This window comes from Poeciliopsis prolifica, unplaced genomic scaffold (genome assembly GCF_027474105.1).
Source record: "Poeciliopsis prolifica strain line A6 unplaced genomic scaffold, Auburn_PproV2 SCAFFOLD029, whole genome shotgun sequence".
In the NCBI taxonomy this organism is placed as follows: domain Eukaryota; kingdom Metazoa; phylum Chordata; class Actinopteri; order Cyprinodontiformes; family Poeciliidae; genus Poeciliopsis; species Poeciliopsis prolifica.
Genome location: NW_026562404.1, coordinates 5,744,218 through 5,888,396, shown reverse-complemented (window position 1 = coordinate 5,888,396; position 144,179 = coordinate 5,744,218). Strand labels below are relative to the sequence as shown.

Genomic DNA, 144,179 nt, shown 5'->3' with positions numbered 1-144,179 from the left:
TATATATATATATATATATTATATATATATATATATATATATATATATATATATATATAATATATATATATATATATATATATATATATATATATATATATAGAGAGAGAGAGAGAGAGAGAGAGAGAGAGAGAGAAGCAGCTAAGCAGAAGCCAGGAGGCGTGTCTTAATGCTGTCAATGAATATTGTGTATGTGCTGCTAAATGTGCTAATGGCAGAGAAACAACTTAACCTTCCAGAAAAACCGCTTTTCAGCCATCATTGCTTGCCATGCTAACTTGCCTGAGCATTCATGCCAGGCTCCATTATGGGGATCCAGCTGTAATATAGCGGAAAGAAAGACGGAAGGTGGGACCAACACGTACACAAGGACCATTGACAGCGCTAAGACCCTGCACCTGGCACCGAGTGGTTGTTCCTAACAGAGAAGTGTATTTTGTGTAGATAACAGCAGGTCTAAAGAATGCAGAGGAGTTACATTCTTTCACATATTATCCGTATTATCCGTACATATTTGTATTTCACAAATATGTAAAACACATATATTTTGTAAAAGTTACATACTGCAGCTGCAAGTTCAAGGACACTTGAATTATTCAAGTACACCTGAACACCAACAAGTTCACAGGTAAATAATAAAAAAACTAAAGAAATGTTTTTTTTTAAAAAACTATGCAATCAATACAAACTTATTTAATTTATTTCCTGTGGCATTAGCAGATCATTTTAGAAAATCTTGTTGCATGAACTGCTGGAACTGCTGTAAACAATTCTGAAAAGATAACAGGGCCAGAACTCCTCGGCAGTAATATAAAATGCTTATTGCCTGTTATCGCTAATGTTTGATGGCAGCTGTTGCACTAGGTTTAGGAGGCAATTGCTATTGGCATAGCGTCAGGTTGCTTTAGTTAGCATTTTTCCCTTCATGAATGAACTTATCATTTGAAAACTGCTGCTTGTATTTACTCAGGTTACCTGTGTTTCACATTAACACTTGTTTGATCATCTTGAAAGTTTAGGTATGACAGAACTGCAGAATGCTTTAAATCTTTAAATAACCTGCCTAGGCCACTAGTGGAGCTATAATCCCTGCGCTGCATAGTGCTCATAGCTTCGAAGCGGATACCTAAAGCGTTACATCCTAAACTGTAAAGTAAATGAGAAGCTCAGGCATATGTGAGAATAGATATGCAGGGCATGCAGTCTCTCCAAGGTGACAGTGAGGTGTGTTGTGATTATTGACTGTGTGACCTGGCTCTGACCCCGGCTGTGAGCGAGTAAAGGGCAGGGAGTTAGTGTGTGCCGCACCGCCTGTCATGCCCGTCAATATACTGATGAATGGAGCTGGCGGTTATTAAAGCAGAATTAGAGCGGTGAGGGGAAGGGGGCTGGTTTGGAGTGGAGGGGGAATGCGATAAATGATGGCGCAAATGGTTGTGCGGTGGAGACCATGGAGCCGGATGGCACAGCATCAGTGTCATCAGTCTTTATTACCCTCCAGGGAACAGAGGGGCAGAGACAGGGAGCGGTCAACGCCACGCACCTCTCTATGCCGCCACCCCCCAGCTGCCAGCACCACTGAGGTTGCATCTCCACATCTCTCTGCCAGAGAGCCATTCAACTATGGCTTCACATTTACCCACCTGTCGGCTTATAGGTGGGTAAATGTGATGAGCACGTTTTGTATGCCCTGTATGGAGATTATGAGAAATGTGTGTGTGTGAGAGCAGACATGCTTCACTTTACCCATCACGGAATCTCCAGGCTTCTTTGCTTTGCCCATTATCCCCTCGCACTACCCTGTTTTTTGCCTCCTCCATTTTCTGTCTCACTAAGGGAGTGGAGGACCCCCACCACAATCAATCACGGTGAAGTCATGGTACACAGCGTCACACTCAGGGCACTGTGGAGATAAGCTGGTTAGGGAAGGGAAACTTGGAAAAAAAAAAAAAAAAAAGCCCTTAGAGCTGCACTCTTGGGGAGGCTCCGGCGATAGGGAGGGTGGGTTCTGCTGGGTTCACTGCACAGTCAAAGAGTGGGTACGCTCGCTGCTGGGGTGACTCAGGAATGGATGGGTGAGGCAGTGCCAGTGGTGAAGCCCCTGTGAGACTCAGTCACTTGCCAGAGAGCCGTGCATGCATACAGATGTGAGCGTGTCATTGATATTCTCCCCCTGTGCTGTTGCAGCTTCGCTCCACTTCTTTTTTCCTAATTAGAGGTTTATTTATTGATACCCCAGTTAATGTCTCCCCTAATTCTGCAATGATTCTGTCTCCATTACCAAGGAAATGCTGCAGTGTTCAGAGCCACACACTTTTTACAGATTTTGAACGCTTCAACTTTATTCAAAAATGTAACCTTGCTTCAGTTTGGGACTGACCATAGAGAGAAGTAACCACAGCAACTGGAATAACATCAATGTAGTGTTTCAGTGGTTTAAAAGTGCATTGCTTTACTGTAGTGACTTGCAAAACTATTTCCTTCTCTTAAACCTTGCAATGAAGCAATAACAAAACTTATTGTACTTTTTAAGTGAACTTAAATTGGGAGAGAAAAAAATCATTTCTCATATCTTCTTAGGTTTGAGCAATACATTTTTCATTCTGTATAATACACTGAAGAAGCACCTTTGCTGGAAAAAAAAATTCCACAGCACTGTGCTGTCAGCACAATTTTTCTCTACTCAGACAGCATATTCAGCATGACATGATCCACCACAAATAGCACGTTTGGAATATTCCTTACATGATTTGCAACAAACTACAAATAGGACAAACATGTTTGTTTTTTTTCAAACAATGACTTCTTGCCACTCTTTCATAAGGACCAGTTTTAAGGTGTACTACTAATAATTTCTCTTTCAACAGATATCCCCACCTGAGTTGTGTATCTCTGAAACTCCTCCAAAGTCTGCCTTTGTTGGTTCGCATTGCAACATGGTCTTTCCATTTTATAGATGATTATAACATAACACCCTATTTTGACCTTCTCCAAGACTTTAAATGCAACTTGTTGTTTTTCTTGGACTTCAAGATGCTGTTTGTTCACTAAAACCCCTGAAACATTCATGGAGTAGCTGGATATATAATAAAAATATGCAATGTTCAGGTTTGCACAGCAGATGTTTCGAGGAATTTGAGTGTGAAGAACGTCCATTTGACTTTTACACCCATGGTTGAAGAACATGGCATTCACTGCAAATCCTCCACTATTCAGTGCATGTTTCTCCAAACAAAGATCTAGTTTGCCCATTTACAGCAACTGTTAGTAAAAAAGAATTTACAACGTGCATTTTTAATATACCTTTTTACTAAAAATTTGGTTTGAATTGTTATATATTGCCCGTTTTTAATCAACAATGCATAGAGTGGCTTTCAGTATTCACTGCTTTTCTTGATTGGTAAATGACATTCACACTGCAAGTGAGGTGTTAAAAAAAACAGGGATGTCCATGACCAGCCAAAATGACAAAATATGACCGCTAGACAATGTGCCTCTATCGTGAGATCCTGTTTGTGCAGAAAGTGGCAACGGTATTCTATTTGCTATTTCAGTTACTTCTTAAAGCAACAAAATACACAGGTTTTCATTTTGGTGTGTACAATTTTCTTTTTATTACTTCAAAGTTTCCAAGTCACGCAGCATTATCTGTCCACTTCACAATTATGTGCTATATTTTATTGGTGTTGCATAAAATCCCAAGAAAACACATTTAATTTACTACATAGGAAATTAAAAGACATAAAAAAATCACAAACCTGAGATAAATAAGAAGTACTTAGATGTTGACTTTTAGCATAAAATCTTTCTTCTAGGTTAGAAAATCTGAGTATGTCTTTGGAGGGAACTTTAAATTAAGTAACTTTCCAATTTGTCAGGAATCCACAGACAATGCTTCCTGAGAGTACAAACGGCGCACATCCCATTTAATATTTTGTTTGCAAATACTGATAAATGACGTCCACTGTGAGCACTAGATGACAAGGATGCTTCCGCAGACACGCCGGGTTTAATACATTTAAGTACAGCCAACATTTTTATCAAATAACTATATTGTATTACTTACCCAGAGTCAGACAAACTCATCTGTAATAATTCCATCACTTTGCATTCTGTTGAAAAATAGCTGTTGCACCGCATGTCGAGAACTCCCCAGCATATTAGAGGAAAAGCTACATCAACAGCAAACAGCGTCTCTGTAGTTAGAAAACTGTCCTTCAAGGAGCTGCAAGGCTCGGTGGTTGGCCATGTAATGGGTGCATAAATTTTGAATTCATGCAATTTTTCTGGTGGTGTAATTTGTTCGATGGCAGTGTTGGTTTTGAGTGGCTTTGCTGTGCTTTTGCGTTTTTTGAAACAAGACTTTTGATTGCAAGTTTTATTTTTTATTCTTGAGATTCAGCTCTCCTTTATAAATGTTTATTTCAAGAAATAACAATCAAACGGCTAACTTCTCCCTTTGAGAATGCCAACACGAGCGGATAATACCATCCCTCTTAGTTTAAATCCATTCAGAGTTGCAGCTCATCTCTCTCAGCTGTTTTCAAAGCCCAGGTGCTGCTGCGTTGACGAACTCATGGATCACAATCAGCCACGTCGCTCAGCCCAGGAACATCCTGCCAGTCTCTTCTGTCTCCTCAGGCTCAGTCTGATTCCTCTCTAACCGTCACTCTGACGACAGCTGCCTTGGCTGCTGCACAGGAAATTGGTTGGGCTGATGACTAGAAAGGATGGTCGATAAGTTCCCCTGCAATGTGCAACCGACAATGAAACTCGTGAAGCGGGATGTGACTGTGTGCAAACTGGGCTTGGCTGGCTTTGGGTATGTGTCCAAAGAGAAAGAGCTGATTCCAAAGAGATAGAAAAGCAGATCACTCTCTCTCTATCACGTGACTCTTGTGCCCTTCAAATAGGGAGGATGAGCTTTTGTGCACCAGGCATTGAGACCAATGGGTTAACTAATGATGACATTAGTGTGTGTGTTGGTGTGTGAATGATTGTGCCCATACGGCGTGTCTATGACTTGTGTGTATGTGTGTGCATGTGTCTTTCACAGGTGATCAGTCAAGGCTAGCCACTCAGACTTTCTCCCACAGCCCCATCATTACAGCCCACTATCTTGCCTAAACACCTGCAGCCCCACAGCCCACCTTCAGCTCCTGGGCCCACATGCTGCCTCTTTTTGTCCCAGTGTGGAAAGAGCCTGCCCATCACATCAATCTACCGTTATGTTTATATTTATGTACAAGAGAGGCTGAAAAAAGGGCCCCTCTTGCTGTGGGCTTTATTGACTAAGCATTAAGAGGACATTATCAGGCGATAGCCTAGTTATTTATGAGGGGGTGATAAAGGCAGTAGGACTGAGTTATGTGAGAACCAGTAGCAGGATGAAAGCTGCTCATACAGAACCACTGATATCCGACACTTGCACCTCTCAGTCTTGGTGGTGAGGCATGGCAAATGCGTCAAACAGACCTGAAGCACTCGAGAATTTATGGACGGCAAATTTATGCTCTCTGTGGGTCAGCGAGGGGGGCTGTTTGTCTGAGTTTCATTGTCACTGTCCTCGTGGCCCGGTGCCACAGGTACTGAAATTTTCATATTTGCTTTGGGCGTGTGGCCAAAGAGGGGAGGGAGCAAGGGGATCACTAGGTGCAGCACGACGTCGGCCTTCTAAGCTTTGTTTTGAATTTTCATAGTGACTAAGAGCCCGTGCTTTCATGATGTTGACACAAAGAAATTATGCATGACGGATCATGCTTTGAATGTGCATGCTGAACACTTGTGTATTTTAGTATTATGCAGCAGCCTTGCTGCTGGGGTCTGTGGCTGTCTTTGTCCTACTGCAGAAGAGTTACATCAGGCGTTTGGCCTTTTGTGGCTGCACACCGCAAATTTGTGGTGTGAATTTGTTCTTGCAGTAAAGAAAAGCTCAAGGCTATTTACAGACTTTTGTGTTTGCTTACAAAAGTCTGTAAATTACAAATTTCTGTGAAAAAAAGCATTACGTAACAGTGAAATGCAAGGAGTGAAGTCTTACAACCATTATTAAGAAGAGTGGGTCCTTGAATTTAATATGACAAATATTTTTGCTTGACAAACTGCACAAAAACAGAAAAAACATCACTCAGTAGAAAGTGAGCTTTTTTGAACATTACTTTTACTTTTAAATGTATTTAATTAAGGCAGCACATAAGACAATGTCACATTTTAAAACAATACAACTGTTGCTTTGTGTAAAGGTTTTGAAAAACCATTTCTTGCCTGGACCCAACAAAAATTGCACTAATCAGTCCACACACCCACGCATACACACACACTCACACACGCAAAGTTAGTATTCCTAATGACAGGAGATCCACAGAAATGCATGTCAGAAATAATGTATTGCCCAAATATTGGTGAGTAGATTTGAACATTTGTTTTTGTTTTAACCATTGTTTTACCTGAAAAATGAAAACCTCTAAAATCTATTAACATTTTTTTTGTTGTTGTTGCTGTCTTCCTTTTTTAGAATTGGGGTTATGAGTCCTTTTTTGTCTGCAAATTTCCCTTTTGCAAATACTGCTAAGTGGGTTTTTGAGTTTATCCATCAAAAATAAGCTTTTAGCTTTGTTTTTTTTATTGTTATGTTTCTGTTTTTTATATGGATCAGTCTTGTTGAGAACTAAATGATTAGATGTCTCCATAACTGAAATCTCTGTTGGGTCTGTAGGAGTAAAATGTTTTACCAATGTATCTACATATTTAATAAAGTCATTATTAGAAGCATTTGTCATCATTGTAGAGTCAACTAGAGTTTCTCTGGTATGTCAGTACTGTCACACGAATGCTTATGCTATTGGCTATTTATTATGTTATTGGGTTCATTTCATTTAAATGGCCCAAGGTCTTCTGAAATTTCAAAAAGGTTTTATTCCAATCTTTGTGTTTAACTCACGCCATGTCCTCATAAACTTTGACCCATCCCTCTGTCCCTGCTTTGTATTGGTTTTGCCACAGCAGAATGCAGCTACCAACATGGTCCTCAGTGGAGTGACTGTGTAGGACACCTACATGGTGTTTAAATGCAGCCGAAAAAGTTTCCTTATGGTCTCATATTGCAAAAGCAACCTCTTCTACAGGTTTGCTGCTTCCCCTACAGGGCATATGGGAAACTATGACGGGGATTTCTCATGGATTTCTTTCAGCGACAGTTTTCTTCTTGTCACGTGCATAAAAGTTTGTGGAGTTTCAGTGAATTTGATTTACAGATTTTGGAGTACATGGGGCAATGTCTAAGACAATGAAATGGGTGTGAATACTTTTGCAAGGCGCTGTTTGTCCTGATGTAACTTGTTGTCTTGTGCCATTTGAATCACTGCTGTGTGCATGCAGCATATCTTGCATAGCCACCATAAATCTCAGTCGTGCTCTGTCACCAAAATTCTTGACATACATATATTCTCACCTCTATGTACTGTACATAGCTCCATCTTAGCCGACCAAAGCCATCTCCTTCCTCAATAAACCAGGTCAACAAACAAAAAGCAATTACGTTGGGCAGCTGCCGCCTGGGAGCGGGTAATTACAGCGTGGTGTGGACAGCTTCATTCTAAACAGGTACTAAAAGCATCATTAATCATCCTCCCGCTGACACCTCACCCTGGTCATGTGACACAAACTGCTGATGAGCCGGGGAGAGGGACCCGCCTTAGGGGGGGCAGAGCTGCAGCCTGATTGGCTACTTCCAGAAGTCCTTTTAGAGGTCAGCCAGTGAGCAGAGATGACCCGCCAATGACCTTGTATCACTTGACCCCTGAGGGCCCAGGGGTCACCCACTCATATCAGTTGGAGAGCAGGCAAAGAGGCCAAGAAGACGAATGATACTGCGAGGGAAGAGGAGGAGAAAATTGGTAGCGGGAAGATGCACAGAGGATTTGAGCAGAGAGACGCAGGGAGGGGCAGAGATAGAAAGCAAAATAGGAGATATGAGGAGTTGTGGAGCACCTGAACATTTTCTTTTATGTAAAAGCAGATGATTACAAAGCGTATTTTTACAACATCGGTGCAAGTTTTTTTTTTCTTTTTCTTTTCTACTTGACAAGGCCTTCCTGTCTCATTTTTTGTCAAATGTCAGTGTATCTGAAAAGCTTACAATGTCAAGTGAACCTGCTTAGCGTGGAACAGAAGCATCTGTATGTTTGTCCTCTTGACGCTGATCATTCATTGGTGTAAATGACAAAACGGAAACCAATGTGGATACGATTCACATGAAGAAAAATACATAAATTTCCCTTCCTTCGAAATGGAGCCAAGATGGAGGCGTGATTGGCAAAAGTTCATGAACTGTCACCTCTTGAGCATATACAGGCACGGATGGCTGAGTGAAAGATGAAACAAAAAGACACATCTTAACGACCGCAGCACTAACGTCTCATCCCGGTACCCTTCTCATCTACAGTCCCTCCGTCTCAACCCTCCTGCCCCGCCCCTTCAAACACGGCCCCCCCACTTCTCCTCTCTCTTCATATGTTCGTGAATCTGTCACTATGGCAACCTCACCCTAGGGGCAGAGGAGAAGGGGGTTGCCTTCTTTCAGACAAATAAGCATTGCAGGGTTCATCTATAGTGGTTTGTTTAGGGATCATAACACACTGACGAGAGGTCAAAACATGGCTTCTTGGACACATGTTGGAAATAAGACAGTATGTTGGACTGTAAGTGGCTTCTTGCTGGGATAATGTGCCAGAAACATCATGGAAAGAAGGGGAAAATGATCTTTTTGTATGGTTGATTGATATGTTTTTTTTTTTGTTTTGTTTTGCACAATGCAAATTAGAATGGGCACCACTAACAAGGTCCCACAAGAGTACCATCTAAAGGAATGGTTGAGCTTTTTTCAAATGGATTTCTGTGAAGTAATCAACAATAGTTCTTTGGGAGAAAAATTACACACCATAGTGAGTTTGTTGAAAAGTAAGTCCTCTGAGCGGTGGAAGTCAAACAGCTTGACTTCCACTGTTAAAATTCAGCAAATTTTAACAGTTTTGAACAACTCTAACTTGAAATGTTTTGTATCTGTGAAGTACATATTAAACATGAACACCTTGACAAAATACCTTTATGTTTTAGATAAGCAATGCCTTTGCTACTACTCTAAAGTTGCATTGACCTAGGCTGTTGGCTGCAGCAAATTGCCTTACTTTCACTCGGTGGACCCACTTCCAGCTAAGTGCCTGTTGGGTGTGTTCAATTTTGTCTAAGAAGTTGAAGATCGGTTATAAGAGTGATGTCACTGGAAAGCGAGTGTTCTAGTTGTAGAGTTTATTTGGATAATTTCCAAACTCCTAGGAGACCTAGAAAAGCATAATAAAATGCTATCATTACAGAATGATAGCATTTTGGAAAAATTCCCATTTGATTTGCCATCATCAGCCAAGGCAACATTACAATAGGAAAAGCTAAATGTTTCACTTTCAAAAAAATAACTAAAAACATAGCAATGGTATCTTGTAAAAATGTTGATATCTGCTGACAACAAGTTTGTACTTGACATACTTCTCAGCCAGAAGATTTTCATGTGTCATTGCTGAAGATATGTCATTGGCTGGTTTCAAGTTAGACAAGTCTGTTTCATCAAATGTGACTCAACAATCCTTCAAGGGTGGAGTAAACCTTTGAGTTTATGGTCAGGGGTCATCCAGTGGCATCAAAAATAGTATGTTCCTATGCTTTTCTGAGTTTAGTAGTTGTTTAGAAATTTTCCTGGCAGACTCACAAACAGTCAAATTGGTATGCACATGCAGACAACATCTTAGGTTAATGCGATTCTGTGAAGTAACATGGTTGATATTAAGCCCAGAAAATGTGAATGCTTGGTATCCAGTGTTATTTTACAGATTCTCGCTGCATAAAATCCATTGCCATCATTAGCGTCGCATGGCTTTGTCTTGTAGCTTATCTCTCAAGTGCAGAATCAGCAATCTTGAAAAGGGCTTATTGCGTTTCTTTTTTCTCACCCTTTTCTCTCTAAATTATGCTTGTCTGCAACATTTCAAAGGTCAGTCTAAACAAGTCAGTAAACAGAGGTCACAAAGGATACCTAAGAGAGGTTGAGCTTCCTGAAGTCGTGCTTCTGCGTGCCACTCAAGCCCACAGAAACTGATGTCTGTTAAAATGGAGGTCTTCTCCATCACAACCTTAACACGGTTTCACCTCTGTGTGCCCTCTCCTCTTCTCTCCTCCCTCCTCCCATCCTCATGGCACCTTTCACTGACTCCAAGGCCCCACCCTGCCTCACAATCCCACCTCCACACCCCCAAGAGCAAATTTCCCTCTGCAACCAGAAGTGCTGAGTGCTGCTGTTTGCTGAGTACACAGAAATTCGCTGAGGCTGTAAGCTGTCCCCAAACATCTGCTCCCTGGAGTGGAGGCAAGAGAGGAGGCAAGGACTGGACTGGTGCGCATGCCACTGAGAGAAGAGGAGAGGAGAGGGGGGTCTGTTACACTGTGTTATGTATGGCTTAGGCGAGCGCATGTGCACGCACATGTTTGTGTGTGCGTAAACAATCATTCAAATAGGTGCTTTGTATCCTTTTGAGCGCTTTATTAGTAGCACCTCAGAAACAAAACACACATTTGTGTAATTGTACACACAGGGCACCCAAGTGGGTATTTGCACACACTCACGCAGACAGGTGCACCGCATTTCAACTTTCTTGATGCACAAATTGTTTGGTAGTCAAATATGTGAACGAGACCGATCAGAAAGACTAATAGTGCGTGAAAGTTTTTGCAAATGAAGGAAAAACAGTAAAATCAGACAAGCAGAAAAAAACTGAGCCCCCCCCCAAAAAAAAAACAACACACACAAAAAAAAGCATGGAGAGCATTCAAATGATCTATGTCTGTAACAACAACAGATATATCTGTAAGTGTTTCACATTGAGTTAGAAATGGCTTCGACTGATCAATTGATTTCACTCCCCTGAGCTCTGCCGAGGATATTACATGCATATTATGCATTAAGTTAATTTTGGGTCAACTTCGCATTAATTACAATGAGCTGGGAAACTTCTGTTTATTCATTTAAAACGTAATGGGAGACATTCTGTAAAGGCAGATATGTTTGCTCATTGCTCATGCCAGTCTGCGCTCCTCTGGAGAATTATACCAGCTGCCCACATCAGCTAACTTGCAACAGGATACAGAAAGGGATAGAGGATTGTCAATAGCCCCATTCATCATGCACCAATGCATTGCTGGATTCACTTATCTCACTTGTGTGCTTCATGGTCTATCACAAAAAGATGCATGCAGAATTTTATTTTTTTTTATAATGATAAAGTAATGATAATCATGTAATTATTTATGGGATTGTTCCTGATTAGTAAAAAATCATTTGGATGAACAGATCTCTGAAGTGGATTTCATCACGAAGAGAGAAAGATGAAAACAAAGTTGGGAAAAATTGTAAGTTATTTAATGCCAGCAATGTTTCTACCTGTAGCAGCAACACTTTTAAATCTGAGTTATTCCTTTTTTCTTCTACTCTCATCTTTTTGTGCTAAGTGTGTGTGTGTGTGGGGGGGGGTGTCTGTGTGTGTGTGGGTGTGCATGCGTGTGTGTGTGTGTGTGTCTTACAGCACAGCACAGTTGTCAGTCTCTTGAACCAATCGTACATCTTTAGGGAGGAATTACAGAGGAAGCAGAAATTCATCAGGGTTGCACTCAAGAGCGTTCGAGCAAAATGTCAGGTCTGAGCAAACAACGCAGCTCTTCTTTTTCATCAGTTAAGACGCAAATGCTGAAGCTGCCTCAGAATGAAATTAGAGCGATGGTTCACCCAGAAGGAATCAACTCTTTTTCTCCAGCCGCCTTCAACCCTGCCTTATGATGCACATATATTTGGTTCCTATTTCTAAGTGAATCTGTTAAAACGGTGATGAAGTAAGGCTGAATTTGAGAAGAAGTCTCGCCGCACACCTGCTGCAAACAGCTTTCTATGCACATTGGAACCACAAGGCTCTGGGGCAAAGAAAACCTGTCTGCAGAAGAGGATGAAAGATTCAGTGAAAAGGTTGACCAACCACACTTCTCAGCAGCAAGAGTGGACATAAGAGGCCATGTTTTTATTTTTAGAATTACAAAATTATTATTATCATAGTATCACCAATGTTACCATCATTATCTTCATCTTCAACGTGTTCCAGGTGACTTTAAGGACAGTGGACATCATTGAAGGTTTTGTTAAACAATCCAATTTAGCCTATTTTGTTTAGAGAAAGGGAGTCATAATGGTTTTTGTTTTGCCTAGATGCAAATCTGCAATAAATTAGGTGCAACGCTGCTCGAGTCCTGTGTGAATGCAAAGTTAGAACATTTTGAAAACGGCGTACATTTTTAAATCACAGTCTTGTGACTAAATCTCCTTTAAGCTTAATATTTCTTTATTCCACATTTCTGAAATAAAATTATTTTGAAAGTTGAAAAAGAGCTCTGTCTTAACTTTAAAAATTCATGAAGTTTTATTTTAATTTTAAGTTGTTAAATCAGACAGTATATATATTTTATGTTAGTCTCTTTTCTAAACTAGATGTTGTAATAATTTATTTAATCAACAATGCTTTTTTTTTTTTACAAATTACTTGGTTTTTGTGAATTTTGCAATCATAAAAAACAACAACTTTGAGGTCATCTTATATGTAAAATGTGCCATTTGAATAAACATTTACTTCCTCTTTTACTTTTAAAAATCATTTAGGTGGCAATGGCAAGTAGTGAGTGTCTATTAAATAAATACTTACACATTTTATAAGTGTCAAATCCTATTTAGAGTTCCAACCTGAAATTTTATAACTCATTGAAACTAGTTTAATGAGTTATATTTAGAAAACCAAACATGTTAAGATAGTATTTTATCCAATTTATAAAGTGAGCCAGATGTAATTTTTTATTTTTTTTTGGCCTCTTAAAATGAGCAATGTAGGGCAAAAAAATTAGGTTAGTGCTAGGTGGAGAAAATGCATCATCTAGTTTGGTTCGAAATTATAATTTGAACAATTATCATATGGGCTGGTCCTTCTGCTATTCAGCTCCATGAAATATTGTTGTGTGGACATAGAGACCAATATATCAGAACAAAAGGGCTGGGAGTCACTTGCTGAAAGAAGTCGAATGAAAGAAAAAAAAAATCTCAGACTCTGAGGTCATCCAAAGTAATGGAGCATCTTTCGTTTCTGGAGCTACTGACCGGGTCAGTGCTGTCCCGAGGCAAGATAAGGGTCAGGAGGTGAGAGTTGAACTCTGGTGTGACTGCATACATTTGCTTGGCCTTGCAGCCCCCTGCATGTGCCCACCAAAACAATGTGTGACCAGAGTCATTCATTAGATAACCTGGACAAAGTTATGAATAAATATTTTATTAATTTTATGCCGGCTTATTCCAAACCAGTCTCCACTGCTCTCTTGTGATTCATTTAGGATTTAGCAGCAATAATATCCAGTGCAAAGACGCTAATTGAAAGCTAATCAAAATGTACCCTCGCAGAGAATTAATGTGGATGACGGCTCATAGCTTGATATTATGAAAGACATTAACATGAATGAAACGAATTGTGAAAGCAGGAGCACAACAGTGTTTAAGGAGCGTGTTTACAGTCATTTACTTTGCACGAGATGAGATGCGAATCTGGGAGGAGTATCGAGCTGCGGGAAGTGCTGGTAGCAGTGCAGTTTATTGGTCGATCCGCAAACCAGCAGTGGCATTCATTCCCCCCTTCTCCCCCTTTTTATAGTCTGTTTTTCCCGCATGAGCTTTCAAGTCCAAATTATCATTTTCTGATGCATATATAGAGGCGATAAAGAGCGGAACAGCTCCCGATCGGGGCGTTCTGCGCGTTCCATTAACATGCAGTTACAGATGCGTGCGAAAGCTCCCCAGATTAGACCCTCCAATGAATGGATCACGACGGATCGATACGCGAATACTGAGTGCGGTCGATAAATCTGTCCTCCAATCACTGCATTTTAATCTTGCGTGGACGCAGGACAATGAAAATATTAAACAAGTTTTGCGAGTCTAACACAGTACACACGTAAAGTATCTGCAAACAAACAGATTATATATATATATATATATATATATATATATATATATATATATATATATATATATATATATATATATATATATATATATATATATATATATATATATATATATATATGCTTGCTTGCATCTATACGAAAGATCTGGTTCCTGCAGATTAAAACAGGCCATGCTCGAGTAAAATCAACTCCTGGTAAATGGTCCAAAATAATCAAATAGCCTCCCAAGGATTTCCACGGTCAATTAAAGAACTTTGTATCTTCGTTTACATTGTGAACACTGGAGCGCAATGGAATGGCATTCATTTTAATATTCAAATCAGAGTTTCAAGTCGAAAGCCGGGGTGAATGACAAATCGTTTGCACCCGTTCTTGCGTGGAGGGAGCCTGCCATCGCGCTCGTCGGGAGTGCAGCATCCATCGCGGTAAACAAATAAAGGTGACGCCTGATTGCAAACGATGCAAACACGAATCAAAACATCTGCTGGCTGGCTGGAGCCGTCGCTCTCTAACGCTCGGGTACGGTTCAGAAGTTCAGGGACAGGTGCAGTCCTCCTGGCCGGGCCCGTCCTGCAGAGGAAGCCGGGCGTCCGAGAGCAGCCGGTCCCGCCGCAGTTTCTTCTGCTTCATGCGTCTGTTTTGGAACCAAACCTTCACCTGCGTCTCACTGAGCCGCAAGGTGCCAGCCACCTCCACCCGCCTGGCCCGGGTCAGATACTTGTTGAAGTGGAACTCCTTCTCCAGCTCGGTCAGCTGCCTGGTGCTGAAGCTAGTCCTTGGGGCCCCGTTCGCGGCTTTGCGCTCTGCCGGGCTTCCAACCTCCTCCACGCAGAGGCCCGCACTGAAGCCACCACAGGTCATGTGCATCCTGCCTGGGAACAGAGGGCATTAAAACGGTCGTCAGCACGATCAATGACGGGAAACACACACACACACAAAAACCCCAAACAAACAAAGAACTTAAATAAATTATGCACGCACAGACTTGAAAAGTGTGAATAAATACTTTTAAAACTTCACTAAAATGAATGGAAATCTAAAAATAGTAGTAGCTAATAATAATACTAATAAATGAAACTTCATTCTTTGGGAATAGTAAACATCGAAGAAATAATTAAAGGATTAACAGATAGCGGGTGGAGGTGGGGCAGCTTCCAACAGGCTTCAGATCATATAAAACTGATTTGCGGCGCTGGCTCAGAGCCAGCTTGTTTCCACACTTTGAGCTATAATTCTGTCTGTATGACAAAGATGTATTTCAGAGAACTATCAACTTTACACACAGCCCACAGGCAAATCACAAAATCTTTCTGTGGCCGTAAAAAACCCACAAAAGAAAACACGTGATAAGAAACTTGCTAAGCGGAAGATCAGAGTCGGAGGCTTCGCAAGTGAAGTTTGAAAATCCAAGAACTTTGAATGGACAGTGCTCGTTTACTGCAAGGCTATTAGCATTATGTATTAATAGATCATCCCACTGTGCAGGAAAACTGCACTGCATTGGAAGGTGGGTGATTCACATAACTGTGTTGCATTAACAGTCCATTAACTGTATTCATCTGAATCATTTGTTATTTGCCTTTGGGTGCTTTTTTTCTGTGTCAATGACAGTTTAACAGTATACAAATCCGTTCAAATGCTGCATAATGACAAATGCCCCCCACTTTTTTTGTGTGTGTCCTCTGAGGTTTCTGGGTTACACATTAAAGTATCATCTGTGCTACTTATCTGCAATGAATGACAAGCACCGCAGCTATATTTTGATTTTTTCACCGCTGACACTGTGGCTTGTCATCAGTGTGTCTTTTGCTTCTGAGAAAACGCTGCTGCTGCTGCTGCTGCTGCATAATGTAGCCAGGTGTGGAGTAATTCCTCCCACCACATTTCATTGAGGGGAAGGTTAACAGGCCTCCAGCCACTTGCAATAGCACAGCAGATGGAAAGGTCAGTTATGGGATAAATGTCAACATCTGTGTTTTAAAATAAATATTTTAAAACACAGATGTGGGATGATAACCAAGTTGCACCAGGAGGCAGTGAATGTGAGTGACCGATACACAGACGCCGTTAGTAATTCAGAGCCCAAACTCTCAAAAGTGCAAATTGCATGCACATTCTGATTAATGGCTGCAAAGATAATAGAATTGATGCCAGCCAGAAGGCATATAAGAATCAAACTAAATATTTGAGGAATGACTTGCATGCTTAAAATAGCCAACCAGCAAAGAGAATGGAAGGTCCCTTCTCAAGCTAAGGAGAGCAAAAGAGAAAAGGGGGAGAGATCAATACACATTGCCTCAGTCATCTGGGCATCCAGCCCACAGTAATTCAGGTGCTGTCAAGGCATAATTGAAGAATGACGCACAGGGAGTATATACACCAAGCCAGGAGATCAGGTTACAGCGGGTCTGTGGAGACCTTTCAGCATGGAAGAATATATTCAAGACTATCTTTTGTGCCAAAAACCAATGCAACCTCTAAAGGAAAGCACACTTTCACTGATGATGTTTTTTTTTACCAGTTACATGGCGGTGCTAATGAGCTACTCCTACAGATCATCTCCATCAGAGAGATGCAGAAAGAGGGCAGAAATACCAGCAAAACTACAAAAACAGTCATATTTTTTTTGTGTGTGTGTGTGGGTGTTTGACAGAAAAATGTTTTTTTTTTTCCAAGTGCACAGACTTGGTTCAGAAGAGCAGCTCTTATGATGGAAGGATAGAGTGACTTTCAGACCAAAACATGATCTGGTTGACAAATAAAATCTCTCTCAAGAGTTTATTGTCAAAAATCTAATATTTGACAATAAATATCATGTTATCAAATTAGTATGCTAATTTTAGGACTGTTTGAGAATTTAACAGTGTTTAAATCACATGTTCTCCAAATTGAACTTTTAAAGCACCACATAGATGATCTTCAGATGATTTCCATAAATCAAGTCTGATTTAAAGATGATCACTTTCTATAATTTCAGCTTTGTTGTCACAAGACAGAAGCCAGTTGTCCAAAAGTGGCAGATGTTTTGTTGAGGGTCTTTTAATGTTGCCATACTTTTGTTTAATAAGCTTATTAGCAACATTTATACTTCTGGTTGTGATAATTGGGATCAAAGGTAAGTGAAAACTTAATTTTGTGGATTTTAGCATAAAAATAATCGTAAGTTATTGGTCAAGTTAGATTTTTAAGTAACGTGCAAAGAAACATTTCTATGTGATTTGAAACACGTTTAATATTTATTTCAAACAGAAATAAATATTTATGTCTATTTGAAGCAAAATTATAAAATGTACACTGTAATCAATGCCGGGTCAACTGTATAAGGAATCTACTCCCCAACTGTTGTCCCCTGGTCAGCAGGGATTAACAAGAGAAAATAGATCTGGAAACAAAAACATGTTTTCCATTTTTGTTTAAAGACTTACAATTTTTCCAAGTTTAAAATGAAAATTTATGCAGGGTTATAACAAAAAAAGACAACCCTGATTGATGGGATTATGCAGAATAAAAAAAGAAAATATTTGCAGTTTTCCAGTAATTGTCATAATTCAGTGTTCAGTTACATATTTTCTGCTGGTTTTACCTCTTCCCTATGTAGATTTCAGCATAAGCAAACTAATCAAAAATAAAGAAATAAATAGCTGGTACCACCACCTTCCTGACTTTGTGTTCATTATGGTGTTTTGACTCAGAGGCTAGAAGTTCAGCAATAAAAGATGTGCATCATAAAGTTAACAAGGATATTTACAAATGCATGTTACGGAACTGCTAAAGTGATTTCTCATTTTAGTTTGCTGGAAGTCCAAATTGAAATGTTATGACATTATCAGAGCCAGCCCAAGGCATACGCAAGCAAAGATTCAGTTTTGGGTTACCTGGGCCAGAAGGGGGCATTGACTCAATGTCTGTTCAAATCAACTGGGGTCAATGGTTTTTGCTGGAGTTATTTGTGTCTCAGAGGCAAAATGTTCTGTGACACCAGGGTTGTCATAGTTTTAATACGGATGTTCCAAAAGTGGAAAAAAATATTTAGATTAAAAGCTCAAAATGTAAAAAGCACACTACAATCAGAGCCAGCCTAAAGCATAAGCACTCTTAGATAAAATCTCAAACCACTATGGATTACTAAAAATGCTGAACCTCTAACACAAATAATAGACCTTTAAAATTCAAATTTGCAGTATTTAATTGAGGGAAGCTTTTGTAATTTTTCACAATCTAAACTTTAAATTTATTTATTTATTTTAATCAGGCTCATATGCAAGTTGAGATCTTATTCAGGGAAACATTCAGAGTTTCAAAGTTATTCATATTTCATAATGCTATTTTAATCATGTCTGTTGTGTAGTAAGAGTTGGAGGTGATTTCAAGTAATTAAACTGCAAACTTATTAATATATAACCAAAAAATAAGTATTTTCTTCCGGACACATTTTTTTCTATATTACTGCCAGTTGTAATTACATAAAATGTTCTGTGGATAAGATGCTAAATGACTAAAATCCCTTTTGATTTGTGTCAATTGGATGTTGAAAATTTTGAATTGTACACCACAATCAGAACTGGTGCAAGGCGAGAGTGAAGTAATCGATTGGGCACAAAATTGTGAAACTTCCAATTTGTACTTGTGTTTAAAAGAACATTAAGCATTATATACAATTCTTTACAACATGGCATTTATGTGAATTTAAAGGTTTTACTATAACTGAAAAATGTTCAAGCAGGAGTCATGCTCAGAAAAATAGTCCTAGTTTTGACATTCATTCTAACAGTCCGAATTTAATCTGACTAGTTTAGCATTTTCTGCAGTTTGATTTATGTTTTGTGCACATTGTAACTGCAAAGAAATGAATAAACAATTAACAATTAACGCCTTGCAACACAACTGCAACATAGATCAAATGATAAGACTACCTTTTAATAGATATTGTAAATTGAGCTCCACAATTTAAAATCTGCTTCAGGGCCCATAAAATCTTGGTATGACTCAATCCATAGTAATTCATAAATTCCAACATCAACTGCTTTACTCCCTAAGTTATAAATTTAAAGCTCGCAACAAGATCATGAGGAGATATGTTTTGTGCTTTTTTTTTTTGTTAATCAAATGCAAATGTCTTGCATTTCTTTTCAGAAGAGTTCTAAAGTTGGTTGCTGAGCATCAGGGCTGCAGCAGAAAGAGACCACCACTGGTATAAATATCCCTTCAAGGAAAAATGTATAACACCCCAACCCAGGTCCAGTGTCCAGTCAGTCAAGTGACACTATTGATCAGGTGAATGATCTATATGAGATCCCATCACTCATACAAATTTCAGACATTTCTTCACATTAGTTCCTGATTGGGTATTTCTAAGGCCGGAGGGGATTTGGGGGGGTGGGGAGGGATATATGTATTCTTCTTTGGGCTCTCTGCCCAGAACTCATCAGTCAATGAAATGATGATCTGTGACAGCAATTATGTTAAAAAGGTGGACACATGTAAAGGTGCTTCAAACTGAAATCAATACACAAGGGCTTTCATTATAAACAGACAACTAATCAATACTTGGGGAGCAATCCAGCTTACAAGAGTAAGTTTTACTCAACTTCCTGTGAATCCGGACAGGCGATGGTGTGTTGCATTATTCAAAGTCTGCTGGTTAGTAAGAGCCGGGGTAAATAATTTATCACCTTCTCTGGGCTGAATGTACACTGTGGCTGAGCAGGCCCTTTCTCTGTCTCTCGCCCTCCCTCTTTCTGTACAGTCTGCGTGGAGCAGGAGGTGGAGCAAAGCAATGAGCAACCTCACATGAAACCGTTAAGGAAATCGTAACTGAGCCGTGCGCATATTCAAATGTATCCTGGAACAGTTACTGCTGGCACTTTGAACGTGTTAGTTTCATTTTTTTTTTTTTTTTTTTTTGGTGGAGTTGTTTTCGAGAAAAATTCGTTTTATTTCAAGATTAAAACTTTTGCAAAATGCTCTCGACTACCAGTAAAAGTTATCGTGTGTGTGGAAGAAAGAAACTCTAAACGCGCTCAATGATCTCTTAGGAAAAAAAAAAAAAAAAAAACTTACTTGTTCGATGTTGACTTCTTTTCACCCTCATCCACTCAAAAGTTTTGTTGCTCCTGTTGTCCAAAGCAGCTCCACAGTCCAAGCATCCCTCCGCGGCTCCAGAGTTAAAAGAGGAGCCAAGTTCTTCTGTAAGTGACCCAAAGTAGCAGTGATGCGTCTCGGCGATCGACCCCTTTGCCACGCACCTCCAGGTGACGCTGGAGGAGTGCGGGGAGGCCGGTGTGGGGAGCCACTCTGGCTCTCCACATTGTGGTGGGAGAGGGAGGGGGGGCGCACTGTTGTCCGAAGGGGCGCACAGAGGCAAATAAAATCCAGGAGATGCGTCCACCTCGAGTTCAGGATTAGACCTGCCGCCCGGGTCCAGCACCGTGACCTCTTTTGCAAAGAGCTGGGGGCTGCTTTCCCCTCCTGATAGGATGTCATTATCACCTTTCCCCTGCATAATCATTGGACGGGAGTGCAGTTCATGCCCGGCCTCTCTTGCGTCCAGAGCCACACGGTCAGGCGGCTGGACGGGGCGTGCAGGGAGCGAGGACATTCCTCAGAGGAGAACCATGCAGTCCCCCCTGATTGATGGAGATGACGTGCCCTCTCGTTCTCGGCCAATAGCCGGACATCTCTGTCATCAGGGGGGAAGACGACGCTGAAACCGGACGAGCGAGCAGAAAGCTGCGCACGACCTGAAAGGACAATGAGCGAACACGAAGGGGCCTCCACAAACACCTCACCTGTCCGGACAGGTAGGAGGTGACGCCATCAACAGTCAGCGTTCAGAAGAAGTTGTGCTTCAGACCAAATCTTTGTAGAAAAAAAAGAAAAGAAAAGAAAAAAGATTATCTATCACGGCAACAATAAAAAAAGAGCCGTTTCCCCCCTCAAAGCTAAATTAGCATGATATAAGACCACATTGAAGCAGCTAATGGATTATGTAGATGCGCTACCTCTTTTTCAGAAAAAGAACAAAAAAGAAAGAACAAAAAAGGAAAAAAAAACGAAAGAAAAAAAAACTATACGATGGTTCTGCTAGGAAAAAAAAAAACAAAAAAACTCCTGGGTGAGATGTGAAAGGAACATGTAATGGGTTCAGAGGTCAGGGAACTGGTATTTTAAAAGTTCAAGAGAAACAAAATATTTATTTATAGAATTATGTAATAATAATAATAATAATAATAATAATAATAATAATAATAATAATAATAATAATAATAAAAAACACTTTCAACAGGGAATAATAAATTAGAACATTGCTATATATTATGTAAAAATAGGATTACTGGACTGACATTAAATGTTAAAATATAATATAATATAATATAATATAATATAATATAATATAATATACATAAGGCATGATGAGCAGCTATTGGATGGAACAGAGATTCAAGTGTAAGTTTCAAAGTGCAACTCTGACCTACTTTCAAATCTGTATAAATAAATCCATTGAATGGAAGTGACAATATTCCTAAAACATCTAAATTATTTTTTTTATAAATATACTAAAAGTGTATTTATATTAGTATAAAAAAACACTTATTTCTAGCATTTTAGAAGTTTTTTTTCCTCAATCACTCAACCTTTTAAAGCATTTGTTCATTAGCAGCTTTTACTTAACTTTGTCTGTTTTCAGCCATGCCTCGCCTGACTAATGAAAAGTAAGTTGACACAAATCTTGCTTGTAATCTGCATGTATTGTTACGACTTATTCAGTTCAGCCGTTTAAATGAACATGTTAAATATTCTCTCTATTGATAAATAGTGTCAGTTGTAAAAGAAATAATAATAATAATAATAATAATAATAATAATAATAATAATAATAATAATAATAATAATAATAAATGAATAAATAATTTGGACCACTAACATATATATATATATATATATATATATATATATATATATATATATATATATATATATATATATATATATATATATATATATATAATCTTTGAATATTTTCTATGTATTTTAAGTTTGTAGTAATTACAAAATAATTCAGCGTAATGAACAACTCCTAACCGCACTCTTACAACGCAGAAATATGGTCTCAGCTGTGGGAGTTAATGGGATTCTACAGGCAGCGATGTGCTGAATGACTGAGTGCAATATATCCCCCTCTCTCCGTGCATTTGCATGGCGCGCGGATCCATCTTCGTGTCAGCTCGGAGGTTACCCAGGGTTCACGCGCTCGCTTGTTTCTCTCCTCCGCACTCAATAAATAAATCTCTGCAGCTTTCTGTTTACCGCCTGAATATAAATTTGTTTGCAGTCGATCGAAGACCTGTGCGGAGGTATTAGAAATTGTATTTCTGTAATGGCTTTCAGCAGAGGGAGGAGGGGGTGGGAAGAGGCTACAGAAAGAGGGTGGGGGGAGGAGAGAGAGAGAGAGTGGTGGGGGCATGGGGGTGGAGGGAGGGGAAAAATAAAAACAAGTGCAAGCAACCTCTTTTTTTTTCTTTTTTTTTTTCTATTTTAAAAAATGGCAGCAGCCTCATTCTGTTATACCCCCTTTATGCCCCAGATTACATTTAAAACAACATGCTTATTTCATAGTACAATAAAGGCAATCTATTTACATTCCAGTCACATATTTGTTTGGCAAATTTGAGGTTTTGTTTTACATAAGTAGCACATTTTGTTCAATAACACATCTTTAGCTGATATTTCGGAACTGCTTCCATCCAGCAACCCACCAGAAGCAACTTATAAGCATTAAATTAATGCATTCCTTTTATTCTGCACAAAACAAACACTTAGGCAAACAATATTTAAAAAATACACATTTTTTTTATCTTTACAGAAGGAATTTCCATCCTTATAACAGCAGTGCCTTTATAAGGAATGGCCAGGAGGGTGCTCAAATAGCAAACATGTGGCAGAACCTAAATTATAACAAAACAATGTTTTTGGAATTTTTAAATATGTTGATCTAGTACAATGTTTGTTTTTTTTTTCAATAAAAAAAAAAGGAACAAACGGCAACAAACAACATATTTCCAGTTTCATGTTTTGACCACACACCAGAACTGATGTGTTATTGGAATGTGTATAAAGAATATTTGACCTAAAAATAGCCTGATATAGTTTGTGGATTTGCAATCAAATACAGATCTTCGGAAACAAAAAAAGAGAGAAAGACAGAAAAAAATAAAGTGAGAAATGAATGAAAGAAATGTAAAAGGAAAAAGAAATAAAGAAAAGAAGATATGGAGAAATGCAATATAAATAAACAAATTCCTTGACAAATAAAAATGCACCCCAATGAAGCTCTCTGTCCTAAACTGGAAAAGTATTATATATAATACGGATCCATCCAATTTATACTGATGTCCGTTAATCCCACCCTAACTAAAATCACCACAGCCCACCCATGCCTCGGTGCCACTGTTGCCTGCCGGTGAGGTAAACATGGCAGCTCCTGGTGGCTTTGTCAGAATGCCGGAGGAGCGAGAAGATATTGACTGACGCTAATTTGTTTTGTGTCCATGGTCCGATGTGTGTCAATAGGGAGTCAAGGTCCTGGGATCAGCCCGGCCGTGCTTGGATTAGCTCCTCAGCTTGGCCTGAACCCTGCTGACATTATGATGCCGTGGCCAATGTTGACACAGACTTGTGCAATGACGTTGAGTCTCATCATGTGTCAGGCCTCGACCCTTATAAAAACCCAGAATTAACCCGGTAGCGGTCCAGACTTGTAAATGGAGGCAGTACAGCTTAAATGCGAAGAGGATGACCGGAATCAGTCCCTGGGTTTATGGAGTGAAAGGCTCATCTGGCGTTGTGATAGAGCTGTAAAACAGTGTAGGGGCAAAAAGACTCAGTGTAGGTGAAAACAGTGAAACGGGAGACAAAGGGTGAGAGCTGATGGAAGTGAACCACATTGACCCATTGAAAGATGGCAGTGTGATTGATAGGGGATGTCTGCTTTCTTCAAGTATTGACATTTTTGAAAAATTGTGATGTCAAATGAAAGGTTCAGCTTCGCCCACACACAGTCCTGGGAATATCAGTCCAAAACAAAGGAAATTAATCCACTCACAGCAGGAAATTCTAATAATTGTCTTTGCTCCATCGTCGAATCATATGAAATCTGTCACGGTACGCGTGGCCTCATCGTAAATCCAATTCAACTACTCTGCAAATGGCAAGGGGCATCGCAGACAAAGGCGCTGTGCACACGAGGCTCAGCAGTGTGACGATGAAGCAGTGCCTCGCTAATACCGGGACCCTTCCACAGCAGCCTGCCGAACGTACGCGCCGCAGCTCCAGTGAGCCAAGAGGCTCGGAGTCGGCACAATCCCAAACATCATGACAACAAGTCATCAGTCATCTTCCCCCTGAGCTGCTGTGCACACTTGTGTGTTTCCGCCGTTCTTACTGTGGGAAATGAGCAGGGTTAAACATGAAACAGGAGGAAATGCTCATCACTGCAGCTCACTGTGCAATATTCTCCTCGTACGGCACAGTGTTAGCTGCAGGGAAAGACAAGGAGTTGTTTTTAATATTATTCTTCTTGCTTAAACATCCCCTGCTTGTTCGCCATGCAGATCAGCTGTCTGCTGTGCTTACTAATCATGGTTAATAATAAACGACTGATGGAGAGACGGCACAAGATTAAGGCTTTTGGGTGCAAGAAGAATCTTCAAACAGAAGCTAAACACAAGAAAGAAGACTTAGTTTGATCATCTTTTAGAACTTTTATGGCTACATGCTGTTTATAGAAAACAACAAATCATCTGTGTCAGTTTGTTCCTGCTTGGCACCGAAGCTGCATGGTGTTTACAAGCTAAACCCCACACATATTGCTTAAAAGCTCTGCAGCTCCTACACAGGGATTTTTGTGCATCATTTAATCCAAAACTGAGCCTCGCATTTCCAGTCTCTTTGCAATCCAAAGTAAAATTAATGTTTTGCAGCACAGCATGAATTTAATAAACCACAACTCTGTAAAACAACTGTTTTAACACCAGTTCCATTTATTATAGGCAGCATAAAGAAAGAGGTGTTATGTGCAATGTCTTATGTTTAAGTTTGTACACAATTAGCTTTATTTCCTCTGTGTCCACTGTCCCAAAGAACCCCATTGCTGCACATTACTAATAACACCAATCGCCGCAAAACTCATCAAATTTTTATTTCCTAAAACACTTGTTTTTCTTTATCGCTGTCCAATTTGTAGACGAGTTTCACGTGCTAACTCTTCGTGGTGCAGCTTGCTGGGCTTGTGGTTTTGATGAAGGCAATAAAATATTTATTGGACTGTAAAGCAGAATTATTACACTTTAAAAGGTTATAATTTCACATTTTACATTATAAATAATCCACTTGTATGAACAAATGTGTGCTAAACTGTCGGTTTATTAGGTGCAATTGGGGAAACTAATGCAATCTTATCTAACAGCGCAATAAATCCTGCCCTATAAAGATGGTCTTGTGTTAAAAACTGTTTCAGAGAAATGTTGAATCAAGTGTGTGATTCTTATTTGAATGTTGTCTATTTTGCAGCTGTTAAACAAGCTTAGTTTATCATTTCGAGTGCAAAAAAGATTTTTAAAATGTTTACTAAGTAAATAAATAATAAGTGAAGTCTAGAACAATAGGAAGGAGATTTGCTTTATTAGATTTAATAATTTCAACCCACTGGTGTATTTAGTACTCTTGCATATTATTGCATATAGTGCAATACTTTTGCTCTCACAACAGCACTGGAGCCACAAAAGCTCAGCGACTCAACTTTTGGCAAGTAGAATGTTTAAACATTATGACGCTCCTTTTGACAACATGCTAAAGTATTGTGGTTTAATGACTTACTGACAAAATTAATTGACATAATTGATTGATAGACAGTATCAGGAGCTTCATGCAGTCTGTGCGAAACTATCATATATTCGTTAACTAAGAAATAAGATGTTATTTCTTATAAAAAAACACAATCCCAAAATCCAAAATGAGTATGTTTTTTTCCACTTGTACAATGTAATAACATGTACTTCAATAAATTAACAACAAAAAACAAAAAAAATAGAAAAACTAATTTATACCTGTAATTGAGTTCAGTTCACAGGGTAAAACTCATAGAGATGTATTACATGTCGATTGATATTTCCCAAACTCTTCAATTGATGCTAATGAAAAGTTAATGGTTTGAAAATAAAAATATCAGTTCTAATAGAAAGAGATCAGCAGAGTAAAAAAGTACAATAATGTTGTGGCTGAATCATAATGAAGACTGCTAACTTGGCATTTGATCACTGCACTTCATTACATATGAAACCTCTCTGACCCCCCCAGTGAACATATGGAGTTTTGTCAGTGTCTCCTTATTGTGAACAGTTAATATGGAGTTAGTATTATTTCTTAAGCAATTATTATTAGAGACACAAGACTCCAAAAAAATGCTGCCATATGTATATGCACTACTATGAAAGCATCCTGGTCTTCTCAAAAATGTAATCAAGATCACAAATTGATCACCTCAATGTCATACTGCAATGAAGGAATTCATGCAAAATGATCCTCAAAAAAGCATCGAGTGAGTATACTGTTCAGCACATGGACACAAAAGTCCGCATTAGAAGTCTTGCCCTTTATATTTCTTTGCCGTTTAAGTCAGACGCAAGACTGTATTGATCAGATCCTCTGTAATGAAGCCATTGGGATTTGAATATTTCCTGGTTGCTCGATACTAGTCAACATGTGACATTTAGCTGACAGTACGTGTTCTCACAAGTTCATTCGTTTTCCCAGAGTTCTTCAGAGGCAAAACTTCTCTCCAGCAGGTGACTTGCTCTGTCCTGCGTGGCTTGGCTCCACCAACAGCTGTGACACCTTCATCACCAACTTACCTTTTTATTGTCACCGATCATCCTTAACTGAGAAGCATTTAAAAGGCAATTGATCTTGATAATGCCGGGCCATAATATGACATTAACAGTTGTAGGAGATTCGGGAAGTCAAATTTCTGAGACGGATGAGTCGTAGCAGGTGAGTTATCATCCATCTACCTGAGCGATGCTGGGGCTCCTGTTCCACACGAAGGAGCAGACAAATAAATAAAAGCCATAAAAGTGACACAGGAAATTGGTACTTAACAATCATCTTGAGCAACAAGCGCCCTGTGAGAGTGGTGGGCAGCCGTAACGGCTGTGGAAGGAAAAAACTGAGAAGGTTAACAGGTCATAAAAAGAACAAAGCCTACTAAAGGGACCACATAAAAGTTTGGGGATTCCCTCCTTTGTAGACATGTCAGCCAGTCAGCTGTGGTCGTGTTTAGCAAAAGGCCACCTCAGCAAATTTAAACAATCTAATAGAAAAATTCACAACCTTGAGCTGCATGCGACATTGAGAGCTGTAAAGAAACATGCTTACTGTAAGCTGCAGCACATTAGTGCAGGCTTCACTAGTTTTTTTTTTTTTTTTTTTTTAACACAAAGTCATGTTTTAGTATTTTATTATACTTAAAATGGTGGTATAAAACAGGAGACATGGAACTGGAGTGGAAAATTGAACGTTTTGTGTAGGGCATTTTGCACATCCTTTACAAATGGAGGTAACGCTCCTGCTGTTTTACAAAATACTACAAAAGATAAAAAGAGAAAATACCATAAAGGCGAAGAACAATTACATGCTTTTTCATCAAAAAAGTATATTTTGAAAGTCAATAAGTTCTGTTTTCTTTACTTATTTTGTCTTTACTTTTTTTGTCATGAAAATTACCATGGTTTCATGGTAATTTTCAACAGGCATCATTTATCACCAAATATTACAAGTAAGTAAAGAATGAGAAACGCTGCACCTGGAAACATTTTTAAGGGCTGCGCACACAAACTAATAATTATTTAAATTTTTAAGGCATCTTGGTTAAAATTTAGGTTCAAAAATTCAAGAAATATGTCCAATGACCTCTGGACATAGCCACCAGGACAAATTAATGGTTGCAGGTGCGTGCTAAAATATTTGCATGTTTTTTTCTTCTCTGTTCCTAAAATGTTTGTTTAATTCGGTTAAAAGTTAGAATGTGATGATGACTAGTAATTTAAATGTGATGTTTAACTATAATGCAAAAATAAGTAAGGACAAGACACATATTTCAAATATAATATTTATATGCATAAATACAGAGTATTTTTATTTGTTTCTCTATAGTTAGATTGTCGCTAACTGACTCATAATTAGATCAAATTGCTCTGCCTGAAATGAAACCTTTACTTCTGTGACTAACAGAGCTGCTTTTGTTTTTATGATTTATTTCTTTTATCCTGTGGGATTTGATTAAAACTGTCCTCATAAATACTGAGTTCATAATTATTGTTGGCCCAGTTAGGGCCCACAAAACATTTGTCATGACTTTTCCACAAGTATTGTCCTATGTTTGTTTTTTAGTTGTTGTTGCTTTTTACAGTTTCAGAAAAGAAAATGTTCAGAAGACCAACTTGGAGCACATAGCTGGAGCAGTTTGTCCTGAAGTAGGATGTGCATCCAGTTTAAAACAATTGTGAAGTGGGTCTGTCATTTAGATTAATAGGTGATGTAAATGAGTGCATTTGAATAGTGGTTTCTAACAAAAACAAGAAAGTAAATGAAGCTTGTGGTGAAAAAAAACCTTAATGATGCTTAGAATTAATAGATTTTGGGGGAAAATCTGTTTATAATCTTTAAGTTTGCATTTTATTTGAACATTAATGGCAAAAATACAGCAAAGCAGAAGACGATGTCATTCTGTAGGAGCAGAACAGCGACCCAACATTGCTTCTAAAATACCTACTATATACAAAAATGCATATGCAGCAAAATTAGAATTGTTTCCTGATGCGTGCATTGACTCAGGCCACTCGTGTCACTGTTAATTTTATCTGTTATGATCTCCATTTAATGATTAAAATAAGCTCAGTTTCTTGCTCAGTTTTCATGCAAGCTTAGATGTTTTGATGCACAAAATGCTTCTGATGTCCAGAATCAAATCAATTTCACAACAGCTTTGTGTGAGGCAGTAAAAGACTAGTCAAAAATTCCTCTAAAATTAACAATCAACCATAACCAAGACTGGTTTCATGGTAATTTTCAACAGGCATCATTTATCACCAAATATTACAAGTATTTTGCCACCAAAGCCAAGAAATCTTGAAAATAGCATGAAGGGCTCATAAGCTTAGCAGGTCTTTGCCTTTGGGAACAGATGTCAAGTCAAGCAGTCAACAGAGTCCAGTGAGTAAGCGGAAAATAATGAGTTCAGATTCTAATGTGTGAACAACCAGCTAACCTAATGTTGAGATGGACATAGAGTGTCCCCCGTCACTCTGGGGCCCTTGAGTAAAGGCTTTCCTTGACCTCTCGGGATACCCCTTGACCTAATTCATGGAATTACTGCACACCAGTGTGTGGATCCTCCTGTTTTTAGTGTCTGGAAGGGGAATGTGTTTGGGAAAGGAGGTATAGGGCTTTTTGGGCCTCAGCACCCACCAGAATCATAAATCAGCCTGTATATCTAAGAATTTCAGGAATCTAGCACAGTCTGCTCTGTCTTTCTCGTTATGCCTTGCCTTTCTGTCTCTTAGTTAAGTGAGCACATTTCTACAGCGGAACCTTCTCTCTAGTATGGCTTTTATTACTTTCCTCCCATCACCACCTTTCTATACAGACTTTTTTCATTTGATGTTAAATATTCGCCCAGTTGTAGCTCACAGAATAGCTCCCTGGATGTCAACAAAGACCTGCCGCAAACTGGTGCCAAATATTTACCAAATGACAACTGATCCAGGGCCTGATAATGAATCAGGAGTAGGAAGTCATTAGATGAGACAGTGGGGATCAGCTTTACCGCTCCCAGTTTTGGAGCTGTCAGTGGGCCTCTGTGACAGCTCATTCACAGCAAGGCCACTGATATAAAACTGTCAGCATGGCCACAATTTGTGTGCAGTTTTGTTTACAGTATTTATGCTCAGACTCACATTACATGAGTGTAAGAGAAGGTTAGCTCCTTCATCAGGTACAGTTATTATCTTTGACTTATGAAATTATGGAGACCCTTGAGCATACGTGACCCACTTTTTGCCAAATAAAAACACTGTTATCTCATTGGAATTTGGGGGAAAATAAACATTTGATGACAGTTTGCATTTGAGACTCCACACTCTATAAAGGCCCAGCAGATGCCAGTAAACAACTGCACATCGCTCTTTGAGATAATATGTTGTCATTGGTGATTGGGCAGCATTGGTCTCTCGTGGCCCTGTGGCGAGTTGGAAGGGCTTCCACACTACACGGCGAAACATGCCCCCTGAGAGCGAGGCCAGCTCCAACTTGCAGAGCTACAATTTGGCTAGAGAAAGAGAGGAGGGCGGGGAGAGGTAGGGAGGAGGCAGGATGAGATCTTGTCATGGTGCCCAGTGGGTTCTGAGCTTGTGGTTGGAACGCTGGAAAAACTGCCTTGTCTCAGTGATTAATGGAGGGGGAAACTCTGAGGCAGCGGCGCAGGAGAGAGGAAGGATTGTGCAATGTGAATACACAATACTGTAAAGTTTTCAATGAATCTAAAGCCCAGTTTAATTTAAATGCATAATCCATCTCATTTTTTTCTATTTGGCATGGGAATCCATAATTAGGAAATACAGTTTTTTTTTTAAGTCTTTGGCTTTAAAAATGAACAGGGTAAACACTGCACATGATTACAATTTTCCTAAATGTGTTTATTAAGCATGTTCAGTATGGAAACATTCATCAAAAACAATGGGGAAACTCACTAAATGTATAACAACTTATATAAAGTAGATAAAAAAAATAATAATGAAACTTGAACAATGATCTCCTCATTTCACAATTTTAACACTTCACACAAACAATTAGCTATGAAAAAAATACTACCACCTGATAATATTCAAGGAACAAATTTGCTTGGAAAACAACACAAATAACACAAAAAGAAACAGTATTAGTTGTTCAAAATGTCTGTGCAAAAAAGTTAATATCTGCAATATTTCCTTGCTGTAACTTCAGGGCTTGCAAGCATATTCACACTTGTGTTCAACTTTTGCACATTTTGTCATACTACACCCCCGCACGTCAGTGTATTTTATTTATGTACAGTGGAACTAAAATGAAACAATACACAGCTTGTATTCAGGCTCCTCTGAGTCAATAGTTGCAATTACAGCAGCAGGTTTTTTTGGGTTCTGTTTCTACCAGCTTTGCATCTAAAGACTGAAACTTCTGACCATTCATCTTTGTAACAAAGCCCAAGTTCTGCCAGAGAGCATCTGTGAACAGCATTTCCAAGTCTTGCAATGGATTTTGTACTTCACTATATACTGGCCATCTGTTGTGACAATACAAAAGACGCAGCATGCAGAAACTTTATGTGGCATACAACTGAACAACTCATGTAGGTTATTCCTTAAAATGCCTACATGAAGTAGGGCTCCCCACATGTTTGTACATAAGGCTATACCCACATGCCCAGGAATGTTACACATAAATGCATGTGTAGGTTATCTGTCTCATGAAATAATATAGCCTACATAAATTGCAATTTTAATAAACCCTGCACTGAGGACAGTCAGATTTACCTCAAGATGTGGAACCACTGCAACAGTGGTTCCACATCTTTGTGACTCAGTGAACAATATAATGTTTTTATTGTGTGTCTTGAATAAAGAGATGATGATGATGATGATGATGATGATGATGATGATGATGATGATGATGAAGAACAGCATTTAGAGCCCCACTGTACTTCGACTGTCCACCATTTAAGTGGACTGTCGTGTCTTGGCGGGTTTGCAGGAAGATCTAGATTCATCTAGAGATTATGGATTAGACATCTCAAGAGGATGCTGCAAGCTTTTGCAAGACCTCAGAGGCTTGAAATATTGCTTCATAACCTAGATTTGCTTTGAGATTCTCCATAACATTCGTGGAGAAATGTCACAATTTGTGTGACTTTTGATTATGGTGTTTGTTCACTGATGTTCTCTAACACACTTCTGAGGCTTTCACAGAATGAAATTACTCACATGTAGACTTCACTTTGAAAATATGTCAATTTTGATAGCAATTTGGAGTATTTTATTTTGGATTATCATATTTAATTGAGCTTGAATTTTTATGTAAAAAAGAAAGATTGAAAACCAAGTGTTTGGTTTAATTTCAGCCACACAACTGTAAATTGCTTTGTATTGGTGTAAAATCCCAAGCAAGTCCATAAAGATTCATGGAAAAAAAAATCTAAGTGGTATGAATACTTTTGGAATGCGCTGTGAATAGCTGTGTATAACGAGTTCAAAAATCCTCCTTCATGCAAAATTTTTAAAGACATGCAGTCTTCTCTTGCTGTGCCTATAAACACGGAGAATATTGCACTGCTCTCTTTTAATTAAGATGTGCTCATATAGTTTAATTAAAATGTTTCATTTTATGTTTCAGTGAATGGATGTGGTAAGTAGATGGCATTCCTGGGATGCTGTTCACACATCCTTCAGTCTTTTATAAGTAGCTGAAGGTGAACAGGAGAAGAAATATGTTAAAGGACCAAAGGGAGGGCCTTTATAGGTCCTCAGAGCCAGTTTGAAATGCTGACTTTCTGATGACCTTCTGTATTTGTGTAAGAGGGGGGTGGACCATTCGCAACAGCTGGAAGCATGCAGTTTAGATAGGACATGTCTGCAGGGTCAAACAGAGAGAGCATTGCGTGATCCATGGAGTGTGGCTCCAAGGAAGAGGAGAAGGAAGTTCTGACAGCACACGCTCCTGGGAGCCCCATGTGCAGCTCGCAAAGGGAATCCTGGGACAAACCTGTCGCTCTGCCATACTTTTGCTCCTTCTTAAGCTTCATCCTGCGGTTCTGAAACCAGATCTTGACCTGACGGTCAGTGAGTTGCAGCCTGGCTGCCATCTCTTGTCTCCAGTGGCGCCGCAGGTAGGGGCTGAAGTGGAACTCCTTCTCCAGTTCCAGCAGTTGGTCGTTGGTGAAGGATGTCCTCTCTCGCCTCTCTCCTCCGCCTGCAGTGCTAGATGGCCTACCGTCCTTGGCTGAAGCTGGAGATGAACACAGAAAGAAACAAAGGTTTAAACAGGAAGCACAATGAGTGTAGCATCTCCATTTGGGAGTCCTCGGGTACCAGTAAATCCACCTCAATCCTCAGCTAATCGACCAGAGACCAAGCGGAGCCCTCAGTTCCTATTCAGTCTTGCTCGAGACTCCTAAACAAGACTGGCTGTCTAGTGTGTCATGTATTCGGGAAAAGTTCCCTGCCGAAGAGGCAGTCTGGGGAAAACATCTGACGCCACCACGGCTGCCTGACAGGCCACATTAATCAGCGCTCCACACAGAAGCAGACCTGTCAAATTCCCATCTCAGTCACTTAAAAGGTACCTCGGGAGCACCACTGAAAATAGCTGCCATTAGGGATTCAGTTTGACATGTATATGAGCAATACCAGGGCCTTCTCGATAACAATATGACACAGAGGGGTTAATGGATGTTTAATAAGACCTATAGTTAGTACATTAGACAGAGGAAGGTGCCGTCTTTAACATGGCTGACTGTTTCCTTGTTCTTCACCGAATTGTTTGGGAAGTCGGGAGAAGTTGATTCGGTCTAATTTATATAAAACCAATTCACATAAACTCACATCTCTAGGGATTTTACAATGCAAAACGTTCCCATCTGTCTCTTGTGTACAGTATCTATACTGATCTAGATTAAATTAAATTTACATCAACTCAACCAAATTAAATTACAAGAAAGGTAATTCTGTGGCAATTTACCAGCTCAAATCAGTCAATTCCAATCAAACTTCAATGCAGTCAGTTTAAATTAGCTTCCAGTCAGTGTAATTTATTGCAATACAATCCTGTCATAAAGTGAGAATAATTATGTACAATGAACTTGCATCTTTTATTTTGAAATAAAAAAAAAATCTTATATTATGACAGCAAAAAAAGCATAGCTGTTTGGTCACATCTATCTCTGCAGTATTCTTTATCTTTGCTGTCAAATGACTGTGCGCACTTGCAACATAATAATCTGTTGTGCACATGTGTTAGCAAACAAATGATCATAACAAGTGACTATAGCTCATGAGCAAGTGTTTTTTGACAAGTGAGAAGCAACAAAAGACAACATAACTATTCCTTCAGTTTTTACTTTAATAAGTAAAGATATTAGAGACGCACAATATCTCAAATCATAATCAGTGTGTGGATTCTAATGTGCACAGTTCTTGTGCAGTTCAGTTGCAAAAAAAAAAAAAATATTTCAATGTTTATGAATAAGTTAGTCAGAATAAACTAAGGAATGAATACCTCCTTTTTAGTGATCTATCTACACACCACAAAAGGAATAAGAAGATGGTTTTGTGGTGTGTAGATTTCTCAACATTCTTAATATATTTCAAACCAATAATTCAAGTTATTCAGAATTGTATTTAAGTTGTTTGGAGTTTTGGATTAAACAAAATAATATATGAAGTCACAGAGAAAATATCACAAAAACATTCTAACAGGGATGAAATATCGGGCCACCACAGGCATGGACAAAGTGTTTGCTTTGACTGAACCAATGTCAAAGCAATCCTGTGTCAGTCTTTAGAAACACAGTTATGCAGATTGAAGTTCTAAACATTGCTTTCTAATTATATGATTAGTTTCTTTGAAGTACTTTTCACTATCCTTTCTTTACAGCCCAGAAGTTTCTCTACAGCCATAGATCTACGTCTGTCACGTCACATCTTCATCAAGTGATCTATGGGTCCAAAGAAAACTCAGGAAAGTGGTGGGGACATGTCACATTTTCCTAATATGTGCAGCTTTAAAACACATGAAAGAAAAGTACTTACTTGACTGTTTGGAGCCAATTTTCCTTGACTTCATCCAGGGGAAAATGGCCCCAGAGCGGCAGATGCTGAGACTACATCCTCTGCTATTCGGCTCCAGCTTGTCTTTGGCATGGCTGGAAACCACAGGCTCCAGAGGGCACTTGGAAAGTTCATGTGGGTTCAACCTGGAACTGAAGGGCACAATAGAGGTCAGGTTTGGCTGATCGGGTCCCAAGTCGGGGCCTCCTCCTACTCTTCCTCCCCTTGCTACTTCAACACATCCCATGCTAGGTTTTGGCACATGTCCAGAGCTCATTTCAAAACTGTTGCCATGCAGTTGCAGAGGGAGGGCCGCAGACTGTTGGGGGTCCATGGACCCCGCAGCTCATCAAAGTGGCTAAAATCAAACTCAGAAGTCCCTCAGCAGTAACAAAGCAGAGGTCTTCTATCCGCCTAATATCAGATCACAATTAACTGAATGAATAAAGGAAGGCAGGACAGAGCATTTGGGGCTGGAAACTAAGAGGAACGCTTTGAATAATATTTACCAGAGGGGGGTACCTTGGTCACGTGTGCCAGTCCTCCAATGGCAGAGCTCTGGAGTTGGAAACTAATCCTGCTGGGAACTTGGGGTGCCCGAAGAAGCTTCTGAGATATTTCTTCAGACATTTTTTGCACAAATTCCGGCTTCTCCTTATCAAGGGATCTGGAAAAAAAAGGAGAATGAAAAGAAAAACAAACAATAAAATAACAATAAAAGAATCAGATAACGGGATATAAAAGACGCCAAGATGAAAGCACGAGCGGGATGCGTTCAAACGGAGACAGGGGGAGACAAACAAAGATGACACACGTGTGCTGAGGAGAGTTGTTTCAAACCGAGCTCTTTTCATGGTAAATTCTCCAGGATAAACTGGGAGAGGCGCGTCTCGCCGCTGAACACCCTGTGGTAGGTTTAAGCTGCAAGAACTCGCAACATCAGGATGATGCAATAATACGCGGTTACTGTTTAACAGTCGGAGCTTATTACGCGGCTAGAAATGAGAGACATTAAAGTGCAGTGTGCGCTGCTCCCCCTCCCTCGCCCCCTCTCAGACAAACACAATGACAAATGTTTTTCTGCCTCTTTTAATGCTGGCACCAAAAGGTAGAGGGCTTTAAGTCTCCACTATATTTCAGATTTTTTTTTTTTCAAATCCGCAGGAAAATGTGACTTCTCGTTCTAAATTGGCGGGCTTTCCCCTTTTCATAACATATGCTTCTAACTGTCCGAGTGCAAGTACAGCTTATTAGGATTCAATGGGAGTGGTCAAACAAAAGGCTTGTGACAGTCATTGCTGCACAAAGACAAAGGAGGCTATCATTAAAGGTTTTCTCTTTTTTTTTTTTCTCTGCAGGACGACTCATTTACATTTTTTTTCTGGCTTCATTGTGCAATTTCGGTTTTTGTCAAGTAACAGTTTTATTTATTTATTTTACACTTAATCCCCCTTCTTTGCTGCACCGCTGAATTGGAAAATGGAAGAGAGATTGAGAGTATATAGCCAAGGCGTGCCTGTTTGCAGAGAACACAGGCCAACTGAAGGTGAAATGTGCTACAATAAAATATATGGACGTTTGGGAGTTTATTTTAAGAGGATGTAAATCACGTTTTGGGTGTAAAATTATTCTGTACCAAAAGCCCCAGCAATTGTGGTCGAAATAAACAGGATCAGAAACTCACTCACTGTGTATTTTTATTTTTTTTTAAATCATTTTCATAATTTCAGCAAAACACAAACGCATGCGAAAACGTGTATATACGTAAAATATTGCATTTTGCACAAATTCTACAAAGAGCAAATGTCCAATAAAAGGGCCTGTGCACGTAGTGGGCCCGAATCAATCTTGGTTGAAGCAAGCTTCAAATGTACCCTAAGTTCCTGCTGGTGTTTCACTGCAACAAAGCTGTCTAGAAAGCCCTCGTTAGATGTCTCAGAGGTGATGGATTATGCACTCAGGGCTGCAAAGCTTGTAAGGAGAGGAGCCTTCCTCCTTTTTTTTCTTTCTTTTTTTTTTGTTTTTTTGTTTTACGCGTCACCCTTAGTGCCATCATTATGAGGGCTTTACCTGCAACTTCAAAGTGTTTTAAGAAACGACAGGTAGACATTTTTTTTCGGGGGGAATAACAGAGAAAATAGATACAGTATTTTATCACACATAAAGTTTGATATTGGTTTAGTATAGCTGTTATTATTCAGTAATAGGCTACTTCAATTTAAAAAAAAAACAATGTGAAAATGTAATATCTACTTTCAAAATTGTTTGTGTATTATTATTATTATTATTATTATTATTATTATTATTATTATTATTATTATTATTATTAATAAACTTAGGTGTGGTACTGGGTGAAATGAGAGGAAAAGTAATTAAATTCATTGTGTTTTCCTTTCCCCTTGAACGCACTCTCTCTGAATTTGGAGATAGAATCTATGATATACTAGCTCAGCAAGACCATAATTTAGCTCCTCCGCGCCTCCACCACAATTCTCCGTGAACTCTGTTTGAACCGCCTGGGCGCCTATAAATCATTTTTTTCTCTCTCACACAAAAGCGCGCCGGTCGCTCTTGTGTGTCAACCCTTTTACAATTCCTCCTTACCTTCTGCGCTCCCGCGCCCGCCGACACAAACAAGCGAGGAAATCGTCGATAAACTTTTATTTTTCATACAAATAACGTACACACGAGAAAGAGAGAGAGAGAGAGAGAGAGAGAGAGAGAGAGAGGCAGACAGAGAGAGAGGGAACACGAGCTGCGGCTGCGCACAAGCAGGAGGCAAATCTGGCGGCTGAAAGCCAAGATTGTGTTTGTTTCCTCTATAAAATATGCATCCATGAAATATTATTTGCAATAAAAACAGAAAAAAAGCGTCATTGTTTTCGAGAGCTTAAGGAAAATAAGGATCACTTAATGCATGTCCAGGGGACATAGCTCTGTAGATAAGAGGAGACTGAAAGAGAGCTGGGGAGAAAACGTTAATGGGCAGAGGATGCTGTCGGTTAAAACGGTGCATACAAATGGCGCTGTCTTTGCAGAGCAAGAAGATTTATGGGCCCGGTGCCCTATGTTGCTGTAAACAATGCAGAGTGAAATGAAAGGACCAGAGTTTGCAGACTGCACTTCATAAGTAGAAGACACGCACGTGGTCTGTTTGGTACATGCAGGATTGTGTGTTATTAGTTGGTTGTTACTATTATTATTTTTCATAAGTATACCAAGGCACCAGTTTAAACCCTTCACTTTTTCTAAGGGCAGCGCTTGAATTTTATGTCATTGTATCTTTTTTTTTTTTTTCCTACAAAAAATGCTTAGCAGAAGTATACACAGTACACTATGCACAGTATAAACAGTGTAATCATATTTATAGCATCTTTGAAGAAGCTGTTTTCCCAACAGGGATTGTTTTGGGTAACTCCCCCCCTTGGAAAACACCTTTTTATACCTGCCACACCACAAAATATGCTAATATGGATAGGACACACTGAAAGACATCTATGACATTTGTGGGTGGTCATATTTTAAAATACTTATTACATGTTCAAAAATCCAAAATAAATAATTTTTTTGCAAAAGCTATTCAAATGTAAGCTTAGTCCCCTATTTTAAATTTTCCAATAGTTTTAATAATGTGATAATAGATCAAATGTTGCACATGTATGTGTGCGGAGACTTGTACAGAAATATTCAGCAGGGCAGCAGCGGATGCAACTGGTGGCACAGTAGAGAAATCATTGTCATAGAACAAATTAAATCTCTTAACCTGTACATAATTGAGAATCTATAGTCTCCTGTATTGCATATTCAGAACACTTGTGCTGATGAAAAGTGAATATCATAACCATAATTCTGTCTGGTGATTGTCTGAGCCCCCGGTGACACCTTTACCGCGGTAAATGGTTTTAATTTCTGGGGTCCTCAACCATGCACCAAATAGGCTAATTAAATATTTCTCAGTGAGGTGTTACACTGACATAAAGTACACTCGTAAGTTCACCCACGCCATCACTCCCTATAGCTACAGTATGTTAAATCTTCAGTGGTAATGAAAGCTGCTTTGTAGTCGTCCTGATCTCTCTCTCTCTCTCCCTCTCTCTCTTTCTGTCTCTCTGTATCTATCTGTCTATCTATCTATCTATCTATCTATCTATCTATCTATCTATCTATCTATCTATCTATCTATCTATCTATCTATCTATCTATCTATCTATCTATCTATCTATCTATCTATCTATCTATCTATCTAGCAATTATTCATTGAAAAACTGTCAATTAGTCCTTTAGTTTACTCCCAAGCTTTTATGCTTAGTATTAATAATACTTAATACCTATTAATACTAATAATACTTAATACCATACCTAGTGAGGCATAGCTTATGGACACAATTAGTTTTTGGTGAAGCTCTACGATGGGGACACTCTGGGTTGGCAACCATATTGTCCATATCAAAACTTTGACTACACCAGTTTTTCTCAGTTGATTTGGTGCACTTCTGAAGTAGTCCTTGAGATTTGTGAAACAGTAACTGCGTTTCTCAAAACATTTCGCGCTACAGGTAAAGCAACCATGGATTACCTGCAAAAGCCAGGTAATTTCAAAATATTTAATTAACCTCTCAAAAGCAAAAATAACATCTGTCTCAAATAACATATCAGCAGCACTAGAATGATAGTTCTTGTGGTACCAATGTGAGTCAAATTGCTTAGTCATGTTGTCAATGTTACAGTCTACTCTGGAGGGATGTTCTGTTGTAAACTGTGGCTTAAGTTCCATTGTAAATTATAATTGTGGGATATCAATTAAAGAGACCAGACAAGTTGTTGACAGACCTTGTCATTGTGATGCAGAAAAAGAAAGACAGCACTGTGAAGCACATAGAAAAAAAAAACTAAAGTCGAAATGGGAACACACGACAATCTCATCCAGGAAAACTAAGTGCATTGCTGTTGGAATTGCAGTGCAGTCTTTCTACACCGCCCATGGTGTTCCTGGCTTCTGGGATGCAAATTCTCATCCACATTACAAAGAATATCTTCTCTTGCAATGGAAAAAAAAGTATTTTAGAGTGTTTTCTCCATGCTTTGCAGGCATCCACTGTGATGTTCTCACATGATGCATTCATGACAGCGAGAAGTGTAATCTGTGTATGTGGCTGGCAGTAGTACACTTTCCATCTCAATGCTGAGTAAAAATTCTCAATGGGTTTAAGGAATGAAGAGTAGAGTCAGAGGAACTCCATCTGCATCCTGATGTGGGTCGCATACCATTGCCTGATGATGTTGGAGTGAAGAAAAAACTGGCATAAATCCTTGGCTTCTTCTTCTGTTTTGCCTATTAGCATCTCAACCACTCAGCTTCACTCTTCCTCTTCTTCTTCTTCTCGCTCTCTTGTTGACCCCATTATGAAAAGAACTTTGAACTATTTAAGAAAACTGATCGATCATTGGTTGAGCTAATGCTGCACATTTGCCTTCATTGGAGAAAGTCAAGATTCACCAGGGAGCAATTTGCTAATCCGGATTTATTTAGAGAAAACATGTAATGGAAATGTATAGAAACATGTTGCCATATTATAAAAACTTGTTCAAATATTTTGTATGTAAAAAAAATAATATACAAGCTTAGATTTAAATTTTGTGGTGTTTGAGAGTCTCCAACAGACACCAATAAAATACATTTTGATCAACATGTCATAAGCAACTGAAAGTGTTGGGGGAAAAAACAGAGAATGTTTAATCACTTGCATGAACGTTCAGAGGCATTTCCCAATGGAATGAGTAATTTTTGATGTTCACAAGTCACAATGATTTGGAGGCTGAACAAGGAGGTTGAAGAATTTCAATTTTGTTCTGGGAAATACATCAAAGCGACTGAGAAAAACTGTGATTTCTCTGTTGTTTCCAGTTAGTATTCAAAATGTTTTTTCAACGTTATTAAATCCATCTGCACCGCTATCACTAAACGCATATGTGCACAGCGTTCTGGTTTGCTCCCCCATATGTAAGCGCAGAGTTTTACGGATTTATGACACACCCTCCGCTGGTCAACGTGAGGCAGTCTCTCTTCTGTCCCTGGAAAATAGCAGCGTGACCCCTGTTTCAACTTTCTGTCTTTATACAGCTGCTACAGGGCTGCAGCTTCAGCACGCACACAACAACGCGACCAGCTTTCATCACAACCCTGAGTGGTTGAAGGAGCCACTCACCTGAGACGAGTGGGCAAACACACGTATAACCGGCCAGCCTGACAATGACCGCGGGTCATATAAACCAGGTGCGCGTCGGATCAGAAGTGGCCGGTGCCGTTTGGCGCTTGTTTAAACATCTCGATGGTTCCTCGAGTTAAAGTTTTTACACCTTCCGAAAGAAAGGAAAAGAGGGGGGGAAGAGAGGCCTTGCCGGAGGTGCGCCATAAATCACAGAGCGCCTGCAGCGGTGCAATGCGAGCCGAAAATCATGTGTGATTCAACAGTCTCAAGTCAGAGAAGAAGCCCGCTGGAGCTGAGTAACCGCTCAGGAATTTGGGCAGCCTACTGCAAGCTCACAAAAACGCACCGTGATCCTGCACGCTCTCCGGACAGGGAGAAATCGTGAATTTGCTAGATTACGACACATTCAGGCAGAGGGGGTCCTAATTGCGAAATACCTTAAATTAACGTTGCAGAACAAGCTTTCGCTAATAAGCATAGTGACTGAGTACATTTCCTGGTTAGGTAGGTGGCTTTTTAAAATTCAACATTACCTTTCGACTGGAGTGACTAACTTTACAGTCGATAGGTTGCACTCATTATATATTTATGTGAGAACAGTCATAAAAAGTACATGATGTTCAGTTTTTAACTTTTTGACTTAATAAAGACGAACGTGCGCGTAAACATCCAGGCAGAGGTCTGGTGTGCGTAGATGAAGCTAGTCAACAACAACAACAACAACAATAATAATAATAATATAATAATAATAATAATAATAATAATAATAATAATAATAATAATAATAATAATAATAATAATAATAATAAATTCTTTGGTTATGACTTAGAAGGCGCCAGATAATTTGTTTTTAAAACTTTTAAATATTACAGTTATATATATATATATATATATATATATTATATATATATATATATATATATATATATATATATTATATATATATATATTATATATATATATATATATATATATATATATATATATATATATATATATAGCTATTACACAGATCCATCATCGTCATGCAGAGCTTTCTTGATTCTCGGGTAAAGGAATATCAAGTTGTGCCTCAAGAACGCATTTTCTGCTTGACATTAATCTTTCCTAACAAGAGCTCAAACAAAAGGTGCAAGATGTTTTCGATGTTCAGAGTGGTAATTTGAGCTCCACTTGTAACCTCCAAGACTTTGCAGCAGGAAGACAGGTCAAATGTGTACTAACACAGAGACATGTGCGTTTGACTTTCACTGACAGCTGTTTACCTCGAGATTATAATGCACGCAGTCGAGCATTTTCCCCGTCCTTTAATCACTCACGTCGCCTGAACTGGGCTGGCAAAAAACTGCTGTTCTCTACGTAAAAGTAACTTGAAGAAACACAGACCAGTTGACAGATGCATTGCTTGGAAGTTACGTTTACATAATTGCATGGCAAAGCTAATCTAATCATTTCTCCTTCTTGCATCGGAGATTCTAAACTATGTCATAGACACTGCATCGAGTACATTTATTAGCTGGTAATAGTGTTGTATTTCTCTACTTTGCCTCCTGGAAGGCCATTTAGACTTGTGTCTTTGCACGAAACATTATGTCAACTTACAATATTGTTATTCAAGTTCAGTAACTTTCTTCTGCTCGGCTTGACAGTCTGGAAAGAAATTAAGAGAATTATTTTACATTTATGCAAAAGACCCGATAAATATATATAAGATACAGTTGATACACACAAGCATTGACTGACTGTCTCACATGTCAGAGTAATCTAATGTTAGCGTTAAATATTCAAGTATTTGTGGAGGTCTCATTGAAAAAGTTTCCAAGGAGTTTTTGTGTAAAAAAAAAAGAAGGGGGGGGAAAGCAACACTTGAAGGTCCTCGTTCAAAAACTAATCACAGTGACCAACTGTCCCAGTACTGTCAGAGACGCCTATAATTGGCAGCTGGATTTTGGACACCGGAGCCAACTTGGGAGCAGAAGTCACATGTGCGCAGCAAATGACACTATTTATAGCCGCAGCACCTTTTTATGAGACCTCAGAGAACGCCACTAATCACCGTAGTAAAAATATTCATCGAGTTTATCAAATTTGAGGCGCAATTGCGAGACATAATCTCAAGTGGTTATTTTATAATGCTATAAATTACGGACAACGTTTCTGCGTGCATTTGTGTCACTAAGAAGATTCACACCAGATGAGGAAAACGCGGATTTCCAAGCGCTGCAGCTCCGCTGGACGCACAGAGGAGCGCTGTCCGAGAGTTTAACACTGTCCGGTGTCACGGTGCTTAACAAAGGGAGCAACACATGCAGTGATGCCCCGCCGCAGGCCCCTTCTATACAGCCGCAACCCAGAAAGAAAAAAAAAACCCACAAAGAAAGCCGAGGCCAAGGGAGGACCGGCGAGGGCGCACACAGAAGGTACACGCATAGAAAGTGAGTCAGGTCACAGGGTTGGAGAGGTCGGCCATCCAGACTGAAATGAGCCTAATGGAACAGAAAATGTGTCCTCGGGATGAACTCGGCCTTCTCTCATTTCGCCCCCCAAACTTCAATGAAGCACCTTTTCAAGCCCCGCGACATGGAGGCGACAGGGCCGAGAAAAGGGGCTGGAGGGATGCTGCGACTGCGGAGAGCACATTAATTTTTCTAATCTGTCCAACAACATAAAGGCTCCTCGATTCATTTTTCAGCGCCGCCTCACCACCATTCTACTGCCTTCTGCGAAAGCCATGTCTCAACAGCATATTTTAACATGCTTGTGTTTGTGCTATATATGTGGGGGAAAAAAAACATAACAAAAACTCAATATTAAAGGGTCCAAACTCACATTTGCCATGCTTCAGAGTTATTCTGGCTGATACCGCACAACATTTGATGTTATCAAAACTGGCTATCATCACAGCTGTTTTCCAGGACATTATACAGAACTCCGTGGTGCAAGATTGATGATGGAAAATACCTCTTCCCTTTGTGTTGTTGTGCCTCCCACTACGCAAGGCATTTTATACGACCTATTCATGCCACAGTTTCAATAATCTATCAAATGCTTGGGCTTCTTTTGGGTCTGAGTCATGCTCAAATTACATTTATCTAACAGAAATAAAAACAGCAAACAAACAAACAAACAAACAAACAAACCAATGCAATTCAAAAAGATAAAAGAGTATAGAGAATTAAATGATAACCCTAAGTAGCTGCAAACAGTTCTAAAGTCTATTTTTCCCGGGATTGCAGGGACAATTCCGCATGTATTTTGTTGCTACCCAGAGGCACATGTGCATGCAGAAGTTAAAAGACACAAGAAACCATTAACACTCCTCCTCATGCAGGCCAGACTCTGACAACAAAGGTCAGCATCTTCGCTGTGATACATTTCACACCACACCATGCATTAACACTGAATCTGCCTTCAGTTCACATTTTAGTAACATTTTCATTTATTTCATGATGTGAAAACTCAGTCACATGGCACAGTGGAGCAATATAGAAAAAAAAAGAAAAAAGAAAGCAGGGTGACTGTGTGTGCGTGTGTTACAAAATAGCTATGGTACAAGCGTCTATCAATTCTAACATAGTACAAATGCAAGTTCTAAATTAAAAGCATGCATTTTGGTTTTCGAAGTCGAAAGTGGGGTTGGTTTGGTAGCACTGACAGAAAGCGGTGCAGAAGTGTACTGGATCGGGCCCTCAGTGGCTTGTCTGCAGGGCTAATTGAATGCCCTTCAGACTGATGAGGTTGCACGAAATGCAAGGAGCAAACTACTTATTTCTTTTCCATATTTTTGGGAACAGCTTCATTCTATTACGAGGAAGGCTGGACACAAAACGCACAAGCACACGTGCACGCACTCATGCACGCACGGAAACACACTTACTCAGACGCGCACACGTCATGTCTTTACACGTTGCTAATTTAAGGGCGCAGAAAAAAACGTCAGAAAACAGTGGGCATGTCGGGTATTTACATATCTGTACAGTTTTTAAACATCATCCCATAGCAGACCTCGTTTTAGCAAAAAAATAATAATTACTTCGAGCATACGTATGTAAAACTAGTAGACACTCACCGTTTTTATTGACCAATATGATAAGCACAAGTACACTAAACTCCGTTTATTGCATTTCACAATAGTCTGCTTTGTAACGGTCTAAACACAACATCAACACCACAAATAATAATAATAATAATTTAAAAAATAACAAAAAACCCAACAACAACTAAAAATGCAGATCAAAATCCCGTTTCTGAAATACACGAGGTAAAGTCACACATTGTTGTCATCCTAAACATACATGTTCAGAACCAATGCTGTGTTCAAGCTTCTTTTTTCTTTTAATATACCAAAATAATTATTATTATTATTATAGTGATATCCTTCCAGTGTTGTTTGAAATAAATAGATTGTGCATTTTACCTTGGGCAGCTGGGCAAAAAAAAAAAAAAAAAAAAAAAAAATGGCCCACAATAACATTTCGATAAAATGTATATTTTTTTTCTAGTTTCACTCCTTCATTTTAATAAAAAAAAACAAAACAAAACACCAGGATAACCGAACTTCAAATAAATTAAACCCTGTTTCACGTAAAAAAAATCATCGGTATTCGCAGTAATCCATGCTATATAACATGCATTTTTATATAACTTTGGACTTAAAGGAAACCGCACAAGATAGCTACGAAAACAAAATATATCATTGTTCTATAAATAACAAGTTCTCCGTGTACCCCAGGTGGACGGATCGTGGTTTTATAACCTGGTAATATCCTCGCCATGCTGTGCTCCTGTGAGTTCGTCTGGGGCCCCAGTGTTGGTGGCCGAGACAGCGGCTACTCCGCCGGCCGCAGAGCCTGTGTTGGACCCGGAGGAGGAGGACGAGGAAGAGGAGGAGGATCTCACTTTGGTGTTCGGCAGCCGGTGATCCTTTTTCCATTTCATCCTGCGGTTCTGAAACCAGATTTTAATCTGCCGCTCGGAGAGCACCAGCGTGTGCGCGATCTCAATGCGCCTCCGTCGGGTTAAATACCGGTTATAGTGGAATTCCTTCTCCAATTCCAAGACCTGCTGCCGGGTGTAAGCTGTTCTAGACCGCTTTGGCTCCGTCCCATTGTAACCAGAGTTCACTGGGAGGAAGAAGAAGAAGAAAAAAAAGGGAGATGTGGAGAGAAAGGGTAGAATGAGAAGGGAGAAAAAAAAGGAGGGGGTAAACAAAGTGAGATATGGCTCAGAAAGATTTATTAGACATGAATGTTTAGCTGTTTGCGGGAATTTAAATGGGAAGTTAAGAACTTCGCGTAATGAGAGGACACTCACACCCAACCATGATCTAAATTATTAATGCAAGATCACAAAGCTCTGATTTTTTTTTTTTACCCTTCTCTTCTCTTATTCATTTCTCCCCTCCTCTCTCTCTATCGCGCAATACATAACAGCAGAAGCCACATGGTGATACGGCTGCCCTGAGTATACCTCGGCTATAAAATTTATGGTGGGTGTAATTACCAATGCCGAGTCGTAAATCCGCCTCAATTGTGCCATTTCAAAGGCTTCCCTGCTATCGGAGCAGGGGCTGGCAACGAGATGGGAGTCAGAGGGGCTTGATAAAGGGAGGGAAGAAGGGGAGAGAGGAGCGTGAGTAGAGCAGGGGGAACATAAACACCACAAGTTGCCTACCAGTGCTGACGTGAATTTTCTTCATCCACGGGTACACCACGGGCTGTTTGGAGGAGGCTGTGCTGTTGGGATGCTCCGGGGTGGCTTGGTTGCAGGCGGAGGCTGCGGCCGGCGGGGTGGCGGGGGACATGGACAACTGTGGGGTCTCACATGACGCAGGCTGGCCCTTTCCCGTCAATAGGTGCGCGGAGTGGGGTATTCCGTGTCCCCGCGGCGTGTCGGGCTCGGGGATGCTTGCACAGTTATACTGGCGCTCTTGGTAGCTCGCCCGCGGAGGAGGGTATAACTCCTGGTGGTGATGCTGGTAGCCAGTGTCCCTTGCGCGGCTGTAATATTCTGGACTGTGCTCGGGGATGTAGTTGTTTTGCGAATATTCCTCGCATGGAGGAAATTTCGGATCAATGTAGTTAGACTCCATCAAATACGAGCTCATGATCATTAATTTCTGGAGTGGAAAATAATTTTTCTAGCTTTGTCGTTTTTCTGCTCCATAAAGCCCTCCTACTTGCGAGCAGCCCTGTAAAGTTACTTTAACCACGTGACCCAGTGGCCCAATAGCAGAGGAAGAGGTAGTTCCCGGATAAGGAACCAGAGGTATTTAGCATACCTACAGTCGCCATTGTGGGCACAAAGCGCTCTCTCTCTCTCACTGTCCGCTTGTGTCTCTTCATCTCTCCTTCTTTCCTCTTCTTCCCCCTGCCTCCCCCTCTCTCTGGTTTTGTTACCAAGGTAATTGATCTTGGGGACAAAACTAGTACCTGCTGACCAAGGGAAAAAAATAAAATAAAACAGGCAAAATCCATGGCTACCAATTATTCAAAGGGACAATGGTTGGCCAAAGATAAAGCACAACAATAGAAAACCAATCATTTTATTAGCTTGCACACTTTGCATAAAGGTTATTTGCAAATTAATGAAGGGACTTTCTTTTTTTTTTATCAGTGTTAGGTCAGCTGGGAAACCGACATCACATCTGATAGCCGTACTTTCCTGAAAATAAAAACAATTAAATTTACTTTCTAATCAGTTGTTCCCTTGAACATGCCTTGGCCATTTTATTCTATTTGTTTTGGCATTTTGCAGTAATCCTTTACTTAAGATCAAGATCAAATCTAACCTCTAGGCTTCCATACATGCAAATGCCTCTAATAACATACAAACACACACCCTGAAAGCTTCAAGAGGTTTAATATAATACTTTTATAGATCATCTTAAGGACTGTGTGGCTGAAAACTATTTCATGACATAAGCGTTTCATATCAGTCATATTAATAGTTATTGATTTTTTATGTCTTGAATATTGCCAAACTGATGCTGTGATTCTTCCTGTTTTATCCCGTTTTCACTCCACGCTATTGTTATTGTTGTTGTTTTTATTATTACCATTATTATTAAGCATATGAGCCATGGTGGCAAAACCTTAAACTGCTGCTGTGCAAGTTAGTCAACAGGTTGTTTCTAGGTAACTAAATAGTGAATGAGATAGTTGATGCACCAGCATTGCTCAACTGGCCCTGATAAGTTGAGTCAACTAAGGTGTCTCAAATGGCAAACCTCTGCCTACATTATCCATAAGGCTTTGCGGTTCTGGATCAAACGTAGGCAAAACATTTTTTCAGACATATCTATTGATATTAATCACTTGTCTCTGGTGATACACATTGTTATTGATTTATTGTCCAACCATACTATTATGATTATATAAATTTCACAAGTATCTTCACAAATAATGCAGCGAGCTCACAGCTTAAAAGGAAACAAGCTAAAAATTTAAGCAAGCTCTTTTACATGCTACTCAGCCTCAGCTTTTATTTCCAAAGAAATGTTATTAATTCAGTTCTGGTATCCAGTATTTAGATTTACATGACTTCCAACAGGATCCATTATTGCATGGGATCAAGAACTTTGTGTTTTGGTCAGAGGTTAAGGGTAATGTCCAAATGTGTCAAACAAACAAATAATAAAACAAGTAAGGGAAACAAAATAACAATAAAAGAGACCTAATGAACTGTAATTCACAACCTTGTGCTGCTAACCGGGGTGTTTGGAAAACCTTTTAAAAAATGTAGATTTAAGACTTTTTAAGACCTCTCTGAATCCCTGCAAAATGGAGCAAGGCTGGAACATATACTGAGTAACTCTGTGGATCTCAAATGCAACTCAGCTGCTTCAGAATCTGGGTTGAAATCTGCCACGAGTTACTCTCCTCTCACAGTGCTGCACTAATGCCAACACACCAGTTTGAATCTTCTACCTGTTGTGATGTCATCAACTGCAAAACAGACTATGTAGACTTACCATTTTTTGTATCTGAAGTCTGCTTTTTAAAAATCTATATTTCTTGTGCAGTTCATAGTTTATTATCCAGCTGTATTTTTATCCTCAGTGTATATTTGTTATATACCTATGGATAGTGTCTTTAATGCTTTTAAGAATTAGAAGAACTTCTGAGAGTCACTTAAAGTGATTTAAATGCAGATATAGGTTTGTGGTTCAGTCTGTAACAGAACATGTGAGATGTGAGATGCTCAGGAGATGTGGTTTAATTCTCAAAGCAGACCAACCAGCAAGGTAAGAACGCCAATGAAGATACAGCCTAAAAAAAACAAACAAATAATAAAAAAACAACCTTCACTTTTACATTATTATGTTAAACCAAACATTTATACTTCAACATTTAGAAAGATTATGAAAAAGCATAATTTTCAATATAATCCCAGAAAGGCAAACATAGAAAAAATCATACATCAGAATTCCCAAGGATTTAATGATGGACAAAAATAAAATTCAAATCAATCAACTACAGAAAACATAAAAGTAGATCTACAAATGGATAGAAAGTGTTGTGCACACTACCAGTGTTTTCAATGAAGAGTCAAGGCAATCATTTTGTATGGTAAGTCTGTTAAAATAGGAGAACCTACTTCCTAAGGATGCAACAGGCCCTTCAGTAAAACAATTTTGCTAAATATATAAGTACAACTCATTTAGCAAAGCAAGTTTCCAATCACAAAGCTGGGGTCAATCTTAGTTACACACCTGACAGTTTTTAAAATCACAAATATCATAAGGCCACCACACATGCAGGTCTGAAAGAGGCAATACAAGAATTCCAAAAGATTCAACTACTAAAATTCTGCATTAAGTAGAGATGACTATTAAGCTACATGTGGTTCTTCAGATCAGAAAGTCGCAATCAAGAGAAATCACTAATACCTTAAAGCCTATCTAAATAGTCTTCTTAACCCCATGTTAATGTATCTTTTTACTTCATTCTTTGTTTTGACTTCATTCATCTGCTACTTACTGCACATGATGGGAATTAATAAAAGTACAGGATACAGTAGGACGTTCACCTGCATCCTTGACGATGGTTAAGACAAAACACCACTACGTGCCACAGCTCATCAGTAAACTGCTGAGGGGGGTTGTTAAATAACATAACATCCCTTATATACACAGCGGTTAGCTCAAATAGCAACATTATGTTTAATTCTTCGATTTCAACTATCCAAATGTTTACGACTACAGGGCAATATTTCATCTCAGCTGTTACTAAGCTAATCCTGGCTAAAGCCCTGACCATGAGTTACATGACTTGTGGTTGACTTTTATGTTGTAAACTGATGCTGTCATGCTGCCTCAACTTGGCTTCCCATTCTTCTCTCATCTCTTCAAACATGCTACTTCTCCACATACCCTAATCTAGCCTAATATAATAATAGTAATAATAATAATAATAATAATAATAATAATAATAATAATAATAATAATAATAATAATAATAATAATAATAGATTTAAGTCTGCAAAATAAATATAGGTCAGTATTTTGGCCACTGTCCAAACCAGGGGATCCATTTTCTCAGTCATAATTACATAATAAGTTTAAAAACGATGTGAAAAACGCATATCATAACTCTGGCAGTACTGTTTGTAAAGAATGCGCACGACATTTCTATTACCCCTACCGAGGATGTTAGAGGCGTTTTATAGAGCAATAAAAGCCGTAAATCAGTCACTTTTAAACGACCCCTGGTTCCCGGTGTGTTTTACAGGCTCTGACACAGTAGTAGCCGCACACCGCTCATGGCTCCCTTACTCTGTGGCCTCTCCAGCTGCCTCCACAAAGTGAGGATCTGTGTGGACTATGAATACACTCTGTGACAGCGTAATTGCATTGTTACAGTGCCTGGCTGTAAGGATCATCGTGGGTGCTTCATGTGTATGCAGAAGCAAGGCAAAAAGACAGAGAGACGTGCAGGAGCAAGAGTTAGGTGCAACGCAATCCATTGGCTGGCGAGGTTTTCCAGTTGCCCATGTATTCCTGTAGAGACGTATTTGCGAATGTTTGTGCAGCACGCAAATTTGGTTCTACAGGGTACATATAGACAACTAATGTGCTTTCTGTTTGAGGCTGCAGAGGTGAACTGTCGGGTAAACGTCGGTGAAAGCAGGTTATGGAAGAAGCATGCCTTTTCCGAGATGTTTTCGGGGCGGCAGTGAGTTCACAACCACGCAGAGCTGATGCGCTTCATCTGGACGAAGCGACACGAAAGCATTTTTTTGTTTGTTTTCTGTTTTCCCTCGTTAAAGAGATCTATGCGCAAACACGCGCGAGTGTATGCGGGCACACATAGAGAATGCGGAGGCTCTCCTTTCACAGCATCCTGCCTTTGAGGTGGCTCCTATATGAATATTCAGCCACAAACACGGCGGATACAAAAGGACGGCGTGACAGCAGCAGATGAAAAATAAGTTCCCATTGTTCCCAGCCATTTCTTCTGCTCGCCATTACCATTCTGACCGCTCCGTAACCTTTCTTCCTGACACTCTGGAAGCTAATGAGAAAAGCCTTGGATGAAAAATGTTACATTGGACATGTGACCTGTTTTGAAAGGGGGGGGGGGGGGGTAGAGGGGAGGATTAAAAAAAAAACAGCAAATAGATTCTGAATCAGTTGAATTGATAAAAGGAGAGAGGCATAAACAAACAAATTGATGCACATCTTGATCTGTGTCTTTTTATGCAAATCATTTTTTTTGTATTAATTGATTAAATAAACAAGCTGTGAATTCTGTATGTGACAAATGCAATTCAGAAAACGTTCCCACTTGGCTGCGTGGTATTTTCATCTAAATACATGATATTTGTCGTGCACCCAACCGATGTGAACGCCACGCTCTCCCTCTCGCCCCATGAACTCATGGCGAGCGCATTTTAATATTAGTTAGACAGCCTGACCCGCGTTTCACCCCTCGCGTTTGACTGCTTCCAATAGTTCACTGCCAAGGATTATTGATGGAGAGACAGCGATGAATTCTTTCTCCCCTCACAAATGGCTTTGAGATCGTGCACCTAGTTCAATAACTAGTTATAATGTAGAAGTACAAAAAAATGAGACCCTCAGGCGGACTAATTTGATGTTTCATTTGTTCATTTGAGGAATTGTTAAGCTTCCACGCCGAACCCCCACCCCTCCACGCACACCCCTGCAAAACAACTCTTGTACATGCGTGTTCACGCATGTGTCCGTGTAAACAGAAAATTCATCAGAACTCCACAAAAGTCGCAGAGTCGATCACGTTTTTTTTTTTTTTTTTTTTTGTGTTGATGTTTTGTTTTTACTTCCAGTGTCCTACTCGCTGACCTGAATGCAGAGACCGCAGCAGTGTTCGCTGCTCCCTGATGAAAACGGTTACGATGCGCTTTTAATCAAACCCTTAATGTAATAGCCTCCACTCGTTTACCCTCCCCAGGTGTAATAACGTTAGGCAGAGATGGTCCAGTTAAAATAAAAAATAAAAAATAAAAAAAGGTTTTAATGAAGTGCAGACAGACTGGAGACCAGTTGCCTGCGTATGCCGGTGGAAAGCGACCGCCAGGGGAGCAGAGGTGCTTTTTCAGAAACTGGATTCCCCCACACAAACCGCTGCGGCGCTGCAGCTCATTAGACCCGAACCGTAACGTTACGACATATATGAGCTCGTCAACAACAAAACAAGTAAACAAACCAAAAAAAAAGAACAAAAGATCGTTAAATGGCTTCATGGATATTTTTGAAAGTTTGTGTTGTAATTTGGATATAGGCAGAATAAATTATTACCGTCCAAGTAATGGGAATTTCTCTTCAAAAATGGTAAATATGACAAATAAAAATATATATATTCATATCTGTTCCACGTTGTAGAATAAATATTTTAAAGTTAAATACATTTAGTAAGTTACGTGTAAATTTACTAAATTCAATGTGACACATTGAAAAGCATGGGTTATTTGTCGTCTATCACAAGATTAATTATAAGGAATGATATTCCTGAAAATAAAAACCAGTGGAATGAAAGACAACAAACGTAACGTAAGACAATTCAAACCCAATATGTTCCTTTCCCAATGAAGAGGAACGTATAGAACCAAAATAGAACGAAGTGTTGACTTTTTTTTCCTGTTCACTCTTGTTATTTTTATCTCAATAATATTTTGGCCTGTTAATCGCGCATTTCTGGAGGGAGACTGCACGGAAAATGTGAAATGTTTGAGCGCCTGCAGAACAGAGACAGTGGAAGGAATTTAAGACAGATCGTTTTCAGACGATAAAACTAAATTTACAAGCAATTTGGTATTTCCTTGGGCAAGAGCTACTATGAATAGAAGTCCCTAGACTTCAGCGCCTGTGAATTATGGCGAACAGTCAATAAAATAGAGTCACGACTTTGTCTTCACATTGTAAATAAAATCAGTCCGTGTTCGGAAACTGTGCAGCGCAGATCTCTGCCTCTTGTTCGAGCCCCAGACAAAGGGAAGTCTATGCTCACCCGGAAATGACCTCTGTGGGGTTGAAGGATGGCAGTGTCAGCTCCGTAGGTCAGAGAAAGGAATACAAGAGCGCAGAACATGACAGTGAAATCGGATGTTTGGGCCGGTTTCACTTTTAGAATGAAGTTTTTGAGTTGTCATGAGCACCTCTGAGGAATTTAGTCAAGCGTCTCGCAGAACGAAAGGTTAAAATACAGCACGCACATTGCAGGTGGACAAACGCGCACGCCGGAATCCCCGTTAAGAAAACAGGAAATAATCCTCATACGTTTTCTTTTACTGATCAAAGCATTTAGGCTGGGATTCCTGATAGTTTCCTCACTCAATTATAGCGAATCCTTTCTAAAAATAAAGAGAGTTCATCAAAAAAAATTAGACACCCCCCGGAGTGCATCACTCATACAGGAGTATGTTACACAGTGCCCCCTATTGAAAGTCTGTGATTGATCTTCTGCACCTGGAAACAAAATCCACACCTTAGGATTGGAAATTTGGAACACCAAGTACAGCCAACCCGACACATTCAAGACAAAAGCAACCACAATAACCGGAGAAAGTAGTTGCGGCCATTGCACCTTGTTAACTTTGGGGAAAACTCATCCATCTGAGGTTTAATATCAAAAAATAATTGCGCCTCCACACATTGATTAGGAGTGGTGAACTGTTTCTGTAGGCGGAGCTGTTTGCTTAGGCATATGGGTGATTAAACGTCGTCTCCAGCTGAGCAACAGAAAACTATTGAGGTCATAAGATGTCATTGGCTCATTAGTCTCCGGGTAAATCAAACTGGATATATCTGCTGATGTCCACGAGGACACAAACGGCGTGAAATGTGCAAATATTTACTCCGTTTTCACTTCACAGTCACAATGTGTCACTCAAGATAAGATCCGCAGATCGGCATGGTCAGAAAATGGCCATGAAACCACGACGACGACAGATTGCAACTACAAACGCCGTGAAGACCGCAGTGTCAAGGTGGAAAAACAGAACAAGTCGCATGAATGTTTTGATCGTGTTTTTACTGTAAACACTTGTTTTCTCTACTGCTTTTTACCGTATAATATGCTAGATGCATATCATTGTAGAAAAAACCCTTATAATAATAATAATAATAATAATAATAATAATAATAATAATAATAATAATAATAATAATAATAATAATAATATTTCTGACTTCAAAATAGTTGTTACTTGAATTGGAGAAGTTATTTATAGTAGTTTACACTACTTTTTTTCAGCAGAGAGTAATACTAACAAACATTTTTTTAAATTTATTTTCTTTTCCATTATTAGTCGTGTGCTGATGTGCAAAGTTGGTCCAATTTTAGTGCAGAGGTGCGACACAAGATTGACAATTGTTGACGTTGACGAGTTGAGGCTTTTTAGCTCTTCCAATAAAGTCTGAACTGAAAACAAACCCGTCTTTCTTTCGCAGCACTTTTTTTTCAAATAGTCAAAGCTACAAGAGTTTCAAGTAACTTATTCAAAAATGTTTTATTTCTCAAATTGCAGGATTGATTGAGGAGTGAGTGGGGAGGAGGACGCTAGGAGAATTTTGAGAGCTCTTATTTTTTAATTTATATACAGTTATTTTTTTATTTTAATTTTTTTGCTAACCACTACTGTGTTTCTTTTGAAACTTTTATTACTCTCCCTATTTATTTTTACATAGGGGATTTACAACTGTAAACAAACTGCTGCAGCCCATTTAAGCCAGCTTTAAGATAATCGGAGTGATTTACAAATTTAGACATTCAATGCTTGATTCTGTTTGTTACAGATAAACAGAAGAGCGTTTTTAAACCCTTAGCAGAAACGCAGCTCAGTGGAGCCATCATTAGTTTTTCTAATTAGGTTTATAGTTAACCCGTGCATTCAGAGTCACTCCATCATACAGGGGGAGAAAAAATAAATTAATTAATAAATTCAGACAGCACAGACGCAGGCAAGTATTTGAAGTTAAAGCAACTTACTGCAGAAGCAGCAGGTCTCACACCTCCGCGCTGTTCAGCTCTGCTCTACAGTCCGAAGAAAGGTACTGCGTCCTCCGCCGCCACCACAAAGCCCTTTCCTCCTCCGATAAGGGGGAAGCCGGCAGCTGCGATTCCGGACAGTTAAGATTATATATGATGTGTATATATCGAAGGTTTGTCAGCTCTTCCAGGCCATAAAACCCACTTAAACGACACCACGTGCTTCCCACGCACCATTCACAGGCCCTGCTTGGGGCAATTGGCATATGTAACCTTGTAAACTTTAAAAAATCCCCAAAAAGAAAGACTTGAATGCAAGCTCTCGCGTTTATGTGTATAGGCCCCAACACAACACACGGAAAAGTGGACGCTGCAGTTGACCGGTTCAAATAAGGGGAGATCATATGGGAGGCTGTTAGTTTGAGAGGTGAGTTGTTTTTTTTTTTTTTTTTTTTTTTTTTTTAAATTTGTTCTAAGTGAAAAGGGGAATTACCTCATAATCTTGGGCTTGAATTGAGACGCTCAGTGCTGCAAAGTGGTGTTTTAACAACAACCTAACGAGACCAGGGGCTGAAACAAATCTGACCATATGGCCCCCTTTACAGAAAATGACGCGTCAGTGTGCGACCACAGGAAGCCGAAGCTTTGCATCCACCTTTGTGTTGTTCTAACAGGCTGGTGTGGCCCTTCCTCATCCCCTGACAAAACAGGAAGCCGAGTGTGCCTGTGGAGTGCTGGAAAAAGCGGGTAATAAAGTTTTATGAGGGGTGCCTTAAACTTTAGAGCGTGTTTGTCAGCCTGAGAAATTCTGGGGGCCCGAGAAAACCTGACAAAACAAAAGAAACTGCATTGTGAAAAGACAGAAGTACGGTTTTATTTAGCAGGCGAAAATGCAACAAATTTATTCTAAGATGCACCTCGTTTTTTTTTTTTTTTTTTATTTACGGCAATGGATCCCCGAATATGAAAAGAAAAATAACTCGGAGTAACAGATGTTTTCTTTTTTGGTTGGTTGTTTTAACGACTTTATTGTTTACAATCAACAAACTGGCCATCAAGCAGGCCTTGTGTGTACCAGGCACCTTTAGTTTACTAAGGGAACAGACGTAGCTTCATTGCACGTTACAGTGTTATCACACACAATCACAAGGTTATGACAGACAGGATGGATGACAAACTGATCACAGACACATCATACCGTCAACAAATCCTGATTCCTCTAAAGAAAACAAGAGGACAAACACTTTTTAACTCATTTTATTTTTCTTGTTCACTGACTTTAATTTTGAATGGCACGCTAAACAAGTTGGAAATGATCCCCAAAACTATCGGTGACTACTTCTTCTTCTTTTTTTTAAATATCCTACAGTATGAACTGAAATTAATAACGTTGTGCAGCTTTATTTAAAGCGCAACCTGGACTAAAAGCCTTGAAGGATCCTTTCCCACTCGACCTTCGCTTTTATATCATTTATTTATTTATTTTATTTTTTTCACAGTAAAGTGGGCTTATCATCGCATGGCAAGCAAATTAATTTAGAAATGTAAACCGATTGATCATAGTGAGCGATATTCAATACATTAGGTTCCAAACCGCAGAAAGTGACACATAATTGGTGATGAAGCACACAGAACCGTGTCATGATGTCATTGCCCCTTACAGCGGTTCATCCGAAGGTCAGGCGGGCAACTCCAACTCTACTGTGTGGAGGTGCAAAAAAAAAAAAAAGAGTGCTGCTTTTCTTCTTTTACTCCTTCACTTTGATCTTTGAGTCCTTCTTCCACTTCATCCTTCTGTTCTGGAACCAGATTTTGATTTGCCTCTCGTTGAGGCACAGGCTGTTGGCGATCTCTATGCGCCTTCGGCGGCTCAGGTAGCGGTTGAAGTGAAACTCTTTCTCCAGCTCCAGAGTCTGGTAGCGGGTGTAACTGGTCCTGGATCGCTTACCCTCCGATTCTGAAGCAGTATTAAAACATGTCAGCGTTCAGGAACATCATGATGCACAAAACTTTCGCATTTCAACCGAGTTTCAGCCATGTATGTCATTTCAAGCGTGACTTGCTCACTCAGAGAATATCACACGGACAGAAACAGTCGGCACGATGCAGTAAAACCTCAATATTGGTCATGCAACCACTTTTATTGTTTAAAGTATGAATAAGAAGAAAAATAAATATTTCTCAATAGACTCTGTTTAGCTGCGACGAATCAAAGAACAGTTTGTGGGCCTCCGAGTAAAGTTATACAACAGTAGCGCAGCGGAACATCACGGTAAGCGAAACCAACATGGGTCCTTAAAGATGCACTTAAGCTGATGCAAGCTTGTGTTTCCCCAACTGTTTTGTAATTTATAAACTTGCGCAGCATTGCTATGTAACGCAACGGGCCTATAGCCGCCGGTTATTTCGATTAATCCAACATTCCTGCTGCGTGTTTTCTTTGCCAGTCTCGGGTCTTGTTTTGTAGCTAATGCGTTTACAATCTTCTTTGCAGCTAAATTGTCTGCCAGTATAGCTTTGGAGCCACGAAGAAGGAGCATGTCTATTGAAATCTTTCAGAGGTGAAGAGTTCACGATTGGGTCAGGGCACTGGTGTGTCCCAGAGTTCAATCAAAGGCTAAAGCTTTTTTTTTTTTTTTTATTACTATTATTATTTTCCCTCCTTGGGGATGCTGGAAATTCAAAGGCATGTAGACGAGACTCAAGAACTCTACAATTACTATTATATAGCTGGATTTGTACTATTATTTTGCCGTTTTATCATATTTTTGTTCTCTTATCCAATTATTTCACCATAAATCACAGCACAGATCACCCCTTCACCGTAACAGAGCAGGTTTACGAGCAATAGATGCCTTTGTCATAAAATTTATGACCGCGAGTTTTTATTATTTCCTGCTTTTGGCCTATAAAACTCAAGAGGGACAGTGGAGCGAGCGAAACCAAGTGTTGCTGCGTTAAGAGCGAGCACCTAAATCGCATTCTTTTTGTTTGCTTTTTCGTTTTCTTTTTTAATAAAACAAGTAAACTTTACCGTGGCTCATGTGCAGTTTTGTCATCCAGGGATAAATCTGCGGCCGCTGTTCACTGTCCTGACGCTGGTGCATATTTGGGTTTCTTTTCACTGTCTGAGCCCTTTCCGTGTTTTGGTCGCCCTCCTGGCTCCTGTTGCCTCCGCGTTTGACGCCTCTCTCCGGGTCTCTGTCCGCACCTCGTCCGTACTCGAGCGCGCTCGCCTCCAAGAGAGAGCCGCCGGAGAGCATGCTTATTTGCGGTCCGGGCGGAGGATCCGTGCTGCCACGCAGGCTAGTTTTGATCTCCTCCCGATGCGCTGAGGTCGTTGGGACGGGACAGGGGTAAATCCCGTTCACGTTAACACCCTTATAGCGGCTGGACGTGCGCCCAGATCCATCGAAAGTAAACATGCTGTTAGCAGAAGTTGTCTCCCTTGTTTGCCCAAAGCTGGAGCGCTCAACATGAGAGTTCATTTCAAAACTAATTCTACCCACCAACACTTTCTTTTCAAACTACATGTGGTACGAGGCTCGCGGGTATTTGCTGTTTTTTGTTGCTCATTGCTTTTTCTTTGTAGCCTCTAATGGAAAACTCACAGCTGTCTGTCCTAAAGAAGAAGAAAAAAATAATCCAGGATTTATAGGTGGAGTAGGCTTTGGTATCTTTTCTCTCTTTTTTTTTAATTCTTGATCCGGAGCGCACTGCCCAAATATGGGGTATTTGTATGCGATCACGTGCGTGTGTTGGCCAGTCATAAATTGGCTTGATACTCAATGGGGATATTGATGAATAGGAGAAACGTGTCCGGTAAACTTTGAGCTGTTTGGTTGTTGGGGACGAAGAGAGATGGCGGGGGTTGGGGAGGGGGGGATCTTTGCGTAAAAAAAGGGCAGGACAGTAAGACAAGAGCGTCATCTGGTGTCTGGAATGGAGCAGGACGTGTCAGGACGTGTGCCATGGACGCGCTTCGAGGTCATGAGTAAAAATAATATTAATTATTATTGTTGTTATTAAAAAAAAAAAAAGAAGCAGTAGCTTTTTGATCGTGTATTGACTTTGTCAGTTTAATAAACGTGAACCACAACATTAACAACAACAACAACAACAACAACAATAATAATAATAATAATAATAATAATAATAATAATAATAATAATAATAATAATATATTCCCCAGAACTCTTCAGTGTTCTCCCAACATTAAAACGTTACTCGTACAGAGACCAAAGTTTGCGTTAAAATAATCACTTCTATCTGTCCACCCCTTTCTAATCTTCCAAATCCGCATCATTGCAAAACTTGCTGTTTCTCTGGAACTGGCTCTAGGTTTTGCAAACCCCTCTCATTTTTGTGATCAACTCGTAAAACTTGCCTCATAACAGCACATTTGTCCGCCCAAACAGAGTAATGCGCACAGCAAAGACCAGACAAGGATTCAAGTTTTACAAAGATTTTATTTACTGATACACAAATATGACAACAACAAAAAAACAAAGACATGAAATCATAACACTCAAAAGGTGAAGAATTACTCGTGTACAAATCTGTCTCACAGCAAATTAACAAAAAGGAGCATATTGTGTCAAATGATTCAAAGAAGAAGTGGCGCTATTCCTTTACGTTATCCTGCGCCAAAAACCAAGCGGCTAAATGCACAGCTTTTGCGGAATTTGCATAATATGCTGTTATGCTACTTTTATTATATATATATATATGTACATATATATATACAAGCTTGAGGGTCAACCGTGCAACTTTAATCTTTTTTTCTCTTTTTTTTTTCTAAATGTGTGGACAGTTCAAGTACTACTTTGCATTGTGTTCCTTGGAACGCCGTGGAATGTGCATGTGCATGAGCAAAGTCAAACCAACACTGTATTTGGTGAGGTGATCAAAGAGTTCACAGTGAGGAATTGGTTTGTGGGTAAATACAGAATTTTTTTTCCTGGTGTTTGGAAAAAATACCAGGAAAATAATACTTCTTTTTCTTCGTTCGTATTATTATTATTATTATTATTAATATTAATAATAATATTTTTTTTCACAATACATGTGAGACATTGATATTTATAATATTGATAAAACAAACACATTAGTGCTCCAAATGTCACAGAGATCAAACTGTGGATGGAATAATGTTTTGAATATTTAGTGCTCCACAACTGCTGTGGTCAAGATGAGATAAAGAGCAGCGGGTAAAACCATCATGCAGTGAAGTCAAGTCTTTATAGATTTTTTTTTAGGTAGTTATGTTGGACTTTCATGGTCATGAGGTGACCCCCCCCCCAACCTCCCTCCCCTCTCCTCTCCACTTCCATGCACACACACACACGTGCTATTCTCCCCCAGTTATTCCTTTTTCTTGTGTTCATCCTTCCCTTCTTCCGCTGCGCTCCCACTCCGTTCCTCCTCCTGAGCAGCTCCTGTCTGTTCACTTCCAGTCACCGTGGAGGTCAGGTTGCTCTCCTTCTTCCACTTCATGCGCCGGTTCTGGAACCAAATCTTGATTTGCCGCTCCGTGAGGCACAGCGCGTTGGCGATCTCGATGCGTCTGCGCCTGGTCAGGTAGCGGTTGAAGTGGAATTCCTTTTCCAGTTCCAGCGTTTGGTAGCGAGAGTAGATCTGACGTCCCCTGCGCCTGTCCGTCCCGTAGCCCACTCCTGCTGGAGCACAAAGTAAAAGGCACAAATTTACTCCCTGATTATAGAACTACTTGTCAGGATTTACAGCATGTGGTTTAATCTAAATCTGCAGGGAGACGCGCTTTGGAATTTAGCTGATAGAGGAAGGGCATATTTACTTTTTTTTAAAATGCAAAATTATTAAATCGTTTTAATCCAGTTTCTCTGTTTCAAGTCACCAGTTATTATCACCACAGTAGTGTTAAAATGAAAGCTGTTTGTTTGCACATGTTAAGGCCCATCTCACAAATCGAGCAGATACAGTAATGTTTTATGGGGCCATAAAAAGTAACTTACTCTCTTGGTAAGACATATCGTAAAACTGGCCCATTTCCCTAATTTATTTGGTCGTAGTAAAACTCACCGCTGTGTGAGTTCATGCGCTGCATCCACGGGTAGATCGGGATGTTGCTCTTCTGCTCCTGGGCTCCTGCCCTCCCCTGATCCAGACTGTACTCCTGGGCAATGTGGCTCTGCGAGCCGAGTCCCATGTTTGTCTGCCTGCAGCTTGGCAGGACGTCCTTGTCCTGGAGGAACACGTTGGATCCGTACTCGTACTGCGCCCGACCGGAGCCGAACACCACATTCTCCTGAGGGGAGTAGAAAGGGGCATATATCCGATTCTGGGTCACAGCGGCGCCGTACGACGAAAAATGTCTCACTGTGTCATAGGTGGTGGAGTTCAGGGGAACGTTGGGCAGAACCTCTTGACCACCGGACAAATGGCAGGAGAGCGACGGGTTTGCGAAATAAGAATTCATACCTTGCTTGTAACCCTTCTCTCCAACTCTTCCCCACTTCTTTATCGGGTCTCTTTTCAATCTTCCTTCTCCAGTAAATCTCCCTCCCGCCTGTGTCAAGTCAACCAACCACACCTTCCTCCCCAAAAAATCGCCCGTATTTTCCCCCCTCTCGAGTTGCTTGCCTCTGCTGCGTGGTCGCGGGGCTACTTTTGAGGATTGAATATTATTAATTTCCAATCTCCGGTTAAGACGCGAAAAAAAAAAAAAAAAAAAAAAAAAAAAAAAAGCCCGAGTGTAATAGCCGAGGCTTGGCTCGGTGAGAGACAATATGACAACGTCAGCTGACCGTTCCCGACCAATTGAGAGGCGGGAAGTTGAGGCGAAACTGTAGCTTTTAGCTCAGAGCTGCGCTGAGCGTTGGTGCTAAATGCCGATAAACACAAGACAGACGGCAAAGTACGAGCGCACCATCCAACTCGACTGGATGGGAAGGTTGTCTTGTTTCATTTTTTATTTGGCCCGATTTTAAGAGAAAAAGAGAAAACCCATGCACGGGCACCATCCAGGAAGAGAAACAGGAAATATGAATAATTTTTTATTTTTTTTTATATCAGGCTCAAAATATGCTCATTAGAAAATACCACCATGAAAAAAAATAAATAAATAAAAAAACTTGCAAGATATCAAGACAAATATTAGTCATATTGCTTATCTTTAAAAAAAATCATAAAAAAGCCTAATAAACTCCTGATCATTCCTTTGGGTATAAAATTCTCAGCATGTGATCACCTTTGTGAACGTGGACTAAAGACGGGGGTGATTGTGCTCGGGGTAAGAATGCGTTTAGGGTCTCTCTTCTGTGAGGACAATAAAACAAGTGACGTTCCCCAGCTCACCAACAACTGTCTCTCTGCAGCAAAAGCCCAGCAAAACTCAGGGAAGAAATGAAAAGCACTGCACAGACATTGGGTATGGACGGAGCAGGGCAAAACAGGCTCTTACAAGCTGATATGAGAGCATAAATTATCCGTTAAAATGAAAAAGAAGAAGAAGAAGAAGAAGAAATTTACTTAATCGCACACCACTCCCCCCCCCCCCTCCGCCCCGCACCGGCCCCCACCGGCCCCTCCAACTGTAACCAGTGCGTCAAAAATTATTGATTAATAAAGTACCAGACCCAATGTGAAGTTTGTATGGCGAGGAGTCATAATCTTGATACAGATGTTTCTGAGTTTTTGCTTTGTTCTGAGTTAACCTCGACGTTCCTGCAACACACACTCACACACTCTCTCTCTCACACACACACACACACACACACACACACACACACACACACACACACACACACACACACACACACACACACCCACACACACCTAAGCACACAAGCACAGACCCTCCCTCCCCCCCCCCCCCCCCCACACACACACACGCACACAGGAGTAAACACTAACTGATAATTATCTGTGCATCAGATTATGCTTTTGCGAATTACTCGGAGGGTGTTTTGGGAAAAACTTCCAGCCATTTCAGGGTGAAATGGACTGCTTTTAAATTGTTTAAAAAAATGCAATTCATCGCAAGATACAAATGCTTATTTTCCGTTTTATTATCATTAGGAGTTTTTTTTTTTTTGAGAGAGAGAGAGAGAGCGCATTATGTCTGACCAGCATCTCATTGACCCCCAATTTAAATGCTTTTAAACTAAATGGAAAATATACAAATAAAAAAAGAAAAAAAACAACAACTTGCATGCATGCACTTGAAACGACAATCCGCATCATCCCTTCGTTTTGCAACGAGCCATAATTGATACCAATAAAATAATCGATAAGGCCATTGAAAACGTCTGCTTTAGCCCAGTCGCTCTGGCTGGAGCGGCCATGCTGGTTCAGTTCATTGATCTTATCCAATAAAAATAAATACGAGTTGCCTGAAATGTACAACCCTGCTCGTCCTGTTGTTTTCTGTAGAAGAAGGGGCGCAATCCTAAAAATAAAAGACCATAAAAAAGAGAAGACAACAAAAGAGGAGGAAGTGGACGGTGCAATAAAGTTTCCCTTCACCCTTTCATGACCATATGTGACATCCGCGCATCACACTGACGAGAGGCAAACAAAGCACAGAAAACTTACCATGCAACGCAGCACAATTCCTGTTTTGCTTATTTAATTTATTTATTTATTTTGCATAAATGAAAGTATCTCGAATGCAGTTGGAATCAGGAATTGCGGAAATTGTTGTTCTTGAGAGTACCGTCACCAAATAAAGTTGGAATTGTTGTCTCGCAATTAAAAAGCAGGACTAAAAACCGCACAGGAAAGGAAAATATGTGCTTTCATGGCAAAACTATAACATTTCATCCTCATAAAACCAGAGGCATTGCGATGTTTGCCACGAGCTAACAAGCAAATTTTCCTTATTAGCGAACACACAATGACAATACAGGATTTATATGGTTGATCGCGTCTCTTAGATCACACGGAGCTTTGTATCATACTGAAAATGTTATTGTCTTCAGTGTCTAAATGCTAAATATGCCTCAAATTCTACCATTTCCAACACATGACAAAATCCATCAAATTGTTCTATATTAAAATAAAAAATCAGAAATATCCCTTCTGAAACTATTTTGGTTTTTCCACACGCGTTAACCCCCCTCCCATTCTCCGCTTTCTCCCCCCACTCCAACCTCCCTGTCTCGTTGTTGCTCATACACAAACAGGAAAAACACGCGGGTCCGTGGAGTCGAAGGCTGTAAATTAAAGGGTCCAGAACAGTGGAGGCAATGTGCGGACTGGAATGCAGCAGAGGTTGTGTCAGTGTGTAGAATCAGAAAGGTCATTCTTTCCCCAGAGTTTTAGTGTTTTATTGCGGCCCGTGAGGCAAATCACATGCACGCATTTGGGATGGACGGCGGGGAGGACGCCGTTTGGTCCACATTTGCCAGATTTACTTTTTTTAAAAGGGACATTTGGAGTGGACTCAAATGTGAAAAGAAGGTTTAAGGGTGGGGAAAGTGTCCAGTCCATTATGTTCTTATAATTTAGATTATTTTCCCCCGGATTATAATTCACAAGATTTAGATAGTAAGATGTTCTGATAATTTGTGGTTATGCATATTGCGTGTTATTATTATTATTATTATTATTATTATTATTATTATTATTATTATTATTATTATTATTATTATTATTATTGTTGTTGTTGTTATTATTATTATTATAGTTTTTATCCAAGGCTTTAATCACTTCCTAAGGTTTCCAGCCCTATCTCCCACGCCCCCCCAGCCCCACATCAGAGAACCTAAAGCTTTCCTTTTACTCACTCGCAGACAGAGCCAACTTTCAAACGTCACGGCATAACTCAGCATTAGCTCCACGGGACCTTTAAAATTCCTACATTATCAGCTATGATTAAAAACACAGCGATGGAAGCAAACTCTCAGCCCCGACGCTTTTCTCCTGTTTCCCCCTCTCCTCGCTTCTAATAAGGACTTATTCCCATACTAACAATGTAAAGCTCCTCCATAAGCACTTTGCCGTGGCCGGTCGGTCCAATTAATGCCCGGAAGTGTTCGACTTTATGCTCGTTAAGCACTCAGGAAGCTGTTGCCCAATGAGCACATGTTGATCCACACGTCATAAATTATGACCATTAGCGGGGGGCAAAATTTTGGGCCCTGTCGGGATTTGCAAGTGAGGTTCTAAATGCGGTGACGCGGACAGATTCATGACTTCATGGAGTTTTACGTGAGCCATCTCTGCTTTAAGAAAGAAAAACAAAGAAAGAAAGAAAAAAACCCTACACCGCTAAACAATGGACTGTGCGTTTTCCCTCTTATTTTAAACGAAGATGAAACCAAATTGCATTCATTAAATGGCAACTCCTTCCTCTCTCTCTTTCTTTGCAGGGAGCGCCGGGGCTGCAGCAGGACACGCTCCACTTCACCAGCAATGTTCCACAGGAAAAAAAGAAAAAAAAATCACCCCGACGTGTAACAGTAAGCTTGTACGGATTTACAGAGACTCTTTTTTTTGTTGCAGAAATGATAATTTACGTGCTTGAAAGTGATAGCAGTAGCAGCAGGAGCAGCAGCAGCGTCATGGAACACACGAAGCCACTTCATCACACAGCACAATGTTTTGTTTCAGAAACGTTATTAAAACAAAGAGAAAAGATATATTTCAAAGCTGATTAACAACAACAACAAAAAAAAGACAAAACAAATGTTTTCAGCTTTAAAAATGCCCCTCCTGAGTAATGCCCCTCCTCCTGTACTCTCTGCCTCTTTCTCCCTCTCTCTGTCTCTCTCCCACACACACACACACACACACACACACACACACACACACACACACACACACACACACACACACACACACACACACACACACACACGCACACACACACACACACACACACGCACGCAAACACTGTGCTAGTTTAGAGGTATTTTTAATAATATTTTCTCAATAATTAGACTTTGTGCATGACACTTCATAATACAAGTCCAATTTTTGTATTTTGGCTCCTGTATTTTTACATTGTTCACTCTATGTGAGCAAGACAGACTTTATCCTCTGCTGTGTATTGTTACATCAAGAAAGGTACAAGATGTTATTATTATTATTATTATTATTATTATTATTATTATTATTATTATTATTATTATTATTATTATTATTATTATTATTTAACTGAGGTATACTAGGATTTTATACCATCCAGGTCATGTTACAGTCTTAAAATATGTTGAGAGGATATTTTCCCTCATTGGTCATGCCATGTCTATTGATCTGAAGCACATAGTTTTTTTCTGTGGGAAAGAGGATTATTTACATATAGAAAACAACTAACTTAAACATACTTGAACGTTTTATTCTAGACTTTGGCTTTTCAAAACAGTTTTTGCTTAAAATGGATGATGCTATTTCTTTGCATTTGTTTTTGTTTCTGTATGTTTTGCTTGAGATGTCTGGTTTAAACTATTCTCTGCTGACTCAGAAAAACAAGGTTGATTTTAATATTTCCAACTTTATTATTATTATCATTATTATTTTTGTTGTTATTATTATTACTATTCAAATGCTTGTAATAGTTGTATTTTTTGTTATATATATATATATATATATATATATATATATATATATATATATATATATATATATATATATATATATTTTTTTTTTTTTTTTTTTTTTTTTTTTTTTTTTTTTTTTTTTCAAAATCGAAACAGAAACCACAAGGAAGAAGAGCAGATCTCCCATGTTGACAATCGAGAACATCAAATCAGTCTCTGAAGGACACTCCTTTGTAGAAGCCTGACTGAGCAGCAACATGCTGGCAGCGGTCTATCAGCTGGGTCAGCTGACATCCGCAGTAACCCTCCGCCGAAAACCAGTAGGCGTAAACAACAAGCTTCAACACAAGCCCAGGCATATATCCGCTTTAGGTCACTAGGGGGCACTGTTGGGACCTTTCTCTTTTCTTTTTTTAATCCACACATTATATACTACATATGCATATGTGCTTATGTGTGCGTCTATGGCATAAACGTGGCCGGTGTTGCTCATAGATGTCAGTCTCTAAACCGGTGGCAACAAAGTGAGCGCGCAGGAAATATTTAAAGGAGCTCGGCCAGCTCTGAGAGTAATTCGTCAGTGCATGGTCAGAAGGGCCTATGAGTGATGAGAAAGTTAAGTATCAGGGAACTGTTTATCACAACAGAGAGGCACTGCACTTCTTAAATGCTGAAAAGATCAGCCGGCAGGCTCACCCACACGCAGGTGCGCACACCAGCAAGGATCATGGCCAGCGCTCCGGGCATCTGCAGGTCAGGTCAACTACACTCATAATGGACGCCTTCAACTTCTAGGATCTTACGTGTGCTCTCTCATTATTCACCATTTCAGACCAGCAGCAGCAACAAACACACACAAAAAAACAAACAAAAAAAAAACAATGAAGATAAGCAAACGAAGTAGAAGGGTGCAATCCTACCTGAGAGGCTCTTAATAGTTTGTGGTCCGGAACTGTTGTAGGGTCAGTGTGGCGAAGGGGGCGAGAGCAGCACAGCGCGCATCTTCTGTTTTGTCGACAAGGAGCTCTGTCTGCCGGGAAAGTATTTTCTTGCAGGCTTGCTTGCTCTTTTTGCTTTCCCAGTCGCGGTTTTATTGCCTCCAGAAGAGGAGGAGGGGGGTGGCAAAAGAGGGGGAGAGATCATCGCAGGCAGCGGCTTGGCATAGGCGGCGACTGTCCCGAAGATCCCACCGCCAGGAAGTCGCGAAGATCGGGTGAATATGTGACACGCAGCCGCACCCCAGAAACGGCCGAGCTGGATTTGTTTTTACACCAACTGCGGGGCGGAAACAGACGTCTCTGCGCTCCTTGCATTTTAGTCGGCCGCTGATACAAGGGAAGGAGCAGAGAATAGACAACAGCATAAAGTTCATGTTCATAGAGCCTGGGCCACGTGGGTCGCTCCAGCCAATCGCAGCCAGGGTTCAGTCGTAAACTTTTATTACTCAGCTGTAAATTTCTTCCCTTTAACAACCAGGAATGTTTGCACCCATCTTTTACTTCCCGTTTTTATGATGGGACAAAACCAAAATCTGCAGCGCACCACAAGAACCGTAAATATGCTGATATTCCACATTAAGTTACATTTCTGAAATTTGAGCAAAATCCACCACTTCCCCCTACAAGGTGCACAGAAATACTGCCCACCACCTCACCCTCCAAAAAAGCCACAACAAATAAAAAAAAAAATAATTAAATAAATAAAATGAGAGTGTAAGGGAGGTGATTTATAGATGGAGGCGATTTGAAAGGAATATTTATATTAGTATTATTATAACACTTCAACATTATGGCATCTCTGACTAGGTTGACAGCCAAGTTCATCTGATATAAGAAATTCAACATCAACAAGCTTCTCCATAAATAAGGATACCAAAACAAAAATATTTTCAGAGTGGATTGAGTAATAAGCAAAGTTCTGTAATGGTGAAAAAAGTGAAATATTAGACAATCTTAGGCTTAAAATCTAATGGTGGTGGAGGCTTTTTTCTCTCTCTCTCCTGACAACATGGTGCACATTTTGAACGTCACTTTTGTGAACAACAAACCTGAGCATTTGTAAATTAGAATAGCCTATATATATATATATATATATATATATATATATATATATATATATATATATATATATAATATATATATAGTAAACGCTGTGGTAACTCAATCCTTTGTCCGCTTTTTCATTTTTTCTCAGAATCCTCTGAGTCATCGAAACACACGGGAGCAATCAAAACCAAGATGAGGGCAATACTTTAAATTAAACCATTCCACGCGCTCAGAAAGATTTCGTCCTCTTCTGGTCGCACTGACACGAGAATAAAACGACACTTGTGATTTCATGTGCAACATCACGTCTGAAACAGAGGGTAACTTCTCTCACAGGCTTCCCGGATGCAGGCCGTGTTCTCCCCTCTGCGCTGAAAGAAGTGCGGGCCTTTGCGAGACGGGTCTTTACACCCCAATAAAGTTTACTGCAGGTACACTAAACTTTATAGGTAATATAACGCTCTGCTTCAAAAAAAAAAAAAAAAAAAGAGAGAGAGAGAGAGTGAAAGAAATAGAGAGAGAGAGAGAGAAACGGACACAGTGTGACGTACAAAGGAGAAGAAGAATTTGGCTTTGGGGCACATTGCATGTTTGGGGATTATTTTGTGTTTAGATTTTCAAGTTGGCAAAAATAATAATAATACAAAAATGAACCAACGTGAGGTTCGGGAAAGAAATGGCACAATGCAGGGAAATGACAAACTGGAGATATATGCGGAGACATACTGTTCGCATGAAAGATTTCAGGTTAAACCGAGTGAGAAAAAACAAAAACATAAAGCTATGCTCAACTGGAAAATCAGGTTGTACCCATTGGGGTTTTGATGCCTAAATGACAAGGTTTTGACGCCTAAATTACACACACACACACACACACACACACACACATATATATATATATATATATATATATATATATATATATATATATATATATATATATATATATATATATATATATATATATATATATATATATATATATATATATATATATTAAGATGGGCTAAAGATAGTTTAATATTTACTATATAGATTACCCTAAGTATTAAAAAATTGAGAATTTAAGAGTAAGCAAATAACAAATTTCAACAAATAATAAATAACATTCAGGAAAGCAGAATTATTTTTTCCCCTCCTGGATTAAACTTTGTTATACACAGGAGGTGGGGGAAAATCCTAAAATCATCTAAAAGTATAAAAGCTGAAATAAAAAGAAAACTGCTTCACGAGATCAAACAACGGTATGGGTCTACAAAGCATACATTTACATTCTTTGAATTTGCATCGACACTATCCCGTGTGTAGGGTTTGGTTGTATTCAAATAATTTGTTAAAGATATTGGAAAGCGTGTAAAACACACAACTCCAGAAGGGGTTAAGACAGTTTTTAGACGCCTGAACAAAAATAAATAACTAAAAAATAAATAGTACATAGAACGCGACTTAGTGCGTTTCTGAAAGGAGAGATTGTATTTAAAAATACAGGTGAAAATAAATTAAAGAATTACGACAATCTGAAATAAAATATGTATATATATAATGTGAAAAATGAGTGTAAGATTCTAATTTTGTTTTTGTAGTACAAAGGCAGTATGAGCAGCAGCCCAGCAACATTTCCTGCTGCCTTTGCTGCAGGACCGAATGAGCAACGAAGATTTTAAGCTGATTTAAATTTTCTTCCCAGATCTCTCTCGAGTCCCGAGCTAAAATTTCTTTTTCGAGCCACTGATGCGAAACGCGAGAAAAAAAAAGAAAGAAAAAAAATATCAGAGTTGCTCTTTTACTTCTGCTTTGATTCCATCATTCTGTGAGCTTCAGCCAACACGCCTTATATGGTTTCACACAAACACCTTGCACTGTACAGACAGATTTAAGCACCCCACCCCCATCTTTCTTTACTTTTTCCCCCCGTTACTTAGTGCGATTATTAACATCACAGGTCAGATGTTTGTTCATCTCATCTGAAACGGCCATTACTCTTCTCGAGATTCATTAAAACAAGTCTCCGGTTCTCCCTGAAGAGAGGAAGTTTCTTATTAAGAGGATGAATCAAATACAGCTCGGGATGTGGGGCACAAGCATGCTGTGAGAGGGATTCCCAGTCATTTTCCTTAAAAGGTACACTGAGACATCTGCAGACGCATGACTGCAGTGTATTTTTTTTTTTTTGTTATATGCCAGAAGGTTTAATTAGAGTGGCCAAGAGGATGTTTAACGTGCACGTACAAATGTTCAAGAGGCAAAAAAAAAAAAAAAGTATTAGCAGAAAAAAAAGAACAATCAAAGCATCAAGATGTTCAGTCCCTGCTGACTGAAATGATTTAATTATTTGTAATGAGCCACCATTACAAGTGCAAGAACTCTGGGTCTCATTGGCGCTAACGAAGACGTGTGCCAATGGGAAATGGGTTTAGTTTTCCAACAATTATCAAGGTTTCTCCTCGAAGTGTGAGCCAATACTTGTACGATATTAACGTGCTGTGTGACAAAGGACAAATAAACGCGTGGAAACCAGCATTTAATGTGAGCCATCTTGTTTATTTGTGATTTTACATCAACAATGGCGGGGGGCGGGGGATGAGGGAACACACAATTCCGTCTTTCACAGGAGAAACAACAAGAAAACGAGCATATTGTTATGTTAACATCAATATAGAACAAGACGTACATAAAGATTATATTCAGTGCAAAGAAAAAAACGAAACAAAACAAAAACGAAAAACGACTACTCTATATCACCAGAACAGTAAAAATAAAAAGTTCCCTTTCTAAAACTTTTAAAATTCTTGTCATTGTTGCAAGTATCATTAAAACGCAGTCTATATGTGCGTCGTAGGCAGTTTTTAGTTGTTGGGGAAAATAGCTTGCAATCACATCAGAGCGACGCCACGCATGTGTGGAATACAAGAAATGATGCGAGGAAAGAGCTCTGAGCGTTAGGTAGTGCTGTGGTACAATTTCCCAAAAAGCAAAACAGGAAAAATAGTCATAATATTTTGTTCGCTTGGCTTTGAGCTAAGTCGTCTTCCCAAGACTCCAAAAAGAAATTAAGAAAAAAAAAGAGAAAGAGGAAACATTGTCTTCAACAAGTGTTTACTGTATTTCGGGTAAATGCTACACACATAACTTAATAATATAAGGTTGATATAGAACACTTTAAAAATTAAAAACCATATGAAATCTCTATATTCAGAAATCTCTATTGCAATTTCCCCCAGGTTTATATAGGTAGCATCAAAGGATTTCAAACAGTTGTGTTTCCCTGGTGATCCGAGGAAAAACGATAGGATGTTGGAGGAGCTATCATGGCTATGCGCCGTTCACGAAAAAATCAGAAGTAGGCTATTCTTGAAAAATGTTTTTTAAAATTAAATGCGTCGTTTACAGCCTGATGTAACAGTGCGACAATGTTTGAACACTCACTAATAAGTTACAGGCCCTACGTTTCTTAAAGAGCTTCGAGTCCGAAATGTTTTTTTGCATCTATATTTACAAGTCGGCGTTACTGATCACGGTCTAATTTCGACTTCTTTGATACGAAAAGCAAATTGGAAGAAAAAGAAAATGTGAAAACAAAGCCATTTTCAATACAGCATGCGTTATTTTTTAATTCGCCCATTGTATTTTTGTGCATGGGTGAGAGTCCTGACATGAAAGGAAATTCTACTAGCTTTGCATCGCTTTTTCGAAATGGCAATGTTGGGATCATGTTGGGAAAATCGAGTGGGGGAGAAAGAGAATTCTGTCTATTTATGACAGCAATATTGGTGGGATTCCTGTTCCCTCTTGACAAAATGGGAAGGGTGGTCATAAAAATGACGCTCTCTGCCTCCTTGTGGCTCTTCGTCTGTTTATGGGACCTCTCTCATTTTTTTTCCTCTCGTTTCCAGCCATATAACCATAAAAAGGACCATAAAAATCACTCCTTGCTTTCTTCTTTCTCTTCCGCTTCTTTCTCTTCCCCCTCGTCCCCTTCACCGTCCTCGTTGCCCTCTTCCTCGGCCTCGGCTTCGGCCTCCCCTCTCTGACCAGGAAACTTGTCTTTGTTGTTCTCCTTTTTCCACTTCATCCTCCTGTTTTGGAACCAGATCTTCACCTGACGCTCGGTGAGGCTCAGGGCGTGGGACACCTCAATCCTCCTCTTGCGGGTCAGATAAGGGTTGAAGAGGAACTCCTTCTCCAGTTCAAGGGTCTGGTAGCGGCTGTAGGTTTGTCTCCCGTTCCTTCTGCCTGGGGCTTGGGTGATATAAAGTCAGAGGTTAGCTTGACGCACTGGAAACATACTCATGAATAAAAACGGTGGATACAAATGAAACACCAATCGAGTTGAATCAGAATGTTCTTGGAAAGTGTGAGGGAAAAAATATCTCTTTTCAGGAGTTTCTAGTAGCATTCAGAAGGCAATAGTGTTATATATATATATATATATATATATATATATATATATATATATATATATATATATATATATATATATATATATATTATATATATATTATATATATATATATATATATATATATATATATATATATATACATGTCTTCATTCAAGTGCTTTCCTGGATTAATTCCATTTGCACAACTTAATACAATGTACTATGTGATAAGTATCAACCTGTCACACATATTTTTGCTCACACGTTGAAACTTTGAACAGAAAATGACAGATGGGATTCTCAACTGATGCACAATAACTGCACGAGGTTTGCATCTCTATGGAGTTCCTGCAGCCCGATATCCTGACCAGAATGGCCCATGATGATTGGAATTACATTACCCACAAAGCTCCCACGATTATGACCAGTTTGAGCTTGAGCCACAGTGGGCCTGTGGGGTCAAATTACCCTTTAAAGACCACGGGTACAAGGACTCTGCAAGATCGAGATGAGGGCTAAACACACTGAATAACAGTGTCTGTTTGAATGCTGATGGTGCACGTGCCCAATCACCCCATCATCTCCCCGTTAGAGTTTGTGGAAAAGCCTAAGTGAGCCATTCTTGGGCTTCAAAGAGCATAGTTGTTATGAGCTGGGATGTGTAATATTCAGCGGTTTGAAAGAAGCCCTGTATAGACATGTGCTGCAGAGGAACAGCTGCCTGCAGCTCAGGTTGTATCTGCCCCATCATGTTCCCTCACTTATTTTATTACACTATTTAAAAAATACTCAAGTAGCCTATACTTGGGCATATGTTTCATGCACATGCACATATACACAGAAACACACACATACGCACACACACCTACACACACACACACACACACATACGCTCTCTAATAGACAGACAGAGCAAGAGTGAGGAATAATAAAACAATAGCTGTTTGATTCTGACCGTGGGGTCTCATCCAAGGAAACATAAGACTGGGAGAGGAGTTTTGATTTAAGTGGCCTTGTCCTTCTCCGGGGTTAGAGCTGCTCGACGATTTACAGTCCGGGTATTGCGCTAGGCTCGCGTCTTGCTGGGCACCATAAAGCGTTTGCCTCGGAAGGGCTTCGTATCCATAAAATTTAGTCGCGTCGCCGTGGCACGCGAGAGCGCAGGGGTTCTGCTGGTATCCCGGATTGGAGATCCCCGTGGTTCCGTGGTGGAAAAAGTCCTGAACATGATGGCTCGGGTGCTGGAAGCCCGGCGCAGCGGCACCGGGTCCGTAAACTAGCGTGTGGCTGCGGGCGACGCTTTGTGGGAACCTGCAGTCGTAGTAAGTTGGCTCCAGTGACTCGCTGCCTTTGTATTTAGAAAAAAGAGGGTTAACAAAATAGGAGCTCATGTTCGGTTAAGCATCAAGCAGATTCGGTCTTTCTCTCTCTCTCTTTCTCTCTCTCTCTCGCAAGCTGAAGATATCCTGTAGGATGATGGCAGCCTTTTGTTTGGGGTCCCAACTCTCGCACACAGCGCGCACACACAGACAGACAAACCGGAACTGTGAGAAACGCTGCCCCTTTGGACAATCTACGGCAGCTCACTCTCTCTGAGCCGTTCCTCTCATCGGATTTCTAGCGTCGTGAGCGTCTTCTTCTTCTTCCCCTCCGGTCCGTGCACAGTCAAACCCGGCACATGGCATGCGCTTTGGATGTGTTAAAGCTGGCGGCACAGTCACAGACACTGCTCTTTTCTTTCTTTTTCCTTTTTTTCCCCCCCAAGCTTCCCACCCAGCCGCCCCCACCTCTCCTCTGAAGCCCCCCCACCCCTTCATCTTTCCGTGACCGTTCAGACGTGGGCCCTACGTATATCCACCTTGAGAGGAGATTCACTAATCATAACCCAACAATCTAATAGGCTGTAAATATGATCAATGTTGTGTTTATCACAGCAGAGCTTTGTTACAAGTTGACCAAAGACGTTAAAGGGGGTTCAAAAGATACACTTCCAGTACAGTCTGAATTCATAAAATATAAAGGCTGAGGATTGTAGGATCGCTAGGATTTCCCGTTTGAAACATATACAGATGCCATTCTATTTGCATTATCTTTGACCTTTAATGACCCACTGTGGGTCAGCACTACCCTTTGAGATTGCTATGTTGTTTTTTGCTATATGAAAACCCAAAACCTAAAGAAACACCTGACAATAGCTGACATAGCATGTAAAATACTGGATTTTCAGGCAAAAACTTTCCCGTCAGTAGCCTGTGAAGGCCATGCTAACATGTTCTTGGCATCAAGCGCTGTGACGCACCGTGACACGGAAATAACAAAGGCAAATTATGAATAATATAGGTGGCCACTAACTGACCGCGTCAAAAAAAAAAAAAAAAAAAAAAAAAAACCGACGAGGATCAGCAATAAATCTATCACAAGGCGAGGTTCAAAAACTGGTACCTTTGCGGTGCTTAACTGTGTATACAGTGAAAACATGCACAGTTTCAAGCTCCGTACACTTTCATATGGTCCTTCAGTCCAAATATGCCACACACGTTATAGTGGAGTCACTGATGTTTTATGCGCATCATCGTAAAATGTGAAAGGAGCACTGGGCGAGTTTATAGACCTTTTGCACTCTATAAATATGCAGATTGCCAATCACTTCTTGAACACTTTGGACTGCTGGAGTACACATTACAACAGAGTAGGCCTAGTGATGATTCAAATCCGAGTGTAGCACATGGAAAATATTCTTGTTTAAAATAGTTATTTTTTCTGTGTATTTCTACTACTATTAAGACTACTACTACTACTACTACTACTACTATTATTATTATTATTATTATTATTATTATTATTATTATTATTATTATTATTATTAAAAGTAATAATAATAATAATACTGCTGCTGCTGCTACTACTACTAATAATAATAATTATTATTACATCCACACACGTACACCTACACACACACACCCCACACCCCCCCCCCACACACACAGACATATATATATATATATATATATATATATATATATATATATATATATATATATATATATATATATATATATATATATATATATATATATATATATATATATATATATAATATATATATATATATATATATATAAAAGCAGGACACAGGCATACATATACATGCTTGTGTCTTGCTTGTGGACATTCTCTGTGGTCACGTCCAACGTTAGGTCCGCCGCTCTCAGAATGAGCCGCTTTGTGGGCTATTACAGCAAATGTGGTGCGTGAGCATATCTGTCACATTGTCATCGACAGAGTTACTTTTCACTCTTTAGCAAAGCCACAGACTTGCAAAACAGCCCCCCATCCCCCCACCTCCAAAAGACATGGGCTCCTGGTCAAAACGTTGATCAACAGCGTCATCTAGTGTTAGGAACCTTCCCTTAAACTAACCCTTTCGACCAATCAGAAACATTTGTGATGCGGATGTGAATGATGTTCCCATTTGTCCTCCAAAATTGGAAAATATCTGGCCTTTTACTTCAATGAATTAGTTAACCAAATCCCTGCGCCAACAAGGAGAAATCTTATTTTATGGCGCTTTAAACCGATGCCGCGCTGTTTTTCTGTTATGCTGACCAACTACGAAATTGCCAAGAGATATCTGCAGTGCAGCTCTCATATTTGTGCATAATAATTATTGACTTCTCTCCATCCAATTGTAGACTGATCGACCAGTCCTGAGACGAAGTGCAGGGGCGGTTAGCCTATCAGTGGAAAGGGAAAAGGAGTCCCCCCACGAACAGTGCTTTGAACGAGTTCAGCAGCAGCAGCACCGTCCATTAAAACCATAAAGTAATTTAGCCCAGACGTCTAGCCAGTGAGTCGAGTTTGCTTTGTTCGTCTGCATTTGAGACAAACAGCCCGAGCTCCAACAGGGGCTGTAAAACTGGCATCTTTGTCCGGGCTGAGCTGAGCTGAGCAGAGCTGAGCGGAAATGCGCTGGGATCGGGCTTTGAAATTACAGCATCCTGTCTGCATTGTTTGCCACCACAAAAAGGCAATTTAGGCCTATCCCAGGAAACAAATGTGAGACAAGGGAAATTGTCGCTCACTTAAAAGTTCAGCCGTTCAAATTCTGTCAGCATATTTTTTTCCCCTCTCTCTTTCTCTGCCATCTTTGAAGCCTTGGTGGACATGTACCTATACAGTTGGAAACCTCTGTGCACTCTGTGCGTGTGTGTGTGTGTGTGTGTGTGTGTGTGTGTGTGTGTGTGTGTGTGTGTGGTGTGTGTGTGTGGTGTGTGTGCGTGTGTGTGTGTGTGTGTGCGTGTGTGTGTGTGTGTGTGTGTGTGTGTGTGTGTGTGTGTGTGTGTGTGTGTGTGTGTGGGTGTGTGTGTGTGTGTGTGTGTGTGTTGTGCTTCCTTGCTTGCTCACGTGTGTTTGTGCTGTGCTTGCGTGTGTGTGTGTGCAATACCAAACGCAAGTTAAAAATTGAAAGGTTAAGTGGAAGTTTTCGGATCGAGTCATGCTCATTTAATATTGCAAATGTCTCTTTTAATTGTGGGGATATTATTAAGATATGTGTCGTGCTGTTGTTGCACTGAGGTACGTTTCTAAAACACATATTTTGGAATTTGATTTGCAAAAAAAAAAAGAAACAAAAAAAAAAATCGCTTAGCTGCAAATATGACCCGTGTCGGCCTTGATAGTAGCGTAAAAGACGCTCGCTAAAACGGCGAAAATGAAAACGTGCTTTCAATTTAACCTCGTTTTGAGCCCAACCTTTCTTAATTAAGGCCTTTGCAGCCTTCGCAGAAAAACGCGATTGCCTCAAACATGCCTGCTGTTTTTAAAGAAAATGAGTTTCCTCATTATGCGTTGCCTTATTAAAGCCCAACCTCCCGTGTAGCCAAATTCCACTTGCATCACATCCCCAATGAACACAGAAAACAAGCCTTTATGTGATCATGATTATATTTGCAGAGCTCTATTCAGCTACACTCTTTAATTAAAACTCGCCAGCTATATGGCCAAAATCTTGAAAGAAAGAAAGAAAGAAAGAAAGAAAGAAAGAAGAAAGAAAGAAAGAAAGAAAGAAAGAAAGAAAGAAAGAAAGAAAGAAAGAAAGAAGAAAGAAAGAAAGAATGAAAGAAAGGAAGGAAGAAAGAAGAAACGAAGAGAGAAAGTCAGAAAGAAAGACAAACAAATAAAGCACATTTACAGCAACAACTATCACAAAATACAACACAGACGAGGCGCTCGCAGATGCTTCTGATTCTGTACAAAATACTGTACACCTGCGTCAGGAAGTATACAAATAAAATAAACATTGAGGAAAAAAAAACAAAAACAACAACATTCACGTCATAAATTATAGGGTTTTTTTTCTTTTGAAATTCAAAAAAGAATTCAAGTATTCTATTTCTTCGGACAGATTGTGTGTCATCCAAACGTTGCTCATTTAGATTTTTCTTACATAGAAATATAAAAGTGAAAGCAGATTGTTTTCTCAACAAAAGTCTCTATGCTGTATCCTCTTTTTCTCTCTCTCTCTTAAATGTTTAAATTGTGCACTAAAATAATATTCAGCATCACAAAGACTGAGGTTAATGGTACTACAAACAAATCCAACAAAGTGACAAATAAGATGAAGGACGTGGTGGAGGCTTTACGTTTTGGTAAATCTGTGCTGTCCATTTTTATTTTTTATTTTTTTGTAGATTTTTATTTATTTTTCTATTAATTGGTTATCTCTCTCGCTCGCTCGCTCTCTCGACAGTCATTATTGTTCCTTGTTGTCGCTCTTGTCCTTGTTCATTTTCTTCATCTTCATTCGCCGGTTCTGAAACCAGATTTTGACCTGCCTCTCGGTCAGATTCAGTACCCTTGCGACCTCGTATCTCCGGTCTCTGGTGAGGTACATATTGAACAAGAACTCCTTTTCCAGTTCCAAAGTTTGGTACTTTGTGTAAGGACACCGCTTCTTCCTCGTGGAGCGGGCGTGTATCCAATTGGCCACGGGGTTATCTGCAAATTAAAAAAATAAAAAATAAAATAAATAAATAAAATACAATTATAGTCATAAGAGAGGAACGTAAACCACCCCCCAGCGACCCCCGCACAAAAAAAAAAAACTGGCAAAACGTGCAACCAAGACTCATCAGAAAGTGCAAAAAATAAAAATAATTACAGTCAACCCTATAATACAGCTTACATTCAAGCTAAATTAACATTTAGTAGTTTAAATAAAACCCAACACAGAGCAATCCTGCGCTGATTTGCTTTCTTGTTCTCTTAACTTGTGAGTAACACCGTCGTAAAATACTCAGTGCGCGTATTCACTTTATAGGCTCATAAAATGGCCCGTGGTTCAAGCCTTTACAGGTCCGTGGTGAAAGTCCTCGAGTTTGTCCCCACATTCCTCAAGTTGCCTGTGGATAAGTTTTGTACTTAATAAAGCAGACTAAATTATACATTTGTGTCTGTAAACACGTAATCTTATCATAGCTGAGAAGACTGGTAAGTATTTCATATCTGGGAATATGGATTTGTTGCACGTTAAGGCCCTGTTGAAAAAAAAAAGAAAAGTACTAAAAGTTGGCTTGTATGCCGCCTTTTACTGACACGGGGGTCAAAATATAATCGTAAAAATGAATCATGAGCAGTTTGCTGATGAATAGATTCATATGTCAGATTCAGGGTGTTCACTTTTAAATGAAAACGTCCGAAATCCGACAGCATCCATCCAAATTCAACGTCTTTATCCTGCAGTTTTGAGTCCATGTTTACAACCCCGTCTGCTTTTATAGCCCCCCAATATTAGCCTGGTAGCGTTTGTCTTTTATAGTTCCTTAAGCTTTCCCCCCTTCCAGCACAGGCGTTTCACATTTGAGCCGCGAGGAAAAGGGAGAAGCCATTTCTAATTTCATTTCACAACAGTTCCAGACCAAAACAAGAATGCTTCCTGGCTGTAAAAGAAGCGTTGACTTACTAGGATCTAGCTCCGGCTTCTCCTCCTTATGCTTCCCAGACGCAAGAAGCTCCGACTCGGGAGAGGGGACGTTCTGCGGCGTCTTGTCTCGCATGTCAGTGGATGAGCAGTACAGATAATCCGGGTAGGTCCGTCCGGCGGAGCTGAGGCATTCCCCGGCTCTGTGTTCCTGGAAGGCGTCGGGCTTCAGTCCGTAATGTCTGCCGTTCCCCGGGTAGCCGTGAAAAGGCACGGCGCCTGAGATCGGCTCCAGCCATGAGCGCATATACCTCGAGTCTGTGCCTAAGTGCGGTTGATGGCTGTACGGATGGTAGACCACTGATGACTGGGAGTGTCCGGGGGCCCAGGACGTAGAGAACACGGTCGGTTTGGGTGCGAAGCTGCAGGAAGGATAGTCGGCGCACTCCGGGACTAGGGATGTCGGACGGGGGCCAGCTGGGTGCGAACCGGGAGCAGAGAACCGAGTCGCAGCAAGGACATCCTCGTTCTCATGGTTGATCAAGGAGTCCACATAATAATTACTTATGGGACCCGTGGTCGACATGTCGAAGCCTCCCCGACTCTTTTACATGCATCCGTTTATTATATGGAGTGTATGTGTACTTTTTTATCTAGCCATAGAACAATCAAGGCAGGTAATTATTTCTCAAAGCTTCCCTGGCTCCCATTGGCTGACCCGCTGACACGTGATTATATTTACCCCCACAAAAATTGTACAGTGGATCAATGCGCCACTTATCCAGGGATACCAATGCACATAAATGGGATTAAACAAAGTGTTCTTTCACCTCATTCCTGGACTCATAGAGGTAAAATTGCCCTAACATTTCTCCTTTTTTTAGAATAAGGAAACCATTCATGCGCAGTGCTGCAGCTAGATCTTTATCCAGTCGTAGCACAGACCTGCGCACACTGCGTGTTAAAGCAAGGAACTATTTGATGGTGTAATTAATCTCTGTCAGAGCTCTATGCTACTTCAATAGATACTGTTACAGCATTAAAGCGTTTATTGAATCGTTGGCTCTTTTTATCCTCGGCAAAGCAGCATTTGATAAAGTGAGGAGTTTATAACTTCTCGTAGAATGCCGTTTATTGTTTTCAGGGATACATAAAGAGAAAAGCCTTGACGGCAGCATCCGCAGCTGCAGCAGGGAGACGTGCGCGGTGGAAACTGGGGAGAATCAAAATAAGGGACGCATTTCGCACGACTTTTAACGAGAGCCTGAAGACCAAACATTCCCTAAATGGGGTTTGTGCAGATACAGCCGAGAAGGAGATTCCGAAGGCTTACAGACTCACAGCCCACAAAAAAAGCCAACTATATTCGGCCAGTGACCGTTCGAGGTTTTTATGTCCATCAATAAATTTTAACGAGGACCATTTGATTGTTCATAAACGTATCGTTAATATGGAGAGCATCTGAGATCCCTGCTAAAAATAAAAGCCGCCACCATTGTGTGCGCCTGCTAAAAACAATATATATATATAATATCAACAATGAAATCGAAAAGGCCGATGGCAGCAGATAATATAACGCGGTGTACATGAGGGGGTATATAACTCCATAAAAGCGTTCATAAAATTGAAAATGATACTTTTGTATCCTGCCGTTTTACTTAACAACACACCTCTGATGTCTGAAACCTGAGATGGAGCGATTCACCGACTAAGCGAAGTCGCAACATTACAAAAACAGGAGAAAAATACAACAACAGGTCAATAAACGTGTTTATATATATATACAGTACAATAATGTATATATTATTACGTTGATTACATATAAAAAGAATAAAATGAGCTGTTAAAAAGTGCGCATTATGTTCCAAAATTATCTCCGATTATTTCAGCAGTGCATTCCATGCATTTCAAAAATGTCGTCTGAACAATCAATAACAAACAGCGACGTACCCTCTCTACTGTTATCACCACAGTACTACCAGTCAAGGTTCAGGCGTTTCCTCCCCAACATTCGTAATTTAATTACAAAAAATAATAATAATACATATCTCAAACCGTTTAAGACTGAGAGTCGCTGTTTTGTGCTTTGTTGTTCTTTTCAAACAAAACATTGAGACAGTGTTGGGTTTCTCGTGCTCGCTGAGTTCAGATTCAACCATGAAATTTAACAGGCCAGACGGCAGACCTTAACCCGGATCACGTCAAGACGGTGTCGTGGTTTGATTGTTGATGAACGCGGCAGACTGAACCGACCGTGTTCAATAACTTTGTCAAGAATTTATGAAAGCAAACGGATCCACACTGCACATTTATTGCCACAGTATGAATCAGCTATATTAAGAAGTTGTTCACTGTGTGCCGGATGTCAACGCCTGTTTCTTCATGCGATATAAAAATGTAAATGAATCACACTCACAGGCCATTTATTACTTTAATCTGCAGTCATATAAATGCACTGTGTATCCTGTATAGATATTTACTGTACTCCAAAGAGATCACTTAAATTGTTTTGGAAGTGCACCTGTGGTTCTGCGTTCATTACGCGATATACTCCGTTCGTGTGCGCGAATGCATGCAAATGCTATGTGTTAATGTGTCCTTACCATTTAATTGATATTAGAAGAAAAGTTCGACTATATGAATCTTACTCATTTGTCCACCTATTTTGCAATAAAAACATGAAAATGTTAAATAATCCTTTGCACTTGTCTTTCTTTTTTTCTGTATTTTCTGGCGACCCGCAACGGTAGCATGTCGAATAACAATAATCTTAAAGATAATTATTGTTCGCTTTTACATTTTGAAAGTCTGGTTCAAATCCAGGAAAAAAAAACAAAAACATGTGCGTGAACAGGAGATCCACGTTTATTGGCATATTTCCAAAAGAAGGCTGCGTGAAAATGAAAGAGTCGAAATTAGTAAGTTAAGCAGCAGAAGGGAAGCAAAATGGCTCCAAAATAAGGATAAAACATCAGCCTTTAGCCGCTCTCGAGCAGTTTTAATTCGGATCAAGGAGAAGATGTCGTGTTCTTTAAAACATTCCCCCGAAAACAAGACGCCAAGTCTGTCACGAAAGTTTGCACAGGAGTTATTTCGTGCTTCCATTTCAGGTTTCCATTGAGTCACACATGTCGGCAAGACATTACGTCATCACAAAAGAGAAATCATCTTAGCACTAAGGCTATAGGAATCATATCTGGCCTACAGATGATGCTTGGCTGTTTTGCAATCCTTATCGTATGGCCATGTGCAGCTAAATTCAGAGCTGAAACCAAGCAGCGAACAACTTGGTTGTTCCCCTTAGTATGGGTGTTGCCGCAGTTCACGAAACATTCAAATCATGTTAACTATGACACTCTCCTTCCTGAGTACAATAGTCAGAATCAGAGCTTAACATAAAGTCACGTTTTAACTTATTTATTCATAGAAATATATTTTATTCTTAAAAATGTAAAACAAAAAAAAAAAAAAACAAATATACACACACACAAATATATATATATATATATATATATATATTATATATATATATATATATATATATATATATATATATATATATATATATATATATATATATAATATATATATATATATATATATATATATTTAAAGGCTCGACAGTTCAGTGAAGATATGATTATAAAATACACATCTGTGTCTTATACCTCTGTGTTGCTACCTGAAGCATAAGCATATGGAAAGATGCATTTATTTTATTGGAAGCGCACTTGCTCGCATCCAAATAGCAAGTACTCTAAAAGATAACGAGTAGCGGGAATACCTCTACAAAAAAAAAAAATAATAAAAAAGATCAGCAAAACAATAGCCCGAAAAATCTAAACTACCATTCCATTATAGTTCTTCGTCATTGCAATGATAAAATATAATAAAGCCGACTCAGCAAAATTGATTTGCCAAGCACGGTTCAGATCAAGCACTTTCTCCATCCCACACCACGCACGCGGACACATCCTTCGGTGTCATATTTGGACCAGACTGTGTGTGTGCTGCAAGGCTCCACATGGGCCCACTCAGCAGGAATACCACGACTTCTTTCTACAAGTCCCATGTGTTGAGCAGATAGCGCAGCTGAAACACAACGTTACGAACTAAAGAGCCCAGTGATCCCGGGGACTCCTGCACTAACTGGACTCGAGAGTCCTCTCAACGAGATAAAAGTTTCTGGTTTCAGATAATCCGACTTCAAACGGTTTCCGTCACTCTGAAATAACTGCAGCTTTCTAATAAAACTTTACTGACGATCAGGCCCGCTGGTCATAAGTGTCCTGCCGCAACATTTCGTACCCATTCGCACATCTCCAAAAGTTAATAATATTCATGATGACATTAAATGCAAGTAATATCTTTGTTGACAACCGTTTAGAAACATCCATTTTATGCGGAAGTCACTTTTATTATGATTTACCCCCCCCCTCTCCCAAAAGGATGACGACACAAATATGACACAGATCTAAGTTGATAAAATTATAACACTGAGTGAAAGTAACATGAAACTTGAGGTATGCATTTTGTTTTAGACCGTTCGCTTTTATTATGCACCGTTAAATCGAGCGCTTGGAGTCACGAAGTGAGACCGAATATGTCAATAAATTCAAATGTACTGAGAGAAAATCAATGTAAAAGGACTTCACCTATTTTTTTAAACATAGTATTCAAACATGCAGCGTTAAGGTTTCCTTCGTTATGTGTCATCAACTGAAAAACTCTCACTATTGCAAATATATACACATATGCACGGATGTTTCGAAAGCGGTGGAAAGGCAATAAATAAATAAATAAAATAAATAAATAAATAAATAAATAACGGAAGAAACCCCTTAGAGGATTTGTAGTCAGATCAAGCTGCTGTCAGACTAGCACATCCTCATGTTCCGCCAAAGACGCGCCCGTCGAACGGCTCCGATTGCTGCAAATAGAGCCACTTGCAGCGTGGCATAAATTGTTTTATGCTTGCACGGTTTTAGGTTGGATCTGTGCAACTCTGTGGGGCTGTTTCCTGTTGCTCTGAAGTCTTTGTAAAGTGGTGCATTCCAAGAGACACGCTCATTCACGGAGCTGAATGAAAATGACTTTGGATTCCAGACTGTCTCTTCCAAGTGGCGCTAAAGCCAAAGCAAGGTGGGGGCCAAGAAAATGACAAACCGGAATAAACACTGACACAGAAAACATGCTGACTGCTCCAAAACAGAAATGCTTCCTATCAATGTTTTTTGGGGGGATCTTGGATCCCTTTCACGTTTGATTGATTTTCTTGCAATGACCTTGCAATAATCACAAAATGTTTAGCTGTTGGACAAACGTCTAAAGTTATGGTCTGCATAATGCCTGACCCCATGCAGGACAACAAGTTATTTACCTGTGCGAAATAAAAGATAAAAATAAAAATAATAGGAAGAAAAATGACGAAAAAAAACAAAGATCCTAGCATGGAAAATCTTAATAAAATTTGCCGAAATAGGTGGAAATGAACTTAATTATCGAACTGGGTCTTTTTGATAAAATAATCAAACACCAACTGTGACAAAGCAAAGCAAACGAATAATGAAAAAAAAGAATAAAAATGATATTTATCAAAAAACAAAAACAAACACGAGACTCCAAACGAAACACATCTGTTGGTCTCCTGATGTTTCATGTAGTTATTTGTAATCTATTAATTTGTAATGACAAAGAGCATTTCAATTTCTATTTGAACTCTTCTGAATGAAAAATTGAGTTTTGCAAAGAAACGCTCAGAGCAATCTTGAAAACAACAACAACAACAACAACAACAACAATAATAATAATAATAATATAATAATAATAATAATAATAATAATAATAATAATAATAATAATAATAATAATAATAATAATAATAATAATAACGACGACCCCAGCAGTTGCCAAATGACTCCAAAATGTGAAATTTCTTCGTCTAATATCATTGCGTCTGTTTTCATCGTGAAGCGACAGCACGTACACACACACAAGCCCCTAACCGACAGATGCAACACAGTCTAAAAAAGTTTACCCCTGGTTGTTTACAGCCCATTCTATTTGTGAGAGCCTCAGAAGCTTTTTACAGCCCCGCCACAAACTAACAGCAAAGAAACAAAACTTCTCTGTCCAAGGTATAGCTGCCCCAGTTCATTTACAATGCCATTTGCGGGGGTGGGGGGGACCTGGAGGTGCCTATAGGGGGGCAATTCAGTGGAAATTGTGCCCTTGATGAAGACGAACTGACGTAATCAAGGCAGTTTCTTGTTGCCGAGTCAGGAAGCCAACCCCAACAACATGAAACTACCTAAACCACGCTTCAGCTTCGTGCAAATATCCATTGAAAGGAGACAGTAGTGCAAAAGGCAACAAGATGATGAGCGACAACCAGCACAATGAGGGAAAAGGGCAAGTATAAACTCAGCACATACACTGTTTCACACATTGCCTGTTTACTTTTTCAGTCGATTGCATGGTTCGTTTGGGAACAAAAAATTATTATTTTTTTTTCCCAAAAATAAAAAGCTAACCCTGCAGCATCACAGGAGAGGAAATTGGTCCAAACTAACAGCTACATTCAGGCTCCAACTGCACAATGCTAATATATATATATATATATCCATCAGCCAGCTTTGTTATTTAAAGAAAGGAATGTTATAACAGCAAACAACAGCATGCTTATTGGATTATTTATGCGAGACAACTTCATATAAACAACAGTGACATGATCAAGCATGCACAGTGCGTGCCACACGAGCTGTCAGGCGAGCCCCGCTGACAGCTGTGGCACAGCCTCCAAATCAGGAAACAAAATCATCCATCCTACCTTTCCTTGCCTCCTCGCATCCACACAGGTGCGCTTCTATTGTCCCGATGCGTGTTACTCCTGCAGCCGCAGCCTTTCTCATTGTGCCTTTATCCTCCATGTTTCTTATCTTCCAGCAGTTACGAAGCTCAATTATCCCCCCTCCTCCCCCCCTCCACCCCATCTCTCACCCACTCCTTCTCCGCCTGCAGTGGAGGCGGCGGCGGTGGTTCCTGCTGCTCCCTGCAGTTCACGCAGCACCCCGGCTGGCTTGCTGCACTTTGCACGGGGCTCCTTGCCGTGTGGATTAGTCCTCCTCCGCACACACACACACACGCACGCACACACACCTTTAAACGCATCTTTTACTGCTGCGGCACATTATATTTGCAGATCATAAAATCCACCCCCAACGCTTTCCAGGGCGAACCTGACATTAGAATTTTATGACCTTGACTTACTGTGGTCACCTGGATAATATTTAAATCAACGTTATGGTCTCTCAATTCTATTAAAACTGCCATGATCTCCTTCTTCCCGTCCGCAGCGTCTTCCCCTCCCTCACGTTTTTCAAACCCAGTGTGCCAGGGGAAGGACAAAGTTGGTGGTACTTCTCCATTTTATCCTCCTTTTTTATTATTAGTTTGGAACCGTTTAGCATGACAGAGCTTAATGTCACCTTGTGCATGCACGTTACACAGCACGAAATTCCCACAGACACCAAAAACGAAGAAGCAGCAGCAGCACACAAGTGACGAAACATGAACAGCTCAGCAGTGTCAAAGTGTCACTGTAAATTTATAATCTGACCGAGGCTGCCTCAATAGTCAGCTTCACAAAACAATTGCACCTCAATCTTCCAATTCTCCCTCTCTCTCTCTCTCTCTCTCTCTCTCTCTCTCTCTCTCTCTCTCTCTCTCTCTCTCTCTCTCTCTCTCTCTCTCTCTCTCTCTCTCTCTCTCTTGTCTCTCTCTCTTTTTTCTCTCTCTCTCTGCAAGTTGCAGCTCCTCTATTCACATTAGAAGGCACCCTTAAAGTGTGTGTTTGTGTGCACATAAAAAGAAAACCGATAAAAGCATTACAAAATGACGCATGCATGTCTATTTGAAACGGTCCCCTGTAGAGTGTGTGTGAGCGCGCCTGAAGCTGACAGAGTCTTCAGGAATAGTTGTAAACTGCACTCTGCTCCCTTTCCCGGCTCTCCCTGTTGAGCTTCTTGAGCTTCATGCGTCTGTTTTGGAACCAGATCTTGACCTGTCTGTCGGTCAGGTTGATACTGCGGCTGATCTCCAGGCGGCGCTCCCGAGACAGATACATGTTGAACAAGAACTCCTTCTCCAGCTCCAGCGTCTGGTGCTTTGTGTAGGGACACCGCTTCTTCCTTCCACTTTTGGCTTTTAACCAGCTCCCCGTTGTCTTTTCCGCGGATGAATCATCTGTCGGAATGGGACAAACACAACAGTGACAGAGGGAAAGCAATAATAAAACAAAGAAGCAGAAGAAAAAAAACCAATCAATAAAAAAAGCAGCGGATAAATCCTGACAGACATGACTGAGAACCAGCCAGCACGCACCCGTTTCCTGTATCACATCCAGAGCTCCTTGAATGACGTTACAAGGATCAGGACGTCAAAGTAGCTTTTACCTGGATGTGGATGCTTCCCTTTCCACTTTAACAAATGAGGTACACCGCACGTTTTGCCTACGACCCACCAGACTACTAGCTGCAAATTGCTTTTTGCGTGATGTACAACTGTAATTAGATCAAATCAAACCACCCCAAGAAGCAACTATTGTCTTTGTTGCACCTCAGACTCCCATAAAATTTTATTGCCGTTTGCACTCAAGAGCCAAAAGATTTTTTTAAGAGGTTAAATTCAACGCAAAAAGTAGTTTCTTGTTGCAAAGGAAGACATTCAGGATTGAAAAAAAAAGGCATATAAAAAGGAAAATAAATATTAAAACAAGAAAAAACAAGACGGGGGGACATGTGGGAGGAGGGTGTGAAAGAAAGACCTTTATCTCATATTTACTCAGCAAAATTCCACAAAAAAACATTCATTCACATTTCATTGTTAAAAAATAAAAAAGGGAGGGTGTGAAAGAAAGAAAAAAAGAAAGAAAGGAGAAAAAAAAGTAAGAAGAAAATGAAGGAAGGAAGGAAAACCTACCAACCAAACAAATAAATAACTACTGCACGATGAATGACTTTTTTGATTAACTTCACAGAGTCAGGGGAGTAACTCCTCATTTATCCACAAACGCACCCAGTGGCAGCAGTGATTAGTCTAATGTGAATTCTCAGCGTGAGGCCCACATTTAATAATTTCCAAAACATTTAATTTTGTATGGGAGTACAAAACACACAGAGACACAGACTCACACACACACACGCCACCCGTATCCCCCAAACCACTCCCCATTACAGGCAGACAGACAAGACACACAAACATCAACACACACACACACACACACACACACACACACACACACACACACACACACACACACACACACACACACACACACACACACACACATAACTTTTACATATAGATATAAATATTGAACATATATATAAACTGCAATTTGCTTCATGTCAATAGTTTAATTTTAAATTAATTACAAGCTACTATGAGGAAATGTCTGAACTTTTTATTTATTTATTTATTTATTTTTTAGGTCAAACTCTCAGAGTTTGACAGAATCGCTGCATTTGTGGCTGAATCAAACGCGAAAATAAATACGACAAAAAAACCAGGACACACGGTTTTTTCTTCCCTCAGTATTTAAACGAACATTAACCAAAACTAAAAGCAAGAGCAACATAAATTATTATAAATAATTAGCGTAATAAAAACACTGACATTTTAAAAAGTAACACGTTGCTTCATGAATGCAGCCTTCATGCAGGGAAAAAAAAACATCACATACAAGTCCTATATGCAAGCCTCAGAAATATGCTCTAATTAAGTTCAGCTTTGTCCATAAGTATAATATTTCAAGCAGCATAATTGTAAAGCAAATGTTGTTCTAAACTGCGATTTAGAAGCAGAAACATTCCAGCTTTGTGCTTTGTGTGCTTTTGTGTGACAGTCTCTGTACGTTAGCACTAGCGTGTATTCGTGCATCCGTGTAAGAGAGGAAGTGTGTTTATTTCGATGATAACTGCCCGTCTCACACACCCCCATTAATAGAAAGGTGTTAAACACCAGTGGCACCGTAACCCCTGCGAGACCGAGTTGAAGCATATGCTACATACAGAAACACAACATGCACATCCACGAAGCCTCCATGCTTGGAATATTTTGGGGAGATCTTTTACACACTCACACACACACACACACGTGAACATTCGATTTATATTATCACAGCCGTTAGTTTAAGTGTACACACACACACACACACACACATATGCATATATATATATATATATATATATATATATATATATATATATATATATATATATATATATATATATATATATATATATATATATATATATATATATATATATATATATATATATATATATATATATGCACGTGTGTCCGGGAGGGGGAGTATACCTTTAATTTCCCCGTCCGAGTTATCTGAGCAGCTGTCACTCTTGGCCTTGTCTTCCTTCCTGCTCTCACCCTCATCTGTTTTAGGAGCCTCTCTGGCTACCTCCTGCGCGATTTTGCTGCAGCTCACTGTCGACTCTGCTGTTGTTTCAACAGATGACGCCAAGTGGGTCAGAGTAAAGCCGGAGGGCAGCTGCTGCTGCTGCTGCTGCTCGCTCTGCTGTGGCCTCTCCCCGCCGTACACCTGGAAATAGCCGCCACTGGAGGAGGCTGCAGTCTGCTCAGGCCGCCGGCAGCTATTGTCTCCGAGCCGGATGTAAGTGGCCGACTCTGTTGTCTGTTTCCCCTTATTGCTGTCATCTTGATAGAGGCAACAAAACGCCTCCACTTTGACGCTGCCCGCTGGAAACGAGCAGGGCTGTAAACACTGGTGGGCAACAGGTTGCTCGTCCCTGCTGCTTTTGGAGCCTGGTGTCCATGTGGCCAGCTGCGCTGACAGGTAGGGCGCATCCTGGAAGCCGCCGAGCGAGACGTTGCCTGGAGGGACTTCGTCTCTTTTGGAGAGTGGGGATGATCCAACCTTCCCAATGTTCCTCATCACTGAGTATCCGTACTCTGCAGCTGAATGAATGTACATTCCCGGGTTGCTGGAATAGCCCTCAGCCCTGTAGGAAGATGATCCTCCCATTAAGGAATCCATCAGGAAGTTACCGGGCGATATGTTATTCGGACATGTCATATTTGCATGTGACAACTCTTGAGGGGTGATCACTTGGTGTTTTCCGCCGCTCTGAACTGCGGGGTTCCAGCAGGAGAACAAGGACAGTAGGATGCTGACATCTTTTGGAGGGGGGTGCAAAAAAAAAATATGTGTAACACAATTATGGATGCTCGGAGACATGTCATGTGAGCTTCAGACCAATAGCGGCGTGGAAGTGGCCTTGATGCTCCAGACTGGAGTGACGTCATCGCGGTCAAGTTGGGAAAGCGGGTGGCTTTTGGTGGAACGTGAGCGCCACCTAGTGGCGGTTTTTCCGCATAGACCGGGAGGCCCTGAGCAGGAAGAACAAAGGACAGACTGCTGTTGCTGCGGTTGCGGCAAGGATTTCTTTAAGACACTCAAGGTTTGGTTTGTAAACATTTAAGTCCGCGGGTCTTAAGGGAAGCTTTGTTTATTCGTCGTGTGATTTAGTAAAACCCCGGTGACAGTGATGTTGAGGTGAGATGGATTTGCGAATATTTTTCGTTCACTTCTTTTTTTTTCCCCTTTCAGTTTTCTTTGTTATTCCCAAAAAGGGGGTTTGGGGGGGGACATAGCAAACTTTACCTTAGTATTTAACATTTACTGAAATATACATATTTAAAAAGTACCTACTAATGCAAAACAATTGGCAAATATACAACGTCAATGATCGTTTTTGCAGGTGTGTACCAGAATTCGTTCAGATCTTACAATTACTGTTTTTGTTTTAATCATATGCATGCAAGATTCTTAACTAAAATAAGTAAGTCATACATAACCATATTGTTACTTACGTAATTGTGGGATGTTTTGTTTTTAATTAACGTGACATTTATTCTGGATAACTACTTCTATGTGTTTGGTGTAAAAGAAAACGAAATGTGAAATCGTGCTGAGCAAGTTGCTTCCTTTCTTTGTGTTTTAGTCAACAAGGAAGCATCTTCCGGGCTGACGAATGAGAAAATTAGGAGGAAATGCTTGCATATGCATGATTATTATTTTAAATCCACAGTGGTGTGTTGCTGATTGAAAATAAAAATGTTTTGACTCTTTTTTTTCAGAAAAAGGCGTGTGTTAATTAAACTTAACTTTTCTAGAATTTATCCTGTGTGTATGTATATATATATATATATATATATATATATATATATTGAACTTTTAAAATTGTTGGTGCTCATTATGACACGTTGAACAGCGAAAGCAAAAAAAACAGTTTCTAACTATGTTTCAATAAAGCTGGGAGAATTATCTAACAGAGTAAAGTGGTCTTTGTGATATTTGTACTTTCAGCAGATAACTCTCTCTCTCTTTTTTTTCTCATTTTTTTCTTAATTATGTTTGGGTCTCATTAGTGTGTGACGGAAAGTAAGCTGTGCTATTTTCCATAGGAAGTGTGTGGTCAAAAAGCACCAGTTCATTTGATATTGAGTGACAAGGTTGTGAAGTCGGGGGTGTTTCTGCTTTTTTATGTCTTGTTTTTGTTTTTGCTGCTGCAATTTGTGCTCCTCGGGTCGATTTACGCCGCGTAAATACACGGTGGAAAGAACGCAACCGCTTAAATTATACAAAGAAATCCAGAGTTTATTTTCGATTTATAAAAAAAGCAACAAAAAAATAAAACAAAACATTGATTTAATTTGTTATTTTATTTAGCACAACAGTTTGCCCCTAAGTCAATTTTACACGAGGAAAATCCCGAAGAGCAGGGCCACGACACCGTGGTTGATGCGTTTTTTGGCTTTGAAGGAATTTGGGGAAGTATTTGGCTAACTTGTGTTTGCGTCTGCGCAGACATAAAGAAATAACATTACGCGGAACGGCTAATGGTCGTGGATTTAAAGCAGATCTGCGTGGATCACTCTCGCCTGAAGTCGTTCATTGCCGAGTCGGTGAATGTGCTCGTCGTTTGTTGTTTTGTTTTGTTTTGTTTTGGTATCACTCCGTCCAAAGTGCATGAGTTTAGTGCGCAGTTCAGAATCACCTTCAACGGCAAGGGCAGCATTGCGTGTCCATTTGAAGCGGGCAGTCCGTCTAATCTGAACATATACAGAGAAAAGCTTTTTGGCCAGATAATAGTCCAAATAAGTTAATTTCGACTTTGTGATTCGCATTCCTCTACATGAAGAAGAAAATGTGAAAAATTGGCCTTACAAAATAAAGAGAAAAAAAAAGGATTCAGAGTTTTGGCCATGCAGGATTCTCGTAGATAAAATGTTTCTGTAAGCATTATTCAAAGGGGGGATCAGAAACTAAAGCTCGAAAGAATGGAATGTTAACATTGACAATAGCAACACTGTTTAATACACTCAAGCATCTGCCTTGTATAAAAACAGATGAAGAATCTCACAGGGTGGCTATCTTATTACATGATACATTAGCCGACAAGCCATCTGCTTAGCACAAAAAAAAGAAACAAAAATCACATACAGTCTTATTTTACACCTATGAGAAAATCACAGGCTTGCTCAGAACTTGAGTTTAGATGTTTGTTTTATGTTTTTTTTTTTCTTTTTCTTTCTTTTTTTTAAGCGAGCAAAGGTGCCATGGTGGAATTTCACACACACTACAAGAAAATGAAAAAGAAATGGTATTCATGATAGTACAGGACAAATAAGTCACACGGCGTCATGGAAACAGGTTTTCAATGAGAGTGGAAAAAAAATTCGTGGAATTTTTATTGTTCGAATCACACATATTCCACGACGCACACCTTATTGTCGCATAAGACAGAACATTTATACACACACACACACACACACACACACACACACACACACACACACACACACACACACACACGCACACACACACACACACATATATATCTATATATCTATCTATATATCTATCTATATATATATATATATATATATATATATATATATATATATATATATATATATATATATATAGATAGATAGATATATAGATATATATATATAGATATATATATATATATATATATATATATATATATATATATATATATATATATATATATATAATATTTCTGTCTGCAGATGGTACATATAGGTAATAGTGAAATTTGTGTCATCGAGTCGAAGTGAATCAGAAACACTATGTTACTGTTTGCACTGAAGGGGACTATTCAAGTTTGCATGGCTAACAGGGAAACGAACCAAAAGAAAAAAGTCATATTCAGAAAAAGAACATCCTGTCATTGGCTATGTCTAAATTTGCTCCCTCAACAACATGCTGATTGTTTATCCGGGCCAAGTCCTTACATGAAAACGGGTCACGGCTGTTTCACCGAGACACATTTTGTTTCACTTAATTTTCTTCTTTGAAGAAGGAAGAAACACTTTCCAGGACAACTAACATATCTGGTATGACACGACAGCGCCTCGGTTTCACATGTGCATGTCTGCACATGCGCCTTTAAGCTTTCAAGAAATCACCCAAAACAGCCACGCACATGTGCACACTGACTGAGAGAAAGGGAGTGGACTATGCTTGTATTTTACCTTGGTCTTTACACTTGTCTAAGCAAAATTACCGTCCGTTTGATTGCAAACCTGGAGGTTGTTATCATAATCCGAACAGGTAAGAGTGTTGAATGCTGCGTGGGTTGTCCTCTCTGCAGACCCACCAACCAGGAGCTGCAACGAGGCGACACAATCAATTTACTTCCTGGCAGCCACTCTGAAATATCTTTCCAGTTGGATGTGTGGGAGACTGCGCTTTGTTTTGCCTTTCATGCTGGTGTCCAACCCATGCGCAACTGCAAATTTATGGTTCCAGAATCATGTAAGAGCTTAATTAAACACCAACAACAAAAGTAGAGCAGCGTTGCCGATTTAACAGCAAAACACGAGAGCAGGAAACGCAGACACGCCACCATTTCCAATGTGAAAGCTTTTATTTATTTATTTTAATAAGGCTTGTTTTGGTGGCGAGAATAAACGGCACCCCGCGATTGCATTTGAGAGAGGGAGCTGTTGCTGAAAGAGCAGGAGCTCGTTTTACAGCTAGGAGCTGTTTTATAGCCCAATAGAACAGGTTAGGTGCTGAGACACTGTAGTGTAAAACCATTGAATAGCCTATAACCCTTTGATTAGTATCTGCGGAGGAATAAGGAACTGGGATACTCCTATATTTACTCCAAAATAGCAGATAAACCGAGTAAGAATTTATAATAAATTAGTATGATGGGTACATACTTAAATTAAGTCAAATGCAAGATTATTTATTTTAAATAATCTTACACTTTTGTAGACAAATACAGTAAAAAAAAAACAGTTTTTAATATTTTTTTTCAATTTTTGTCAGGACTGAGTTTTATCAAATGACGAGCAGTTTAAATGACTTTTGCCCCCATTTAATTTTATATAATTATTTGTAGCTGGCGGCATTTTCCTATGTATTGACCCCTAACAACCTGGACAAAAAAACACCCCACTTCTAAAAAAAAAAAATACCAGCAAGGTTACTCTGGCAAACTTGTCACAGTTTACCTGAAAAAAAAAAATTAAGTTTGCCTGTTTTGACCGAGATAAGTAAATTTCGGTGTAATGTTAAAGTTCACCGGAAGCAAATTGAAACTAAACAAATCTTGTATTTTTAGAAAAATTTCATTAAATTGTTTAGAAAGTTGATGCAACTTTGCTCACGTACTCTATCTCATGTTGAAGACGACTTTGAAATCAGCGCTCTACTGTCCGAGGCGCCATGTTCTTTTAAAGGTGAAACTTTGCTATAATCATCGACATCCTTCCAAAAAAGAAAAAAAATAAATAAAATAGAATAATATAAAAAATACAATATTATCATTTAAGAAAAAATACTGCGGAATTATCTTTGAATTACGTGCGAGTCTGCGAGTTTTCTTTCGTATTTTCTGAGCCGTTTGGAACAGTGTTCGAACCAACGTGTTTTATTTTTGCTTTTGCAAATTAATTTATTAAGACAAACGTAGACAATAGACATGAAATGACAAGTAATGGATATTTAAAAAATAATAACAAATATTAGCTTCCATTATTTAGTTTTTTTTTTCCAATTTATTGTTTTCCCATGGACCGCTGAAAGTTATTTAGAAAATTACTATCCACGCAAGCACACAACAAAAAGGACACACTCTTTCTTACTTTTTTTTTAAAGTTACAGCTTCAATCTTTCACTGACTGTTACGCAGCTACGTTAAAGCTACAATTATTTTTACAAATGAATAAACAATCATAATAATAATAATAATAATAATAATAATAATAATAATAATAAAGTAAGTCGCCATTTTCCCTGCCAACTACTCCGAAGTGCAGAAACCAGACTGGAACACAGCGAGGACCTCACTGTTAGAGTTAGGGTTTTCTTGTGCTAACAGCACATAATCCGAGAGGACTTCTTTGTGGATAACAGTAGGCCACTACTGCTCTGATGTCACTTTCAGGCTCCCGTTCAGGAAAACGAACCAGCGCCGAGGCCAGAAAGAAGGGAATCCTGGCCCCCGTGTGGTTGATGGACAACATTCGCAGAAGACCCCCAGAGCTCTGTGTTGGTGACGTTGGGTGTTGGGGAAATTTACAAATTACTCACGTCACCGTCCAGGGGCCAAGGTTGGTAGGTGTGGCGTAAGACGGGGGCGCATGTAGCCTTGATCTCTGTCTGTGCGCATCCTCTCTACATTGAACGTCCCCAACCCCCACTTTTTTTTTTTTTTTTTTTTTTTTTAGATACTCCCTTAAGATATGCAATTTTACTGTGATTATGATTAATTCAGGGTCACAGACGTTACAAAGGCGATCCAAGGGGGAAACAAAAAAAGTCACGTGAATACAAAGAGTCTTTTTCCATCATCTTTGTTTTTTTTCCAAATTAAAAGCATTAGATAAAAAAAAAATCAACCAAACCTCATCGACTCTATTCTAAATGATTGTCTTTCGAAATTGCGAACGTGCACAAAATATATGTGATACAAATAAATAATCACATAGTAATTTATTAACAGTCACATCATCACACACATACAAACCCTCAATTTGTGTGCGAACCGAGTACAAATCTGCACATTTAAAATCGCCTCATGCGTGAACACCTACGGTTTCTTTTCTTTCTTTTTTTTTTTTTTACAGGGACAATAAAGTGTATTTACTGGATGTGTTAAAGCTGGCAAAGTTACCTGTTGTAGTTTAATGCGAAAGGTCAAAGTTGGTCCTGTGTACGCATTCCATTTTCTGTTCCCACTCACTCCCATTGGTCCGTTCCGCCGCTGCGACCATTTCCGGGCTCCTTGATTCCACTTTATTGCGGCGGGTTAAAGGTGAAGGCCTTGACATTATTGAAGTTCAAAGACTACATTTAATTATACATTGTGCTTAATGCACACGTGCAATCATCCTGCGCACATATGGTGTGCGCACCGTCACATTCGCAAGTCACATGCGTCAATTCCGTCAACATAATACACACTCTTACACACACACGCACGCACACACGAATCCCCCCTCCCCCCCCCCCACACACACGTTTGCTTTCTGTTGCCCACTTTTTTTTGTTTTCTTCTTTTTCTTGCATATGTCACAGACCTAGTTCATCTCTAAAACCTCTATTTCTCACTGTTCTTCCTTAGGACATCTAGTCTTGCTTGTTTACTATTTAGTGCGGAAGTGAACACCATTTCCCCAGAACAGACGGTGCAATTAAGAGAAAAAAATAGCCATTTAGTGCCTCTGTCTTTATGGCAGCGTCTAGACTACAAGAGTGGCGATTCCATTTAGTGTCTACTAAAAGAGGTTATCATTCCCTTCTTGGCCTCTCTCTCTTTCTCTCTATGAAGGATCTAAGCTGTGGTTCGTTCAACGCGCGAGAAAACGCCTAAAGTGGGAATCCACGTGGAAAAAAATGAGAAAATCTGCGAACAGTTCCCGAAATATCCGCTGATATTTGAGCCTTCAGTCCTATCGCTTCCAACGCTTGTATCCAAACGCACAAGCCATTAAGACGGGTACATTGTGCCAGGGTCTACATATTCAAATTTAACAGAAGTTGATATTTCCAAGAGGCATGCAAGTCACACAAGAAAAACAAAAAGAAAAAAGAAAAAGCAGCGCTGTGCCCAAAAACAAAAAAGAAAAAAAAAAACACGAGTATGCAATGTAACAGCACAAATAGCACAAAGTCGTTCAGTTTTGCCTATAGGTTTCTGTTTATTTAGTTATTGTAGCGATACACAGGCCGACGATCTGCTCATCCTCTCTGCGATCCAAAGCACCAAAATGTCTGAAGCAAATAATTTAACAAGAGTCGCCATTAAAGCTATTCGTGTGGCATGGGCAAGTGTGCTGAAAAATAGCAGCAGGGATATGGAGAAAAAAAAATCCAACATATGCCTATTTACAGTCACGAATGCACATTGCATAGGCTATTCTGTATACATGAAGGTGGCCGGGAGGAGGAGGTTGGGGGGGGCGGGGGTTGGGGGGGTGATGTAATACTTTCACAGATTTGGATACCACATCTCTCAAGGAGGGAAAAAAATATATGGCCTGAAAAAAAAAAAAAAAAAAAAAATTCTGCCCACACTCTGGTCGATGATGAAATATTTTAGATATTGATATGCTATATACACTGACCAGAGGCTGGAGTAAGAGCTAAAAGTTGTTCTGCTGATACTTTAACAAATATGTCGATACGAACAGTAGATTAAAGACAAACGGAGAGTCGTGATAAATAGGACATTTTCAAGACCAGCATAATAAATGTTTATTCTAACGCAGGCCTTTTTGTCAGAGGGGGTAAAACCAGCTAGAAATTCATCGCCGCCCAGCAGGATAATAAGAAAATGGCGACATTATCCCCCTCCCCTTATTGAAAGGCCTATTTTCTTCCACTGTTCATTTTTTTTTTCACATTGCACTGTTGGTGATATGGGCTCCTCTGTGGAAAAGGAAAAAAAAAACGGTTATGCCCACGATTACCATTCATTCAATGAGATAAGGAGAAGGAGGAGGAGGAGGCCTCTATGCCACTGTCCTGTGACACTCTTTCTGCTCACAACAGGGGGTTTCCAGAGAAGTACTGCAAGCGATCTCTGCTCAGCTTCTTCTCTTTCATTCTTCTGTTCTGGAACCAGATTTTGACCTGGCGGTCGGTGAGGTTCAACATTCGGGAAAGCTGGAGCCTCTTCTCCTTGTTGATGTAAACGTTGAAGAAGAATTCCCGCTCCAGCTCTCGAATTTGAAACTTGGAATAGGGACACCGCTTCTTCCTTGTTCGAGGGACGCCTGGATGAGGAAGAAAAAAATAATACTAATATTATTACTTGATCAGATCAAGTGGGGAATAATGTCATATTTTATTTTTTATTTATTTTTTTGGTGGGGGGCGGGGGGGAGAATGAAAATAAAGAGTATAAAAATAATAAAGATAGAGTGGAGTGCTGAGGTGGCAATAGGCTCGCCAGGTGCTGAAAATCCTCTGTCAGTGGCATTAGCAATGATAACATTTCAAACCACATTCATGAAGGGAAGTAGCTGAGGCTATCAGATAAACCAGCCATAAAGAGTGCTAAATATCCAAAATAGTTCGGAGGGAATAATATCAACTTACAGCCTCGCTAAGTACGTGTTTATCTGTTACAAATACACAATAACAAAAAGTATTTTCGCCCTGCATTATGTGCGTCACATTCCTCTGGAGCTAAACTAAACAATTTGCACAATCTTCTGGCAGAGGATGCATTGCCTCTCGTCTGCAGCGGCCCCTGTGCAAGATTCCAGTGGCCCTATCACTCCTTATCAAACAGGTGACCGGGGAAATACATTTCTTTTATTGTGCAACACGAGTGTGTGAGTGTGTGTGTGTGTGTGTGCTGGCGTGGAAAGTGGAGAAATTTAAGTCTCAGGTTTGAATCCACACCCTGAATGATCTACTTACACTGGCAAATAATGGTGAGCTTTAATTTTAGTTGATATCTAATCAATATATTTTCTGATAATGTCTTTTCTAAACAAGTGATCTAGACCGCATATTAAGCTTTTTAGCATCTTCACATAGCATATTTCAGATAGATAGATAGATAGATAGATAGATAGATAGATAGATAGATAGATAGATAGATAGATAGATAGATAGATAGATAGATAGATAGATAGATAGATAGATAGATAGATATATAGATAGAGATAGATAGATAGATAGATAGATAGATAGATAGATAGATAGATAGATAGATAGATAGATAGATAGATAGATAGATAGATAGATAGATAGATAGATAGATAGATAGATAGATAGATCGTTTTGTGTTTAATGCTCTTTGCTGCATCTCTTTTTTTGCGCGCAAACCCTGTGCTAAAGATAATTCACCGGACGCCAAAAGCAATGTTCTGCCCAATTGGTTTTTACACACGACAGCCCCAACAAGAAAATCCCTTAAAAATGACCAACGCAAGTTCACGATCAAAGTTAACATTTGTCACAATGGCTCTGTCTTAAAAAATTTCACAGACTCTCACCATAGAGGCGTCTGTGTATAACATCCCCCACTTTTTCTTTTTTCAAAGCCCTTTTCCCATCGTAAAAATTCTTCCCGTTGCAAGAAAGAGCTTTGTAGGGTTATAATAAAATCCTTTGAATGCTTATAAAACTCCACATAAAATCTGACCGACAAAACACCGGTCTAGTCCCCTTAACCTTCCCCCCGTTTTACAGCTTCGGCTGTACCTACTCGAGTGGCTGCTCTTGCTGGCGTTTCCGTCCTTGGCTGTGGCGGAAGAAGAGGTGCAGGAGCCTGAATTCGTGTGTTCCTCCTCGTCGTCTGGGTCTTTCCCCGGCTCCGGGACTCCAGATATAGCGGCTGTGGCGTCCTGCTGTTGCTGCTGCTGTTGCTGTTGTTGCTGCTGCTGCTGGGAGTCGCTTTCCAGCTTCCCTCCCTCGCCCTTTTGTAAACAATTGTCTGACTGATTGTCCGTGCTGCTGCAGTATGCGGTCTCGAAAAAGCGGTCGAAGCCTTGTGGGAGGACGTTGTTTTTCCCCACGCCAGAGTAAAAGCCCGTGGAAGGGTGATTGGATCCCGGGTGGGCATGGTGGTGATGGTGGTGGCTGTACACGCTCTCGTTCTTCATGAGCATTTCTGTCATGGTGGATGGAGGAAGACAGTCTCTATGCACCAGATCCTCTCCCGAGTAGCACGACGCATAGTTGCTCCTGTGGTGCCATTTGCTGGCGGGGTCCAAGCCGTACGAAACTTCCCGCACCGGCTGCACTTGAGACAGATTCGTGGAGTAAGGGTAGCTGATTTGCCGCGAAGGGGCCTGCGGAAGAAACGAGGAGACGGCGGAAAACTCGGGGACGTAGTAGGTGCAGCTGGGGAGGTAGATGTTGGAAGCGCAGCCCGTCCTGTCCCCAAACTCGGATGTCCGGTCTTTGCGTGTCTGGGAGCAGAAGTTGCCCAGATTCACCGAGTTAAACATCTTTCGCTCTCTCGCTACTCGGCCACTATAGATAGATGTTTTGGATTCGAGCTGCAGCAGAAGGGGAAAAATTTGGGAAGGCGAGATGACGCGCAATCCGTCTAAGTCGCCCCGCAGACACGTGATCGAAAGTAGATATTGTCATATATCAATTTGGAAGAGTTGGATGTGTAGGAGTGGTTGGCTTTAGGTAGATCGAGGAGGTTCAAACGAATAATTTTCAAACGCCACAGGCGCACTGAGCAAACCAGTTACAGATTCTTGTTTGCTGGCTTATGACAATTAGTGAGATATGTGCAGCATTTGTGTGTGTGTGAGAGTGTGGCTGTGGGTGTGTAGGTGTGTGTGTAGGTGTGTGTGTGTGTGTGTGTAGGTGTGTGTATGTGTGTATGCTTATGGGCTAGTAGGCCAGCTAAAAAGCCAGGGCTTCTTAAAAAGGCAAAGCACAATTTCTAGAGTGCAATCAGGGACAGGCATTTGATAGTTTTTGAGGGATTTTAAAGGTAAGATTATTGTTGTTATAATTAATATTAATGTTATTATTATTATTATTATTATTATTATTATTATTATTATTATTATTATTATTATTATTATTATTATTAATAGTAGTAGTAGTAGTAGTAGTAGTAGTAGTAGTAGTAGTAGTAGTAGTAGAAATAGTTGTAGTAGCAGTACTAGTATTAGATCAGACTTCTATCAGGATGTAGGTAAAATTTTATTCACGTATTTCACGGATGGTGCATCCGAGCAGCACATTAAGCAGCCAATATCAGTTCTCATTCATTGCCCCACCGTTTCAAAAGTAGTAAATATCAAATTTGTTTCTTAATAAAACATACATGCTCGACTTCCTACCCGGCCCTGTCCATATGCTGCAGATCTTTCAAACATAGTTATAACATTTGATGGTGTCATTTTCTTAATAGTCGTTACAGGTGTCTGCTTCACACTTGGTTATGAAGGAATCGCCAGCCACGCTACATGAAATAATCCATCACATAAACTCGCCGGGTTATTGTATTTATGGTATTTCCACTCTGTCTGTAAATTAACGTGCGTTTATTCCTCAGCGCAGAGGTGGTGGTGTTGGTGGCGGTTCTTGTTGACTATAATTATATGCTGAAGAAAAAGCGGCGGTGGGGCAATGAGCAACGCACCGCAGGCATGGGCAGACTGCACAAGATAAAGAAATCGGACTGCTCTCATTATTATTCCCGTTGACTTTGGGTCTGAACAGAGTTTAAGGAGGCCAACTGTGCAAGCCACCAGCCACACACTGCGTCTCTGGGATTCTTGCAAAGGATAAGGCACAAGTGGAGCCCCCTCTGCGAGCAGGGACCGTGCATCTCTCCCCTCCTGATGCCTGATGTGTTCTAGTTGCACAAACACAAACTTTTAAATGTTGCGGGGTGCGGGGGTGAGCACAAAGAAACAAATGACACTGGTGGATCTAGTGTAAAGCCCAGCCACAGAGACTGAGCGTCGTGCTCGAAACGTTATAATTTAGAGATAAATTACTGTCCTCTTTATTAAACATTTTATGGGTGAGTTTTTTATTATTGTTGTTGTTATTATTATTATTATTATTATTATTATTATTATTATTTATAAGAATATTATCCGATCATGTACATGATTTCTTTCTGACAGGTTTCTCTACCCCGACGCTTACAATAAAGAGAGACAGAGGGATTCGATCTTGTCCTTAATTTCTCACATATATGTTGACATTTATCAGTGGTTGACAGACGGACACACTTAAAAAAAACAACAAAAAGAAAAAAAAATCCCGTAAAATGAAAGGTTTGGAGGGAAAAAGAGCAGCTGCGTGTGATTTCAGACTTTTAATTGTACTGCTGAGCCCCATCTTTGAGTCTTTATAGACTGATACAGTTACAAGGCGAAATTAATACGACGCCCCATTGTTTCTGATCACAGGGAACTTCCTAAACAGACTCTTAAATCCTAACCCAATAACGCAGCCGTTCTATTAAACTCCCTTGACACACGTGTTGCTGGGGGAAAAAAATAAATAAAAAATCTGCTCAAAGAAAGAGTTTCTATATTTCCCTACTCTTATCAGTTTTGATTTCCAACAGTAAAAGAAAGAGCAAAAAAAAAAAAAAAAAAAAAAAAAAACACTGAAAAAAGAAAAAAAAGAGCAACATGGTCAAGATCTGAGCGTTTGGAAACTTGGAGTTTGAAACGTGGCAATGGCTTTAACTTGTTTACTACCTCCAGCAAACAAAAGGTTGTCTCACATGATGCTTCCTGCATCCAAGTACAAAGAAAGCAGACAGCTGTCCAGACACAGCACTTGAATTTGACCACTAAAATCCTCTCTACGTCCAACCATAAAACTCCGAATGACTGCAGTAACGCTAAATCCCCTTTGTTCCATAGAAAACCATTAACGCGGAGAATGAGAGGAATTTGGATTTCAGTAAACTAATATATTCTATTCTGCATTTCAAAAATAGAGGGAAGTTGCTCATTTTAAAAAAATGCTTATGATTTATTTTATTAAATTTTTATTTTTTTTTACTCTCTTCTTTTCCCTCTTTACAAATAAGCAAATTCAGATAACTCTCGACTTTTAGGCAAACATCTGAATTTTCGCGTCTTGGGACGCACGTGCAACGCGCTAAACTATTCAAGTTCGAAAAAACAGTGGAAGAAAAATAATACTGCGAGTTATCTGCGCCTCTGAATGCACAGCTGCCGATTTACTTTGTCGTGGGTCCAAATCATCAAGCGTAACTATGGAAATATTTGTGCAAAAAGCACTGGCCTTGCGGCTTCTCATTCAGGATACATGCTGCTGCTGCTGCTGCGTTACCTTCTGTATTTGCAAAACGACGAATTTCACATAAAAATGTTTTTGCCTTGCTGCAATGCAGGACGCGCAGTGAGTAAAACACGCAAGCCCTCGCAGTGATGGCAAATCATTTTTAAACTCATAGTATTTGGCAGCTGACAATAATAAAAAATATATTTTTCTATGAAACAAATAATATGGATTGGGCAGCAATAAAATAATTCCTTTTGTTTATTTCTCTGGACGGTAAAAGCACTGAGACGGACAGACCAAAACAACATTGTCAATTCATTTCTCCATCATAATCTTTCCAATGATGCGTATTAATGCGGCATTAATAAGTAATGCTGCAGTATGAATAAGCAATGCAATAATAAAGTCTAAGCATTAAAGGCTCTAATCAAGGCAAGAGGAGAATGAGTTGGGGGTGGGGGGAAAAGGAAACCATTCCAATCTGTTTACTAAGTTTTTAAATGTCAGGGAAACAAGCGCTCCTTTTGTTTTCAAGTCGCCGCATGTGTCATAACGTGGTAGAATATGACCACGACTTGGCAATATCCGATTTCCGAGGGTTTAAAAAACACCGACTTTTCTCGCCTGTACGCACTCAGCCCATCAGTCAAAGAATAAAGCTTCAGCATGTGTTTATTTCTCCGGAGGACGAACTCAGTGAGCAATAGGACCCGGGAATGTTTGATTATGCTGCACCAAATATGACTATGGGATGTGGCAGCCGGTTTACAGGCGAAGTTCTCCTCAGTTGACTTGATCCGCAGCAGCTTCTTCTTCTTCTCCTCCTCCTCCTCCTTCTTCTTCTTCTTCTCCTTCTTCAGTACAAAAAGGAAGCGACTCCCTGGTTAACAATATCAGGGGAGTAGGGTTCAGGAAACTGTCATGATAATTTGTTGACTGCTTTTTGCCATGCGTTCGTCTTAAATATCACAGTTAAAGCAGTAACTTTAACGACTGCGTCTGAGGAATTTAAGCTATGTATCGCTACTAAGCACCATAATTAAAATGGTTAACCTAGGTGTCACCCGGAGAAACTAAAAAAAAAAAAAAAAAAAAAAAAAGGAATGAAAAAAGAAAAATGACGCCTCCTAAATATTATAATGTTTTGGCTTTGTGGTTATAAATCCTTCCCCACATCATACAGCTCTCACACCATGCACACCAACGCACTCGCAATGAGCAACGTTCACCGAGACGCTGCTGCAAAGCCCGCTGAAGTCATGGCTAAATGTGGGAAGCCTTGTGTAATCATATCACCGTCCCCTCATGGCCCAAGGTTTAATTGGATGTAAGTTGGGCAGTTAAATTCAGCTGCGAGTGCTGCAAATTGTTTCAAGCAACACTAAAGCAGCCCCTCTCTCTTTTTGTTTTATCTTTTTTTTTTTTTTTTTCAATTTATTGTAGCATTTTGACAGTGAACGCATCCCTCTGCTGAACATGTGGCGGCAACAGTTGCAAACAACACAGAGGCGCATATTGCTGTTCCATTTGGAGCGATCTCCAGAGTATATTTCACATTCAACCACACGGACATAAAGCTTTCACAACAATGTGTTAAGTTTTTTATTAGAAGTATTAAATGATTTCACATCACAAGGAATCACCCCGCGCAGGAACTCCCTGTCTCCAGCCCTGTTTTTTTTTATTATTATTATTATTTATTTATTTATTATATTTAGGCGTCCCAGGAAAAGATAAAAACAAAACAAAATAAATTACAATGAAGTAAATTATCAGAAACCTTCTGAATCGGCTGGAAACAGAACACAACAGATGTGTATCAATGTATTTTGGTCCAGATTTACTAGAGAAAATAGCCAACATTTTAAAAAATAAAATAAAATACTTTCGCTACAGGCGGCCAGTTTCAATTTTTGAACTGATCGAGCACTCCGGGCTAAGGCTTGTCTCACGCCGACATAGTCACAAATATATGTGGTGACGTGCACTTAATTGTAGGCTGCACAACCTCTAAACGCAGGTTTTGTCCTCTTGAAATTCCAAATGATCTTTAGAAGATGGGACAATTAGTTGCATAATAGTGCAATTATGAGTGAATGAGTGCATGGGCATTTTCAGAAGTGGAAAATTACATCCACCATTTGACATATTTTGAACTTTATATGATGAGCTCACACCGTCACCCCCGACCCCAATTTTAAATTTAATCTGGGTTTCAGCAATCAATCGCCTCTATATTAGTTTTGTTTTAAGCCATGTAACTTGACTTTATTCATTCATACCATTTCGTAATGCCTTAATTAAGTTATTACAAGGAGGAGAAAAAGAAAACGAATGATCACGAGACAAACTGAGTCGTATAAAAGCCTATTTAACCGGGACAAAGTCCGGTCTGGTTGGCTTCTTTCGTATCAAAGTGTCAAATATGTTATTTTTCGTGTTCGCCGGCCCCGTAGAACTCGAATGGCTCATTATGTGAGCTCTAAACAGATGCTCCGCGCTTTGAATGCTTTCTATATCACTAAAAATGGCTCCCTACTTGTTCACCGCTATTGCTTGCTGTACAGACTGAGAGGCTCAAGCACGACGAAGCAGTAAACAACGCGCTGAGGATTGTATTATACCTGTATCACTGTAGTTCAGTGCTCGGACCAAAGCTACACGTCATGTGCGTCGGAACAGCGCGAATTCTTTTCGAGCAGATTACGTCAAACGTGCCCTTTTATATATGTATATATGTATATATACATATATGTAAAATAAGTAGCTTCCAGCAGGTACCTCAGGTTCAGCTGGCCGCTGCCAGCATACTTGACCTTCATGGTTGCGTGGAGGCCCAAACGCATCAAACGCATCAAACGCATCAGACAGTCCTTATCCAAAAAAAAAAAAGAAAAAAGAAAAAAAAAAGGATATTTCTAGAAGCAAAACAAGACATACTCCCATGCAAAATCTTGTGAAGAAATTATATAATCTAAACACACACAAAAAATGACTTAATTAAAAGTTGCACATCGATTGTCACGGTAAGGGTCCCAAATAATAGCTGCAAAAAAGTAAATAAATAAACCCCAAGTTTAGAATGACAGGAGTGCTGATTTGAAATTGTGATACACAAATCGATTAAGAACGCACATTCGCCATAGACAGCTGGGGTAAAAATAAAAGGGGGGGGGGGGGTGGAGGGTAACGCCGCTTCTGTGGCGCCATCGAAACTCTCCCGGCCTGCGTCCGGATCTCTGTTGTACGCCTGTCGCTCCTGAAAAACAAATTAATAAGATGCCACATTTCAGGCAAAACGGAAACGCGGGCGCATTGAGGACACGTTTCAAATCATTCTAAAATCAATACATAACGGTTCTGCGAGACGTAAAAAGATATGGATCTGCAACTTTAAGTATCCTACCTATCCTGTCTTTATCACATTAACACTCTTTGAAACAATCACGGCCATTCCTGCGGTCACACACACACACACACATACACACACACACAAACACACACACACACACACACGCACGCACACACGCACACACACACACGCACACCTACACACTCACACAATCACACATTCGCGCGTGCGTACACACACACACCTCGCACGCACGCCAAACAGAAACACTTTACCAGGAATAACACTGCTTTCTGTTTCTCCGGCCAGCTTTGTGCCATAAACGGAAGACGGGGCGGCGGGGGACCTAGACCGCATGCCACACAAGTTCTCTGCGAAGGGCACTGTGAAGCTCACTGACCTTTGGGACGCGGAGACTGGCCGCCATAAAAAGATTTAGCCAGTCTCAAAGTCAAAAGTCCTCAAGAGCAGTGAAAGAGAGATTGTAAAAAACCTGCAAACCCTAATATCCGAAGGTCGTGCGCACAGACAAGAGACAACCTGCCTTTAGTTAACAACTACTCACTTCAATTTTTTTAAAACTATACATATATAGACATGGGTAGACATATCAGTCCTTTAGCGTATTGCTTTGTATAGTGGAACAGAGAAAGTATTGTCAACGGAGTCCGTGGTATGCGTGAAATGTGTCTAGCAAAAGCCACAAGAAAAGTTAAGAATAAAATCATCATATCCTCTAGTTCCAAGAGAAATATGTTCGTCGAACAGAAGTCCAGTCAAAGCCCTCCTCGCCAAGTATTTCTGTAACAATAATCCAACCGATTTATACACCATTACTGGCCTGAAAATTAAGCCAGCGTTTAATCACAGCGGAGAAACACAATGACGGTGTGCTCAGCTTGCTTGGATGCCCACGCGTTCCCCCTCACAATCCAAAATGCATTCGGCTAAATAAATTATGTTAATTGTTTCTGTTCAAGACCCGAATTCCTCAGTTTACTGAACAGTAATCTGTTGCTGTTTGTTACAAATCATGACAATTGGATAATCCGTTTTCTGCCTTTTCGTCTTATCCACATCAGCAGTTTCATAAATAAATAAATAAATAAATAAATAAATAAATAAATAAATAAATAAATAAAAATCTCAAGTTCAAAATCATGAAGACGCAGCTTTTGAAACCTATACATCTGCAGAGTTCTCACACCTTGAATTCAATTTTACACGAATCAGTGAAACCTATTTGTGCCCCAATTTACTATGGAGGGTTTGTTCCAAACAATAGAAGTGACAAGTTCATTGTGCGTTTTGCATGTTTTGTTTTAGCTCCAACTAAGTTGAAAAGGTAGTGCACAAACAGAGTCAGGGAATCATATTAGACAAATTAAAAACATTCCAACACCGCCATTTTTTAATTATTATTATTATTATTACTCTTAATGCATCACGTTCCGGAATAAATCCGAGTATTTTCCAATGTTCAGACAGTTTAATCATTCAACTAACATTCTCAATTGGTGTGTAAAAAAAAAAAGAAACCCAACAACAACAAAATTGTGCATTACGCACGGAATTTCTTCTCTATTGCTAAAGAGACTAATTCGAGTTAATTTGCTGCAATATGTCTCGACACAGATCTTAAATACAAGTGAAATGATTTTTCAGCTCATCTCTAATCCAACGCTTAATTGAGGGACTTTTCTTTAAAATCCAAAACTAGAGTTTTACATTCAGTTTTGCATCACCTTTTGATTCAACCTATTACATTTTCTGAAAACATCCTTGGGCAAATATAAAACTAATACATGCTTATCAAGTCAATTCTAAAAACAAGTGTAATTTAGATTATATACGCGATTTGCCGTGATTGTTATGAACATTTCGTCAAAGTTGAATCTTGCATTGTGCCAGCATGCATGAATGGAGACATCACTTTTGTTTAATGAGGAGGTTGCAATACTTTTATGGATTTTCACACTTGCCTAGTCAAAGCAATTGTGCAATACAATGACGAATGCATTGAGATATACTTTTGCGGTTTGCTGCTAACACCCAAACTGGAAAATGTGGTTCGTCACGAGGTAAGGCAAACAGCTATCAAAGGCTTCCGAAAACTGCAAAAGCGGCAGTATGAAAACAATAAAGCTACTGGAACACACAATCCGCAATGGACCGAGGCCCATATTATGACGCCCGTCACAGAGCATTGTCATAGAATGAGAGAAAGAGATCTCACACTTGCATTTATGAGGAGAGATGTTGGTAGAATGCAAAGATGAGTGTGACATTCAGTGGTTTGGTTGCAGGAGCAGCCTTTCACAGTTCACTGAAATGGCAACATCTGATCGGAAAACTGACACTGCACAAAGATGTGTTTTTTTTTGTTGTTGTTTTTTCAGCAAACACACGTCACTTAACTGAGACTGCTAGCAGCTTAAGACAAACGCGCTGTTTGTTGGATGACAGAAAAAACACAGCTCAGGCAGTGTGTGGCTTTACACTTCACTGCCAGCAGGGAGAGTCTTAGCAGTGCTTATAAGGTATAACCTTCTGCGGTTTAAAAACACCGAGAAAGAATGTTCAAGCGGTATCATTTAATATAATAATAATAATAATAATAATAATAATAATAATAATAATAATAATAATAATAATACATAAAACCCCCGTTTCGATATAGAATTATCACGCGATCAAATCGCTCAGGAAAAACCGCAGAGATGCACAAGCAGTGACCAGCCCGAAAGGTCTTATACATATATGGAGCACTGGGGTGTAACCCTATTACTGGTTTACAGAGCTATTGCGTGTTTAGCTGCGAGGTTATAGGCTTGTCGCAAAGCAGTGACACTGATCAGGTCAAACTTGAAGGGTTTTAAAAAGACTTTTTTTTCTTTTCTTTTCTATTCTTTTTTTTTTTTTTTTTTGAAAACAAAAGCACGTTTCCAAAAAGTACATATTAAAAGTTATTGGAACATAGGGCGTACGATGTAAACCTGGGCCGCCATTTTGCATAGTCACTTATCTCAAAGCTACCTATAACCTGTTGGCCACAGTAAAATTAGACCAACCTGTGTGGGCTCCTACGTGGCATGGCGTTTGAAAGCGTGAGCCACACGCCAACAAAACATTTTCTCAAATACCTCGAACGGACCGGTTAATCTTCAAATCTGCATTTAATTGTGGTTTTATTTATTTTTTATTTAATTTTTTTTTTAAACTAATCCCAGCAGAGAAGCAGACTATTATTAGTTTTGTTTTTTGTTATTATTTTTAGGCTGAATACGCAGGGAGGTACCGTGCAATAACAGACTGATGTAACACCAATAAACGTTTCAATATTCTGTTTATTGAAGACCTTACGCATATACATTCATATCAGTATTACTTTTACAAGACAACGTAGCAATCCTTACAAGCGAAAAGGAAGGAATGCAGTGGGGTGGGCGACATCATGGACAGCTATTACACTGAAACAGAGTTCTTTTTAACATGAAGTGAATGGTACAAAATAACAAAATTTTACAGTTTTTGTTGTTTTTTTTTTAATTCATTCTGAACGTCGGCCTATACATTCCCACCAACCCCTTACAGTTACAAACTGGCTACATAGAAAGAGAGAGAGAGAGAGAAAGAGAGAGAGAGAAAAAGAGAGAGAAAGAGAGAGAGAGAAAAAGAGAGAGAGAGAGAGAGAGAGAGGAAGGGGGGGAGAGAGAGAGAGCTATAGATATGGAATGCTGTATTGTACAAGACGATCAGTAACATAAAGCACTATTACATAGCGATAAGGGATCCTCAAAAAAGGATGCGAATACTAATATTGATTATATCTGAATTTTACAGAGTTATACACGAGGACAAGGTAAGGACGGAGACCATACTGCAAGTACATTGGGTCGGCCTTAGCGGCTCCCCGTCCCTGCAACATAATAATAATAATAATAATAATAATAATAATAATAATAATAATAATAATAATAATAATAATAATAATAATAATAATAATAATACATTCTTTGAAGGCGTTTATTTAAAAAACTTTTTTTAATATTATCGGTTTTGATTTGTTCAAAAAAGGAAAGGGTACAAAAAGTCACCTACAGAAAAAAGTGGCCCGCAGAGCACCACTTGTAGCACTTTCACATCAATAACATGCTGCAAACATTTTTTTGTAATTATTATTATTTTAGCTTACTCATAATACATAGATAATATGCTGCGGTCACACCCAAGTCCAAGGGCGAACACTCTCGGAGGCCTGAAACGTCTTAAAAACGATTTTTTTTAAATTCCATCTGTTTATTTCATATATACATTTTTTTTTTGTAATCATCACGAGCACCAACGCGTTTCAGAAATGCTCCTTTTGGCCTGAAAGCGTGCATCCGCCAGGGCACGTGAGTGACAGCTGGCGGACTGAGATGAACGGCCACGTAATAATTTCTTACTGTTAAGTCACCCAATTCACGCATCCTTATTGAGTTTTCGCTGGCACAAGTCTGAACTTTCCTCTGTTTTGTAGCAGCTCCAGGACCGTTTTCGAACGGTGAAAATTCACGCAGGACTCAGTGGTTTTCGTCGCTAAGACAAGTTGAGAGGTACCAAGAGAAGTAGAATAATAATACTAATAATAATTATATATCTAAAAAATAAAAACAAGAAAAGAAAAAAAAATTGGCTCACACTCATTTGTTTTTGTCCTCAGTGCGCAGTCTGTCAGGCTCGGCTGCACTGCTGTGAATTCCGTTGCTGTGTTATATTTATGCGTTTGTTATACTTGCCTCTCCTCTGTCATGCAGAGACCCAGACTTCTAGCACTCCTGCCCGTGACCGTGAACGTGCACACACAGAAAAGGGAAACTTGGGAATCACTCCTCTTGAGCAACAAATTACACGATAGGACGCGGAAAACAGCCGGGATGGACTTTTTTTTTTCTTTCCCCCCCTTCTTCTGATCTTAACTGAAGATATTATAAAGACATTACAGCGCGGATTCGTTGCAGTCAGACTGTCTGACCTCGCAGATATTTTTAGGCCCTATCTTGAGATTTTTCTGCCTTGAATGGCCTCTTCTGCGCCTTCAACTCTCAGGCTAAAACAGAATGAATGTTGTCATATTGCCTCAAAAAATATGCTTTGGTGGTTCAAGAGCGTAGGGTGGTGGTGGTGGGGGGTGGGGAGTACACAGATAAAACACATTTTCACAGCTTTTGTGCCATTACACCACGCCTCAAGGCTCACTGATGTGCATCTTATATGACGCCATTTAATGGCTTGTTTTCAAGGGGTGACAAGGGGGCTGGGGGGAGAGGGGGGCGTTTGAGATAATCCAGCAAAAAGGATCTAATGATAGCCTGCAATGTGAATAAAGATGGATATATGAGTGCATGCATTGAAAGAAGACCTAAGGGAGAGTAGTAGGCTTGGCTTTTTTTCTTCTTCTTCTTCTTCTTCTTTTTTTTGTTACTGCTTATCGATTCACCTTTCTATATCCCGCATCTCTCTAAAAGTAGGCCAAAGCTTGCTCCCTCAACATGAGTCTCTTTTTCTTCATCCTGCGGTTCTGGAACCAGATCTTCACTTGTTGGTCACTGAGGTTCAGCCGGTCAGAGAGCTCCCTCCGCCGCTGCCGGGTGATGAACTCGTTCAGCATGAATTCCCCTTCGAGCTCCGCCAGCTGGAGCTTGGAGTAGGGCTTGCGCTTCTTCCTGGTCCGAGTGTGCATCGGGTACCACGGGGCACCTGGGAGGAGAGGAGACGAGGAGAAAGAGGTTGAAGGCGAAAGAGGAGGCGGCGGAGGAGGAAGGGGGTCAAAGAGCAGATTAGTCTACACAGTTAGGTTACAAAATCACGGTCATCTTCAAGGTTATGGCGCAGCTACGGGGGCATCTGTTGTCTTAGAGGGGGACAGGTCACTCCAACAATCGCTGAAGTCATAAATGGGCGCAATTAGAGCGTAATTTGTGTCATATGGTGATGCAACATTATACAGTTGGAGAGAGTTGGAATGCTTTTTTGCTGTTGCTATTGTTGTTGTTGTTGTTTGTGCAAAAGCTGCATTGTGTATGTATAATGAGAACCACTGCACGCTGCACGATTCTACAAAAGTTGGACCTATTTTGGTCTGGTCCGTTGACCGCTTCAGTTTCTCTGAACATTTTCACCAGATTTACGTTAGTTGATCTTTTTTTTTTTTTTTTTCGTGGCCCTGCACAGAGGATGCCATAGTTAGCCAAAGCGCGCCTTTGCATCCCAGGAAGTTTCGCAGTTGCAGTTAAAACGGCGTTAAAAAAGCAACAAGCCGTGCCTGCAGTATTTACCTTAACTTTTTTTGTGTGTGTGCTAGTTTCGGGAGCATTTTAAACAGCTCGAGTCCACAGCAACAGATATAAATTCTGTTCACGAGTCATTAAAGAGGAAAAACTCTCTCCCACCGTCTTTTCGACGCAGTCAACCAAAGTGACTCCTCTTTAAGTCAGTTCACTAATTTGTGCTTGAACGGTGAAAGAAGGCAGCATAATCAGCTCACCTAAGCTGCGAAAATATGATGATCTCAGCTGAATGTTTTGGCCCCCCCAAAAATATGGAGACACCTATAGTTCAGAAGGGGTTTTCTGGGATTGCTTGCAACCACATGGTGCATGGGGTATTTTAGGGCAACCCCTAGTGGCGTGTGAGCACCACGCATGTTTCCTGCAGCCTGAAAAGGCTGCAAGATGTGCATCAAAATAACAATCCCTCCCTAAGGCGAATATAGCTGCAGCAATACTATTAAAAAAATGTAGCAACACGTTTATTGCACCACTTTTGTTTTGTGTCTAAAATGTCCGGATAACAAAAAGCACCCACCTCCGCCTGCGGCTATGTTGCCTGAATGGCTTCCCGGTGACACCAGGGTCTGTGTGTCGCTGGATGGAGGCTTGCCGCCCTCATTCAGCAGAGAGGAGCTGGAGTCGGACTCCATCGACTGACAGGACGGCGGATCCTGAGTGAGCTGCTCCGTCCCATACTCATATTTGGAGAAGGCAACGCCGCCCGCAATCCCAGCGTGCATCCCGTGGTCAGACGTTAGGGAAGATGCGTCCCTTGCCCTGTCCTCCCGTTTGAGGCTGCCGCTGCCGCCGCCGCCGCCCCCTGAGCAGGTCTCTCTGTTCCCGTTGTTGTAGTAACACTTGCCCTCCTCTGGTCTGGTGATCTCACACGACCGATTGAAGGAAGGGTTAATAGACACCGGGCTGCTAAAGTAGGATTGAGAGTATCCATTGCACGGCTCCGAAGGGTTCCACGGGAGGGAGCAAACATTGTCCCTTCTCGGGTAGGAGAGAGACGGTAGCCCCGCCAGCTGTCCCCCTGAGGCTCTAAAATTCGGAAAGTAAAACGTGTCTCCCGTGTGGATGTTTACCAGAGGTCCCACAAACCCTGGATTAAGGAGATTATGCTCGCCCATTTCCGCGGGCCCGACCAACAGCTTCTAGTTTATTGCAATCTGACATTTAACATAGTTAAACCTGGAGCCGCGCCTGATTGGTCACCCCGGCACCACGTGGCCAGGCTAAGTTGTGCTCCACTCGGTACCACCCACTTGGTCCATCTCAGACAAAACAAAACATTAACTTCTGTATTACAACGGTTTATAAGCTTTTTAAAAAATACTATAAACCTTTTATTTAAAATGTAAAGTCTTGTTTTTCTCCCCCTCTCTCTCTCCATGAGCCCAGAAGGGAGTCTCTTTTCCATTTGCACAAGTGGAACTGTCCACGGCCTCGTTTAATATCTTTATATGCTGGCAAAAGTTTTTTTTTTTTTCTTATGAAAACTATTTTTTCTTCAGAGAGAGGGTGCGTATACGACGTCTTGTTTTCTAACAAATTATGGTTGAATTTTGTGTCACATAAAATCGTGATGCCCCAATTTACAAGCTTGTTTTAAGAAAAAGACTGATCCTCATTGCTCATATTTACAGTAACAGGGTCAGCGAGTTGAAGCCACTGGGTCTGTAAAAATGAAGAAGAAAAAGAAGAAGAAGAAGAACAGGAAGAAGCAGAAGAAAAGAAGAAGAAGACGATATTCTACAAGGTTACTTTAAGAGCGTATATTTCACATCATATTCTCTAGTACACCTCACATGAGCAACTTTAACAGATACCTCCAATAAACGTTGCTGGCCAAACTCTGGTGGGATAGTTACACCTCTCGCAATTCTTTTATATGAATTTTACAAGATATCAGAGGGCACTTAACTGATTCAATCAGTGGAGAGGCCCTCTGCTTTATATCGCACTAATTAGTTGATTTAGAAGCGGGTGTGAGGACACCGAGCAAATATGGAGGCAGTCGAGAAACCCACCTTGTCATCTCACTGCACATTGTGAAGAAATGAAAATAAAAATAAAAGAAAAAATGGTGTTTAATAAAGCAGATGTTATACAAATCCTGTAAAGCAGTATTTCAGGAGTTTACAATGCTTTGGTCATCAGTCTGCCACGCAACTCGCGCTGAAGCGGTGAAGTCTAACTTCTGAAATCTCTCCTTGCGACTGCGCAACCTCACAACACCCCCTTATTTTTGGAAAGATCTTATTAAACAAATCCAGTACGATTTTGCTTGTTTGTTTCTAACAGAACGTGTTCCAATGCTCAGTCAAGATGCTGATATCAACAGATGTCACGTGTGGCTCTGCGATGTTAGTCCCCGTTGAAAAAGAACAAGAAAAAAGTAAAATAAGGTCATGGGAAATTTTTCTGATTTGGATGAAATGAAGGGAAAGAGTATGAAGAAATCATTGAATAATGTAATGACTTTACATTTCTTAAAGGCTGCCAAGGACGCGGGTGCTGCGTTAATTCAAGTTCAAGACGCAGAGTCACGGTGCGTTGAACTTGATGTTGAACTCTAATACTCTATCTTAAAGGTAATCCAAATTACTCTCACATAGTCAAACCAAGTGAAAGACAGATTTTTTTTTTCTTTTTTTTTTTTTTGTTGCAGCATACATTGTGGTATAGACAGATAGACAGTCGCAATTCTCGTTAATAATGTGTGGGAGAGCACGTTCAAAATTTCTTTATGTTGCAAAAAACACTATTCTTTTAAATAAACAGCTGAATCCATAGGTAACAGAATTATGACATAGTTAAGAATGGAGAAAAAAAACTAATTCAATAACATGATTATGCATTTAGGGATATAAAGAAACAAATGCGCATGGCAGCCAGAGAGTTGCACATGCGTGCTAGACAGCCCCGGTTCCACGCTACAAAATTTGCCAATGAGGTGTTATGTGAGAACGCCAACATTCATTTAAACACTTGTTTGGAAACGAGTTGCAAGTCAGCCGATATGTGATAGCCGTGTCTGTCACTTTTGACCACGCATCCTATCTCAACCCAAAGGCACTGAGCCGCGCTCAGGCCTTAAATAGCAAGACAAATATCAGATGTTTTTTAACGGGACAGACTGCGGGGACTCGGTCTTCGCCGCAGCTCCTATCACTGCACATTCTTTCATCTAGTTAGTGAGTCTCGCAATGCGTGCAGCGCGTTAGTCCAACATAATATGGGAGCTCAGCTTTGGCACTTCGCGGGTTCTCGTGTTGTCGGAACGACGAGCAAGAAGCAAAACAGTGCGATGGCAACAAACAGCGCCCGTACTAAAGAGTAAGGTGCAGGCTGGTAGCAGCCGCTTTACCTCGGGGGAGAAGAGGCAATGTGTTGCACCTCCCAGCCTCGTCTCTCCACGCCTCCGGTCCACAGATCCAAACAAATGCGTGCCTGCACAGGCAGTCTCCAAGCTCTGCTGCAGTCCCATATCTGACCCCGATATGTTGCAACACAAAAAAGAAAAATCTCCTTTGGAAAAATATAGTGGCAAACGGAGCACTGTCAAGGTCACTGTCTAGTACACTGTCTGTTCCTTATTGAAATTAGCCAACTGGAATCCCCCGTCCTGCCTAGACAGGGCAATAGCCTAAACAAAGGCCTTTTCTTCCTTCTATTCTCTCTTTGATTTTCTGCAGGCAGGTTTCCACAGTTATTGCCCAATGGAAGCTTTGTAGAGAGCCTTCCTTAAGAAACCAACTCACTGGGGAAAGATAAAGTATGCACAGAAATGTCAATATTCTCAGCTGAAAAAGAAGTTTGGATAATTTTTAATTTAATGATTTACAACTACCAACAGCAAACCCAACGAACACATTTATCCAGGGATACTGAGCATCAGAAAAAAAAAAACACCTAACAAAATTACTGCAATAATAATTTAATTACTTACATTACGTGTAAGCAATTAAATAATGGGAGCATAAAAAGAAAATTTTTAAACAGTAAAATTAAACCACACTCTTAATGACTCAGTTAATATTATGCAGGATCACCATAATACATCACCAACAGCAAGCCGTTTTTCATTGCTATGGACAAAATGAAAAAAGTTGAACTTGACAGAATGAAAAAAAATCTTGGTATAAAAACATTGCGATATATATATATATATATATATATATATATATATATATATATATATATATATATATATATATATATATATATATATATATATATATATATATATATATATATATATATATATATATATATATATATATATAAATTCTTTAAATTTCAAATTCACAGTTAGGGAAATTAAAACGCTGTTCGTTTGTTCCCCGTGACTCCATGTATTTGTGTGTATGTGCGGGCGTGCGTATGTGTGTGTGTGTGTGTGTGTGTGTGTGTGTGTGTGTGTGTGTGTGTGTGTGTGTGTGTGTGTGTGTGTGTGTGTGTGTGTGTGTGTGTGTGTGTGTCAATGTGTTTAATGTTTCCTCGGTAATAATATTTGTAAACACTTTTAGATTTAGGATTCCTCATTATGATCGTGAAATGATTTAATTAAGTTGAAAATTGCATAACTTTTCGAAACTTTTCATGTTATTTTATCTTTTGACACATGTAAATCTCACGGAGACACGGGTGTCTGATTTTTAGGACAACTTAACATTGTAAAAAGAGATAGCAATATTGCTATAAAACATACGAATGGATCTGAAAATTCAAAGCAGCTGTTTTTACGATAATAAACAATTTCTCAATTATTGCGTCGTTACAGATGAAACTACGCAATAATTAAATAGCTGTAGAATTAAGTTATGCTACACTCAAATATAAATATATGTAAATACAGGTGAAGGAATAGTTGTGTGTAGGCCTATGCTTATTTGAAAATGTTTTGCCCGTTTTATTTTTCCACTTTGTCATTTTTGTAAACCCTCATAAATATTTATATTTTATGTTTCCTCACTATTTTGTATTATGTTTTTATTTCTTCTTCTTTTACCTGGGCATTTTGTTCAACTTTGTGCTGTTTTTGAAAGCACACAGTTAAAAACAAGTAAAGAAAAGCAAAGAAAGCTTATAATCTGCAAATTTGCTCTGAGTATTTCTACTGCGGATGTTTTATCTGAACATGAATCACACTGTAAAACAGTTTGGGCATCGAAGGCATATGTTGAAACCATTGTTTCTGACACGCTTTAACCAGAAGTTCTACTTCAAGTATTTGAAATATGTTTTTCATCAAAACGTCAAATGAATAAATACATAAATAAATAAATGAATAAATAAATCAAACTGAATAAAATATAGACTCGTTCATATACATGCCGTCTAACGCAAGGAAGCAAAAACTGCGACAGTGCATTTAAATCAAAACTGTGGCAAAATTAGCTGAGTAAGCAGAGTGCTGCATGAATGAGAAACACTTTAAGCACTTCCTGATATTTTCCTCTGGTCACCACCAGAGGTTATCAGCCCCCTTTCTCATGTCTGTGTCTGGTGGCGGCCTGCAGCCATGACGAAACATCACGCAGACATAAACATGGCAACTTTTTATTTTTTTATGTTTTTTGGTCCTCCATCAGTGTTTTCAACATAGAGTCCGCGTCTGATCAGTTCAAATGTAAGAAGAAAAAAAAAAACGATTTTAGAATTTTGATTTTAAGAAAAACGGAGACAGCTTTTATGACTAAAAATGTTGGGACGTTTCTGTTGTTTGAACTATTTAAACGGCGTTGACTTTTAAGTAGGAACATATTACGCCGCAGCGGGCAAAACATGAACAAAATTCTCATGAAGCAATTCACGTCTAAGATTTCCTCTCTAATAGTACGCTTGCGATTTTCATACATACATATGTTGAGTGTAAAATTGTATTATGTTTAGATGTAAATATTGATTTCCTTTTGTATATAGTAACTATAAATTAGTTACCATATACTTTCGAACTGACTAAAGTATTAAAATAGTATTTTAAGTTTGTTTAACATCATATTTTTGGAGTTTTTGGACTTGCTAAACCATGCGTTTACTGTTTTACTATAATATTAAATTAAAATTCAGAAAAAAAAAACAACTCCTGTCATAATGCTCCAGAATATCAAAACCTAAAACATTTTTTATGTATATTTTTAAAACTTTTGTCTTCTGGTTTTATTTTATTCAATCCGTACAAGAATTAATGTCCGACGAAACAAGGTTCGTGTGCCAATTTAAAGCTTTATCAAGTCCAAAAGTCAGAAAACAAAGTCCACGCAAGCCTATCGACAAGATGCCGGGAAAGCCGCCCTACCTTTAATGGCTATATTGTGGGCGATGTCGTGTTATTATTTCCTCTTGCTGTGCTGATTGTGTGGCCCGTTGCTTCGGATTGCTGTAGATTGCTGCGGTTGGTGAGAGTCGTCAAAAAGTCCTACCTGTCCGCCGTGGTCAATAACACACACACACACACCACACACACACACACACACACACACACCTACACACACAGAGAGAAAGAGAGACACATAGTTCTAACTGCGTGAAACTATTGCTGACTCGCAGAGGCTTAGGAACACGGTGCATGTAACTATACTTTTTGCGCACTTCCCCAAAAACTGAAAAGAGCCCAAATGTCGGCGTAAAGCTCCGAAAGATGGTCAGAGAAACCCAGGTCAAAGGATATCGCTACACTTCCCCTTTTTATGAATTTATGGCATGCCATTAAGCCTCGGCTGTCTAGACGGGGGAAATAACACCTTGTTTGCCCACAAACAAACCACCGAGCTCCGCCGTCCAGCCCCCTTATTTATTATTCACAATCTTCTGTGATGTCAAGGTCAAAGTGACCACATAGTCATGGTCAAGGGTAAAATAAGAAGAGCCAGAAGTTTCCACTGGCTGCAAATTCAGGGACCCAGACCGAAAAAAAAGCTTCAGAAAGATCTGCATAAGCTGGAAAAACCGACACAAAGCTGCCAAAGAGTGGAATTAAACCACATCTCATCCAGTAATTATAAATTCAGCAAAGCTTTTAGTTATCCACATTGCAGGAGACTTACACTTAAAAGTACCAGGGTTTAGAGATTGAAACTCAGAATTGAATAAGCCGTTCTAAGCCTGATCTAGTCCGTTTGGCACATGCGTCAACTCAGCTCATGCAGTGTTCATTCCAATTGGAAACCCAAATTACAGACTCGACGTGAACACGTCTAAAGAAGACCTAAAATAAACTAGCTCCAGCTTGTGTCTGATTCCCTGGACAGCTGTGTGGGATATTCATTTGAACGTATTTTCCTTCAGTCGTTTTAGTAAATGTGTCTCGTGCAGGTAGCCTTACTGAGCTGTTCTAAGTAAGTAAATAAAAACAAACAGATAAATAAATAAATAAATAAATAAATAAATAAATAAATAAATAAATGCGTTTCCTACAGCAAATTAGAAAAAGTTCTGTGCCTGTACATGTATATGTACAAAACAAGCAAGCGATAGATTGTGTGCTGTATTATATTATCAGTTGATCAACCAATCTCTATAAATATAACCCGTTTAAAAGTAAAATTCGCACACTTTGTTTTACTCTACTCAACCTTCTTCTTGCAGGGGGGGGAACTGTGTGTGCCTCATACACATTGGTCACAAAAACGCGACAGCGTGTCCACATATTACGGTATAGAAATTGTGAAAATATGCCAATTTCTTACGTTTTGGATGAAAGCGAATTTATGTGAAACCAGGAGAACAGTGACTGAAGATATATGTTTCTGGACTGGAGATCTTGCGCACAACTTACCTGTTTCAGAGGCATTGGCCGCAATCCGCAAAGGACGGCGAAATACATACGGAGTGAAATACACATTTATCTGAATACTAATGTGACACATAAATTTAGCAACGCACACAGCACATATACACACACACACACACACACACACACACACACACACACACACACACACACACACACACACACACACACACACTCAGAGGATGATTGCTTATCAGGGGAAACGTAGAATTCTCCAATCAAATTGTGCCATTTGAGTAAAACGCTCTTTTGCCGGAATAGGTCTTTACTTTTGAAAAGTGGAAAAAGCTGAATGTCGTTACCTCCCTAAAATAATTGCCTTTTTTTTCAGAAGTAATTTTTGCAAAAGAAACGACCATCTATTTCATTAAAATAGGGGGGAAATGACAGACGATTGTTTTAGAAAGGTGGAAATGCGCTTTTGTGTGGTGAAGATGAGAACATAACTCGCTTTATTGTTTCCCTTAATTTCATCTCACGTTACAACCTAAAATTTATCTTAATAGATTTTTTTTTCTCTCAGAACTGGGTTCGATGCAGTTACATTGAACCAAATCTAACTTGACAAGCTGATAAAATCTCAAAACTGACGGCCAAGGTCGTGCAAATATTAAATATTTTGAATGACGCAATCGGGTCCTCTAAATTAGAATCGCCCTATGTGCAGCAATGTCTTTACTAGATGTCCAATAACTATTTGGTAGTACTGGAGTTGTAATATAAAGAAACAACAACAACAACAAAACGTACAGCAGTTTGGCAGCCCATTAACATATGCGCATCTCGAAACAAATTGAAATTTTCCGGCTGAGATGCTTAATTGACTCGAGCATGAGCGAGCATTTTCATAATCATCATTTATTTATGAAACACTGTTACCAGAACGCAATTCAACACCACAAAACAGTTCACATACTGCACCAAAGTAGAAACGATACAGGCTTCGTATACGCGACGTGTGGTCATAGCTCCACCGTTACACCGAACAAGGTCATAACAAAATAAAACGATTGTGCATTTATATGTAATACTCACTTTAATGGTTTACAATCATTCCAGTTGCATGACAGAGTCCTTCACTGATAAAGGAAAACATACAGGTTTATGATACTCCGGTACTAGATAATATGAATTAAATAATGGAGGCATTGCACTATACAGATTAACAACATAGCAGCCTATGTTTTAGCCCAGGCTTTACAGAACACATCCCACATATGGGAACATTGCTTTTGAAATTGATTTTTTTTTTCTTCCTTTATTTTCCCTAATTATTCTTTCTGCTGAAAGTCTTCAATGTCAGTTGTAGAAACTGATTAAAGTCGAAAGTTCGACTTATGCTGTCCATGTGGCGCTCATCCTCTCTAAGATGACAACAGTTTCCTTTGATTTTGATCTCCCCCATTGCAAGCACTTTGAGTTGTCGTCAGTCCTTTTAAAGAAGCAGGCTAGAAGAAGAAGAATAAGAAGGAGACGAAGAAAAAAATAAAACACGCAATACTTGTCTTTGAAATACAGATAGCGCTTTAAATATTATATATTTATATATGTACATTCCTATAAAACAAAATCGAAGTGAACTTTCAACATTTTCACAGTTTTTAGAGGATTATCTCTAAACTGAGAAGTGGAGGGGAGGCTGTAGACGTGGTCGGCGGTGTTGGCTGATGTTGGAACTTAAATTAGAGATTTAAAACGCACTCGGCCCAAACAACAACAGAAAAAAAAATATATCTAATGTTCTTTAGTCAAGATCTTTCGATGCGAGAGGTAAACAGATGCCGTGTTGTTTTCGGACGAGTCGAGGTGCAGCCCTGTCTGTATCAAGTGGTGTGGATGTGATTGTTCTTGGATTTGCTGACGAATTTTTCTCCTTGACCCGCCGGTTCTGGAACCAGATGGTGACCTGGCGCTCCGAGAGGTTGGTGGCGGCCGAGATGCGTCTTCTCTTGTCTTTGGTGATGAACTTGCTGGCCGCGTACTCCTTCTCCAGCTCCTTGAGCTGGATCTTGGTGTAAGGGACGCGCTTTTTGCGCCCGCGACGGTAACTGCTGACCTCGGGCTGCAGGGGCACGACGTCTGCAAGGGAAAGAAGGGGACATTTTAGATGTCGTCCAAAATACATAAAGCTCTCTACCAGGAGAACTCCAGTTAGCAGAAGAGAATGAAATCTAGAAAACGGCGTGTGCAAGTGTGTGTGTGGGGGGGGGGGGGGGGGGGGGGGAAGAGGGGGGAGGGGGATATGTGTGTGTGGGTGTGTGTGTGTATCTGTTAGTGCGCCTCGTGCGTGCGATCTGCGTAGATTAGAGGTGGGAGTTGTTCTCAGGTGTGGTGCACCTGATATTTCAGAACATCTGACACAAAATGCAAATAAAAAAATCACAGCACAATTCCGCGTCCTTTGTTTAAGTAAATCACACAAAACATCAACCTGCAGAAGCTCTGTTATACACTTTTCAGCGGTGAGTGATCATTAATGCTTCTTTAAACAGCAGTGTATTTGCTGATTAGATCTACAAACCGCAGTTACAGTTATTATTAAAGGCCTCTTGGATAAATCTGTCCTTAGGACAAGGGGTAGAACGAACAGTGTATCTGTTGCAGAGAGGAGCACTCAAGGAAGTGCCTCATCAGAAAACTAAAAATTGTCAACAAAACTTAGAACAGAATGGAGCTCTTAAAAACAAGTAAAGCAAACTTCACATGCAAAATGTTACACATAAGAAAACTTCAGATACAGAAACCTGAACTGTGTTTAAATACCCAAAAGTAATAATTGGAAATATATATATATTTTTTTTTTCTTTTTCCTCTTCTATTTTCAGTAACTGACTCATTTGTTATGGTTACGTAAATTGATAATTTCTTTTTTTTTTTTTGTAAAAGTTTTTAAGCTGCTAAAAATGTTACAAAAAAGAGCACGGTTCCTTAAATTGCGAGCAAAAGTTTTACAATTCCTTTCATTTTAAAATCAAATGAGAGGTGGGTTATTGTTTTTTCTAAACAACTTAATATTTTGTGTTTTAACATTCTTCTAAATTCTTTACATTTTAAACGATGATTAAAGTGCAAAACATATTGAATGGTGCTCAGTGTTTCTTTGCAGTTTTTCCTATTTTCTTGCAGCTGTGTGTTCCTGTAGGAGGACGTCACCGTGTGTTTGAGCACGTGTGCGCGCATACTTGACAGCGTGCTTGCGTGGCTAGCTCCAATATATTTGCAACATAAAAAATGGGAGTAGGGGGCTGCAGGGAGTAGATGTGCTGGAGGCTAGTGGGATGGGGAGGGGTTGAGGGGGTATCAATGTGCAATTAAAATAGCTGCAGATTTCACAAAGATCATAAACGCCAAATGAGATGTGTGTTACAGCGAGTGACTATTTCACTGCATGATCACAACATGCGAACCTTAATAATAATAATAATAATAATAAAATAATAATAATGTAAAATGATTCCTGATTGTGATGCGTTTATCTGTCTGGATGGCAGTGCAGATGTTCTCTACACGAGTCCAGATTGGCCTGCATGCAAAAAGACGCATCACAAGGCTCAGAGATTTACGGCCACAGTCCAAATCAAGCAGGCTGTGTCTCAGTCACTGTGTTCTACTACATGGGGCAAAGGTATGCAGTGATGTACCTTTATATTCTACGTGACAGCAACCTGGCCCCTTTCGTCATGTGACCGTGCCAGGCACAACGCTCAGAATATTGTCAGAGGATCAGGCAGCTGAAAAAGTTCATTTATTCTCATACCGTTATGCATGTGCCACTGAGTATATTCCACCTTTGTTTCTTTGTTTTCTTTTTTTTTGTTTGTTTTTTTATTGTTTTTTTTTTATTCTTATTATTATTTTAAGCTGAATATTTAGGATTCAATTTAATAATAATAACAAAAAATACAGACACCTACGAGAGTCTTTTAAAAAGTTTATAATTTTGCACACAATTATACAGTGGGATTATGTAAAGGTTCTTTATGGTCTAAAATGCAATTTAGAATTTAGCTTAGAAGAGACATTCTGGTACCAAGTAATATCAATGTGAACTTAAATCTTAGATGTTAGAAGAGGACATTTGTCTGCTTGGATTTAAGTAATGCTCTGAACATGATGACACGTGTGAAATGTTGTACTAGCATAATTGTGAAAATAATAATAATAACAACAATAATAATAATAATAATAATAGTAATAGTAATAACTCAATTCAGTTTATTTACACAGCGCCCAATTCACAACAGATGTCTCCTCAAGGCACTTTATAAAAAAAAAAAACATGTAAATTCAATCACATATACTTTCCAATTGATCCCTGTTGTCAAACAGTACAGTAAGCTCAGTTAATCAAAGTAGTTTCAAAAGTTTCTATTTCCGGAAATATAATAACTGTATTGTATCCATACCTGGGAAAGGTGATTTCCAGAGATGGGTCGACTGCGTTTGCTCTTTTGAGCAGTACACCTGTCCATCCCAGCCATTGGAGAGAGCCCAGTGCTGGTAGCCCTCCATGGGGATTAGGGCGTCGTGTCGCGGCTCAGGATGGGCGCTGATTCCGGGCACCACCGACACGTCCAGATATCCTGGGACGGCCTGGTACGAGCTGGCGAAACTCGGGTAGAAAGCAAACTCCTTCGGCCTGGTAGACAGTTCTTCCGTGGGGAGAGCCGTGCTGGGCTCGGCGTATTTCTCCGCGGGGTGGTACGAGCAGGGCTTCTGCTGCAAGTTCACGTTGTGCGAGTGGGATAATCTACAGCCGTAATATGGATTTCCAAAGGGGTAGCCGTAGCTCAGAGACGCGCTCGAAGACGTTTGGGGAGCGGGGCACTGCCGACCGCTCTCCGGAGAGGAAATATCCGAGTAGACGGAGCCCTGGTGGGTCGCTATGGAGCCAGAATGTCGTCCCAGCGCTGGGTGCGACATCAGGTCCCTGCAGTGGGTCGCAGGGCAATTACCGCTCAGTCCCTCCATTGTTTGGCTTTTATTCTGGCTGCTTTCATTCGGGCTTTTTTCATAAACGTACATCAAGGTGTCCGCCCAGCGTGGATGCAGAACCAGCGAAGTCGTCATATCACGGGCTGCCGATGCTTTTTAAAAGTCGACTACTCCAAGACGGACACCTCATTTCCAACTACATTTTACACCGAGCGCATGCGCACACCGGGCCCAACGGTGTGTCCACTTCATTAAGAGTCTGGCACGTGATACGCTAACAAGTCCTGCGAGATTGGGTTTGAGAGCAGGGGCAGAGCAGCTCCTTTAAAGACCCACTGCCTCGCATGTCACCGTTTTTCCCCCACAGAAAGCCGAGTCACACCATTGGTTTAAGTCAGCTAGACCCACACCCTTAAAGGGAAGTTCTGGAAATGCTCAAGAGCTGGGCCACAGGAAAACAATCAGACGTTTAGCCGACTCTGTGAACTGACAGAGTGGAAGCCATCGTGTTGATACATGAAGCAGTTTACACGTGCAAAAGAGGATGCAAGTTTATTTCAATAAATAAAATAATGAATGTGATTATTACTGTTTATGTATTTATTTATTTTTACGTGGGCTGGAGTAGCAGCGCAATGCGCAATAGTTAATGTGGTTCGGTGCTTTACGCAAAGCATTATGTTCGTGTGGTTACTTGCAAGCATTTTAATTCATTAATCTACTTTGGTTAATATTAAGTTTGAATAAATGTCTAATTAATTGGGAATTATCAATGCAAAACACAACCCCCTTCTTTGCAGGAGTCTCATGATTCTGTTCCACACTGACATGCAAAGAATGCATTTTGTATCCAAATATGTGTGTTAATATTCCATAAAGAACTATTGTGACAATTACTGAAAATTAGTAAAAGTCGTACAATTAAGAAACAAATCAAACGAGGACATCAAAAAATAAAATAATAATAATAAAAAAATCAGTTAAAACATGGAATCTACAGTGTGTGCGTCTTCGTGTTTATGTGTGTATCCATGTGTGTGTGATTCAGAGGTATAGCTTCCCCCCATTAAAAAATATACAAACTTGAAGGTGTTGCGTGAGTGTCAGTTGCACCTCATCAGCAGTAACAGCAGAAGGAGAGGACGAAAGCTATGCAGGTAAGACACCATTGTTTCAAATTTGGACTCATCAAAAAAATCATTTAGTCAGAAGTCATTTGACTCGTTCATAATGAAGGGGCGCCTCTATTCTTTGAAGAGAAACTATGTCTGATATCTGCGAAAATTCTTTCACAGCTTCATAATTATCACTTGCAGAGATAAGACAATTGCAACGTTCAACAAACTCGTGATGTTTTTTGGCACAGTGGGCTGTTATTAGTATTGGTTGTAGACTGCGCCATCGACTCTTTCTGGCGACAGGACGGACAATTGCCTCTTTCAGTTGAACTACACACAAACCACAAACGATACTTAGTTGGAACTCAAGCTAAAAATAAATAAATAAATAAAATTGTCCCATTTCACCCAACGAGTTACTTTTTACGCATGCCACTGACATCTCCGAGCAGCATCAAAAGTTCCTCTGAGCGCTACACTTTTACCTTTTCAACCAATTCCCCTATTCATTGCCTTGTGAGTTTTTTTCCTCTTTTAAAAAAAAGAAATGCTTACTGAATCAAGTAACAAATGTTATAGCTGGGACAGGCCCACAGTGTATCACAATGCCTAACCTATGACTCACACATAAAGCAGGCTTCGAGCTGCTACTGCAAAAGGACGCGCAGTCCAACTGCACTTCTTGGACTTACAGGCACAAAATGCCCATCGACTCCTGTTTGTAAACACATCTCAGAGAAAGCTGGACCCTCGCTGCCTCCCCAGTCGCTCCTCAGTCAGAGGCTGTTGCTTCTTTTGTCTCAGGGAAATTACAACTGCGGCGGAGGGCTCATCCAAATGGCAGCTGCACGGAAGTCCAAGGTCAAGGTAAAAAAACGCAGACAAACAGGGTCGTAAGGAGAGTCTAGACAGACAAGAATGAACTTCACACTAGAGTATACATGCAAACTAGCCGTTATTTGGAGAGCCTCGCTTTAAAAAAAATATTTTGGCGTGAGAGCGGAGGTTGAAGAGCTGTGCATGAGTCATCAAAAAAATATCAAGAAAATAAGTCTTATGAGAAGACGATCGACAGTGGCGCAGTCTTATTTGAGGAGCCAGGATGAGTTCAATTGAAAGCAAAACGAAAACAGAAAACATTCAAACTTGAGTTGAGTGAGCCCATATTGCACGCAAGTTGACGTCCGAATGTACCAAAGGAAGAGAAACACAATCAGATACTTTGATCTGAGTAAAATAAACATCCTCCTAAAACCACAGCAACGTACATATGGACGGATGCTGTGGTTGTTTTATTGTCTATATCAAATATAGACTTAACATTCTCTTGGTTTAATGAAATATACCTATATGGGAAGTGAGGGGGTCTTAAACTGAATATATTGTTTGTTTTTAACTTCGTTTGTGCACTAAAATATGCTCCAAATGACATAGACGATAAAACAAATAATAAATGCTCAAACTATGTTTCTTATTTTTACCAACAGTAACGTGCCATTATTACTGAGTGAGCACACGCCAGACATGCCAGCAAGATAATGAGTTCCGAGACCTATCCAACTGGAATAGTTTACTTTTAATATATCTATAATGTATATAAACAGTGCACATGCTGCAGATAGACGCGTGGCTTCTTGTAGGATTAGCACATTCTCATATTGCACAGTGCAGAGATATTTTATGCTATCCACTTATTGTGACATGCAGAAATAAAAAATAAAAAAAGAAACTTTATCAGACAGCTGATATAGTGCGCTGGCACTTTCTCTGCAAATTTTGACCTATTATTTTCTCAATATTAATATTTCCCAGTTATAATAATATATCTAAATGGAGTTGATCGGTGAGTTTTTTTTTTTAATTGAGTTTGTTATTGTTTTATTCGTTCAAATGCAATTATAGTTAAAAAATAAAAAGAAAAGAACCAAAATGGCTGCGTCTGATTCTCTCCAAATCCCGTTCAATTTACTCCAAGCTCAAATTAAATACCAGAGGTGCTGATTGAAACGTGAGGCTCCGCGTCAGCCACTGAAGTAAACAAAACGGAATACTTTCTTTCACCTTTCATGCACATTTCAGTTCCAGACAGACTCTACAAGAGAACAGATAGTTACTTTAAATTACAATAAAAATGATTTCTTATTTTCTGTATTTTTTAGAACTATTTATACATCTATTTGATCTTTGTATATCACATTCGAACTATTGTATAGATAAAACATAAATAAATTTTAAAAATCCAGTTTAAAAAAATCTAATACTTCTTTTTTAGCATCGCATCGCAATGGTTTCGAACATTTTCAGAGCTCTAAATCGGAACAGCAGCCGTGTCCAGCCATGATGTGAGGCTATAAATGACAAGCAGACATCATGTCCCTCCAGACGAGTCTTGTCGAGCAGGGAAGGAGTTCTGAGTCTGATACAGAGGTTGTGGGGGAGGGGAGAGCATCCATCTCCATGCATGCTGCTTACCTGCAGCCACCGGCTCTCCCAACAACTGCACTGCATTTACGCACATGACTCCAAAGGATAACCTGCCTGCACAAATTTGCGTTTGTATTGCCTTATCACACGTTTTGTCCGTATGATTAAGATAAATGAGTGAATATCCAAACTAACTGTTTTTACGTTTTGTCTTAATAAGTCATTAATAAAAAAAATAAAATAATAAAATGGTAACAAAAAAATCAGTTGGTCACTTATACCAAAATGGCTTCGTTCACTCTATGCATGTTCAGTGTTCACAAACTCCATCCCAGTGCTTTGCAAAGTGCAAATCCACAGGCATAAAACACGCTTTAACAAACCACGTAACGACTCAAGAATTTGCTGACTGCTTGCAGGTAAGACTGCAGTGTGCGTCATGCAAGCTGGAATCAGACCATCTTCACGGATTTAAAGCCAGCTCCCGGCGTTTGTGAGATAAAGTTGACTCCATATTTTTGACAAAATCCCCGTTACACCTTCCAAACCTATGGGCGTGCGAGTTTTTCTATTTCTTTTTTTTTTTATTTCTTTTAAATAAAAGTACTATGGCATTATATCTAAAAGTCTATCATCAGACTTCTCTGGACCATGGTTATTTGTTACCATGGTTTCTAGAAGCTACTACTCTGAAATTCTATTAATGTCATGCATTTTACTTTAAGCGTCCACTTCGCAGAGGATATCAGGGGGGGGGGGGGGCTGAGGAGGAAGGAACAAACAAACAAACTTTTGGGGCGATGAAATACTTTGTAATATTAAGACGACACAGAATATTATTCTAGCCACAAAACATCCCAAATATGAGCTACTTCAAGTCAAAACCCAGTTCGAAAACTGAAGGTAATCACTCTGATTGTAAACATTTTTCACTGCCAGACCTGAGCCATCTTCGAAGCTTGCAGTATTTAGTCGAGAGCTTACTTGGACTCGATTGTCTCACTCATTCTGGTGCCGCTTGTCTCATGCGCACGTAAGAGATTATAAGACGGTCATAAAATGTGGGATTTCTTCACAGGAGTTCTCAAGGCCTTTAGGAAACATACGACATTAAAGTGTTGTGAATGTATTCATTTTGCTTAACTTGCCAGCGCATGAAATAACTCCCAATATTTTACTAAAAATAACCACGGGGTAAAGAAAAATATTCCTTCGGATGCAAAGTGAGTTCGCCGGTGTCCAATTCCAAATCATCGATCTTAAACACAAATAGTACTTTTTTCAGTTACATATATTAGGTCGGTTGTCACCAAGAGTAAAGGGAAGAATCATCTTGAACCAGCACACTCAGCTATGATTTAAAGATGGGGTGGTAATTATAAATTGCGTCAATGCAGAGCCAGTAAAAGTGCAACGACAAAACCCGGGTCTAGCCAGTATTACCAAAAATTGTGTTAAATGCACAAACTACATGGAGAAAATAAAAGGAGTGCAGTTTACAATATAACTTTTAATTAAGTCGAATCACAAGGTTATGAGAACACATTTGCCACCGTTTGGATGGACGGTGGCAAGTGTCTGCCATATAATTTTCTTCGTCAAAAACCTAGATTATGAGTTTATTTCTCAAAATTATACCCGTGTAGTCACGGGTATGTTGTGCGTGCGTCCGTGTGTGGGTGTGTGTGTGTGTGTGTGAGAGAGAGAGAGATGGAAGTGAAGGGGTGTAAAAGGAGGGCGGGCTCGTTTTCTGCACACAGGAGAGCGGAGCAGTCCACTGTCAGAAAGGCAGTGCAGCTAAACTGAAACAGCATCTCAATCTGGGGATTTTTTTTTATTTTTTTTTTGTGTGTGTTCTTTTTGTTCTCAAAGTTATTTCTCTATTTCGTGCAGGCCGTTCTCGGTTTACGAGCACAATCGCTCCTTGTAGGCCAAGAGCAGAACACGTGAGTGCCAGCAGTGAAGAGCACGTGATTTTTTTTTGTCCAGATATCCCCCAAAGCTGGGTTAAAAAAAATATAATACAAGCACGTCTTAGTAGCACAGCAATAACAAGCATTCAAATTCAGACATTCTGAGCAGCTTGATGTTTTGTTTATTTTGTTGTTATTTTATTTTGTTTTACATCTTGTATTGCAACGCAAGATATATGTCGTTAAGTGAAAGACAAACCAGCAGTAAACCTCTAATTTGTCAAGAAATATGTGGAAAGGATGGGACAGAGGTTGCTTGTGATACTTTTGAAATCTTGCATGAATAATGTTACAATTGCAACAACAAGAAAGCATTTTCTAATTACATCAAAGTCTAAGATGTTGACTCAAAGTAGGCGTTTTATATTTTTAGTCAGTTTTTCAATTAATTGAAACAAAAAGCAATAAAGTAATTAACCACATTAAAATATGTAGATCACCAACATGGTGTTGTTCTTGGTTGGCTTCCCTCATCCAACATAAAGTACTCTTTCTTTCAGAAAGGAATATCAATATTTTTACAAATGGATCCCATCACACCTACTTTGTTTTTAAAGTATGAAGAGAAGAAAAAGAACTGTCATAAATTATTTAAATTACTGTGAATTATTTCTTGAATTAACAGAGAAATGAGGGAATTATGGAATTAACACCTTAACAAAGTGACCTTCACTAAGCCGCGCGAACAAAATTATAGTAGAAAAATTTGACACTTGTTGACTTCACGAAAGTGCTACACATATGGGAACCCAGCTTGGCCCTATGTATTTGCAAACCTTGCAACCTCACGTTGTCCCAGGAGAATACGAATCCACGCAAAAATGACCTAGTGGTGCAAAGGCTTAAAAGTCACAACTTGGAGCAACTTATCTGCTACCTGTATCCGAGCTGGATTAAAAACATTTCATACGTATTCAACGTGCTTTGCAAACAGATCAGTAATAGCTCATTTTTATCCATGAGAGCAAGTGAATCCAACATAACAGATGTCCTCTCTTGCAGGAAAAAAGTAAAGTCAAAAGGAAATAAATAAATAAATAAATAAATAAATAAATAAATAAATAAATAAATAAATAAATAAATAAATAAATCTCCGACATGGCAGAAGGGAAACCGGTGGTAGGGTGTGGGTTTAAATGGAGCTGGGCACAAGGAGACATTGTGCTTATGAATTCATACATCGTCGGGCTGCTCTGCCAAGACCAGTGAGACAAACGAGCCACTAGGCTCTTGACGAACATGTTATGCTCAACACATCTTACGTGAGATTCCAAGAAACGACGCAACAATAAAAATAATAGTAATAATAATAATAATAATTGATGAATAAATATGAATAAAATATCTCCTGACTTCAACATAATTTTGTGTTTTTCCACAAACTGACCACTGCAGACCAGCAGTCAGGTCAAATATGTGACATAAAACAGGATTGCGCTTGCAGTGTGGATGCAACGATGCAATCAACCTTGCGCTAAAGTTTTTTTTGTGAAGCGACAGGGTTGCGTTTTAGTCGTGCCAGGAAGTGCAGCATTGTGCATTTTTTTCATTATTTTTTTTACAGGTTTCATCAAGAAACCAAATAATCTCTATATTGAACCCTACCTGTACTCTTTGCTCAGAGATGCATACTGTAAATATAACGGACGGATGTAACCGAACTGTCTCAAAGCAATGCATGTTACATCGTGCGCGACATAAACCACTAAAGCACGGTTTACTTGTGACTTGACTCGCTTAGCAGATATACTATGAGCGGAAGGCTGCGGGCTAACCGCAAAATAAAGCAGACCGGGCGGAGCCGCGCCCAGGACAGAGGGCAGCCTGGCAGACCACCGGCGACTGCAAGGCCAGGGCGGATTTACAAAATACAGCGCCGGCTTTACAGCCCTTTTATTTGGCGCTTTTGTTATTCTTATTAAAATGTGAACCAGTCCACCTCAACGCAGACCACTACGGTTTTTTAACAAAAGCCTGCTTGTATTGGATTGCGATTTTTGGACGAGCATCCGAAGATTTTGTAAGTTGACAAAAAAAAAAAAAAAAAAAAAAAAGAGTAGGCCTAATAATAAAGTTTTCTAAGTAACTCTGGTTTGTCGAAATATATATATGCATATTTTGTTAATTTATATAAGCAGTGAGAATTTGCTGAACGTCTCTCTGCCAACAGCGCACAATAAGCCTTAGAACAAACAAAAATGCATTACTGGTGGATGGGGCAACAGTTCCATAAGATGATTTTAATGCTCCATATTAGAAATCCACAACGCATCTTTACAGAGTGCGTTATAGTCTTAAGTTGGAAAACACTGCTCCTAAGAGAATGCGTTTGAAACAAAAAACAAACAAACAAAAAAAAACATTGCAGCACGTTCTGCGACAAACCCGGTGTTATTTCCCTTAGGCATTTCTTTTCAACATGTATACAATAAGTAGGAATCTATGAAGTGGAACATTGCACTTTCTCGAATTCAGAGACAGAAATATGATAAAGAATCGTCTCGCACGCCGCAGGATTGCGTGCTGGAGTGATGACTAATTTTAGTAGTTAAAATCTAATTAGTCATAGCAGAATGCGCTCAAACGTGTCGCTTTGACAAAGTTTGGCTTTAGTTAAACTAAAGGCCAACTAGTCCCAGTTTTTTTGTTTTGTTTTGTTTTGTTTTTTTTCCCCATTGCGGCCCAGAGAGCAAAGCAGCAAACGAGACAGAATAAATCTACGTGACGTCTCGTCGGAAGTCCAAGTTCAAGTTAAGAGAGGCGGTCGCTCCATCCGCCCGCATGGCAAAACAAAAGACACACACGCTCATCATTAATCATCTCACTTCTTCTGCCAGGGAATAAACTTTTGACTCAAAACGGAGCGGACACATTTCAGACTGGAGGTTTCACTTAAAAGGAATTGTATAGATCTGGATTCCTTTTTTCTGGGTGCATTTTTAAAAAGCCTCAAAAGAAATGGAAAATAGAAGATAATATTACCTCATATGTAGAGAGTAGTTTTCATTTTGTCTGTTTATTTTGGTGTTTGGGGGTTATCCTGTTTAGAATGTGAAGCCGTTTCCAAACTGTGTGAGGTCAATTATTGATGACAAATCAATTAAATACAAAAATAAGGAAACTCGCAATATTGAGGCACTATTAGGGCATCTGGAAGAATTCATCAAACTGTGCATAAGTTAAAAAAAATATACCAAAACTGTTGACAGAGTCCTGAAAACATACACTAAGACAGGAAATGCAACATACCACTAAATAAACAATGTGCAAAAGAAATAGGGATTTAAAAAAAAACGCTGCACACTAAGAATGAGCAACATGAAGGGACCTATGCAATCATCAGCTCCACTTCCAGCTAATTCATTCTTTGTATTTCAATGAAAATAAATAAATTACCAAGTTTTACCCTTTCATTTCTGTAGCTACTCTCTGCACAATTTTCAAAAGGCGCCGTCAATGTTTCTTATTTCTGACCGAAACACAGGAACAAAACAAAGTTTCTGTTTTCGTCCATCTTTATTGGCGACACGTTGACTATTTTACCCTACAAACAACAAATGAACCATATTTGTAGTAGAACCAAAAGTGTATCACGTCTTTCCGTAGAGCAACTTTTCTCTACAATATCAATTCAAAATTCTGGAAATTTAAGGGGATCAAATGAATAATGAAAAAAAAATAAATAAATAAAATAATAATAATAATAATAATAATAATAACTAGAAGCTTCATCATTTACGTCGACGTTAAGCAGTGAGGTTAAACAAAACCCAAAAAGTGCTGCTGTTGGAAAAATTGCGGAGTGGAAAAAAAATGATGTCAGCACCTGCTTGCAGACGAGACGGAGTAGCTAAGCGTTCCCATGTGAAATTGAGCACATAATCCACACAGAACCGCACAGGCGACGTAACCCGAACGGAACCGAGACTCGTTGTTTGCTCCAAAGTGTTTGTGAACGTCTTGCATGTGACCAAACATGCGGGGCCCAGGCTGCAACAGGAAGCGACGCTGCGTGACACCGCGCCGCTTCAAACGCAAAGAGCTCCATATTCATCCCCAAAAAAAAAAAAAAAAAAAAAAAAATGCGCCAAAAGCGGTCACACAGGGATGACAATTACACTTATAACTCACGCCTTTTCTTTTCTTTCATGAAAACCAGTGAGGTATAGCAAATGGATCTGTGTGGAGTTATGATGCAACATTTGGCTGAACCAACCGCGCCTTATATATTATTAAAAATAATTTAGAACAAAAAAGAAAAAAAAACTGTATATATATTGGAAAGTCCCGACTTAACCACCAGAACTTTATCAAAAAAAAAAAAAACAAACAAACACTTAATACAGTTTACAGACTGGATGAATCCAGCTGATTACCTGAGACAGAGCCGCGCTTTCATTTGGAGCTTTCAGCTCTGAGGAAAAGATTACGTCCTAGGCTCATCCAAATGTTTACCTTTTGCTTTTGAGTGCTTTTCTCAAGTTTACTCGTCTATTTGTTCCTTGCAATGAAGAAATACGACCTTCTGTGATCTGCCACCAAGACGAAATAATGGACAACGTAACCTTTATTTTAGGAAAAGTATGCCTGAAAATGGACCGTTTTGAATAGAAATAAGTCTGTGGAAAAGTGAGCACCGTTTAAATTAAGGGAACTCTTCCGAGCAAAAAAACTACATCATGTAGAGAGAATCCTGGCGACTGATGAGCATTTTTGTTGTTGTTGTTATTTTCCCTTTTTTAGGATAAGGTCTTTCCTTTGTTCTTGGTGACATGATTTCGACATTGTTTGTGACACTTCACGTGGATCACGGAAGAAACTGATGTACATAAGTGGTTTTTGCATAGCACGTTGAACTTTTCTGAGTATTCCTTTGGTCGAGGTTCTCAAAGAAGGTGCCACGAGTACCACATTTTAACAGTAAAATAAAATTCATTTTGTCAGAATACAGCTGTGCTTGTCCCGCGGTGTGAGATCCGTATCAATAAGATGAACTATCAAAAAAAGAAGAAGAAGAAGAAAGAAATCAGTGCTGCTTCACACTTGTTTCAGCGCATTCTGCAACGACTGTAAAGAAGAGCAAGGCGAAGTTCAAGTTCAAAGTCCCTGCACTCAGACAGAGCAGGGTGTGCTCGCAGAGACACCATTCAATCACATTTCACGCCACACTCGTTAACCAGAAGGGCTTTAATTTACACATGCGAGTAACTTTATGCTAAAGTGGAAAATAAATACATCGAAACATATAAGCATATGGAGTGCAATCAAAAAAATAAAAGGGAAGTGACCTCCAAGTCCGAGTTAAATTGATTTCCAGAGCCGCTTTAAGCAGAAACGAAGTTTAAAAAGCTTGCTTTCGAATACAAGAATTATAACTTATCATTTTGCTGAGCAACTTGTTTAAAACGAAGTGGCAGGACGTTTGAGAGAAAAACACGCAGGCGCGTTTCTTCGTCATCTTAAAACCAGGGAATGCACGTGAAAGTAAAGTAAAAACGTCTTCTCTGTCACGGCACTCTTTATTAAAAGCAAGAGCCATTTTGCACAAACACGGATGCGTTTGATAATTAAAAAAAAAAAGAAAGAAACTCGTATTGCAGATGTCTGAGTTCCATCCGAGCGAAAGTTGATATTTCTCCCGATTAAATTTGAATTTTAAGCAAACATCCATCTTGATTCAAATAATCACTCAACGCTTGAATCAAACGCGATTCAAGCGCAATTCAAAATTTATATGTTTATATATAAATATATATAACTTGCATGGACTCTAAACGGAAATCAGCATTGTCGTTGTTCTATAGTCACATTCAACAGCGTCCGACATAAAAGGTGCAACACCGTGTCGTCATATGCGGACAATCTGTATCTAAGAACAGAAATAATATTTTTTTCTGTTTCATTGCCTCATTAGCGACCCAGCTGGCAGTCAAAGAATCCGCATCGCTAAAATATTAAATGCCTGAGAGGTTTTATCTGTTGTTATGGAAGTGCGTTCAGCTCTGAGACAAAAGCTGCCAATCCACATCGGGGCCCTCTGGTTTTTTAACCTGCCGACCAACGCGGGAAATAACAATGAAATCCCCGCCAAAAATAAAAAATAAAATAAAAATATATGTGCCACGTAGATCTGCATATTTCTGCATAAGAGAATCTAAAAACAAACTAAATTTGTTCCTCAACAATAATTTGCTATTATTCAGAGCAAATATGATCAGCAACTATGGGACGAATATTTACGCCTAATTTTCCACAGCACATAACTATTTGGCCTAAAACAGAAAGGCGATTCAAATTACTCCCTGTTTGATTTGATTTTTATTTTATTTTAAGTCTTTGATGTAGACTGCAGCTAAAAGTTAAACCCTTGTTTTTTTTTTCTTCCCCCCCATTACGTTAAAATGTAACATCTGAGCATGAAGCTTCTATTCAGAGCTTAATAAAGATTTAAGCGCTTATAAGGACTGTGCATGATTAGCCTGACCATTTTAAAAGGAAGAAACCTAATTCAGAATATAAATAAAAGGCTCTAATAAATGATGTATCTCTCACAATGAATCCTGGTGGTCTACATTAAAAAGAAAGGCCCTGCAGGCATAACTTATGAGTAAATGGTTTTCTCGTGCATCGACTCCTGTGGAATCCTGAAAAAAGAAAAAAAAAAAAAATCCCAGAGAATCCTTGCTCAAAGTCAGGCTGAATACAAAGAGAACATTTAGTTCTGGTTAAAATGTGGCTCTGGAAACCTTATTTCTTTTTCAAAGAGCTGGTCGACATGTGGGATATATTTAAAGCAGTTTCACATCTATTCAACCAGCCTTTTCACACAAAATGCAATTGAATCACTTGCACTTATAGTAAGTTTCAGCCTTTCAGGGGCAGCAAACAGACCTTCCAGTCAGTTTTAAGCTGCAGCAGGATGTGACCCAAAGGTTTCTGATTGAGAATCACCATTTTCTTTTCATTCATTAGGAACCAGGAAGGTGCAGATGTTTGCAGTGTGAGTGACTCTAGTAAAAGGATTGCAAGTACAGCTGCGAGTCCTCAATGAGAAATGGCATTTTGTATTGATGGAAACAGTTACTAAGATTAATTATAACTTGCACAGGAGTTACAATTAAATTTTGAATGAAATGCCTAATTCAGAATTAGATGTTTCATTGTTGTTTTTTCCAACCCTTTAAACATCCGGTAGAGAAATGATTGTAAAAGCAGGCAGATTGATGGAATTTTCAACTGTCCCATTGAATAAAAGCATAAAATAGAATTGACTTTAAGGTGAAAGTCAATTCACAAAATAAAGTTGACAAAAAAAGCACAAGTACATATAAACTTTTTTTTTTTTGCCAAAAAAAGTTTATTTGCACTTCCAGGAGAGTAATATTTCACAATCATCTCATAATTCTTGGCCATATATTTTATCATCAAATGGGATTTCCAAGTCTGTTCAAATTGTCCACTGCAAAAAAAAAATAAATAAAAAAAATACTCAACTTTTTCAGAGCATCAAGCGCATTATTCAAAGTAGTGGTGACAGCATCATGCTGTGGGGAAAGCTGCTCTTCAGCAGCACTGGGAATCTCAGAGTGCATAATAAGATGTGACCCAAATACAGGGCAAAGCTGAAAGAAATCCTGTCCTGCGCAAAATTCTTGAGATTGGTATGGTGAGTCACTTAACAGCGTAACAACACTAAATATACAGGCAGAACAATAAATAAATAAATAAATAAATGAAATAATAATTTAGAACCACATAGATTCATATGCATGTGCTATGATACAGAACAACATATATGTGAGAATTTCAGGCAAGACTTGAAAACTGGTAATTCTGCGCCTGGTTTGACTTGGCTTAAGAATCAGTACAAATTTAAGTTTTCAATTTTGGTCTTTGGATCAAGAATATACTACAATAGCTGCAACTGGAACTGCAGTAAGAGGCTGTTTTACTATTTTTAAATCCGGTGACTAAACACCATTGCACACCAGAGTTTTGAGATCCTTATCGATAAGAATAATTTAAACGTATGGGTCAGTACTCTGCAGCTTTCAGATCCGTCCATGGTCCAACATATCTGGATCAAATGGTTGAATTAGCTCCTCGATTTACCACCCAGTGGTACAGACTCCTGGTAAGACTTAATAATTTGACTTAGATGAACCAAAGGACCCAAACAGAACTGGTCCGTTTCAAATATAGTAATATTATTTTGTAGGCATGTGAAGTTTTCAAACATCCCACTTAGCTTACTTGAAATTTTTTTCACCGTTTACATTCAACTTTTAGGTGATCTAAGACATGCACTAAAAGCTTGCATCTTACAACCAACATCAAAACATTGAGGAAGCATAAAAAATAATGGATACGTGTACAGATTTACAAATGCATCAATATTGGTTAAGCAAAAGTATGAAGAAAAAGAAAATTCCACGTCACTGAACTCAGATTTTGTCCAGACTTGGGGCTAGTGTTCGGCAAATTGGGAAGGCGTGCCAAAAAAGCTCAATCACTTCAGTCTGTTACCAAGTTCTACAGAAGTTTTATCATGATCCATCCATTAAAAACTATTTCAAATATACCCTGTAAGCCCTCCCAAATCCTTGTAACATGAATGACACTTAAAATAATTCCAAGTAGCATGTATGTACCCAGAAAAACTTGAATAAATTGTATTTATTTTAGTTTCTAAAAAAAATAAATAAATAAAATAAAAAACCCTGTTGCAAAAATGTGTTTTATTTGATTACAAGTAGAAGTTAATGCATTGTTTCTGGTTGCCAGTTATAAACCAAAATAATTTTAGATTTAAAACAGACCCTGTTTAAACAAACATGTGAGTGTCAGAAATTATTGAGAAAAGCTGAGCTGATATTTGCCAAACAAATATCAGCTCTTTTCTAGTCCACCTATTTTTTTTTTTTTTTTTTTTTTTTTTTTTTTTTGCTGTGTTGTCAGAGCAGTAAAGCCTCCTGCTGTCAAGTTATTGATGTTGTAAACTGGAACACTCTTACAGTGAGGCGGTCAAATGAAGTGTTGTCATGGTGACTGCTGCTAGACTGCTTTTTGTCGCTAGCAAATTTTGTGTGCATGATACACGGAGAATAAAGCTCCCAGACTCTGCCATGTCTTTGTCTTCCTTTCATAGCAATAAGGATTAAACATAATTGGCTTAAATGACATTTTAAAGCAGTATTTCCATGTGCAAAATCTAACTTTAGGACTGGGTTAGGTTCAGATGTTACCAGAAATGTTGAAGTCAGCCATTTTCTATCTATCCATGTCGGCTCAATATTGTAGCATCTTGTGATACTTGATAAATCTAAACAGCATGTGTGGTAGGCCTATATACAGGATTTTGTTGGTCATGGAAAATCTCCAGTCATCATGCAGTCTGTGCTGTGTTTATCCATCTTTGTGTAGATTGACTCATCCACAAAAGAAGACAGTTAAAAAATGCAACGAACGATTAGGTCTCAGAGAGGATTATCAGGACAACAAAAGGGCTGCTAATATAGCTGTCAACCTAACATGTCCTGGTCACAGATTATTTAGACTTTCCCCCCATTCAATCAGCATTATCGAAACTAGCCACCGGAAAGACGTTTTCTATCCCCAGGTCATATCTCCACTGAACAGAATGGGGAGAAGAGCAGTGACAAAAAAACTACTGTGCTAGTGCAAATATGCTTGTTGTTTCAAGGGTAGTCAGCTGGAAACGAGATGCATATTTGCACCAGCACAGTAGTGTTTTTGTTTTTTTTTTTTTTTTTTTTTTTTTTTTTTTTTGTAGTTTGCAGTTTTGTGGATGTACTTTGATATGTGAAGATGAATCCATTATTTCTACCCAAAAATGTGGCAAATAAATTAGATCCAGATTCAGATCTGGGGACCACAGTTTAAAAAAAAGAAAAGGAGTCTGAGTATCAAATCAACACAAGGAATAAAACTTTTCTTGTTAACTGTAGCTGCATGATCTGCTCTGTGTAATTACTGCTCTGTTGACCATTTATTTTTAGTGCTTTCCAAACCCCTTTCATTCCTACAGCATCTTCTCTACTGGTTTTCATTGTTTCTTTTTTATTTACCCTTTGGCTAGGCTTTCCTCCTTGTGTGGCTAGCCACTGCTTGCTTATTTCACTCACTTTAAGCTCATCATAGCTGAAAGTTTATCTGCACACCTCTTCACTCATAGGTTTGCCAGATTGGTCTCAATACATACCATGCTAGATCATAAATAACCTGCAAAGTTTAAAACAGTGGCTTAGTTTCTTGCACTATCACCTTGCAGCAAGAAGTGTGTGCATTTTGGGAACATTCTGGAAGCTTGCATGTTGTCTCTGTGCTTGCATGTCTTCTGGTCCTAGTCTATAGCTTTCTAAACCGTGATTCTAAAACAGGATCAAAGTAACCAGCCTTCTCCCAGAGATGGTTTCAAAGTTTTTGAAGTTTGAGGATGATCTTCTGCCTGGGAATATTCCCGTCTTTGAGCTGGTTCAGGATAATCTCTTTGTTAACTTTAGACTGGTTTTCCAACCAGACCTAGATCGCCTTCCAGGGCTTCCTCATTCAAACCCTGTTCCTCTTGCATTAAACCTCCCACCATCCCCCCAACCCCCAGCTATGTTCCTGGATCCATCGAATCAAATAACTTGTAAGAAAATCCTCTTTGGATACAGTCAAGGATATAAATCCCATCTCATTATTGGGGGGGCCATAAACAAGGAAATTCTTTTAAGAGTAATTTTTTTTGGGGGGAGAGGGGAGTCAGCAAAGTTACAGTAACGTTTAATTTTTTTTGTGTGTGTGTTCCAGCTGCACCATCAAAAATGACTAATAAGTAGCAATGAATAGCAAAAGTGTTTTTTCTCAGTTGAGACCCAATAAAGTCAAACTAAGATTCAAATGTTGCTTGGATATGAAGTTGGTTCAGCGCCACAGATCTAATCTCAGCTACACCTTTACAAAAACTTAAGGCTCTAAATAAAAACAAGTTTTAATAAATGACTCCACTTAAAATTCCTCATAAATATTGATTGATTTCAGGGGTTCCCAATACAAGTCATGTGTTATTTAAAAATAACTTAAGTTGCTTTAAACATTATTTATTTTTGGTGGGCGAGTGGGGAAGTGGGGGTTCTCATCCTGGATGGCTAAGAACCTATAAATATGTAGAAATTAAATATTTGGGAAGCATCATAACTTCATAGACATAAGTCTATGAAAGCAATGTTGCCAGTTTTGCTAGTTTTGATTTACAAAGCATAAGGTGGCAGTTTATCATAAGTCAGTCGAAGCAATGAAATAACAAACTGTGGACTGATTTTTATTGTAAATGTGTTTCTTCCTGTTGAGCAGTGAAAGTAAATAAA

General features: G+C 39.6%; 10 protein-coding genes across 16 annotated transcripts; all 10 read right to left on the bottom strand.

The window, feature by feature from the left end:
- Positions 1–14,221: 14,221 nt before the first annotated feature.
- Positions 14,222–20,958, bottom strand: hoxc1a (homeobox C1a). The gene is made up of 2 exons (XM_055049403.1): positions 20,152–20,958; positions 14,222–14,963 (listed from the first exon to the last, which is right to left on the bottom strand). Exons 1-2 carry the CDS (start codon positions 20,687–20,689, stop codon positions 14,626–14,628), a joined length of 876 nt encoding a protein of 291 aa, XP_054905378.1. The 5' UTR covers positions 20,690–20,958; the 3' UTR covers positions 14,222–14,625.
- Positions 20,959–35,052: 14,094 nt separating this feature from the next.
- hoxc4a (homeobox C4a) lies at positions 35,053–55,991 on the bottom strand. 5 transcript variants are annotated; one of them, XR_008607235.1, is made up of 5 exons: positions 46,885–50,566; positions 45,939–46,334; positions 42,814–42,861; positions 35,525–35,669; positions 35,053–35,154 (listed from the first exon to the last, which is right to left on the bottom strand). XR_008607235.1 is itself a non-coding variant. In XM_055049407.1 (4 exons), the coding sequence occupies exons 1-4, from the start codon at positions 47,321–47,323 to the stop codon at positions 35,144–35,146; spliced, it is 975 nt and encodes a 324-aa protein (XP_054905382.1). In that variant the 5' UTR covers positions 47,324–50,566; the 3' UTR covers positions 35,065–35,143. The 5 variants fall into 5 exon arrangements, 2 of the variants coding, with proteins under 2 accessions (XP_054905382.1, XP_054905380.1); XR_008607234.1 differs by having other exon boundaries at positions 35,065–35,154; positions 35,512–35,669; XR_008607236.1 differs by lacking the exon at positions 42,814–42,861 and having other exon boundaries at positions 35,065–35,154; positions 35,512–35,669.
- Positions 55,992–56,919: 928 nt separating this feature from the next.
- Positions 56,920–59,683, bottom strand: hoxc5a (homeobox C5a). Its single transcript, XM_055049415.1, has 2 exons — positions 58,713–59,683; positions 56,920–57,635 (listed from the first exon to the last, which is right to left on the bottom strand). Exons 1-2 carry the CDS (start codon positions 59,164–59,166, stop codon positions 57,427–57,429), a joined length of 663 nt encoding a protein of 220 aa, XP_054905390.1. The 5' UTR covers positions 59,167–59,683; the 3' UTR covers positions 56,920–57,426.
- Positions 59,684–60,127: 444 nt separating this feature from the next.
- hoxc6a (homeobox C6a) lies at positions 60,128–62,370 on the bottom strand. Of its 3 annotated transcripts, XM_055049414.1 has the most exons (3): positions 62,037–62,370; positions 61,739–61,964; positions 60,128–61,356 (listed from the first exon to the last, which is right to left on the bottom strand). In XM_055049414.1, exons 1-3 carry the CDS (start codon positions 62,133–62,135, stop codon positions 61,043–61,045), a joined length of 639 nt encoding a protein of 212 aa, XP_054905389.1. In that variant the 5' UTR covers positions 62,136–62,370; the 3' UTR covers positions 60,128–61,042. The 3 variants fall into 3 exon arrangements, with proteins under 3 accessions (XP_054905389.1, XP_054905387.1, XP_054905388.1); XM_055049412.1 differs by having other exon boundaries at positions 61,739–62,370; XM_055049413.1 differs by having other exon boundaries at positions 60,128–61,353; positions 61,739–62,370.
- A 9,395-nt stretch (positions 62,371–71,765) lies between these two features.
- On the bottom strand, positions 71,766–75,360 carry hoxc8a (homeobox C8a). Its single transcript, XM_055049411.1, has 2 exons — positions 74,582–75,360; positions 71,766–73,484 (listed from the first exon to the last, which is right to left on the bottom strand). Exons 1-2 carry the CDS (start codon positions 75,015–75,017, stop codon positions 73,168–73,170), a joined length of 753 nt encoding a protein of 250 aa, XP_054905386.1. The 5' UTR covers positions 75,018–75,360; the 3' UTR covers positions 71,766–73,167.
- Positions 75,361–78,281: 2,921 nt separating this feature from the next.
- On the bottom strand, positions 78,282–81,846 carry hoxc9a (homeobox C9a). Its single transcript, XM_055049410.1, has 2 exons — positions 80,588–81,846; positions 78,282–79,623 (listed from the first exon to the last, which is right to left on the bottom strand). Exons 1-2 carry the CDS (start codon positions 81,129–81,131, stop codon positions 79,379–79,381), a joined length of 789 nt encoding a protein of 262 aa, XP_054905385.1. The 5' UTR covers positions 81,132–81,846; the 3' UTR covers positions 78,282–79,378.
- Positions 81,847–87,567: 5,721 nt separating this feature from the next.
- hoxc10a (homeobox C10a) lies at positions 87,568–91,822 on the bottom strand. Its single transcript, XM_055049398.1, has 2 exons — positions 90,925–91,822; positions 87,568–88,788 (listed from the first exon to the last, which is right to left on the bottom strand). The coding sequence occupies exons 1-2, from the start codon at positions 91,820–91,822 to the stop codon at positions 88,511–88,513; spliced, it is 1,176 nt and encodes a 391-aa protein (XP_054905373.1). The 3' UTR covers positions 87,568–88,510.
- A 5,784-nt stretch (positions 91,823–97,606) lies between these two features.
- On the bottom strand, positions 97,607–102,231 carry hoxc11a (homeobox C11a). The gene is made up of 2 exons (XM_055049401.1): positions 101,352–102,231; positions 97,607–99,906 (listed from the first exon to the last, which is right to left on the bottom strand). Exons 1-2 carry the CDS (start codon positions 102,094–102,096, stop codon positions 99,674–99,676), a joined length of 978 nt encoding a protein of 325 aa, XP_054905376.1. The 5' UTR covers positions 102,097–102,231; the 3' UTR covers positions 97,607–99,673.
- A 9,340-nt stretch (positions 102,232–111,571) lies between these two features.
- Positions 111,572–115,711, bottom strand: hoxc12a (homeobox C12a). The gene is made up of 2 exons (XM_055049404.1): positions 115,092–115,711; positions 111,572–113,984 (listed from the first exon to the last, which is right to left on the bottom strand). The coding sequence occupies exons 1-2, from the start codon at positions 115,687–115,689 to the stop codon at positions 113,746–113,748; spliced, it is 837 nt and encodes a 278-aa protein (XP_054905379.1). The 5' UTR covers positions 115,690–115,711; the 3' UTR covers positions 111,572–113,745.
- A 7,903-nt stretch (positions 115,712–123,614) lies between these two features.
- hoxc13a (homeobox C13a) lies at positions 123,615–127,575 on the bottom strand. Its single transcript, XM_055049402.1, is given in 3 exon segments — positions 123,615–124,221; positions 124,224–124,436; positions 126,764–127,575. Coding segments are annotated over 3 exon segments (918 nt in total). The 5' UTR covers positions 127,428–127,575; the 3' UTR covers positions 123,615–124,180.
- Positions 127,576–144,179: the final 16,604 nt, after the last annotated feature.

What these genes read in the sequence shown, in the direction of transcription:
- hoxc1a (XM_055049403.1), bottom strand. Translation starts at nt 20,689, where the DNA reads ATGTCCTCGCTCCCTGCACGCCCCGTCCAGCCGCCTGACCGTGTGGCT. An exon ending in AAGAAGTCAACATCGAACAA is followed by an intron (nt 14,964 to 20,151) that starts GTAAGTTTTTTT and finishes CTCTGTTCCCAG; the next exon opens with GCAGGATGCACATGACCTGT.
- hoxc4a (XM_055049407.1), bottom strand. Translation starts at nt 47,323, where the DNA reads ATGATCATGAGCTCGTATTTGATGGAGTCTAACTACATTGATCCGAAA. An exon ending in GAAAATTCACGTCAGCACTG is followed by an intron (nt 46,335 to 46,884) that starts GTAGGCAACTTG and finishes TCTTCCTCCCAG; the next exon opens with TGAACTCTGGTTACAATGGG. An exon ending in CATGGCGAGGATATTACCAG is followed by an intron (nt 35,670 to 45,967) that starts GTTATAAAACCA and finishes TTTTTTTTCCAG; the next exon opens with ATCCCTTGATAAGGAGAAGC.
- hoxc5a (XM_055049415.1), bottom strand. Translation starts at nt 59,166, where the DNA reads ATGAACTCTCATGTTGAGCGCTCCAGCTTTGGGCAAACAAGGGAGACA. An exon ending in AAAACTGCACATGAGCCACG is followed by an intron (nt 57,636 to 58,712) that starts GTAAAGTTTACT and finishes ATACTGCTTCAG; the next exon opens with AATCGGAGGGTAAGCGATCC.
- hoxc6a (XM_055049412.1), bottom strand. Translation starts at nt 62,135, where the DNA reads ATGAATTCTTATTTCGCAAACCCGTCGCTCTCCTGCCATTTGTCCGGT. An exon ending in GCGCATGAACTCACACAGCG is followed by an intron (nt 61,357 to 61,738) that starts GTGAGTTTTACT and finishes TTTGTGCTCCAG; the next exon opens with CAGGAGTGGGCTACGGGACG.
- hoxc8a (XM_055049411.1), bottom strand. Translation starts at nt 75,017, where the DNA reads ATGAGCTCCTATTTTGTTAACCCTCTTTTTTCTAAATACAAAGGCAGC. An exon ending in TCCTTGGATGAGACCCCACG is followed by an intron (nt 73,485 to 74,581) that starts GTCAGAATCAAA and finishes ATATCACCCAAG; the next exon opens with CCCCAGGCAGAAGGAACGGG.
- hoxc9a (XM_055049410.1), bottom strand. Translation starts at nt 81,131, where the DNA reads ATGTCGACCACGGGTCCCATAAGTAATTATTATGTGGACTCCTTGATC. An exon ending in GAAGCCGGAGCTAGATCCTA is followed by an intron (nt 79,624 to 80,587) that starts GTAAGTCAACGC and finishes TTTAATTTGCAG; the next exon opens with ATAACCCCGTGGCCAATTGG.
- hoxc10a (XM_055049398.1), bottom strand. Translation starts at nt 91,822, where the DNA reads ATGTCTCCGAGCATCCATAATTGTGTTACACATATTTTTTTTTTGCAC. An exon ending in CTCGGACGGGGAAATTAAAG is followed by an intron (nt 88,789 to 90,924) that starts GTATACTCCCCC and finishes CCATTCCGACAG; the next exon opens with ATGATTCATCCGCGGAAAAG.
- hoxc11a (XM_055049401.1), bottom strand. Translation starts at nt 102,096, where the DNA reads ATGTTTAACTCGGTGAATCTGGGCAACTTCTGCTCCCAGACACGCAAA. An exon ending in CAGCAAGAGCAGCCACTCGA is followed by an intron (nt 99,907 to 101,351) that starts GTAGGTACAGCC and finishes TTCCTCATCCAG; the next exon opens with GCGTCCCTCGAACAAGGAAG.
- hoxc12a (XM_055049404.1), bottom strand. Translation starts at nt 115,689, where the DNA reads ATGGGCGAGCATAATCTCCTTAATCCAGGGTTTGTGGGACCTCTGGTA. An exon ending in CAACATAGCCGCAGGCGGAG is followed by an intron (nt 113,985 to 115,091) that starts GTGGGTGCTTTT and finishes CTCTCCTCCCAG; the next exon opens with GTGCCCCGTGGTACCCGATG.